This window comes from Coregonus clupeaformis, chromosome 7 (genome assembly GCF_020615455.1).
Source record: "Coregonus clupeaformis isolate EN_2021a chromosome 7, ASM2061545v1, whole genome shotgun sequence".
Taxonomy (NCBI): domain Eukaryota; kingdom Metazoa; phylum Chordata; class Actinopteri; order Salmoniformes; family Salmonidae; genus Coregonus; species Coregonus clupeaformis.
Window position 1 is genome coordinate 25,429,134 of NC_059198.1, and position 113,020 is coordinate 25,542,153.

At 43.7% G+C, this 113,020-nt stretch overlaps 9 protein-coding genes across 11 annotated transcripts; 2 read left to right on the plus strand and 7 right to left on the minus strand.

Annotated features, from left to right (window-relative positions):
• Window positions 1-10,116: 10,116 nt before the first annotated feature.
• Window positions 10,117-11,989, minus strand: LOC121570517 (interleukin-8-like). Its single transcript, XM_041881984.2, has 4 exons — window positions 11,681-11,989; window positions 11,187-11,319; window positions 10,858-10,944; window positions 10,117-10,571 (listed from the first exon to the last, which is right to left on the minus strand). The coding sequence occupies exons 1-4, from the start codon at window positions 11,742-11,744 to the stop codon at window positions 10,562-10,564; spliced, it is 294 nt and encodes a 97-aa protein (XP_041737918.1). The 5' UTR covers window positions 11,745-11,989; the 3' UTR covers window positions 10,117-10,561.
• A 21,418-nt stretch (window positions 11,990-33,407) lies between these two features.
• On the plus strand, window positions 33,408-35,631 carry LOC123491313 (forkhead box protein D2-like). The gene has a single exon (XM_045221629.1). It carries the CDS (start codon window positions 33,737-33,739, stop codon window positions 34,697-34,699), a length of 963 nt encoding a protein of 320 aa, XP_045077564.1. The 5' UTR covers window positions 33,408-33,736; the 3' UTR covers window positions 34,700-35,631.
• A 19,224-nt stretch (window positions 35,632-54,855) lies between these two features.
• Window positions 54,856-66,024, minus strand: LOC123491314 (HMG box-containing protein 4-like). The gene is made up of 13 exons (XM_045221630.1): window positions 65,941-66,024; window positions 65,136-65,225; window positions 64,854-64,990; window positions 64,690-64,765; window positions 63,974-64,573; window positions 63,623-63,826; window positions 63,311-63,501; window positions 57,249-57,330; window positions 57,083-57,147; window positions 56,840-56,939; window positions 56,492-56,667; window positions 55,791-55,913; window positions 54,856-55,614 (listed from the first exon to the last, which is right to left on the minus strand). The coding sequence occupies exons 2-13, from the start codon at window positions 65,170-65,172 to the stop codon at window positions 55,570-55,572; spliced, it is 1,836 nt and encodes a 611-aa protein (XP_045077565.1). The 5' UTR covers window positions 65,173-65,225; window positions 65,941-66,024; the 3' UTR covers window positions 54,856-55,569.
• A 254-nt stretch (window positions 66,025-66,278) lies between these two features.
• Window positions 66,279-72,114, minus strand: LOC123491315 (ankyrin repeat domain-containing protein 54-like). The gene is made up of 8 exons (XM_045221631.1): window positions 71,484-72,114; window positions 71,131-71,178; window positions 67,634-67,732; window positions 67,424-67,495; window positions 67,198-67,245; window positions 66,982-67,106; window positions 66,779-66,886; window positions 66,279-66,618 (listed from the first exon to the last, which is right to left on the minus strand). Exons 1-8 carry the CDS (start codon window positions 71,860-71,862, stop codon window positions 66,544-66,546), a joined length of 954 nt encoding a protein of 317 aa, XP_045077566.1. The 5' UTR covers window positions 71,863-72,114; the 3' UTR covers window positions 66,279-66,543.
• Window positions 72,115-74,161: 2,047 nt separating this feature from the next.
• LOC121570390 (FAD-dependent oxidoreductase domain-containing protein 2) lies at window positions 74,162-80,167 on the minus strand. The gene is made up of 10 exons (XM_045221632.1): window positions 80,035-80,167; window positions 79,394-79,611; window positions 78,887-79,198; window positions 76,966-77,217; window positions 76,455-76,790; window positions 76,119-76,285; window positions 75,768-75,933; window positions 75,179-75,405; window positions 74,794-74,964; window positions 74,162-74,544 (listed from the first exon to the last, which is right to left on the minus strand). Exons 2-9 carry the CDS (start codon window positions 79,606-79,608, stop codon window positions 74,951-74,953), a joined length of 1,689 nt encoding a protein of 562 aa, XP_045077567.1. The 5' UTR covers window positions 79,609-79,611; window positions 80,035-80,167; the 3' UTR covers window positions 74,162-74,544; window positions 74,794-74,950.
• A 2,303-nt stretch (window positions 80,168-82,470) lies between these two features.
• LOC123491209 (heme oxygenase-like) lies at window positions 82,471-85,355 on the plus strand. Its single transcript, XM_045221271.1, has 7 exons — window positions 82,471-82,581; window positions 82,688-82,739; window positions 82,936-83,047; window positions 83,216-83,431; window positions 83,526-83,798; window positions 84,889-84,937; window positions 85,024-85,355. The coding sequence occupies exons 2-7, from the start codon at window positions 82,690-82,692 to the stop codon at window positions 85,137-85,139; spliced, it is 816 nt and encodes a 271-aa protein (XP_045077206.1). The 5' UTR covers window positions 82,471-82,581; window positions 82,688-82,689; the 3' UTR covers window positions 85,140-85,355.
• Window positions 85,356-85,363: 8 nt separating this feature from the next.
• On the minus strand, window positions 85,364-95,218 carry LOC121568972 (DNA replication licensing factor mcm5). The gene is made up of 14 exons (XM_045221270.1): window positions 94,597-95,218; window positions 94,110-94,236; window positions 93,799-93,927; window positions 93,483-93,655; window positions 93,183-93,338; window positions 92,877-93,046; window positions 92,608-92,779; window positions 90,773-90,884; window positions 88,929-89,072; window positions 88,594-88,836; window positions 88,350-88,462; window positions 88,066-88,194; window positions 87,704-87,974; window positions 85,364-85,889 (listed from the first exon to the last, which is right to left on the minus strand). The coding sequence occupies exons 1-14, from the start codon at window positions 94,764-94,766 to the stop codon at window positions 85,788-85,790; spliced, it is 2,211 nt and encodes a 736-aa protein (XP_045077205.1). The 5' UTR covers window positions 94,767-95,218; the 3' UTR covers window positions 85,364-85,787.
• Window positions 95,219-95,305: 87 nt separating this feature from the next.
• LOC121568973 (2-amino-3-ketobutyrate coenzyme A ligase, mitochondrial-like) lies at window positions 95,306-99,929 on the minus strand. Its single transcript, XM_041879515.2, has 9 exons — window positions 99,612-99,929; window positions 98,536-98,666; window positions 98,352-98,453; window positions 98,072-98,218; window positions 97,562-97,716; window positions 97,337-97,419; window positions 96,922-97,093; window positions 96,215-96,336; window positions 95,306-95,678 (listed from the first exon to the last, which is right to left on the minus strand). Exons 1-9 carry the CDS (start codon window positions 99,829-99,831, stop codon window positions 95,527-95,529), a joined length of 1,284 nt encoding a protein of 427 aa, XP_041735449.1. The 5' UTR covers window positions 99,832-99,929; the 3' UTR covers window positions 95,306-95,526.
• Window positions 99,930-102,356: 2,427 nt separating this feature from the next.
• LOC121568975 (target of Myb protein 1) lies at window positions 102,357-109,110 on the minus strand. Of its 3 annotated transcripts, XM_041879518.2 has the most exons (16): window positions 108,960-109,110; window positions 107,474-107,558; window positions 107,292-107,370; window positions 107,002-107,151; window positions 106,743-106,877; window positions 106,459-106,590; window positions 106,080-106,196; window positions 105,798-105,931; window positions 105,683-105,710; window positions 105,450-105,573; window positions 105,299-105,362; window positions 104,676-104,745; window positions 104,258-104,326; window positions 103,269-103,328; window positions 102,946-102,985; window positions 102,357-102,770 (listed from the first exon to the last, which is right to left on the minus strand). In XM_041879518.2, the coding sequence occupies exons 1-16, from the start codon at window positions 109,009-109,011 to the stop codon at window positions 102,685-102,687; spliced, it is 1,425 nt and encodes a 474-aa protein (XP_041735452.1). In that variant the 5' UTR covers window positions 109,012-109,110; the 3' UTR covers window positions 102,357-102,684. The 3 variants fall into 3 exon arrangements, with proteins under 3 accessions (XP_041735452.1, XP_041735454.1, XP_041735453.1); XM_041879520.2 differs by lacking the exon at window positions 106,459-106,590; XM_041879519.2 differs by lacking the exon at window positions 104,258-104,326.
• Between the last annotated feature and the right edge of the window lie 3,910 nt (window positions 109,111-113,020).

Sequence of the window (113,020 nt, forward strand, 5' to 3'; positions counted from 1 at the left end):
TGGTCCCCAATCAGAGACAACGAGAATCAGCTGCCTCTGATTGGGAACCACCCTGGCCAACATAGAAATACAACGATCTAGAACAGAAACCTAGAAAACTAAACATAGAAACTAACACCCTGGCTCAACCTTAAAGAGTCCCCAGAGCCAGGGCGTGACAGTTCCATGACTATGTACATGGGACAGCAGTCTCTATTAGTACCGGGTGGTAGCCGGCTAGTGACAGTGATAGTTCAGGGCGTATGCCGGCTAGTGGTGACTATTTAACAGTCTGATGGCCTTAAGATAGAAGCTGTTTTTCAGTATCTTGGTAGCGCCTTTGATGCACCTATACTGACCCCGCCTTCTAGATTGTAGCAGGGTGAACAGGCCATGGCTTGGGTGGCTGAGGTCCTTAATGATATTATTGGCCTTCCTGTGACACCAGATGCTGTAGATGTCCTGGAGGGAAGGCAGTGTGCCCCCGGTGATGCATTGGGCAGACCGCACCACCCTCTGGAGAGCCCTGGAGAGCCCTCCTTTTTATTTGATCCACCTCTACACTCAACACTACCCTACTGATCACCCCTTTTAGCGGCGCCCTGCTCCGGAGCAAAGCACACCACAGGTTGAACCCTGAGCCGCGTGACTCGAAGCGCACACTTACTCTTGGAGGCAGATACACAAAAAATCAAAACAATTCCACTTCTTGAAACTTTCACAGATGTATCCATTCCCAGTATGTCCTTTACCCAGCCCGACACAATGTATGGGTAGGCCAAAAAGCAGGAATCCACTCTTTCCAAAAATCTCACTCCTACCTGTCCAAAATCATCTCTGGTAGGATTCTCAGGGCAAACATTGGAAGTCTCCACTACACCTGTCACCGCAGGTAGGCCTACTTCATCCTGGACTGGCTCAACCTCAGAGCCTTCACCACTGCTGTCTGACTCCATTCGAGATCATCAGGGTTCTCAAGAGAACGTGAATACATATAAGTGATATTAGTTGGTTTGTAATCAGGAGACGTAGGTATGTACACCTCAAACAAAAGTGTATACTCAGGAGACAAATCTCTGATCTTAACAGCGCCATTCATACACATTCGCATCATCGCACTTCCTCCACTGACACTCGCCGTCCTGGGGAATTCCCAAGCCTCTCCAGTCTAATGTTAGAAGGATCAAAAATCAGTGAAAGTAGGTCCTCCTGAGCGCATGCCGAGTCATTTCATCTTACCATCCAATGACGTTGTATGCAGCTGGCTATACACTCGTATCCCCCGTGGACCGGTTGGTACATAAAACATTCTCCATTCAGGCTGCAAAGGCCTTGATTTCCTCTGTAACTTGATTTAATGACGAGAAGGAGGGGAAAAAACAGGGAAAATATGCGTTCTTTCTTTATGAAACGGCATTTTCCACCACCATACTAGTGGCTAATGCTACTTCCTGATGTTGTGCCTCATGTAGAGCCAGCGGTCACCCTTAGTGGAATTACCAACAACCGGATGCATCCGGTTTTCAGGGATACAGCTAATTCAACCTACACTATATATTCAAAAGTATGTGGACACCCCTTCAAATTAGTGGATTCGGCTATTTCAGCCACACCTGTTGCTGACAAGTGTACAAAATCGAGCACACAGCCATGCAATCTCCATAGATAAACATTGGCAGTAGATTGGCCTTACTGAATAGCTTAGTGACTTTCAACGTGGCACCGTCATAGGATGCCACCTTTCCAACAAGTCAGTTCATCACATTTCTGCCCTGCTAGAGCTGCCCCGGTCAACTGTAAGTGCTGTTATTGTGAAGTGGTAATGCCTAGGAGCAACAACGGCTCAGCCGCGAAATGGTAGGCCACACAAGTTCACAGAACGGGACAGCAGAGTGCTGAAGCGCGGAAAAATCGTCTGTCCTCGTTTGCAACACTCACTACTGCGTTCCAAACTGCCTCTGAAACCAACATCAGCACATCGTCGGGAGCTTCATGAAATGGGCTTCCATGGCCGAGCAGCCGCACACAAGATCACCATGCGCAATGCCAAGCGTCGGCTGGAGTGGTGTAAAGCTCGCCGCCATTGGACTCTGGAGCAGTAGAAATGCGTTCTCTGGAGTGATGAGTCACGCTTCACCATCTGGCAGTCTGACGGACTAATCTGGGTTTGGCAGATGCCAGGAGAACGCTACCTGCCCAAATGCATAGTGCCAACTGTAAAGTTTGGTGGAATAATGGTCTGGGGCTGTTCTTCAGGCCCCTTAGTTCCAGTGTTGGGAAATCTTAATGCTACAGCATACAATGACATTCTAAACGATTCTGTACTTCCAACTTTGTGGCAACAGTTTGGGGAAGGCCCTTTCCTGTTTCAGCATGACAATACCCCCATGCACAAAGCGAGGTCCATACAGAAATGGTTTGTCGAGATCGGTGTGGAAGAACTTGACCGGCCTTCAGAGCCCTGACCTCAACCCCATCGAACACTTTGGGATGAATTGGAACGCCGACTGTGAGCCAGGCCTAATCGCCCAACATCAGTGCCCGACCTCACTAATGCTCTTGTGGCTGAATGGAAGCAAGTCCCCCCAGCAATGTTCCAACATCTAGTGGAAAGCCTTCCCAGAAGAGTGGAGTAGCTTCCTTTTCCTCTGAAAACCGGATGTGGGAACTCCGCTCAGGCGTTTTCTTTTCCACCTGCTTTGTTAGGTTAGCCAGGCGTAAACAACATACTTCTGCAACCTGATTGGCTGAACGCGATCCTCAACATCCGGAACTAGCATTCCAAGGCATTAGCTACTTCTAGCATGGTTGTCACTACTTACCACAGCCACAAAGTCATAAACCCATCCTAATTCTACAATTTATCTTCTTAAAATCAGATTTTAAACCTAACCCTAACCTTAACCTTAACCCTAATCAACCCACACTGCTAATCTAACCCTAACCTTAAATTAAGACCAAAAAGCTCATGTCTGTTATCATTATACAGCCAGGGGTCGTGCTTCGTCGGGAGAGGTTCTGTTTTTCTCTAGCAGGAGGTAAGCTTGGCTTCTCATATGGTGTTGAGTAAAGCTTAAACCATGTATTTAGATCGTAGGTAGGTAGTTTATTTACGTAGTTATTTAGGTTGTTATTGTAGGTTTCCGTAGGCAATTATTGTAGGTAAGTATTGTATTGTTTACGGCGGAGCCTGGCGAAGCACGAGGCTAGCTAGCTAGCGGGTAGCTACTGGTAACGTTTATTGGTAATTATCTGTTTAGTGCAACGGTGGAGAGTTGTTTCCAGTGTTAATGTGCTAGCTAGCCAACGTTTAATCTTTGCTGCGTTATGAAAGGAACTAGACACGGACATGAATTATCTGTTTAGTGTGTTAACACACTCTTGGTATGCTAGCTAGCTAGCGGGTAGCTACTGGTAACGTTTATTGGTAGTTATCTGTTTAGTGCAACGGTGGAGAGTTGTTTCCAGTGTTAATGTGCTAGCTAGCCAACGTTTAATTTTTGCTGCGTTATGAAAGGAACTAGACACGGACATGAATTATCTGTTTAGTGTGTTAACACACTCTTGGTAGTTTGTTGTAACCAAGTATTGGTGCTAAACTGTGTGTTATTGGATGCTAGCATGCTAGTTAGCTATGGCGTCATAGCTAGGCATTGTGGGCTGTTGTGGGTAGTTACTGTAGGTTGGCATTGTTTTTCGGTGGTGCCGGGGGTTGCACGAAGCTAGTTAGCTAGCTAGCCGTTCTTCAAACAAGGTCAACACAGTGGCCATTGCTAGCTAGCCAACACGACCAGCTAACTGTACTGTAGTAGCTAAATACAATATAGTTGTGCTACATAGCCAAATTATCTGCTTAGTGTGTTAACACACTATTGGTGGTTTGTTGTGACCAAGTGTTGGTGCTAAACTGTGTGTTATTGGATGCTAGCATGCTAGTTAGCTACGGTGTCATAGTTAGCTAGCTGAATAAAGTGGGTTGAGTCTATTCCTTTAAACATTGAACCGCTGTGGTTCACAACAATTCTGATTTCTAAAGGTGGAAGTTGGTAGAGTTTTTGTTCGGGTGGTTCAGTGAAACAATTATAGTTTCTGAGGTAGAAGTTTTTGGTGAGGGAGGCCCTGCTCTCTACTCTCCCAGATGTTTAGTTCATTTCATTCCGATCTCCTCTGCATTATTGTAGCCATTTGCTACAGCCTGTCAACTATGCCTCTGCCTATCCCTGTTCTCTCCCTCTCTGCACAGGCTACACAAACGCCCCACACCGCGTGGCTGCTGCCTCTCTAACCTGGTGGTCCCTGCACGCACCCCACACCTGGAGTTCCAGGTCTCAGGCAGCCTCTGGAACTGCCGTTCTGCTGCCAACAAAGCTGACTTCATCCCAGCCTATGCTAATCTCCAGTCCCTCGACTTCCTGGCGCTGACGGAAACATGGATTACCACTGAAAACACTGCTACTCTACTGCTCTCTCCTCGTCTGACCATGTGTTCTCGCATACCCCGAGAGCATCTGGTCAGAGGGGTGGTGGCACAGGAATCCTCATCTCTCCCAAGTGGACATTCTCAATTTTTCCCCCTAACCCATCTGTCTATCTCCTCATTTGAATTCCATGCTGTCACAGTCACTAGCCCATTTAAGCTTAATATCCTTGTCATCTATCGCCCTCCAGGTTCCCTTGGAGAGTTCATCAATGAGCTTGACGCCTTGATAAGTTCCTTTCCTGAGGATGGCTCACCCCTCACAGTTTTGGGGGATTTCAACCTCCCCTATGTCCACATTTGACTCATTTCTCTCTGCCTCCTTCTTTCCACTCCTCTCCTCTTTTGACCTCACCCTCTCACCGTCCCCCTCTACTCACAAGGCAGGCAATACGCTTGACCTCATCTTTACTAGATGCTGCTCTTCTACTAATCTCACTGCAACTCCCCTCCATGTCTCCGACCACTACTTTGTTTCCTTTTCTCTCTCGCTCTCCTCCCACACTACTCACTCTGCCCCTACACAGATGGTAATGCGCCGCCGCAACCTTCGCTCTCTCTCTCCCACTACTCTCTCCTCTTCCATCCTATCATCTCTTCCCTCTGCTCAATCCTTCTCCCTCCAATCTCCTGATTCTGCCTCCTCAACCCTCCTCTCCTCCCTTTCTGCATCATTTGACTCTCTGTGTCCCCTATCCTCCCGGCCGACTCGGTCCTCCCCTCCAGCTCCGTGGCTTGATGACTCATTGCGAGCTCACAGAACAGAGCTCCGGGCAGCGGAGCGGAAATGGAAGAAAACTAAACTCCCTGCAGACCTGGCATCTTTTCACTCCCTCCTCTCTACATTTTCTTCATCTGTTTCTGCTGCTAAGGCCACTTTCTACCACTCTAAATTCCAAGCATCTGCCTCTAACCCTAGGAAGCTATTTGCCACATTTTCCTCACTGCTGAATCCCCCCCCTCCTCTCTCTGTGGGATGACTTCGTCAACCACTTTGAAAAGAAGGTTGACGACATCCGATCCTCGTTTGTTAAGTCTAATGACACTGCAGGTCCTACTCACACTGCCCTACCCTATGCTTTGACTTCTTTCTCCCCTCTCTCTCCAGATAAAATCCTGCGACTTGTGACTGCAGGCCGCCCAACAACCTGCCCGCTTGACCCCATCCCCTCCTCTCTTCTCCAGACCATCTCCGGTGACCTTCTCCCCTACCTCACCTCGCTGATCAACTCATCCTTGACCGCTGGCCATGTCCCTTCCGTCTTCAAGAGAGCGAGAGTTGCTCCCCTTCTCAAGAAACCAACACTCGATCCCACTGATGTCAACAACTACAGACCAGTATCCCTTCTTTCTTTTCTTTCCAAAACTATTGAGCGTGCCGTCTTTAGCCAACTCTCTTGCTATCTCTCTCAGAATGACCTTCTTGATCCAAACCAGTCAGGTTTCAGGACTGGTCATTCAACTGAGACTGCTCTTCTCTGTGTCACGGAGGCTCTCCGCACTGCTAAAGCTAACTCTCTCTCCTCTGCTCTTGTCCTTCTAGACCTGTCTGCTGCCTTTGATACTGTGAACCATCAGATCCTCCTCTCCACCCTCTCCGAGTTGGGCTTTTCCCGCGCGGCTCACTCCTGGATTGCGTCCTACCTGACCGGTCGCTCCTACCAAGTGGCGTGGCGAGAAGCTGTCTCCGCACCACGTGCTCTCACCACTGGTGTCCCCCAGGGCTCAGTTCTAGGCCCTCTCCTTTTCTCCCTATACACCAAGTCACTTGGCTCTGTCATATCCTCACATGGCCTCTCCTATCATTGCTACGCTGACGATACACAACTAATCTTCTCCTTTCCCCCCTTCTGATAACCAGGTGGCGAATCGCATCTCTGCATGTCTGGCAGACATATCAGTATGGATGACGGATCACCACCTAAAGCTGAACCCTGGCAAGACGGAGCTGCTCTTCCTCCCAGGGAAGGACTGCCCGTTCCATGATCTCGCCATCACGGTTGACAACTCCGTTGTGTCCTCCTCCCAGAGTGCGAAGAGCCTTGGCGTGACCCTGGACAACACCCTGTCGTTCTCCGCTAACATCAAGGCGGTGACCCGCTCCTGCAGGTTCATGCTCTACAACATTCGGAGAGTACGACCCTGCCTTACACAGGAAGCGGCACAGGTCCTAATCCAGGCACTTGTCATCTCCCGTCTGGACTACTGCAACTCGCTGTTGGCTGGCCTCCCTGCCTGTGCCATTAAACCCCTACAACTCATCCAGAATGCCGCAGCCCGTCTGGTGTTCAACCTTCCCAAGTTTTCTCACGTCACCCCCCTCCTCCACACACTCCACTGGCTTCCAGTTGAAGCTCGCATCCGCTACTTTGATCAGTCCCTACACCCAAACGAGGGCATTGCGTTCATCCACCTCTGGCCTGCTGGCTCCCCTTCCTCTGCGGAAGCATAGTTCCCGCTCAGCCCAGTCAAAACTGTTCGCTGCTCTGGCACCCCAATGGTGGAACAAGCTCCCTCACGACGCCAGGACAGCGGAGTCACTCACCACCTTCCGGAGACATTTGAAACCCCACCTCTTTAAGGAATACCTGGGATAGGATAAAGTAATCCTTCTACCCCCCAAAAATTGTAAAGTGGTTATCCCACTGCCTATAGGGTGAATGCACCAATTTGTGAGTCGCTCTGTTTAAGAGCGTCTGCTAAATGACGTAAATGTGCCCTTGAGCAAGGCACTTAACCCTAATTGCTCCTGTAAGTCGCTCTGGATAAGAGCGTCTGCTAAATGACTAAAATGTAAATGTAATGAATTGTTGCGATATAGCCCATTTGACTTTGTGGCTGTGGTAACTAGTGAAAAGCCTATTTGCAGCCTGAATGGAGAATGTTTTATGTATGAACCGGTCCACGGGGTACGATTGTTAGCCGGCTACTAACAATGCCTTTGGACGGTAAGATGAAATTACTCTGCCGGCCTTTTGGCTATTGCTGCTCATTGATACTACTGTAGGATAAACTGTAACACTTTAGTTTGTATAATTTGAAACATTTGTACAAATAGTCTATTACAGAGTCTTTATAACCAGGTGTTGAAATGAAGGAATGTCTTTGAAATTGGGCCAAATATGTTTAGACTATTTTCTATGTGTGTTAAAGGAAACTGAAATAGGCCTTCTGTTTGGGAGTGCCACCATTTGCTTATCTTTGTAACATTTAGTGAAATATTTATTTTGCCTACAAAAGTAGTATACTTTTCTTGTAGTACAATTGTTTTGCTCTCTGGCACTTGTGTCTGCAGAGTTAAAGATGCTTACATAGCCCGCTCAGGACAGAGAATCATGTGGAGGACAACATCCTATATCTGACCCACAAGCATGGCATTGCCCAGTGGGTCATGACTGACTGACATCTATCCCACATTCATGTCCATGATCAAAGACATGGGTTCCTCAAGAAGTTGAAATGTATTGTCTTTCTGTCTTAGTATATTGCTTGGAAAGATGACAGTGCATGCCATAGTATGTTCTGTTACCATCTGGTACTGTGTTAATACTCAGGTGCATGTGAGGCTTCGTTGGCCTGTTCTACATGCCATGTCTATGTAAATGAAGGCTACATCGACAAGCGGCCCCAACCTGAGGAGAGGTAATGAACAATTGAAAACTATAGGCCTACTGTTATTTTATCAAGGGCAGCAAGGGACAAGTGCAAGTCATTTGGTCTGATGAGTCCAAATTTGAGATTTTTGGTTACAACCGCCATGTCTTTGTGAGACGCAGAGTAGGTGAACGGATGATCTCCGCATTTGTGGTTCCCACCGTGGAGCATGGAGGAGGAGGTGTGATTTTGTGGGGGTGCTTTGCTGGTGACACTGTCAGTGATTTATTTAGAATTCAAGGCACACTTAACCAGCATGACTACCACAGCATTCTGCAGCGATAAGCCATTCTGGTTTGCGATTAGTGGGACAATCATTTGTTTTCAACAGGACAATGACCCAACACACCTCCAGGCTGTGTAAGGGCTATTTGACCAAGAGCGAGAGTGATGGAGTGCTGCATCAGATGACCTGGCATCCACAATCACCCGACCTCAACACATTTGAGATGGTTTGGGATGAGTTGAACCGCAGAGTGAAGGAAAAGCAGCCAACAAGTAATCAGCATATGTGGGAACTCCTTCAAGACTGTTGGAAAAGCATTCCAGGTGAAGCTGGTTGACAGAATGCCAAGAGTGTGCAAAGCTGTCATCAAGGCAAAGGGTGGCTACTTTGAAGAATCTAAAATATAAAATATATTTTGATTAGTTTAACACTTCTTTGGTTACTACATGATTCCATATGTGTTATTTCATAGTTTTGATGTCTTCACTATTATTCTACAATGTAGAAAATAGTAAAAATAAAGAAAAACCCTTGCCTTGATGACAGCTTTTGACTGGTACTGTATGTCCACACGACCCACACAAAGTAAGTCATGTTAGTGTACCCGGCCACACGCTGCTGCTTCAACAGTATAGCTTCCTGGCTCACCAGCTCGCACTGAGACTAGATTTCCCGTCCTAAGTCTTGCAAATGCACATCACTGCCCTCTTATGACACCTCTAACCAGATGTGCCACCAAAAATGAATTTCAACTTGAGGAGCAAGTTTAGCCAACTCAACTCGGTTACATTAGGACACTAAAGGTCTTGGGAACTTTAAGTTCCTTGAAGTTGTATTTGTTGCACCTGGTTCAAAAACACTTACAGTACTAAGCTGTGTATCTACACTGTCATCACCTGGAGTCTACACTGTCTTCACCTGGAGTCTACACTGTCATCACCTGGAGTCTACACTGTCATCACCTGGAGTCTACACTGTCATCACATGGAGTCTACACTGTCTTAACCGGGACTCTACACTGTCTTCACCTGGAGTCTACACTGTCTTCACCTGGAGTCTACACTGTCTTCACATGGAGTCTACACTGTCTTCACCTGGAGTCTACACTGTCTTCACCTGGAGTCTACAGTTGTGTATCTTCTGTTGCCAGTACAGCATTGAAGTACAGCACTTGAAGCCATCAGATGTGGATCACATAGTGGTTGATAATGAATTTAAACACATGTACCTTATAATCATATAATGACCAAAAGAGTGCCAAGCTCCACTGCCAGATATTTTGAAATGTCAGCGCTGTAATATGTTGCCTCAAATGTTGCATCAATTAGTCTGTTACAGAAGTTTCATCGAGGAAAATATTTGTGCTGATGAGTTCTGAATCTTCTCAAATAACATCAAAGCAAAGTACAATCATCCATTCTGGAGTGGGGGTAATCTAAAGTGACTTGTATCCAAGCCAAGCTCATTGGCCACTGTGAAGAAACAAGCACTATCTTGATCCATGACTCAAATGGGCAACAATTAATTACCCTTTTCCTGTCAAATGGAAATCCAACTTTTGGTTTACTGTTAGATGTCCTTATTTTTACTGAACGATTGCTTGTTATTATTGTTGTTACAATACTCTACAGTCCCTTGCTTTAGGGAAAAATGTCATAAGGCTTGTCTAAGTCCAGCTGTTGTAAAAGCTGTGATTGCATTTTAGAAATAGAGTAATAGTTATATACAAGAAATAGAGAGAGAGAGAGAGAGAGAGAGACAGATTTCAGCGTATTTTTCACACATTTATTGTAATAGAATTAGATTGGAAGTTTCAACATGAGCCATCAGTTTAATATGAATAAATAGGCAACAAAATAAATATATCAATAAATATACTGAGGTTTGCATAAATACATTGGAGGGTCAAGGAGGATGTGACGTTGTTCATTACGAAATCATTCCAATACAACCGGAATGCATGTAAATCTCATAATTTGATTACAACAATGAAAGAAAAACGCTTTATAAATAAAATCTAAAATATAAGCTTAGTACATAGTACTTGGTTGTATATAAGAAACCGACAGTCTCTTCATTTAAAAAAAGTCTCATCCCACTCTAAATCTAGAATTGTTTTTCAACCTGGATAGAAAATGATAGAATGCAGCCTATCAATCTTATAAATACTTCTTTGGTTTGTATCTTGTAACAGTTCAGAATATTAATGGAATGATTCCCCCTCTTCATTTGTTGCTGTTGAGGAAAATAAAAGATTACGTTATTACAATATAATTGACAATGTGAAGTGGATTCAGAACTTTTTGTGAAGCTAGACAAAAAAATTCCCCAAGTTTAGGATAATAAAAGATTAAAGAAAATGTCACTTGAACCTAGACATATTTCTGTAAGCAATACTCTGCTGTATTTATGACATAATTTTGTCCAATCAAACTCTCTGTTAAATGACAGTCATCCTATCTGTGTTGTTTTACCTGGTCGGTTTACATCCTTAGGCTGTACGAGTTTATCTTGTACTTACTTGGCCAGCAACTTCTCAACGACCCTCTTGACCCAAGGAGCACTGACATCCAGACAAATCTCCTGACCGCTCTGGCTCAGAGTGGCACTGCAGGACAGACACACAGCACAGTCAGACAATCACGAAACCTGGTAATAACTACATTTTAGTGTCAGCATTAGCTAGTGAAAGGTGACGGTAGGGAGTAGTACTGATTAATTTAAGTTATATATTTTTAAGTTAACGTTATATAGTAACCACATTTAATGTCAACATCATATAATAGCGATATTTTACAGTAAGCATTTGCCAGTGTAATAGGACTCTAACCAGGAAGCAGCAGGACTCACATGATCTCAGTGTCTCTGCAGTGCGAGCTGGGAGGGAACATCTCCACCTTCTTAATGAGTTTACCAATACGTCTGCTCTCCGTCCCGATGCAGCGACATCGCAGGTCAGCCCCCACGCCTCTCAGACTCATCCCTGTTAGAGGAAGAGGTCATGGGTCAGCGGTAGAAAGAATACACAGGCATCCACCGTGATGACAAACACACTTGATTAGTTAGAGAAAGGGAAAGAGAGAGAGAGAGTCATCCACGCATGAATGTAAGTTGCTTTGGATAAAAGCGTGTGCTAAATGGCATATATACAGTATATATATATTACATATATTAGAGAGAGAGAGATGCAGATAGACAGATTGATTTGTATGTACAACAAGGTACAAAAAAACAGTACGGTATATAAAGGTAAATAGTAATCCTACTGCTCATAACCATTATATTCATGTCCATTGGTATCAATGCATTGAGTCAGAGTGATGTAGGTAATAATATAAACTCACCCTCAGTGATGGTCAGGAGGGCCAGGAGCACAACGACAAGGCTGGCTGACATTCTGATGCTCATCTTGGAGTTACAGATGATCCTACTAGAAATCCTCAAATAAAGTCTAATGTTGTTATCTCGCTGGTAACAAGTATTTTAAAGTATTGTATTGTTATATATTTCTCTCTTTGTCAGTCTTGTTGCGAGTTCTTTCTTTCTTTCTCTCTTTCTTTCCTTCTCTGTCTGTGGTGAGTTTGAATCTGCCGCTGTGAGGAGAGAGCTGCTTTGTCTGCCACTGTGGGGAGAGAGCTGTTTTAAAGCCGAGTTCTGGAAGTGAGTCATTGTGGCATATGGAGATTGTGAAATCCGGGACTTGGCTGACTGACTGGCTGATTGAGGCAGGGAATTTTTCAGTTTAACTCATGAGTGACAGCAAGACTCTCTTGTGATTTGTTTTTACACTGCTGCTAATCACTGTTTATTATCTATGTATAGTCACTTTACCCCTACCTACATGTACAAATTACCTCGACTAACCTGTACCCCCGCACATTGACTCAGTACCGGTACCCCCTGTATATAGCCTCAATATTGTTATTTTATTGTGTTACTTTTTTATTGATTTAATTTTTTGCTTTAGTTTATTTAGTAAATATTTTCTTAACTCTATTTTCTTAAAACTGCATTGTTGGTTAAGGGCTTGTAAGTAAGCATATTCGGCGCATGTGACAAATAACATTTGATTTGATTCGATTTTGATTTATCAACAGCTTTCTCATGGAACAACCTCTGTCTCATCAAACAGATGGAAAAATGCCAAATTAAAGTGTTATGAAATGTTATGAAATGCTTGAGTTTTGAATGCATTGATGATTCTTTACTAACCAGATTTGTTTTTAACTATTAATATGAGTAAAGTGCACAGCGCTATATTGCTCACTCACAACTATGTATTAACACATTTAAAATGTGTACATTGGAATCCTAACTGACATCGACTAATAGAACATTTCTAATGCAACCTAGCTGTGGACAAATGGGTGAAATATGCGTATTGTGTCACAAGACATTCGTCACACAGGATGGACCGTTTCAACAAAGAATCATCATCGCCAGTGATTAGGCTCACCAGATCACAAAACTCCTGAACTTAACTATGATATAAGGGCCAATAGATTTCCCTGACCGCCTGGCCACAGACCCTAATCATCATTAATTTAGACTTTTTTTTTTTTATTCTACCATTGAAAGGGGCATGATATACTCTATGTTCGCTCACCTACTGTATGATGGTGAGTTTCAAATGAAGACATAGTAGAGAAAAGTAGGCAGACAACACAATGCTTGAATTGAATCCAATTGAATGAAATTCAATACTCTTTTATTAAAAGTATTACATTTTATTGCAAGTAGGCCTAGTTTACACCACCCGGGCCTCTAAAGCTGACGGATGTTTTATTTACAAAAATAGGCCTACCTAATAACACTTTAAATCACAATCTCTGTGCATGCTTTACACCGAGTATAGAAAACATTAAGACCACCTGCTCTTTCCATGACATAGATTGTCCAGGTGAATCCAGGTGAAAGCTATGATCCCTTATTGATGTCACTTGTTAAATCCACTTCAATCAGTGTAGATAAAGGGGAGGAGACAGGTTGAAGAAGGATTTTTAGGCCTTGAGATATGGATTGTGTATGTGTACCATTCAGAGGGTGAATGAGCAAGACAAAATATTTAAGTGCCTTTGAACGGGGTATGGTAGTAGATGCAGGGCACACCGGTTTGTGTCAAGAACTGCAACGCTGCTGGGTTTTTCACACTCAACAGTTTCCTGTGTGTATCAAGAATGGTCCACCACCCAAAGGACATCCAGCCAACTTTTAATATTTGGTATACTCAGTCTATATCACAATCTCTGTCCACACTTTCAACACAATTTTCTGTTATAAGCAGGAAGTGACAAACAATAAAATTTAAGTAAACATTGAGTAACTGAGATTACATTCCTCCAGACAGGCAGGGTGCCAGAGACTCAGCTCGCCACAGGCTCAAAAAATGAAACATGAACCAACACATCTGGCCGTACAACTACGACGTCACACCATGTATGGCCATCCAGCCCCCATCTATGAGAGGAAGTGTGTGTTTTTTTAAAATAGTAATTGTAATAAGATTGATGGGTGATTTTGTATAGTTCAAAGATTGTGTTGCAATGCTTGTGCTATAAGTAGGGACAGGAGTTTTTCCTGAGCTGAAAGTGACCTCACTGGGAAAACTCTGGTTATAGTCAGTAACGAATAACAGAGGTCTCGTTTAAGTGGTAAGGCGAAAGCAACTGACTGTAGACAAAAGTCAAGGAATGAAGTCAGCAAGGTGCATCTGCAACAGCTGAAAGTCAGACACTATAGGGACAGGTCGAAATTTACTGGAGGGAGGGTTGTGTGTTTTTTTATTGGGCACAGAGGAGGGTAGTGTGTTTTTTCCCTGGTTTACATTTACTCTTCTGCTCGTACTTTCCCTTTAAACAATGGCTTGATTTACTTTTTCTATTACCCTAATAAAGTTTAGAAACGTTTGTGAAGGTTTGGTATGGTGTGGCTATTGTTAAGCTTTAGCTACTGTAGGCCTATGATATTGTCACGACTTCCTCCGAGGCTGCCTCCTTTCCTTGTTCGGGCAGGCTTCGGCGTTCGTCGTCACCGGCCTTCTAGCCACTGCCGCTCCTCATCTCATCATGCCATTTGTTTTGTCTTGTTTATTACACACCCCCGGTTCATATCCCCTCATCAGTATCTGTATAAGTGTTCCCTCTGCCCCCTTGTCTTTGTGTGTGATTGTTTATTGCTGAGGTTCGATTAGCTCGGTGGAGCTCTTTGTTATTTTGTATCGCCGGGTTATTTTCACCCGTGTGCTTCGTTGTTTTTCAGTGCGCCTGTTTTCCGCACTGAAGTGTTTGACGCATTGCTACGTACTACTGTGTTCAGAATAACCCTTTTATTCTGTGATTTGCCCTCCTGCGCCTGACTCCTTCACAGGACTTCGCCCTGGAGTTTCGGACTCTAGCGGCTGGGTCCGGGTGGAATGAGCAGACCCTCATCGACCACTTCCGGTGCAATCTACGAGAGGACGTCCGAAGGGAGCTATCCTGCCGGGACACCATGTTGTCCTTTAATCAACTGGTGGAAATGGCCATCCAGTTGGACAACCTGCTGGCTGCTAGAGGATGTCCTGGAAGGGGCCTGCCCGTTCCACCGCCCCCAACCCGGATCACAAGATGATGGAGCTGGGTGGAGCGGCGATCCGGGAGAGCGGAGGATGACAGCGCCAGTGTCACTCTTGTGGCGCGAGAGGACATTCCCCGGTACGCTGTCTTCAACGTTCTTTTGGGTCTGGAGGCGGCAGGCAGGGCACTCTCACCCCAGGTATCGAACACCCACACTCGTTCAGAGCCCTCTGCTGCGCACTGTACCCTACACATCCACTTTCCTGATTACACAGTAGTTCCCCAGTGTAAGGCGCTGGTCGATTCAGGCACAGCTGGGAACTTTATGGACAGGTCATTTGCACGTGGTCTAGGCTTTACATTGGTTCCCCTATCCATTCCACTCCCCATCAGAGCACTTGACAGTCGACCATTAGGGTCCGGGTTCGTTAGGGAAGTTAGAGCACCAGTCACTATGATTTCGCACGAGACTCATCGAGAGCAAGTCACTTTTTTTATTATTGAGTCTCCTGATTTCCCTGTTGTGTTAGGTCTTCCCTGGTTAGCACTACACAACCCCACCTTTTCATGGCCGCAGAGGGTTCACACAGGGTGGTCGCGAGAGTGTCAGGGTAGGTGTCTAGGTGTTTCCGTTGGTGCAACCACGGTGGAAAGTCCAGACACTACCTCCACCGTGCGCATTCCCCCCGAATACCTCAATTTGGCGCACGCGTTTTCCAAAACGCAGGTGACCAAATTACCACCTCATCGGGCGGAGGATTGCGCGATAAACCTCCGGGTAGACGCTGTGCCTCCCAGGAGTCATGTGTATCACCTGTCGCAGGCTGAAACGGAGGCTGTGGAGACATACGTCTCTGAGTCCCTGCGCCAGGGGTTCATACGTCCCTCCACTTCGCCCGCCTCCTCAAGTTTATTTTTTGTGAAGAAGAAAGATGGAGGTCTGCGCCCTTGCATTGATTACTGAGCACTGAACACGGGGACAATACGTTATAGTTATCCTCTACCCCTCAATCCATCTGTGATCGAGTCAATGCATGGGGCACGCTTCTTCACAAAATTAGATCTCCGGAGTGCGTACAACCTGGTGAGTGTCCGAGAGGGGGACGAGTGGAAGACAGCATTCAGCACAACCACGGGGCATTACGATTTGATGAATGCTCCATCCGTCTTCCAGTCCATTGTGAACGAGGTATTTCGGGACATGCTTGGTCGCGGTGTAGTGGTCTACATTGATGACATTCTGGTGTATTCCGCTACGCGCGCCGAGCATGTGTCCCTGGTTCGCAAAGTGCTGGCCCGACTGTTGGAGAATGACCTTTATGCCAAGGCAGAAAAGTGTCTGTTTTTCCAGCAGTCCGTCTCCTTCCTTGGATACTGCATTACCACCTCAGGTGTGGAGATGGAGGGAGATCGCATTTCAGCCGTGCGTAATTGGCTGACTCCAACCACGTTTAAGGAGGTGCAGCGCTTTATTGGTTTTGCCAACTACTATCGGAGGTTTATCCGGGGCTTTGGCAAGATCGCAGCTCCCATCACATCTCTGTTGAAGGGTGGGCCGTCCCGGCTCCGCTGGTCTGCTGAGGCTGACAGGGCCTTCAGTAACCTGAGGGTTCTGTTCACCTCATCCCCGGTACTGGCCCATCCCGATCCATCACTACAGTTCGTAGTGGAGGTGGATGCGTCCGAGGTAGGGATAGGATAGCGCCTATCCCTACCATCTCAACGCTCAGGCACGCCACCCAAGCTCCGCTCCTGTGCCTTCTTCCCCAAGAAGCTCAGCCCGGCGGAGCAGAACTACGACGTTGGTGATCGGGAGCTGTTGGCTGTTGTCCGAGTCCTGACCGCGTGGAGGCACTGGCTCGAGGGGGCGAAACACCCTTTCCTCGTCTGGACGGACCACCGTAACCTGGAGTACATACGGGCAGCGAGGAGGCTGAACCCTCGCCAGGCCAGGTGGGCCCTATTCTTAACCCGGTTTGATTTTACACTATCTTACATCCCGGGTACGAAGAACGTGAAGGCAGACCCACTGTCACGGCTGTATGACACAGAGGAGAGGCCCATAGAAAACACCCCCATACTCCCGGCCTCCTGCATTGTGGCGCCAGTAGTATGGGCGATGGACGCGGACATAGAGCTGGCGTTACACACAGAGCCATCTCCACCTCAGTGTCCCGCTGGGCTGCAGTACGTGCCTTCTCTTGTCCGTGACCGTCTGATCTATTGGGCACACACGTCCCCCTCCTCTGGTCACCCAGGTATCGGTTGTACAGTGCGCTGCCTGACCGGAAAGTACTGGTGGCCTACCTTGGCTAAGGACGTGAGGGTGTATGTCTCCTCCTGCTCGGTGTGCGCCCAGAGTAAGGCACCTAGGCACCTCCCAGTGGGTAAGTTACAGCCCTTACCAGTTCCACAACGGCCATGGTCCCACTTGTGTATTGACTTCCCTACTGATCTTCCCTTCTCTCAAGGTAACACCACCTCTGTAGCTCAGCTGGTAGAGCACGGCGCTTGTAACGCCAAGGTAGTGGGTTTGATCCCCGGGACCACCCATACACAAAAAAATATGTATGCACGCACGACTGTAAGTCGCTTTGGATAAAAGCGTCTGCTAAATGGCATATTATTATTATTACCATCCTGGTCGTTGTGGACCGCTTTTCCAAAGCCTGCCACCTCCTTCCTCTGCCCGGTCTCCCCACGGCCCTGCAGACTGCGGAGGCCCTGTTTACACATGTCTTCCGGCACTACGGGGTGCCAGACATAGTGTCTGACCAGGGTCCCCAGTTCACATCCAGGGTCTGGAAGGCGTTCATGGAACGTCTAGGGGTTTCGGTCAGCCTGACCTCTGGTTTTCACCCAGAGTCTAATGGGCAGGTGGAACGGGTGAATCAGGATGTGGGTAGGTTCCTGCAGTCCTACTGCCAAGACCGGCCGGGGGAGTGGTCGGTGTTCTTGCCATGGGCCGAATATGCCCAGAACTCTCTCCGCCACTCCTCCACTAACCTAACGCCATTTCAATGTGTTTTAGGTTATCAGCCGGTTCTGGCACCATGGCATCAGCGCCAGACCGACTCTCCTGTGGTGGATGACTGGTTTCGGCATGCGGAGGAGACGTGGAACGCTGCTCACATCCACCTCCAACGCGCTGTGCATCACCAGAAGGCCAACGCTGACCGCCACCGCAGTGAGGCCCCGGTCTTTGTACCGGGTGATCGGGTCTGGCTCTCGACCCGGAATCTGGTCCTCCGCCTGCCCTGCCGGATGCTGAGCCTGCGGTTTGTGGGACCGTTCAAAGTCCTGAGGAGAATAAACGAGGTTACTTATAGGTTACTACTCCCTCCAGATTACCGCATTAACCACTTGTTCCATGTGTCTCCCCTCAGGCCGGTGGTGGTTGGTCCGCTCCAGGAGTCTGAGGTGCGGGAGGTCCCTCCGCCACCTCTGGACATCGAGGGGGCCCCGGCGTACTCCGTCCGTTCCATCCTGGATTCGAGGCGTCGGGTGGGGGGCTTTCAGTACCTCGTGCTGGGTCCCGGTGAGGGATATCCTCGATCCCTCCCTGTTGCGGGATTTCCACCGTCGCCATCCGGCTCGCCCTGCTCCGCGTCCTCCTGGTCGTCCCCGAGGCTGGTGTCGCCGCGCTGCTGGAGCTGCGCATCAAGGGGGGGGGTACTGTCACGACTTCCTCCGAGGCTGCCTCCTCTCCTTGTTCGGGCAGGCTTCTGCGTTTGTCGTCACCAGCCTTCTAGCCACTGCCGCTCCTCATCTCATCATTCCATTTGTTTTGTTTTGTTTATTACACAGACCTGGTTCATATCCCCTCATCAGTACCTGTATAAGTGTTCCCTCTGCCCCCTTGTCTTTGTGTGTGATTGTTTATTGCGGAGGTTCGATTAGCTCGGTGGAGCTCTTTGTTATTTTGTATTACTGGGTTATTTTCATCCGTGTGCTTCGTTGTTTTTCAGTGTGCCTGTTTTCCGCACTGAAGTGTTTGACACATTGCTACGTACTACTGTGTTCGGAATAACCCTTTTATTCTGTGATTTACCCTCCTGCGCCTGACTCCTTCAAATCACCCATCACAGATATGAAGGCAGTGTGCCCCAGCTCTCCCGGCCCGGCTCTCCAACTAACTCAGAAAGTTGAACTTGAGGTGAGGAATTCTGTTTCAGGCCTACCAGAGTTTCTCCTATAATGTAACAATATAATGCTTATTTTTATAAAAATATTAGGATAAAAAAATTACGAATTAGCCTCCTTTTGTACGTCTATATCTGTATAGCAGACGCAGGAGACATCTGTCATAAAGAATGCAATTTTCCTTCGCCATACTAGTGGCTGATGCTACTTCCTGATGTTGTGCCCCGTGTAGAGCCAGGGGTCACCCTTAGTGGAATTGCCCACAACCGGATGCATCCGGTTTTCAGGGATACAGCTAATTCAACCTACACCATATGTACAAAAGTATATGGACACCCCCTCAAATTAGTGGATTCGGCTATTTCAGCCACACCTGTTGCTGACAGGTGTAAAAAAAATTGAGCACACAGCCATGCAATCTCCATAGACAAACAGTGGCAGTAGAATGGCCTTACTGAAGAGCTCAGTGACTTTCAACGTGGCATCGTCATAGGATGCCACCTTTCTGACAAGTCAGTTCGTCAAATTTCTGCCCTGCTAGAGCTGCCCCGGTCAAATGTAAGTGCTGTTATTGTGGAGTGGAAACATCTAGTAGCAACAACGGCTCAGCTGCGAAGTGGTAGGCCGTGTAAAAATCGTCTGTCCTCGGTTGCAACACTCACTACCGAGTTCCAAACTGCCTCTGGATGCAACGTCAGCACAAGAACTGTTCGTCGGGAGCTTCATGAAATGGGTTTCCATGACCGAGCAACCGCACACAAGCCTAAGATCACCATGCCAAGTGTTGCCGCCATTGGACTCTGGAGCAGTGGAAACGCGTTCTCTGGAGTGATGAATCACGCTTCACCATCTGGCAGTCCGACGGATGAATCTGGTTTTGGCGGATGCCAGTAGAACCCTACCTGCCCCAATGCATAGTGCCAACTGTAAAGTTTGGTGGAGTAGGAATAATGGTCTGGGGCTGTTTTTCATGGTTCGGGCTAGGCCCCTTAGTTCCAGTGAAGGGAAATCTTAACGCTACAGCATACAATTACATTCTAGACGATTCTGTGCTTCCAACTTTGTGGCAACAGTTTGGGGAAGGCCCTTTCCTGTTTCAGCATGACAATGCCCCCGTGCACAAAGCAAGGACAATACAAATATCGTTTTTTAGAGATCGGTGTGGAAGAATCGCCCAACATCAGTGCCCGACCTCACTAATGCTCTTGTGGCTGAATGGAAGCAAGTCCCTGCAGCAATGTTCCAACATCTAGTGGAAAGCCTTCCCAGAATAGTGGAGGCAGTTATAGCAGCAAAGGGGGGACCAACAGATCCGACCTGCTCCAGGTCGGATCTGAATGCATATGGATGTCTGTGAAATGTCTCAAATGTCTGGTAAATTAAACTGTTCCTTGTCATGTTGTCCGGCGCCAAATGTTTCTAAGGGAAACTCTGATATGTCATATTGTTTTTTGAAGATTTTTTAATATTCGCATGAAATCTGTCACCAATTGGATGGAAACCTAGCTATAGACAACCTAAAGACTCCGGCAAGTGCGCTAGTCCAGTGTCACTTTGATTATGTCTGCACATCATGGTTTACCAGCAGCCCCAAACATCTAAAGAATAAGCTACCAGCCAAACAAGTTTGTAAGAATTATACTTAAACTCCCCCCTCATACTCATCTGGAGGTTCAGCATTTTTTTGTCTCTATCTCTGTAAAGTGTCTGTATCTATGTAATTGTATATGTATTTATGTAAAAAAATAGGGACCACAATGGAAATCAGTCCGCGACTTTATTGTGCAATCCCAGTCACTTTCAAAAATCGTATTTTAACTGACAAATAAAATCAATCAATCATTCCAAACTGTGCAACGGCCAATTGATGAATAGAAAGAGAAATCTGTTACAAAACACCAAAAAGTTGAATGACATTCGGAGATTGTCAAGCCAAGCCTTTGATACTGGGTAGGGAGGGATGTATGTTCTGTTTGTCGAGATTGACATAGTCTATTTATTGTGGTGCTGAAAACACAAACCATGATACTGAAGGTCTCGACGTCGGTATGCTTTGTTTATTGGTTGTGTGGTGCATTGGCACAGAAACCTGTTGGTGGACAATTCGTTGCATTTATTTTATATAATTATAAATATGGCATCAAAATGTAGATAATCGTATTTCCCCCTAACTGATCATTGTTTAGCTGGCTCTGATAGTGAAGTAATGAAACAGGCAGGGAGAGTGAGCTTGTCTGTGGTGCTCGGCGAAACCTCAACCTTCTGGCCTGTAACCCTGCGTGGCATGGACAGTGCCACAAAAGCATACTGAAGTGCCAAAGTCGATATCCACGGTTATAAACACAGGGTTGCTAGTTATTGCTATTTTGAGTTAATTCTATGAGGGGGGAGGGTGTTCAATTTTTTAAATTAAAATATTTGTAATGTTGGGGAGGGGGGTGCATTTTTATTTTGAGTTGACCAGCCCCCCCCCCCCAGTAAATGTCTATCTGTCCCTAACCACGTTTCCAGACACAGTTTTTATGCAAGTAAAGTCATACATATAAAAAAAAATCACAACAGCTGTGCCTGTGATGGAAACAGGAAGTTTCGGTACAATTTGTAAATGCCGACAGATCATTTGTTCGTTCGACATGGTGGGATCTTTTTGTGTCTTTAAAAAATGTGTTATGCAAGAAATGGTGGTGGAAACGCAGTAAACTTGGAGTCACGCTATGATATGGTGTGTGGTCCTCCCACTACTACTCTACTCTGGTCCTCTGTAGCTCAGCTGGTAGAGCACGGCGCTTGTAACGCCAAGGTAGTGGGTTCGATCCCCGGGACCACCATACGCAAAAAAAATAACATGTATGCACGCATGACTGTAAGTCGCTTTGGATAAAAGCGTCTGCTAAATGGCATATTATTATTATATACTCGGGAAACCATGCCGTTTATTAGGCTACAGATTAAATAAATTATGAACTTCACAGGGTGGTGAAAGTGCACTGTGATGAGATTGATGCTCCTTTCCAATAAATATCGAGGGTCTTATTCTGGTGACATGATCAAGGCTTGACTGCCATTTGGCAAATACAAATATTCATAATAATCTCATCATGTAGACTAGCCTTCCCTACCCGCACTGTATCTGTGAGCTGTTGGCTAGAGTGCAAGTAGGCACATTCGCTATTTAATACAACAGTTTTTGTGACAAAAATATCGGTAGAGTTGAAAATGCCATAGAAACACATTGAACTTCAGATTTTTATTCAGTACATGAAAACGTAAGCGAAAAAGGAAATTGTTGTGTGCACTACCTCATCACACTGATTTATATCCACAAGTCAGTTTGGTGGAAACACACCACTGGTTGGAAAATTGGCATATTTTCTTTATGCAGATTTTATCATATTTGCATGTAAATCTGTGGCCAATTGGATTGAAACCTAGCTACTGATGTGGTTTTCCAATAGCAAGGTTCAGTGCAAAATGGCAGTGTTCCCATTGCTTATAAAAGTTTTTCTTTATTGTGTCCAAAAAAACATGTCTCCAACCCCCATATTACATACTCACAAATTGAAAATAGATATGTGTACATTGTACAATCAGTTGGTGTGAGATAGAGCCTCAAATATCACATTAATTTGTACATATCTACTGTATACATGGATTGAGGCAAAGTTTGTTCCTGTTTCAGTCACGTCTTTGGTCACCCTGGCGAGGGTCAAACAAAAACGCCAAAAAGATTGGTTGACAATAGAGCCTCCTACAATGCAGGCGATGGCTGCATTCAAAACATGATTACTTTTGATCACATGATTTTTGTAAAGTTCATGCAGTCGACATATAGGACAATTTATAGCCCCACAATGCAACACACTCTGAAAGGACTTCACAAAAGTAACGGGCCCAGTGTTTTTTGCTGGCCAGGTCATGTGATCAGGGAAAAGGTAAATCACAAACATAAACTTTCGGTTAATCCCAAACCACCGCCTCGTGAGCGTTCTGTTGTCGCGTGTTGCTGACGAATCTCCGAGGGTACTTCCAGAGAGTGGTGAGGGGATCAGGAAACCCATCAACCTCAGGACATACTCGTGATGCAATTCATGTTTCACTTTTAAATAATAAAACGACCATGCAATTCAAATTAACAAATCCCCCTGTAATTTTACAAAATATAAACCTCAGTAACAGTTCATTTCATTTGGTAGGTATTTCATCTTTTGCATTTGTCAAGTCTCGACATCAGACATGAACAAATGCACGTGTCATATAATTAGGCACGCCTCTCCATTATTTTGTGTGAAATAACGCGGTGCCTTACGGTATTCCAATAGCTAGGAAGCCTGCAGCGTTGCAGGCTCAATCGAAGTGCATACCAGAGCGTTTAATTAGATGCTACAACACCCTCGATCATTTTCACTCCTTCAGCTTTGGTACGCTTGTGCGTGAACGCGCAAAAGGGGTGAGGGAGGGGAAGGGGGTGATTTGGGATTCCCCCTGTGTGTTTCAACTAGCCTACTCCCTTCATCGGATGTGTTAATATGGGGCAAAATCATGATGTTACAAATGAAGTGATACCACACCAGGGCCTGCGTTGTGAGACGGGGGTTTACGACAGGGAAAGGAGGGGGGACAGTGGAGGGTGCGGGATTAGACCACACTGAGGAACAGATAGTGTGAGTGGAGGACCTGACCCCCCCCCTTTGTATTTTTAGGAACTCATAGAGTTAGAATAGTAGAATATACAAGTTGTAATTTCGAAATTTGGTTGTGCATCAGCAGTTTTTCTCTTGTTATGTCAGTCTTTGACATGGTCACTCAACCTGCCCATGTCAGTTAACTTTTTTTAGATTGGAAATTTGGTCTAGGTAGCTATCTAAACTTTTCTCTATGCCAAATGGCAAAATGTGTAGAATTGCAGGAAATTAACTTAAATACATAAAAGGCTAGGGCCATCAGATTACCTCTGCTTTAAACTAGCCATGTTGATGTACAGTCGTGGTCAAAAGTTTTGAGAATGACACAAATACTAATTTTCACAAAGTCTGCTGCCTCAGTTTTGATTATGGCAATTTGCATATACTCCAAAATGGCATGAAGAGTGATCAGATTAATTGCAATTAATTGCAAAGTCCCTCTGTGCCATGAAAATTAACTTAAATCCCCAAAAAACATTTCCACTGCATTTCAGCCCTGCCACAAAAGGACCAGCTGCCATCACGTCAGTGATTCTCTCGTTAACACAGGTGAGAGTGTTGACGAGGATAAGGCTGGAGATCACTCTGTCATGCTGATTGAGTTAGAATAACAGACTGGAAGCTTTAAAAGTAGGGTGGTGCTTGAAATCATTGTTCTTCCTCTGTTAACCATGGTTACCTGCAAGGCAACATGTGCAATTATCATTGCTTTGCACAAAAAGGGCTTCACAGGCAAGGATATTGCTGCTAGTAAGATTGCACCTAAATCAACCATTTATTGGATCATCAAGAACTTCAAGGAGAGAGGTTCAATTGTTGTGAAGAAGGCGTCAGGGCGCCCAAGAAAGTCCAGCAAGCGCCAGGACCGTCTCCTAAAGTTGATTCAGCTGCAGGATCGGGGCACTACCAGTGCAGAGCTTGCTCAGGAATGGCAGCAGGCAGGTGTGAGTGCATCTGCACGCACAGTGAGGTGAAGACTTTTGGAGGATGGCCTGGTGTCAAGAAGGGCAGCAAAGAAGCCACTTCTCTCCAGGAAAAACATCAGGGACAGACTGATATTCTGCAAAAGGTACAGGGATTGGACTGCTGAGGACTGGGGTAAAGTCATTTTCTCTGATGAATTCCCTTTCCGATTGTTTGGATGCATCCGGATAACACCTTGTCCGGAGAAGACAAGGTGAGCGCTACCATCAGTCCTGTGTCATGCCAACAGTAAAGCATCCTGAGACCATTCATGTGTGGGGTTGCTTCTCAGCCAAGGGAGTGGGCTCACTCACAATTTTGCCTAAGAACACAGCCATGAATAAAGAATGGTACCAACACATCCTCCGAGAGCAACTTCTCCCAACCATCCAAGAACAGTTTGGTGACGACCAATGCCTTTTCCAGCATGATGGAGCACCTTGCCATAAGGCAAAAGTGATAACTAAGTGGCTCGGGGAACAAAACATCAACATTTTGGGTCCATGGCCAGGAAACTCCCCAGACCTTAAACCCATTGAGAACTTGTGGTCGATCCTCAAGAGGCAGGTGGACAAACAAAAACCCACATATTCTGACAAACTTCAAGCATTGATTATGCAAGAATGGGCTGCCATCAGTCAGGATATGGCCCAGAAGTTAATTGACAGTATGCCAGGGCGGATTGCAGAGGTCTTGAAAAAGAAGGGTCAACACTGCAAATATTGACTCTTTGCATAAACGTAATGTAATTGTCAATAAAAGCCTTTGACACATATGGAATGCTTGTAATTATACTTCAGTATACCATAGTAACATCTGACAAAAATATCTCATAACACTGAAGCAGCGAACTTTGTGAAGACCAATACTTGTGTCATTCTCAAAACTTTTGACCATGACTGTACTGTAGGTGTGAACCAACATATTCACAAATGTATTTAATCTATTTTAAATAATTTTAGTATATTAGTTGTATTATTCTATTTAATGGCAGAGACTGCTGTTATATATTTTACAAATAAATGTACAGTAGTAATTTTTATTCAGCACATTTCTGAGCTTATTGTATTAGTCAACATATACAGTATGTTGGATTGCTCTATTACTCTAAGTGGTAAATTATGAATTAATTATTCTAAGTCAGGGATGGGCAACTTTAATTTCCTGCAATTCTGGAATATATATACACTACCAGTCAAAAGTTTCGACACACCTACTCATTTAAGGGTTTTTCTTTATTTTTTACTATTTTTCACATTGTCGAATAATAGTGAAGACATCAAAACTATGAAATAACACATATGGAACCATGCAGTAACCAAAGAAGTGTTAAACAAATTAAAATATATTTGAGATTCTTCAAATAGCCTTTGCCTTGATGACAGCTTTGCACACTCTTGGCACCTGGAATGTATTTCAATTAACAGGTGTGCCTTCTTAAAAGTAAATTTGTAGAATTTACGCCATCCCCATCTGGTTTGGGCTTAGTTGGACTATAATTTGTTTTTCAACAGGACAATGACCCAACACACATCCAGGCTGTGTAAGGGCTATTTTACCAAGAAGGAGAGTGATGGAGTGTTGCATCAGATGACCTGGCCTCCACAATCACCCAACCTCAACCCAATTGAGATGGTTTGGGATGAGTTGGACCGCAGAGTGAAGGAAAGCAGCCAACAAGTGCTCAGCATATGTGGGAACTCCTTCAAGACTGTTGGAAAAGCATTCCAGGTGAAGCTGATTGAGAGAATGCCAAGAGTGTGCAAAGCTGTCATCAATGCAAAGGGTGGCTACTTTGGAGAATCTAAAATCTAAAATATATTTGGATTTGTTATACACTTTTATGGTTACTACATGATTCCATGTGTTATTTCATAGTGTTGATGTCTTCACTATTATTCTACAATGTAGAAAATAGTAAAAATAAAGAAAAACCCTTGAATGAGTAGGTGTGTCCAAACTTTTGACTGGTACTCATATATATATATATATATACATACACAGTTGAAGTCGGAAGTTTACATACACCTTAGCCAAATACATTTAAACTCAGTTTTTCACAATTCCTGACATTTAATCCTAGTAAAAATTCCCTGTCCTAGGTCAGTTAGGATCACCACTTTATTTTAAGAATGTTAAATGTCAGAATAATAGATTTATTTCAGCTTTTATTTATTTCATCACATTCCCAGTGGGTCAGAAGTTTACATACACTCAATTAGTATTTGGTAGCATTGCCTTTAAATTGTTTAACTTGGGTGAAATGTTTTGGCTAGCCTTTCACAAACTTCCCACAATAAGTTGAGTGAATTTTGGCCCATTCCTCCTGACAGAGCTGGTGTAACTGAGTCAGGTTTGTAGGCCTCCTTGCTCGCACACGCTTTTTCAGTTCTGCCCACAAATGTTCCAAAGGATTGAGGTCAGGGCTTTGTGATGGCCACTCCAATACCTTGACTTTGTTGTCCTTAAGCCATTTTGCCACAACTTTGGAAGTATGCTTGGGGTCATTGTCCATTTGGAAGACCCATTTGCGACCAAGCTTTAACTTCCTGACTGATGTCTTGAGATGTTGCTTCAATATATCCACATAATTTTCCTTCCTCATGATGCCATCTATTTTGTGAAGTGCACCAGTCCCTCCTGCAGCAAAGCACCCCCACAGCATGATGCTGCCACCCCGTGCTTCACGGTTGGGATGGTGTTCTTCGGCTTGCAAGCGTTCCCCTATTTCCTCCAAACATAACGATGGTCATTATGGCCAAACAGTTCTATTTTTGTTTCATCAGACCAGAGGACATTTCTCTAAAAATTACGATCTTTGTCCCCATGTGCAGTTGCAAACCGTAGTCTGGCTTTTTTATGGCGGTTTTGGAGCAGTGGCTTCTTCCTTGCTGAGCAGCCTTTCAGGTTATGTCGATATAGGACTCGTTTAACTGTGGATATAGATACATTTGTACCTGTTTCCTCCAGCATCTTCACAAGGTCCTTTGCTGTTGTTCTGGGATTGATTTGCACTTTTCACACCAAAGTACATTCATCTCTAGGAGACAGAACGCGTCTCCTTCCTGAGCAGTATGACGGCTGCATGGTCCCATGGTGTATATACTTGCGTACTATTGTTTGTACAGATGAACGTGGTACCTTCAGGCGTTTGGAAATTGCTCCCAAGGATGAACCAGACATGTGGAGGTCTACAAAAAATGTTCTGAGGTCTTGGCTGATTTCTTTAGATTTTCCCATGATGTCAAGTAAAGAGGCACTGAGTTTGAAGGTAGGCCTTGAAATACATCCACAGGTACACCTCCAATTGACTCAAATGATGTCAATTAGCCTATCAGAAGCTTCTAAAGCCATGACATCATTTTCTGGAATTTTCCAAGCTGTTTAAAGGCACAATCAACTTAGTGTATGTAAACTTCTGACCCACTGGAATTGTGATACAGTGAATTATAAGTGAAATAATCTGTCTGTAAACAATTGTTGGAAAAATTACTTGTGTCATGCACAAAGTAGATGTCCTAACCAACTTGCCAAAACTATAGATTGTTAACAAGAAATTTGTGGAGTGGTTGAAAAACTAGTTTTAATTACTCCAACCTACAGTGGGGGAAAAAAGTGTTTAGTCAGCCACCAATTGTGCAAGTTCTCCCACTTAAAAAGATGAGAGAGGCCTGTAATTTTCATCATAGGTACACGTCAACTATGACAGACAAATTGAGAAAAACAAATCCAGAAAATCACATTGTAGGATTTTTTATGAATTTATTTCAAATTATGGTGGAAAATAAGTATTTGGTCACCTACAAACAAGCAAGATTTCTGGCTCTCACAGACCTGTAACTTCTTCTTTAAGAGGCTCCTCTGTCCTCCACTCGTTACCTGTATTATTGTTAACAAGACATTTGTGGAGTGGTTGAAAAACAAGTTTTAATGACTCCAACCTAAGTGTATGTAAACTTCCGACTTCAACTGCATATATATATATATTACATTTTAGTCATTTAGCAGACGCTCTAATCCAGAGCGATTTACAGTTAGTGAGTGCGTGCATTTATTTTTTTTTTTCACACTGGTCCCCCGTGGGAAACGAACCCACAACCCTGGCGTTGCAAACGCCATGCTCTACCAACTGAGCTACACGGGACTACACTATATATTGTTAGTATTATTACTATTTATTATTGGTCCGATGGACTACAAAAGGGTGGGGCATCCAGTTGCCCATCCCTGCTCTAAGTGGTAATTGCAAAATAAATGTACACATACATGTTATTCAAACATTGCACCCACACTGCTCGCGCGCGTCAGCGAGCGTCTGCGTGGCCAGGCGCTAAAATAGAACTTGGTTTTATTTGTGAAGCTCGATGCGCTGCAAGTCGTGCCTCTTCCATCTCCTCATTGGTTTTTAGGAGCATATACCCAAGTTGGTGATTGAAAGATTAACTGAGGTCCACACTCCAGTCCAGTTGCTGGTGGTAATGCATCTTAAAGTTGGTTGCCAACCGACATATAAAGTCCAAAGAAGAAGAAGAAGCTTGAAGGAAGCCTGAATTTAGTTTAGTGTTTTATCTGTGGATTAATTGTTGGATTGGAGGACCTTGTGCATTTCAGGTGAAATAACAACCCAATGTTTATATCCCAGGACAAATTAGCTAGCAACGGCAAGCTAGCTAGCTAAATTGCCATAAATGTTTCATGCTTTTTGACCTGTCCCCAAGTTAATATAGTTGGTTCAGAGTACGTTTTGATATTTCAACATGAGTGTCCTGATCGTGTCTGGTGTGGGAGTAAAAGATCTACATGCGCGCGATTACGCACGCGTGCGGCCTGTTCAGAATGTAATGTTTTTGAATGTGATGGTGTGATTTTTCATTTATACCACAAGATGGCGTCATGCTCACTTTTGGAACAAAGTCTCTCCTGGACACACTCTCAACATGACTGTAGGTATTCTACAATATAAATAGCTTTTGGTCCTCTGTAGTTAACATGTGGTTTGACGTAGACTCATAGCACTGTATTCGAGTCCTTGGAAATGTGCTCCTTCATAGAGCTGTAATATTTGTTTATTTGCCAAAAGCTATTTGAAACTGATGGCATGGGGGGGAAATGGAATAGGACACAAACATTACATCAGATCAAGAGGATGATGAAAACTCTAGTAAAGCAAAACGTACTGACCTGATGATTTATGAAATTCCCACTTCTTCTGGATCCCTCCTAAATGCAGAGAGAGTGAGTCAAGCATACACACTCACTCATTCACATAATAATACATATGCACACACTTCCCGTTATTTAGTTTCTTACATCACTATTGTTTGGCTCAGCAGTTCCTTAAATGTGGCTGAACTAGTAATTAATGATATACAATGCCTCTCACATTATGCCTGAGTCATTCAACACTGCACTGCCAAGGTTTTAAGTGGATAAAGCTGAGGAGGTGTTTATGTGAAATTGACAGAAAACATCCTCAGTCTTTGAAGTGCTAGTCAATATTTCCTGATAAAAAACATTTGTTAGTCTACATTTTTTCTCCTCAGTTTGATCAGGCTTACACATGTGTCTCAGAATTATGAAAGTATCTTGTAGGGATAGTCTAATATTTTGATAGAATTGGAAACAGAAATATGTAGACGAATGTCTGAAGAATAATATTTTAAACGGCTTTACTGTGCGTGTGTGTGTGTATTTGAGTGAGTGAGAATCTGGGGTCTTAAGAACAAATGAATGGAACTCCTATACTTTTACTTTTACTAAAAAGTTAATCAGCAGGTGAATTTAACTTGGGTATAGCCCTATTTCTCTGTAGGACTAAGCTGCTTTAAATATAATTTACGATGTGATATGACGATCCAGGCTCTGTCGTAGCTGGCCGCGACTGGGAGACCCATGGGGCGGCGCACAATTGGCCCAGCGTCGTCCAGGGTAGGGGAGGGAATGGCCGGCAGGGATGTAGCTCAGTTGGTAGAGCATGGCGTTTGCAACGCCAGGGTTGTGGGTTCGATTCCCACGGGGGGCCAGTATAAAAAAAATATATATATAAAAAATATATATAATAAGTAATGTATGCACTAACTGTAAGTCGCTCTGGATAAGAGCGTCTGCTAAATGACTAAAATGTAAATGTAAAAACGATGCACTACAACATTTAAGCGACAGCACCATATTTTATGTGTGCATCTAATAACAATATCGGATGGGGCGTTAACTTTCAATTGTTTCTTATAATTAACTGTAATTTAGCCTACAGGCTATCTCAGTATAGGGCCTTTTGTTGGTTTGATAATTTCCATCTCTGGTTTCTCAAAGAGACATTTCAACGAGAAATGAATAACGTTTCTCGTGCCAGCTATAGTCACTATAGCACCATATCTATGGAAATTCAGACGAATTTCTATTATTATCCGTTTTTGTTATTGAAACCACACAACGCGTTTTTCCGCCACGGCATTGGGCCTGTTTCCAATCTGAAGACATGCGTGATGAATTTGGCAAATCATCTGCAGCTTTGTCGGTAACGTAGCCCACCCACACCAGCCCCGTCGCCGGCTGCCCTGGGGTATCAATAGGAAATGTGGAAATCCCAACAAAGGACTGAATCATTAAACACAAACAACCCAGGGCCTTCGAACAATACAAAAGTGCCCTCCGCTTCTGGCATTCCTTTTATGTATTGGCAAGTGCAAATCTATTACTTTCATCATAATACCATAGTTGGCTATTAGGCCAATATAAAAGGCAATTTAACAGTGTTAGCACGGACTGTTATATATTTAAAGGTGTGTGTTTTCAATTGAGTAGCAGGCCGATGGTTTCTCTGTTCATGAGAAATAAAGCATATCAATTACATTTTTCTCAGTGTGTAATTTGACAGTATGACCATCCTGGTACCTCTCGCTAAATAGGGTTCTCATGGAGGAAAAATAATGTCAGCAAGCCTAGTGCCCTTTACGGTAGCCAGATCTAGTCATATGCCTATCACGAAATAACAAGTAGGCGAGCTGCTACATTTAACTGGCATAGTAGCCTAGTTTCAATATGCTCGAATATTATTCCTGTTGCTATTATAATAGCAGCATGTTATGAGCATAATTAGGCTACTATACATTTCTATAGGCTACATTTCTATAGGCTACATTTCTATAGGCTACATTTCTATAGGCTACATTTCCCCCTATAAATTGTAAAAGTTGCAAGGCGCGTGAAATGTCTCTGTCTATAGGGATAGACACCTTCTGAAGGGGACCTATCGGCCTACTGTCCACCTATTTGTTTTGCCACTATAGGTGTCGATGATGGAGTTGGCTCATACTTCTCTTCCGTCACTGCAAGTCCCCAAGATCAACACAATTATTGTGGTGTTGTTAATCTTCACTCTCCTTTGATTTGTCTCACTTAACTTGACTAAAATTAATAGCCTACCACATTTATTTTTGATTGATCTAGATTGATTGATTTAATCTAGCCTTTACATTAATGCAGCATTTTGAATGTGGGCCTCTGGCTGTTGTATATGAAGTGATATTTTCACAAGCATTAGGCCTTTATCCAAAGGACATCATTTCTTGAAAGAGCATAACCCGATTAAAATTATTCCTCACTTTGATTTTATTAAACTTAATGTCAAACTTCGTCTTTTCAACATTGCTAACTCAACACGCTTCCCTACATTATAGTTGTTTAGCCGGTGCCATTTGTGCATAATGTTAGAATTTATGCCTTGATCACACCTACAGTGTTTACATTAACATTACATTTTAGCAGACGCTCTTATCCAGAGCGATTTACAGTTAGTGAGTGCATACATTTTCATACTGGGCCCCCGTGGGAAACGAACCCACAACCCTGGCGTTGCACGCGCCATGCTCTACCAACTGAGCTACAGGGGACTATAAACTTGTTTTACACCAAATGTACGCAGCATCATCTGGATATGTGTACAACAAAAGTTCAACATTCATTCTGCTACTGTTTCTGTCAAGCCGTCTATGCATACAATAAGATGCATATGTTCGATAAATCTAAAGTATGCACCACACAGAACGGACTGCAACTGCCTCTGCAACACAATGCTGCAAATGCAAACGCAGAGTTCCATTGGAAATGAATGTACTTCTGGTGTACCAAAACGCAATATGCTGTCGGTGTGATGGAGGCTTCAATTCACACTCACCTCCATTTTTTGCACATGGGCATATGTTGCTAAAATAGTATAAGAAACATGTTCGAAACACTCTTGGTAGGACATTATTATTTATTCAGAAAAAAATAAGAGTTGATTCATGGTTATCGGCTTATACTGAGTTATCTTTGTTTTTGGCGCTTCACTAAATTACAATTATAGGCCATTTTGTTTTTTAAATGTGTTATTGATGTAGTGATAGTTCAGATGATCTAGTGCGGCCAAATGTCTACTCCTACATATATTTTATATTTCGAATAGCCATCCACAAGTAGGCCTAGGTTTAATTGGATAACAGGATTAGGCTATATTTGATCATTTTCCCCCACCGTATTGATCCTATAGTTGTCACTTATTAAACGAATGGTAATATACCGAATGGAATTTGAAATATGATGTTGATATTGGAGTGATGGGATGATGATAGTTAACGGGTGGTACTTTGGTACCCATTGCCTTGTTTCGATTGGTTAAGAGCTTCTCCTCGAGCATAACCATGACATCACAGTCACCTGATCCAATACGGTTACAGTTCCAACAGGAAACCAACGAGAGAGGATGCTGGACATCTTGGAAGAGTCACGGTGCTTCATACTTTTCTCAGCCTCCCCTTTCTCCGTTTAAGGCTAAAAAGTTGTTCAATTTCGTGTTTGTTAGGAGATAAAAAGGCTTTGGGTTTTTTTGAAGTTTTTTTTTTCTCTCTTGAATGACTATCGTTAGAGGACTATCGTGAGAGGGGGCTAAACGCACACATTTTAAGCTTGTTTTTTGTGAATGGAGAGGGCAAAGCATTGCGCGTGAGCATCTATCCCTTTCAAAGAACTGTCCCTTTCCCACCTGTTGGGACAGGTGAATTGGCTCTGCCCGTGGACTATGACATTGGACTTGAAGCCCATGGAAGATTTTGTTATTGACGTAGTAGGAGAAGGACTCAGGGATAACGGAGAGGAGAATCTCGTGTCCTTACCTTTGGAAGAGGCGAGAAGCGCAGATTATGAACCGGACACTTTTTTGTCTTCGAGCGGGCAGGACGAGGATAGGGAGGATTACTCACCCACGTCGAATTGTCCTCCAGCAGTAAGTAAAAGCCCGGCGTCGGTAAAGCCTCCGTACTCCTACATCGCTTTGATAACAATGGCCATATTACAAAGCCCCAAAAAGCGTCTTACCCTCAGCGAGATATGTGACTTTATCAGCCACCGCTTCGTTTATTATCGTGAGAAGTTCCCTGCCTGGCAGAATTCCATCAGACACAACCTTTCGCTCAATGACTGCTTTGTCAAAATGCCCCGGGAGCCTGGTAATCCAGGGAAGGGAAACTACTGGACGCTGGACCCCAATTCTTCGGACATGTTTGAGAATGGGAGCTTTCTGCGTCGAAGGAAGAGGTTCAAACGCCAGCATTTTCGTTTCGGGGTGCTGAAGGAGCAACCCCTAGAGCCCAGTGTCTTTCACAACTTTTATGGTACTTATGGACTTGGCACAGCGGGTCTTCAGCTACCCAGTTTGGAGATATATCCGTTCGGCGTCCATCACCATGCATACTCGTCATGCGCGCCCACCATCCCACCTGTTAGCAGCCTCCTACCGGCTTTGTCGAGCCTGTTTACCCGGAACTCTTTCGCTGCCAAGGCTTTTCTTCAATCACAGCAGCCTGTCACTATCGGGTCCTTCAATCCGAGCCGCTGTGCCACCTTTTCTTCCGCTATGACCCCCAGCGCTCCATACGCGTCCCCTGCGCTGTTCCACTCCGCGGCGTCTCCACATCTCGTCAGTTTACATCAAGAATATCAGAAATTACAGACTCAGCGCAGCACCTCTGACCTGGCTAAATGAGCCGTGCTTGTGAATATTTGAGTTGTGTTTCAGACTTTAAATTGTTGATTTGTATCTCAGGGGATAGAGATTTTTGAAGCTCTTGTGGAAACACAGGTATTTTGCCAATGGTAATTGGATGGACTTTCTTGTTGATCTAGGCCTATTTGAAAAGTTCTTAAGTATGCTGTAGATTTATGCCTTGCATTGATTACATTTTTCATAGCATCTTGCGTTTTTCTTTCTAAAGTATGAAATTACATTTGTCCATTGAAATGCAAATATTTAACAGAAGAGTTTCCTTTTACATTCGGAAATAAATAAAGTGAATTATTTAAAACAACATATTTAACTCAGTCATATTTCTTATAGGCCTTTGTCTCACTGACCTGTCAATGTTGCGCAAATGAAGATCTGTCATTGATGCCTTTAACAACTGATGGAAATATAGCTGCACATTTTTTTTACCTATAGTAGGCCTAAATGCGCAGTGAACTTGATTGCATCTTTCAACAAGAAAACCATTCAATTCAGAATTTTGTTGAGTGTGTAGGTGATGCATGGGTTAAATTATGTTCAGAACTTTTTACAAAATTAGGGTAATTTTTGTTTGGCTGTTTAGCATTTCTCTAATAATAAAATATTATTTGATTCGATGATATGATGTTTAGGCCTATATGTAAAAAATTTAAGCCTATATTAAGTCAAATAAAATTATTAAAATAATTGTCCAATTTTGCCCGTATAGCTTTAAAATTGTCTGTCGAAACAGGGACTCGGGATCAAGTGATGTGCGGAATCAAATGATATAAAGATCACATGAACGAGATGCAATATTGTGTTTACTCTAATCTAGACTAAATCAAATATCCTGGAAAATATGTTAGGCCTACATGTTGATGATTTTCTGATACTGCAATTGAAACTTTTTTTATTTGTCGTTTTTTTTATGACTACAAAATTATTTATTTATTATGAAACTCTCTCAATGTGGTTGTTCTGCAGCATCTCGCTGTCGTTTGCCATTCATCCCCAAAAACTGATATATATACACATTATAAATTAATGCTCTTTCTAAATTTGAAGTCCAGCAGTAATGGTCTGTGCAGCTGCGCAGCTTTCAGATTGTCAGTTGAGTTACACCACATCCATCCATTAGTTCAACATCGTATTATAATTGCCTGATTTTGCGTCATGGGGCCACACACAGCCTGCTCGTTCTCAAACCAAAAATGGAAAAAATCTGTACAACACATTCAAAGACTTCATATTTTCATGTCAGATTATGAGGTAATTCCTAAACCCGCATTTGGTTGTCTCTCTCCAAAGCATTCCTTATAATATTTTTTTATTTAGAAATGTTTTAATATGTTTGTATAGGAAATGTAGCTTGAGCCTATAGCCTACTATTCAAAAAGGTATACCACAATCGAACCGTTGCCAGTTGAGGATTTATTCAAATATGTGTTTAAATAGACATCAACAAGACATGATTTAACTCTGTTTTGCTAGAACCAGATTCATGGAATATAGTTCTATTAGTCAGAAAATAAAAGCAATATTACATTGTAAGAAAATGTAAGCCCTATTGTTTATTGGTTGGGAATTATGGATGTTTTAAAATAATATTTTAAAGTAATTAATAACAAATAGCTTTATAACTTGAATGATATCACAAATCAAGTACATTTGTGATACTGTATGCTATATATTTGTAAACATAAAAGGAACAAAACATAACAGGAATATAAAGGTTTCCTTACCCTCTTAATATCATTTGAAATATCTGGAGCCACATTGGAGATGATTCTGGTACTGTTTGAACCCAAAGTAACAGGCATTTTTCATGGATTATAATGAAGATTGAGTATTTGAGACAGATTATTCATGTAAATGTTGAATTATATAATTAGCCATATTGGTTGTTTTCTTTTAATGTCCTTGTTTAGATTTATTGTGTGTTTTTCTTTTACTTCTATGCCAGACCGTGCTGTGTTACACTGAAAATGACAGGAAGAAAATAATGTAAGGTTTCATGGGAGGAAAGTATTTATTTAATTCTATTCTAAATTCAGATTGATGACTACTCTAAAGCTTTTGGAAAGGGCTGATGGATAGAAGTATAATATCAAATTCAGTCTAATGCCGTTTGGCACCCATTGAAGGAGTGAAATAAATAAAAAGATTGTTACCTGATGGCGAATTGTTAAATTGCTCGACTGAGCGAGAAATACACAATTATCTTCTTTGTGTGTGTATGTGTGTGTGTGTGTATGTGTGTGTGTCCCCCCTCCCCGAATACTGTGTATTTGATCCTTTTTGTGGTCATATATTTTTTGCATGTAAAACACTAGACGTTTATTATTGCTATTGATAATCTTAAATAGTGTGGTGGGAATTGTAGTGAAGTAACCTTAATAGATCCAGCATGAGATTCATATAATCTGACAGTAAATATTTAGTGTTTGAATGATACTTATCTGCTTGAAGGAAATCTGAAAATACCACTAATGTGTAATTTTAGCCCATGTATCGAACAGAGACAGTATGATAACAGTGTCAGAGCCGTAATGCCATCTTTTATTGTGTGGTCAGTCATGATTCATCTCAGAACTCTGGTCAATTAGAAAACAGATCAAGTGTAAACTCTGGGACAGCCAGTGCCTTCATTGATTACACTAGCGTCGTCAGGCCTCGGCACATATAGAAGCTGCAAATGTACGCCTTTGAAACGTTTACATTTTAACCAGGCGTTATGGTTGAGAGTCACCTTCCCTGGTCAGGTATGAGACAGATACACTGTCACCTCTGCCCTTTTGGATCAAAGTCAAGTGCTCCTCATGTGTCAGTCAATGGGTCTGTGTGAAAGCTTTGTAGATAATGCAGAAGTCAAACCTCTTATCAAGAAGAAATAGAGAAAGAAACAAACAAACAATCAGAAAAGCAGAGGAGTGCTTTTGATTGACAGAGAAAGGAGTGACATTTATCTGCGGGGAAAGTCACAGAACCTGACAAAATAAGCAAGACAGAAACTGTGCATGTATGTCCTCTTGTATGTGTGTTCAGCTGTCCTGTATCATACACCGACTTCTCCATCCGTGTTGGAAGAGAAGAAGAAGCCTGCTAATAATCAGTTGTTTGCCTTTATTACCTTTCCTTTCCGTCCTTCAAGATGGTGTCTAACAGGATGGGAGAGAATCTGTTACTACCTACTCTTTTTTATCAGTGGAGACCTGTTGCATTAACCACCTCTCTCCTACATTCTCTCTCTTATAGTCTCACCGTGGGTGTTTTTGTTCTTGTTAAATGGCATGTGAAAGAATGTTCCTTGAGACTGCCAATTCATTTGGAAATTAAATATGACGCTGGGCCTTAAATTGAATACGTCACTACCGAAGACTCCAGTCGATGTCACATTCTGGTTATTCCGAACACTATGAATTTGATGAATGTAGGTTTATGTGACTCCCATCAGTGGTGCTTGCCCTGTTACCGCTCCAGGTTTCTACTCAGTTGCACGTGGATGATCAGTTATGACTTATCATAACTCATATCTTCCCTCTGATGTAGAGGCCATTTCCTGGGAAAAGTCTGTCAATTTAGTCAGAAGTCCATTCATGCCTGACACGGTTGCTATGCCATGCTTTCATTCTAGCATCATTAAGGCCAAGCCAAACAGGCAAGGTAAACTCATTCCTCCAACACCCCTTTCTTCCTTTCCACAGCCACGATCCCAGATCACGGTGCAGAGAGTGGTGCATTGTGGGATAGCCTTAGCCAATTCAGTCATTAGAGGAAAAACAATGTTCCGATGTTATTCCTTCATGTTATTCCTACACGTTATTCCTACATTTGAAATGCATCATTTGGAATGAGTTCCCTTGAATGTTTTTCTTTTCCTGAACTGTTGAGAGTGGTTTGTAAGTTATTTAAACTCTGATTGAAAGAGACCAAAGACAATGCAAGCATTTAAGTGCAGCACAATTTCAAAGGGATTATCTGTTGGCTACAGTGATCAGAATTGAGTGGGTGGTAGTATGTATAGAGGGGGAAGCTAAGTAAGTTGCATTTTGAGTTAGCCTTTGAAAAGCTAGCCCTGTGCTGTGGCTGATCAGAGCGGAGGTTTTCTCCTCTCACTTTAATGGCTGACTTCCACAGGCCCTGCTCGTTGGCGTTTGCTTTTCCTGGCAGGGCTGATCCCCGCTGCCCTGCTTTCGAGAGTTATTCAATTATAAATCTTCCACCCTCTCCCTCTCTCCCCTGCTTCATCGGTCTGTGCTTCACCCTGCCAGGCCCAGTAAAACAGGGTGCTGCGTTGGTGCACCGTTCTCCAGTCTCGTGCCCCCAACCCTCGGTGCCAGCAGATGACAGTGACATATAGCAGGAAAGCCACCCAGAAGGAGAATGATCTCACACCTCAGCCACGCACTGAGAGAGAGAGAGGGAGCAAGAAAAAGAGGGAGAGAAGGGTAGAGCGAGGGAGCGAGAAGGCTTTACGGAGATGGAGAGATTACACGACAGCAAAGGACAAGTAGGCAGGGGTTTGATAGGTGCCTGATAAGACAAGGGTGAAGTTCTCAGAGTTGGTGTGGAGACTTAGATTTCCTGGTGTTAATCATAGAACCCTAATGGACTCCGCCTCTATACCCATGAATTGACTAACCACACCCTCCACCCACTTACTCCCTCTATATTCCAGAAGAACTACCCAACTTCTCTCACGAAACACCAAGATCAAAAATACTCTCGCAAACAACATCAAAATATCCGCAGTTGCGCTCTGGGTTTTATTGTTAATCGAATCAGCCTCATTACAACATCTGTGAGACAAAAACACAGGCCCTGTAATGCAGCCATTATGCAGTTCAATGGGTGGCATTTGGTCATGACCCCCCTACTCTTCACAATGCCTCCCTTCAATCTTCCTGGCACCCTGCTGCGTCCCAGCTGGTGACCTCATGTCCTCGCCATTTTCCTGCAGCCTGGCACCCCTTAGGGCTGGTGGGTGAAGAGAGCTCTACCCAGTGTGCCCAATGATTGGGCAACAAGAATCGGGCAGTGCCATGTACTCTACCTTCTTGTCGTCATCAAGTCCAGACCCCCAGGTATGGACCAACAGCTCTAACCCTAGCACAACTGTGGCCAACAAGAAACGCTAGCTAGCGTATCCTCAGAGAGCTCAGATCAAAGGCACTGAGGGGTGATGTCACCCACAGCAGCCCCTCAACCGCTTATTGCACCAAATGAGAGCCATTAGCCATACAAACAAAGACTAAAACCTGCTGTCAGTTAATCAAAAAGAAGCAGGAAGCACAATTAACATCTGGTCCAAGACTTGTCAGAGTGGGGTCAGGCTAGCCGGGCTCTGATTACAGTTGTAGTAGGCCTATGGCTTAACGAGAATAACTCAGTAACCCCAACCTGGCCATAGTCTGCTCTGGCCAACTGATCTCTGAGCAAGACAGAGTGGCCTGCCTGCTCCACAAGACATCACCATGGAGACATGATGGAGTTTGGAAACTCTGAACTTAAAGGTTAACAGTAGGGGATAGGTCCCTCCTATAGCCCCCTTTGGTTTTCTTCCTTCTCTCAATAACATCTGCAGTGGCATATTACAACTTGGAAGTGGATTTTAAAAGGGCATTGAAAATGTTGCCAGAATGGGAAAAACATGGACTGGCTCAATCGAAGCAGATTAGGCGGGCGAGCCAAACCTCACGCTTTGTAAGAAACAAGAAAAAAAATAAAAACTCTGCTCAGACTCAGAGTTAAGGACCAACCGCATAGTAGGGAAACCAAACCTAGCCCTCTCCCTTTCTACTGAAAAGAATGGCATCAATGAAATAAAGAGAGTACATCCATTGAATTTGCACCTCATATCTCTCACCCTTTGCCACACAATGTCAGCATAGTCACTGCATCCCTGGTATTGGAGCAAAAGCCTTATTTTATCAGTGCTGCAGGTCTGGGTTGGGGAAATTACAAAGCACATTCAAGGGCTTGTAAACATTGGAACAACAACATAAATACAGTAATTCTTACTGTATGTAATGAATGTTGTGTTATACTATGTAGCAGTGATGTGATAGAGCTGATTGCTGTGAAGATCAGAGAGTAGAGAATATGTGTAAAAGCACCGCCCTGCCACCCAATCTGTCGGCCAATGAGCTGTTCATCCCATGTTGCCTCCGTTGGTGGTCCCTGGTGTAAGCTACATTTCCCCCTCACTTCTCTCTCCCCTGTTTAAAAAAAAATAGCAAACACAAAATTGTTCCTAATTCACTGCTGCTAGAGGGGGGTAATTTGTGGCTTTTGGCTGAGTGTCGCAAGCCCCAAATTTGAAAAAGCTGCTCTGGGGAAGTCATTCTATAAGGCAGTAGGAGCTACAGTAGGGAGAATCACTGCAAAACATGATGATCTCCATACTCCAAACCTATTTATGTAGTAATACATTGGGAAACGGAAACCCTTCCTTCTGAGCTTCTGCCAACAATCAGAGCTCTTTTAATTCATGTGCTCACTCCAGGCAACTCTTATTTTTAAATTGCATACACAAATATTGGGTTTGAAATGCAGTATGGAATCACCATTGTATGTCTGTTACTTTAATGTTCATAGCAGACTCGTATTTTTGACAGTAGAGCAGCGGTATAGTTTGTAGAATTTAAAACCAACTGGCAAAACTTTAAAATGTTGGCTAAGATACATTTTATATGTGATCGTTCCAATATCCGGGAGGATCTATCAGATGCCAATTGAAGTCCACCCTCATTGTACTGACGAAAGTGAGAAAGCAATTCTTCATCATAAATAGACTATTTAATCATTTCTAGAGGGATACACTGCAAGAGTTCTTATGACTCACTGACAAAATATGACATCAATATAAATATTCAACATGTTGGAAAAGTAAGCAAAGAAGAGAAAACAATTAATAAAACAGAAACCTACAATTGGTTGGGGTGATATCTTCTCTGTGTGTGAGAGAGAATCTGGATCTCTCTGCACACTCTTAGCAAGCAGTGACTCAGCCCAGGGGTTTATGAGTGCTCCTAGTTCAGTCAACACAAGGGCCCTAAGAGGTGCTCATTCATTTTGATTAACAGGGTCCTCCTCTCTCTCATCCTCTCCTCAGGGAAAGGCTGCAGGGATGTTTTTTTTCTATTTTAATCCGGCATGGTTTTTCACTTCCTCAACAGTACGTCATTACCCAGAGTGTTTAAACACTTAAGTACGGTTTAAAGGAGAGAGAAAGATGAACTCTGCATCACTCAGGGGAGAAGTAAGACCTGCCCTCTGAGCAAAATGAAGTCAATAAATAAAAGTAGCGGTTGTCAGATGTCTGGAACAGCTTGAGAGGATTTGAACAACACCGTGTTGAAATGAGCGCTGCTAAGTTTGGGCCGTCTCTCCCCACTAACAGTTGTTAAGCGCTATTGACAAATGAGGTTCCCTGCAGGCTTTCCCTGAGATGCATGATAAGCTAGAGTTAGAGGAGCATTTGATCCATATAAAACACGGTCTGTTGAATGACACAAAGTCGCAGCAGTGCAGAAAGGGAAGAGAGAGCAACAGTTTAAAACAGATGGGGTAGGTAGAGCATGATTACTCCATTGCAAGAATATAAGAGGATCATAAAATGTGTTCCTGGGTTTAGTTTGATGGGAATAACACTTTGATAATTAAACTGTGCTCAGGATGTTGTTCATCCACAGGTTGCCTGGAACCACAGGCAGAACTCATAAAGCATGGGGCTGCAGCTGCTCTGCTACTATTTTCCCAAGTCAATGCGATTGATCATAGGTCTCAGGGTAGGTCCAGAGGAAGCTGCAGGTGTGGGGAAGGGAAAACACAATCACATCTCAAGTCAAACAAATGGTGTCTCCACTGATGGAGATGGATGGAGGAGCAGCATTCCAGTCGATGCTGGAGATCTCCACTCCTCAGCCCTGGGTGCACTCGGCTGCATGGGCCAAACATCTGGAGAGAGAAGGAGGGAAGGAGGGAGTGAGGGAGGTGAAAGCTGTTAACTGATCCGCTGTGTTTATCTAAAGAGGCACGGGACTCCTGCGGAGGAGGTAGCCCACATGAGTGAGCCTGTGTCAGGGGAGGAGCGTTCACGCCCTCCTCCGCTTCCCTGTTCTCTCTCTTTTTCTCTGCATCTTCATCCCCCATTCCCTCCTGGTCAGCTGAATGGAGGGAATGCCAGTCGAAGAGGTGATGCTGGTCTGGTCTCTGGTGCTGACACTGGTGGCAGGCTGCTGGGAAACACAGCATGACCACTTCCTCAGCAAACTGCTCCTCTCTTCTCCGCAGTTCTTCCCTCTTCGTTCCCTCTTTCCCTCCCTCTATCACCCTCCCCTTGTCTCTCTGATGTCCAGGGAGCAGGAGACTAAACCAAGTGCTTCATATTTTATCTTTTTTTGGGCCTTTCCCCTGTCTTTTCCTCAGGAGCCCTATAAAAGGCTGCCCCAGTCTTGTTTTCTCTACAAGTCAAGGGATGAGCTGGGACTCATAAAGTGAGAGCTCAGAGGGCAAGCGGAGGTCTCGGCTCTGTAAAATTGTGCAGTGTAGTGGGGGGGTCTGGCAGAGGGAAAATATAGAGTTATACGTAGGACACCATGGGAGCATTTGATCCCTGTGAACGTGCGCGGTCTGGGGAGGACACGCTCTGTAAATTTCCCTCCCATGTGCTGTGTTCTCAGTAACGGCAGCCCGCGCTCGTAAAAAACGAAACAAAAAAACACAGGGATGACAGGTGCCAAAAGCGGGAACGTGAAAAAAGTTAATGATGAAAAACTATCACTGTGTGTGTTTCTCTCTGTGTGTGTTTTTTGTGCATGTGTGTGTGTGTGTGTGTGTGTGTGTGTGTGTGTGTGTGTGTTTTTTACTGCTGATGGCACCGTGGTGGATTTATTTAAACAGATGTGAACCCTCAGTGCCAGGTTGACCTCAGGTCCTACTTGGCTACACTGAGCCTGATCTATCTGCCCTGGAAAAATAACACTACATTTAACAGACTGACCTGTGGAAAAAGAGCTCGCAAATACACTGTAACAAGTCCAGAAATAAAAGACTACACTCGCTCAGTTTCACATTTTGCACATTCTACTTTTGTAATTGAATATTAATATGACCCAACATACAGTATACTGGATTGCAGACAGAAACAATATATGAGTCCGTCCTTGTCCTTGTCCTCTGTACAGGATTTGAGCAGAGTTACAGTAAACCTGGGAGGTATATATCCTTTCAGACTCAAATATATAACACTGGATTTATACTCTCATTGACCGATGATGAAGAACTTTATACCAAATGCACTGCACGTTAACCATACTGAGCATGAGAGTAGGTAGTGCAGGGGCTGCAGACAAGAGCCATAAAGAGAGGAAATTTATGTGGCGGCGCGGCAGAGGGGAGGTCAGAGCAAGAGTGAAGTGTGGAGGGGTCGAAAAGAATGGGGAGACAGCAATGTTTGGAGAGGAGATGGGAGAGAGCAATGCTAATTTATATCCTGCTAATTGGAAACAGCAAAGCTCTCCACCTGAACCGCATTCCGGGGCCCTATGGCCAGCCCAGCACTGGGCCCGGGCGGGCAACGTGGGAGGGTGATGAGGACCAGGAGGATGGAGGGGTGGAGGAAGGAGGCTAGGGTTAGTGTCAATGGCGGCTTTGTTATTGGGGAGGATTGCTCCCTCACCCTACAGATGGGACAGGGGTGAGTGTGTGTTGGAAATGTTCAGGGGTCACGTTGTTGTGACAGTCCCACACACTAGGCTGTAGAGGGACCACCCTGCCTCAAATAAGGAAAAATCAACTCAATCTGTTACTTCTTCAATCTGACACGATCTAACAATCTACACGGCACAGTGAGCGCACTGAACGACCGACATCAGCAGTCTAAAGATTACTAGGCAAATAAACATGACAGCCTTCATAGATAATTACTGTTGTACAGAGACCATGTTGAACCACGTTGAGTCATGGCAACCGTTAATTAATAGAGGTGAATACACAGATGAATTTTTCAAACTATGGCTGTGAGTTACTGAGCTTAGTGTCTGTAATATTTCAATGAATAATGAAGTGTTCAGATGTTGGCTGCGACTCTAGTCTGGCAGTGTGATGGAAATGAAGTAATCTTAGAATGTAGATTGAAAAAACATTGACGTTTCTTGATGTGCTTCATATCTGAACTGCAGTTGTACATGTACTGTTTACAGGGCTCTGTCTGTGTCTAGTGTAGGTCTATGGCCACATTTAGGCCCATTTTCCTAATACCGCTGTATGTGCTATTGATAAAGCAAACCATACAGTCACTGCTAAGTGATGGGCTGTCAGCGTCCACACAAAGACAGGCTTCACTTAATACGCTGGGTATATAAGAGCAAAGAATAGATAAATAGATATGTGCAGAAAAGCCAAATTCCTCCAAAACAAAAACATGACCGGAGTTGAAAGACAAAACGCTAAAGTCAGACATATGGGGAGCATATTGGTTGCAGATTTCTGATCACAGAAATACTACTTTTCCTCCTCCTTCTGGAGGGAACATAATACAACAAAGATTTTAATGTGGTGGAGGCTGTTCTGATTCCCTTTAAAGGCGTGTTGGTTGTCTGCCTCGCTTGAGGATATTTGGGAGAAAATGTTTTTTCTTCTTTTCTTTTTTTTTCAGTTCACATGATTGACAACTTGAGTCTGCACACATGAGTGTGAGTCTCTTGTGAGTTATTGTGCGACACACAATACTGTAGTGGTCTGTAGACAGACATTTGTCCATTGAATCTGCAATGTGTGGTTTTCTTCTTTCTAACAGCACCCAGCACCCAGCACCCAAGCACATCAAAGTAGCCACAATCTGTCTGTTTCTCTCAAGATTTGTCTCTCACACACTCTGATTTCTCTCTCAAGCCCATGCCTTTAAACAAACCATGCACAAACTGAAACACATTTGTGTAGGAATATGCTATGTGAGGGATTAAACATTTTCTTTAGATCATGTTTAGATTATATTTTCATGTTTTCATGGCAGTCTTGCAAACGTTTTCACTCAGACTGACATTGATTTAAATGTGACCAAAATGAATGTGCCAAAGCATGGACACCAGGGTAAAATTATATTTGACAAAATCAGGAATGACAGATTATTACCATATTGATTATCGCTAATAATGTCTTTAGAATGTTGACTTAAAGTGATGCTACAGAGGTTTTGTATAATTTCAGCCAGTAGATTTGAAAGTAGCGATCACGAGCCAAAACGTGTCCCTGAAAATTGTGCACAGTTGTGTACAACCAGGACTCTAAAGTGCAACCATTTTGGTCGCAGATGCTCCTACATATTTTGTTGTGCAACCTGGAATTTTAATTTGGGAGCACCGGTGCGCATAAAAAGAATCACCCAGATAATAATTGTTGTAATGATTACGCTTTGCTCTACCATTTATTTCCGAGTGCCGTAGAGAGCCACGCTCCGGCACTTCTCAGAATGGTGCTTGTTTAATAAAGTTTAGATCAAAGCTGAATAATAATCAGTATCTCGCAAGATCACTTAATGATTCATTAGTATTCTACATATGCCTAACATACCGAAAATAATTGCATAGTACAAAGTTACTGTTAGACCAAAAACACAACTTAATTTATTTTGGGATGATTGTGATGAATAGGGTCACACTTTATTTGGATAGTCCGGATAGTCCATCTGTAGAGCATCTAAATGAAGTGTCACGTTTCTTTTCTCATGCAGGCCATAACTCAACAGTGTGCGCCACTAGGCTAAATATGTGTTTTGATTTAAACAAAATACAGGTAGGCTGTAGCTTGATAACACCATTTGCTCTAAAATTCGCTCAAATAGTAGTTACATCATTCAAGAAAATCTAAATGCATATTCCCATAGAAACTGATTGAGATCAAATGGTTGGCATGCAGCTTGGACGTTTCACCTGTAAAATGTCAAGAAGTATCATTCACTATAGACAGTGATGGCCTAATATGTTTATTATAAACTGCTGAAATGTTGATACAAATACCTGTCATTGAAATTACAAACTCATTTGTGGAATATTAGGTTTCTACATTGTGTAAAAAGCACTAGGCCCAATATAGGCTATATCTCAAATGATGTCAAAATATTTTCGGCTGTTTCTTAATTTTATGTTGTGCTACTAATTTTTTTGAAGTTAGGAGCACCAGTGCTACCAATGAATTGTTTTTATTTAGTGTACAACTTCATCCATTTCATATGATATGTTCCCACTAAGCATTTACCTACACCTTATTTTATTTTATTTTTTTTGGTCCGGTCTGGACTGGAATTTATTTGGCCCAAACATAGACGGCTATAATTGGTTCAGATTTGGTCCGGTCTGGACCATCCTTGATATGTTTCACAAGTTTGGACAGCATAGCACAATACAGTACATTAGAGCACAGCAGAGCACATACAGTACGTTACAGTACAGTACAAAGTACAGTAAATAAAAGTAGAGTATAGTACAGTAGAGTACAATAGAGTACAATACAGTAGAGCACATTAGAGTACAGTAAAGTGTAGTGTACTGTATTGTACCCTACTGTACTTTACTCTAATGTAGGCTACTCTACTCTACTGAATTAAACTGTACTGTACTGTACTGTACTGTGTACTCTACTATACTGTGCTCTGCTGTACTAAACTGTGTCGTACTGTACTGTGATGTTCAAACCTGTGAAACATAGCCTAGACGTCTATGATATGTTCAGATTTGGATCTGGTCATCACCGACCAAATGTGTACTTGTTTGGGGGTGGCGCTCATTAGATTAATACTGTTTGTTTTTGCATTTACATTTTGGTCATTCAGCAGACGCTATTATCCTGAGCGACTTACAGTTGAACTAAACATATCACAGTTATAGCAAGAAAAAAATTCTGTAACCGTTGCTGAGAATGTTATTGGAGTTGAAGTGGTCTGTTGGTTTATTTTGTTGGTTGGACTGTCAGTTTTAAAGATTTGGAAAAAGCTAACATATTATAAGTGTATGTGGCAAATGGGAGCAATACTAATTATTCTGTTGCAATCTTCAGCTGGCTACTCTTCCTATATTAAGAGGCTTGAAAAAGTATTATTGTGATATAATGCTTAATTCATTGAGAATGTATGTGCAGTTGAAATTTGACCATTGAATCAATGACAGAAAAATATGTATTTTCAACGTCTGTAAAATATGTATTTTCACCTTTCATTCAACACCTAAAATGCAGTTGATTTCAATGTCTGGAAAATATGCATTTTCAATGTCTGTAAAGTACGTATTTTCGATGTCTTGAAAATATGGATTTTTGACATCCAGAAAATACGTATTTTCACCTTTCATTCAGCACCTAAAATGCACCTGACGTCTGGAAAAGACGTCTAATGTCATTTTGCTTCCTGGTTTATGTCCTGCAAATAAATAAATAAAATATGTTACGAATTTGTAAGTGCTTAAGATCCACTTCAATCTCTTTAAAGAGAAAATTATTCCAAGTGCTGTCAGAAACGCTATTGTGTGTTGGCTTATCACTCTCAGCTTGGCTCCCTTGCCCTCTCTGGGGAGGCTGTGACTCTCAGCTTGACTCCCTTGCCCTCTCTGGGGAGGCTGTGACTCTCAGCTTGGCTCCCTTGCCCTCTCTGGGGAGGCTGTGACTCTCAGCTTGGCTCCCTTGCCCTCTCTGGGGAGGCTGTGACTCTCAGCTTGGCTCCCTTGCCCTCTCTGGGGAGGCTGTGACTCTCAGCTTGGCTCCCTTGGCCTCTCTGGGGAGGCTGTGACTCTCAGCTTGGCTCCCTTGCCCTCTCTGGGGAGGCTGTGACTCTCAGCTTGGCTCCCTTGCCCTCTCTGGGGAGGCTGTGACTCTCAGCTTGGCTCCCTTGCCCTCTCTGGGGAGGCTGTGACTCTCAGCTTGGCTCCCTTGCCCTCTCTGGGGGAGGCTGTGACTCTCAGCTTGGCTCCCTTGCCCTCTCTGGGGAGGCTGTGACTCTCAGCTTGGCTCCCTTGCCCTCTCTGGGGAGGCTGTGACTCTCAGCTTGGCTCCCTTGCCCTCTCTGGGGAGGCTGTGACTCTCAGCTTGGCTCCCTTGCCCTCTCTGGGGAGGCTGTGACTCTCAGTTTGGCTCCCTTGCCCTCTCTGAGGAGGCTGTGACTCTCAGCTTGGCTCCCTTGCCCTCTCTGGGGAGGCTGTGACTCTCAGCTTGGCTCCCTTGCCCTCTCTTGGGAGGCTGTGACTCTCAGCTTGGCTCCATTGCCCTCTCTGGGGAGGCTGTGACTCTCAGCTTGGCTCCCTTGCCCTCTCTGGGGAGGCTGTGACTCTCAGCTTGGCTCCCTTGCCCTCTCTGGGGAGGCTGTGACTCTCAGCTTGGCTCCCTTTCCCTCTCTGGGGAGGCTGTGACTCTCAGCTTGGCTCCCATGCCCTCTCTGGGGAGGCTGTGACTCTCAGCTTGGCTCCCTTACCCTCTCTGGGGAGGCTGTGACTCTCAGCTTGACTCCCTTGCCCTCTCTGGGGAGGCAGTGACCGAAGCGCAGCCATTGCAGCTGCATGGATTAAAACCTGTTTTCCCCAAGACCTGTCTGTCTGTCATCTTTTTTTGTTTCCCTGTCTTCTGTAGGATGCATGCTATCAAAGGAACCACAGAACAAATCAGAGGGCCATCCCTGAGTGCTGGCGGCCTGTCTCTCATTTCAAACTCAGATTAAAGGGTGCCCCCCCGCCCGGCGTCTGCGAGGATCAGGGGCCTCAGTAGCACCCGCCGCTCCGTGTCCCGTGTTTCAACTACGTGGGAGCCGGACCGTGTCACACCCCAAACGGCAACCAACCACAACCGCCGCTATCCGCTGCCTGCTGCGCAGTCACTGGAAAAGCCTGCCTCGCCTGGGCCCCGTCCTCGTTAGCTAGCTCAAGGTTGAGTGTGAGTGTGTTTTGTGTTTGGCCCCTTTGAAATGATACTACAAGATAGGGCCTTTGAACAGGAGTTATTATGTGTTTTGGAGAAAGGCCTGTATTTCTGGGATGGAATTCGGATGTTTCGCAGAGTGCTCGGAGATGACTTGGTTTAGTCATAGCTCACAGTAAATGTCCTCATAAGTCTCTCCTGTTTAGGGACGGTTTGGCCCACTATTCCTGTGAAGTGGTGTGATGGGTCAGTCACTAGTTTATCTGGTGGAGTGTAGGCCTACAGTAGGCCTATGTTTGGTTGTGGCAACACAACCTCCAGAATTTCTCCAGAATAACAATCCCCCATTTCAAACTTCTAAAAAGACAAATACAAATCCCCATGTCGCAACACAACCTCCAGAATTTCTCCAGACTTATGATCTCCCATTTCGAACTTCTAAACAGTCAAATACGAATACTCACGTCAAACTGTAGCGCATGGTTTACTAGATGTTAACAGGCTCTCGCATTGCCCCTGGTGGACGAGTACTTGCCATATTAATACATCGACTTGCCACCAAGTAACTTCACCATTGTAAAAACACATGGACAGCACGTAATCCACTGGAGTTGGGGCTGGGTTGTGGATCTGTGCAAACAGCAGTGCCACAAAGCTCCAGGTTGATTCTGTGTCAATGTGGCGTGGCACCATTCGTTCTACTTGTCTGTATTCTACTCTCGTCTCTGTAGATCTTTGTTAAGCTCCCTCAGCTTTCAGATGAAATGGTATCATCATGAGCCACATGACTTCCATGTGGACCAGAGTGACATTTGACGTATGCGGTAAGAACGAGTGCATCGCCCCTTTGTGTCTTATTCATGTGGTTGAGGCAGGATTATGACTTGATCCAATGAGTTGAACTGGAGAAGAGAGGCTGGGGTCAGATCTGCCTTGAATAAACCAGTGTTGCAGCAGAAATAATACCATCACCTCCCCCAAGCCCAGTAATACAGTTGGAGGAAAGTGTGTGCTTGTGTTGGCCTGCCGGAGCCCCTGATCAAACCACAGATTGGTGTCCATTACAGAGAGCAGGGTCTCTGCTGATGGTTCAAACACAGCCCATGGCCCCAGCTTCAAAAGGCTCTGCTCACCGCACCCACTTACAGCCAACGGCGCATGTCAGTTAGTGTGGACCACACTATTCATCAATTATGGCCAGCTCTGGGGCCATCCAGTACCCACAGCCTGTAGTGAGTCATCATTAGTCCTGAGTTAGGCCCCTCCCCTCCTATAAGTTCTCAAGAACTGGCTTTTGTAGGAGGTGTGGTGTAGAACCACAAACCCTTAAGAACTGTCACACAAACAACTACCCAGCCCTCCCAGCCCTTTATCCCAACTTCTCAAACTTTCACCGCAACACAGATAACTCTTTTTAAAACTCTTTACAAAGCTGTTGGGAAATTTGGCCTGGACGTGTGTCTTTTTAAGATGGTTCAGTTCTGCCTCCTCCTCCTCCTCCTCCTCCTCCTTATGTAATTTCCTCTTGTCCATCCACACCCCTCTTCCCTCCCGTGGTACCGCTCTCACACACATAAAACATCTCACACTAGGCCCAAATACTGTACACTCCTCCTGACAGAGATGCAGACCATCTCCTCTCTCTCTCTCTCTCTCTCTCTCTCTCTCTCTCTCTCTCTCTCTCTCTCTCTCTCTCTCTCTCTCTCTCTCTCTCTCTCTCTCTCTCTCTCTCTCTCTCTCTCTCTCTCTCTCTCTCTCTCTCTCTCTCTCTCTCTCTCTCTCTCTCTCTCTCTCTCTCTCTCTCAATTCAATTCAAGGGGCTTTATTTGCATGGGAAACATCTGTTTACATTGCCAAAGCAAGTGAAATAGATACTAAACAAAAGTGAAATAAACAATAAAAAATTAACAGTAAACATTACACTCGCAAAAGTTCAAAAATAATAAAGACATTTCAAATGACATATTATGTCTATATACAGTGTTGTAACGATGTGCAAATAGTTAAAGTAAATAAATAAACATAAATATGGTTTGTATTTACAATGGTGTTTGTTCTTCACTGGTTGCCCTTTTCTTGTGGCAACAGGTCACAAATCTTGCTGCTGTGATTGCACACTGTGGTATTTCACCCAATAGATATGGTAGTTTATCAAAACTGGATTTGTTTTTGAATACTTTGTGGGTCTGTGTAATCTGAGGGAAATATGTGTTTCTAATATGGTCATACATTTGGCAGGAGGTTAAGAAGTGCAGCTCAGTTTCCACCTCATTTTGTGGGCAGTGTGCACATAGCCTGTCTTCTCTTGAGAGCCAGGTCTGCCTACAGCGGCCTTTCTCAATAGCAAGGCTATGCTCACTGAGTCTGTACATAGTCAAAATCTTTCCTTAATTTTGGGTCAGTCACAGTGGTCAGGTATTCTGCCGCTGTGTACTCTGTTTAGGGCCAAATAGCATTCTAGTTTGCTCTGTTTTTTTGTTAATTCTTTCCAATGTGTCAGGTAATTATCTTTTTGTTTTCTCATGATTTGGTTGGGTCTAATTCTGTTACTGTCCTGGGGCTCTGTGGGGTATGTTTGTGTTTGTGAACAGAGCCCCAGGACCAGCTTAGGGGACTCTTCTCCAGGTTCATCTCTCTGTAGGTGATGGCTTTGTTATGGAAGGTTTCTCTCTCTCTCTCTCTCTCTCTCTCTCTCTCTCTCTCTCTCTCTCTCTCTCTCTCTCTCTCTTTCTCGACTCAGATACACAGACATTTTTGGGGGGATTACTTTTGAGAGGGAAGAAAGAGCATAAAAACACTAGACCACACAACAACATCAATCTTCCTAATTCTCTCTGTCTTTATTTCTCTTTCGCTACTCTCCACATCTTCTCTCTCAATCTCCATCTCCGTCCCTCTCCGCTAGCTTCCTCTCCACATCTAGCTCGGGTCCAGGGCAGGCCAGCTATGTGTGAGGGGATGAAAGGTGACTCTCATATTGGCTGGCTGCACCAGTCCACTTCCACCCAGTCGTGCTTCTCCCATCCTAAACATCAGTCCAGCTGTTGATGCATGTGAGGCTGGCTGTGTGTGTATGTGTGTATCCGTCCACTGGATCGTGCTAGCTCCCCTAACCTCGGCAGATGTATGTGATTGTAGGCCTACAGTGATGTTGGCTGTGGTCTCTTCCTCTTTGTCCTGACACTTACCTTGATTTGCGTGAAAGCATGCAGTAATTGTACTCCTCTAAGGAAATTAGTGCTGTCCTTGATTTCAGTTGTGCATTATAATAAATGTTGTTTATAGCTACATAATATGTATTGCATGCTTTACCAATCATAGCAATGTCAAATAGTCTGGATAACTGAAATAAACAGATTAATTTTGAAGTTCTATGTTGACTGTCAAAAATGTCAAAAGCCATAATAGTAAATCACCTGATGATAAGACAAGACATGATCTTTTTTGGGGTCTAATGTAGGATGGGGTCCCTGGAACGCCGGTTTGCCTGGGAGGGGGTACCTGGGCAAGAACAGGTTGAAGACCCGGTGTAATTTCGATACTGATTATTTGTCGCCACCTTCATATATACATAGTCATTGGTCGCCACAAATGGTTTGTTTACGTTTCTACCGTTGTGGCTAGATGGAGTAGGGCTACAGCTCCATCTAGTGGTCGAGTCGGGGACTACTGTTGTCAACGTAGCGTTGTAACTGAGCCCTTTTCCTAACGACTGATCACACCAACAGAGTTTTAGCGCAATAGGGTACGCAGCATCATCTGGATATGTGTGCAACAAAAGTTCAACGTTCACTTTCTGCAACCGTTTCTGTCAAGCCGTCTACCCCTACAGTTTGACGCATACGTTCGATAAATCCAATGTATGCACCACACAGAATGCACTGCAACTGACTCTTCAACGCAATGCTAAAAGTCAAACGCATCGTTCTATCGGAAATGAATGTACTTATGGTGTACCAAAATGCAATGACACTGTCGGTGTGATCGAGGCGTAACCGTGACCTCACTCTCCTAACCTGCTACATTATTTCACCTAGCCTGCTGCGTTAGTTATCCTAACCTGACACGTTAATTATCCTAACCAGCTATGTTAGTTCACTTAACCTGCTATGTAAACAAACCATCTGTGGCGACAAATCATCAGTATCACCAAACTTTCTCTCAATTTCTAACACATATGAACACAAAGTTAATCACGCAGCTGACTAAATTACGCTAGATTTTACTTCTCGGTTAACAAATGCCACCAAAAACCCAAAGCACGTCATTAGGGAAGGTTTTGCATTCCTCCCTGGGTGGGGCATAGAGGCATGTGGAAGCACGGAAATAGTGTTCTAGTTCTACTGTATTTGTAGAGAATAGCATATCATCCTCAATCTGACAAGGATCCTGAGATAAATGGTGAGACATTGAGAGTTCTTCAAGAGCACCTGCTGCAGTTCATGTACAATTAACTTTACTCACTTAAAAATAGCCATTTCAGTTGTAGGTATTGTTGGGTTCTATTTTTCTCATAATTGGATCTGTATGTGATGAATAGCTTAGAAGGAATGCATTAATGAGGAGCATAGGTTTGAACTGTACTGATATAAATTGTTTCACATAACAAGCTGTGATTCATGTAAGGAACGTTAGGGGGTAGGTCAGATAAGACTTGTATTTCTCACAGATACGAACACTGCCTCTTTGTTGTCTGTGAAACCGTCCTTGAACGTAGTACAGTGTAATGGTGTCTTTTGGGTGCTGACTCCACAGGTTGTTATGATAAACTTGTGCCTGGCAACAGTGTGCAACAAATGGAGCGCCGAGGAGTTGGGACCAACCCCTGCGCCAACGGATTGGCTGAGTAAAGTCTAAACCACACTCAGTCCTTTACTCTGATTGGCCAACAGAAGAGGTGGGAACTCTCTGTCAGAGTATTTGAGAAAGAACCTGTAAACAATGTTTTAGTTCTCTGTCTGCCCTGCGTGGTATTTCAGTGGACCCGTATATACGAACCTTCATACTTATACATACATTTTGCATATAATAAATTAAGCTTGGATTGAAGATCTCTTGATTCTTATTCCAATACCAGATTTGAATTACGCAATTTCTAACAGTATAACTGGCCTTAAAGGGTAAATTAATTTGATACACCAACGGTTTGCTACAATAAATATAACCCTTATTAATTAATTGGTTTGGGTAGGTGTCAGAACAACAGCTGTAGTTGAAATAAGGTGGTGGTACATACCAGTCATATAAGTCTGCTATGCTTAGTCTGCATGTTGACACTGTCATTTTTATTGTCAACATTTCCATACTGTATACTCAGAGGAAATAATGTATTAATGAAAATGTGGCTTACAGCTTTGTGCTTCAAAAGCTGCAAATACCACAACAGTAGTTTGATTGCAGTTGCCTGAAAATGTTTCTATCGTATACAAATTTCATTCTACAATCAAAATCTAAACCTTAATACACAGTAAAATAGCATATATACAAAAGAGCAAGTCATTATGTAATTAACTGGTAAAACAAACATGAGCAGTTGTCAAATATATTATTTTCATGGTATGTTGATGGAAGAGGAACAATGGTGGATTTGGGCCCCGGCTTGTCCTTTTGAGTAAAAACTAGCCTCTGGAGATACTGTATACACACAGAAAACACACACGCCCGCACACATTCACACACGCACAAGAACATACAGTTAAATCTGAAGACACTAACAGACATGCCAGAGGGAAAGATAAGAGTGGTCATTAAAATAGGCTTCAGTAAAAAAGAAAAAGAAAAGTAACAACAAATTTAAAAATACATTTAAAAAAACATGTTGAAACTATTAATGTCCACGTTTTCCAATGCCTTGCGGCATAAATAATAGTCTGCATCCCAAGCCAGGCTTCTATAATGGGCACTCTCACTCCAAACGTTTTACTTCATGGCGAGGACACTCAGTAGATGGGAAAGGAATGTTTCTGTGGTCTTCACAGCCCAGGCATGATGTAGGCAATGTTGTCCAAGGTGTTGGACTGAAAGAGACATAAAAGAAGGAGAGACATTTTACAGGCTGGCCTTATGCAACACACTTGCTGTCACACAAAGTGCTGTCACTACAGCCACATATTATTACTCTATACAGCCCAAGTGGGAGATTAAACCTTTCAGAACAACATTTCTGATAGATGGCAAGGTGTGAGTGATTTACCAAGACGTTGCGGGGACACCCGTTGAGCTGGGGGATCTGTGCTGTGAGGCAGGTCAGGGGTCCCAGGGCACACAAGATGGAGTCCAGCAGTACAGAGAGACTGCCTGACACCGCCACCATCCCCTGAGTGAGATGAGAGCAGAGGCAGTTAGTCTAGTGGTCACACACACAAATCTTTGTTCAGTCTTTACTCATATGAACGTGATAATGAGACATTTCTGTTGTAGGTGAAGAGAGTAAGGTTGGACACAACAGCTGGTCCCATGTAGCTCAGTTGGTAGAGCATGGCGCTTGCAACACCAGGGTTGTGGGTTCGCTTCCCACGGTGGGCCAGTATGAAAATGTATGCACTCACTAACTGTAAGTCGCTCTGGATAAGAGCGTTTGCTAAATGACAAAAAAAAAAAAAAAAAACCCAGCTAAGTTAAAAGATACAGGGAATAAGTGGTTGGTGTGTGTGTAACCGGTGTAAAATGGCTAGCTAGTTAGCGGTGCGCGCTAGTGGCATTTCAATCGGTGACGTCACTCGCTCTGAGACCTTGAAGTAATTGTTTCCCTTGCTCTGCAAGGGCCGCGGCTTTTGTGGAGCGACGGGTAACGGTGCTTCGAGGGTGACTGTTGTCGATGTGTGCAGAGAGTCCCTGGTTCGAGCCCAGGTAGGGGCGAGGAGAGGGACGGAAGCAAAACTGTTACATGTGTACCTCTGTCTCCTGTAACCGGTGGCCGATGAGGGACAGGGACTCTCCCAATAGCTGCAGGTGGGCGGCCGCGTCAATTGGGTCGACGTCAGGGACCCGTGCTGGTGACAGGGACACACCCACAGACGCCCGGCTGGGGGACACCAGCCCTGCTCCCAGCCCCATGCCCTTCATAGAGCCTGAGACACACACAAATACAACACACGCAGTGACCAACTGACCATGAGTGTCCAGTGGGCTACTGAGAGAGATAAAGCAGCATAGAGAAGGGACAGGACTACTGATTGACTTGTAATCACTGTCAAAGTTGATAGAGCTGCAAGGCCAATGTGGCTGCAGATGGGCTCTTACCTTTGCTTTTGACTCCATCTGTGGAGCTCTTGCGTTTGACTGTAGTGGCCTCAGCTTTGTTCTGCTTGTGCTGCAGGTACTGAGCTTTCTGCTTCCAAACCTGTGTGTATATAGAAGCAATTTAGGCCATTGACCATGACTCATAGCATAGTGCTGGCGCGCCATTCTTAAATTGATTTCAAATGTTTATCAGAATTATCAATCAAATCTCTTCTTAAATTGATAATTTCAAGTGAAACTTACCAGTTTATCTTTTTCTGGGAGCTGTTTCCACACCTCTGCCAACCTTTTGCTCAGCTCCCCAAACACTGCAAAAACATTAAAGTCTTTCTCTAGGTTTTGTATAACATATGTACCACAATTATTAATAGTTCCAATGTAATTATAAAAATGGAATAACTCTCCCCACCTAGTCCCGGCTGCTCTGCATTGATGTTGACCCTGTACTCTTTACAGAACACCTGGTACGCTGTTGTGTTCTTCTTCTTCGGCTGAGAGAGAAAGGACAAGCAGGAGATGAGCAGACTATATGCAGTTGAAGTCGGAAGTTTACATACACTTAGGTTGGAGTCATTAAAACTTGTTTTTCAACCACTCCATACATTTCTTGTTAACAAACTATAGCTTTGGCAAGTCATTTAGGACATCTACTTTGTGCATGTCACAAGTAATTTTTCCAACAATTGTTTACAGATAGATTATTTCACTTATAATTCACTGTATCACAATTCCAGTGGGTCAGAAGTTTACATACACTAAGTTGACTGTGCCTTTAAACAGCGTGGATAATTCCAGAAAATAATCTCACGGCTTTAGAAATGTCTGATAGGCTAATTGACATAATTTGAGTCAATTGGAGGTGTACCTGTGGATGTATTTCAAAGCCTACCTTCAAACTCAGTGCCTCTTTGTTTGACATCATGGGAAAATCAAAAGAAATCAGCCAAGACCTCAGAAAAATAATTGTAGACCTCCACAAGTCTGGTTCATCCTTGGGAGCAATTTCCAAACGCCTGAAGGTACCACGTTCATCTGTACAAACAATAGTACGCAAGTATAAACACCATGGGACCACGCAGCCGTCATACCACTCAGGAAGGAGACGCGTTCTGTCTCCTAGAGATGAACGTACTTTGGTGCGAAAAGTGCAAATCAATCCCAGAACAACAGCAAAGGACCTTGTGAAGATGCTGGAGGAAACAGGTACAAAAGTATCTATATCCACAGTAAAAAGAGTCCTATATCGACATAACCTGAAAGGCCGCTCAGCAAGGAAGAAGCAACTACTCCAAAACCGCCATAAAAAGCCAGACTACGGTTTGCAACTGCACATGGTGACAAAGATCGTACTTTTTGGAGAAATGTCCTCTGGTCTGATTAAACAAAAACATAACTTTTTGGCCATAACGACCATCGTTATGTTTGGAGGAAAAAGGGGGTACTTGCAAGCCGAAAAACACCATCCCAACCGTGAAGTACGGGGGTGGCAGCATCATGCTGTGGGGGTGTGTTGCTGCAGTGGGGGTGCTTTGCTGCAGGAGGGACTGGTGCGCTTCACAAAATAGATGGTATCAGGAGGAAGGAAAATTATGTGGATATATTGAAGCAACATCTCAAGACATCAGTCAGGAAGTTAAAGCTTGGTTGCAAATGGGTCTTCCAAATGGACAACGACCCCAAGCATACTTCCAAAGTTGTGGCAAAATGGCTTAAGGACAACAAAGTCAAGTGTGATGTCACGAGAGGCTACACAGCTTTCAAGGGATTGCTCAAGTAGTGCAAGGAGACAGGTTCAACCAAAACAAGGATTTTATTAAAGGTCTTGGGGAAACTAACGAAATTATAACACAATTCTGTTCTCTGGTGGCTCTTGTGGGTTAACAGTTCAGGGATGTCTCTTCCACATCCAAAATCATAACTCTCCTCGCTCAAATAACTTTTCCCCCAGTCTTACTGTATTCCACGTTGCAGCTAGTGGCAAACCCAGCAAAACGTCCTTCCAAATGTCCCACACGTATTTCCACAGGTGCATATATCCAAAAGGGTGAGTATTTCCCAAAGGTAAGTATCTCCAAATCCTTATATTCCTCATGGAAGTGGACGTGCAGCACTCTTGTCCTCCAGAGAGCCCAGCTTGGAGACTGTGTCTCTTCCTCCAACAAACCTTCAGCTCATCACCTCCTCATTTGTTTCAGCTGCATGTGGAAGATTGGCCATAGAGGGGTGGAGTTCCCGACCATACCAGCAGATGGAGCCATAGCTGTCTGGGTTTGCAGCCACCTCAGGGGATGTAACGTCCCTCCAGGACACAGCCTCTCGTGACATCACACATCCCCCTCCTCGGGACCGGACGCTCCTGCCGGGGTAAAGGCAGCGAAGAAGGCATCACGCCGAGAGGGCGCGCCCGCATTGCCGTGGTGCTTGCCAGACTGCTCTCTCTTCAACTCCTCCAACTCCAGGACCCGGGACTCAGCCTCCTGTTGTCTCTCCTTGAGTTTCTTACTGACCGCATCAGCCTTGGTTTTAGAGAGTTTAGCTTCTGTTGAGCAGCTTTCAGTTCCTTCTCTCTCTCTGCCTCCGCATTCTTCATCTTGTTCTCCAACACCTTGTACTTCTCCTCTGCCTTCTTCTGGACCTCCTTACTCCCTGCGCAGGGTCTCCTCACACTCCTCGATGGTCCTGCGCAGCCTCTCCAGCTCCTCCTGTTGCTTATGGAAGGAGCTCTGTTGGAGTTTAGCCTGGAGGATATCTAACTCTTCTGTCTTCATGTCTAACTGTTGCTTTAACAAACGATACCTCTCAGCGGTCCCCTTCCAGACCAGACAGTTCTTTGTCCAGATTCTGTAGCTCCGTCTCTGTGTCGGTCTGGCCACCTGCCATCCCTATCAGAGCCCGAAGGGAGTGAGTAACTCGGAGGATTGCACCGGAGCCTTCCCAGGATGAGTCTTGCCTCTCCGTTTCGAAGTACTCGGGTTTTCCTCTCCTGAGACTCTCTCCAGAGTGGGTAAAAGGCTGGGCAGTCTCGTCCAATTAGGACAGGGACGGGGAGGGAATCAACCACCCCGCCGTCGTGTGTATGGTTCCCTGTGTGCTGGTCATTGTAAGTTCAGTAATGGGGTATTCTCTGGTGTCCCCATGGACACAGGAAACTGGGAGGACTTTCCCGGGGTCAGACGCGTTGGGCCCACCAAATCCTTACGCACCAGGGTGGCCCGGCTTACCAGAATCCAGTAAGGCCTCCACATCATGGTGATTCACAGTTACCGGGAGGTGGGGGGTGTCGACTGGCCGCCATCTACGACTCCCAAGAGCGGAGGAAACGGTGTGTGGGTGCGAGCTGGAGGACCTTCGCAGTGGGCATAGGTTCATCGGCTGGTTTCCCACACTGCCAGGAGATATGTCCCATCTCCCCACACCGGTAACACTGTCGAGTTTCCCCCTCCTGGTGTACTCTTCTTGACCCGCCTGGTTTCTGGCTCCCCCTGGAGCCGGGATAAGTCCTGACGTGGCTGGGTTCGAGACCTTGGGGTCCTTTGGACGGGTTCTTCCCATTTGTGGTGGGGCCGCGCCTCCTGGGGTCTTTTCGGGGAAGCATTCAGCATCTCCGCTGTGGCCTGGTGCTTTTCCACAGCTTCCACGGTCAGATCAGCCGTGGTCAAGGCCTGTTGACTGATGAACCGTTTTGCCTCATAAGGCAGGGGGTGAGGGTAACGATCCACCACAACGGCCTCCACCACCGCCGCTGTGTGTTCTCTGCGGATCCAGCCATTTCCTTGCGATTCGGACAAGTTCATGCATCTGCGTCCGGGGAGGTTGGTCTGGTTGGAAGGTCCAACTGTGAAAGCGCTGGGGCCATACCAAACTTTGTGAGTCCATATCTGCTGAGGATCTCAGACTTTAGGGCATCATAGTCAGTAACCTGGTCAGGGCCCAGGTCCCGGACAGCATTCAGCGCTTCCCGCGTTAGAAAGGGGGCAACAGACCAACCCACTGTTGCTTGGGCCAGGCTTCCCTAGTGGCCGTGGCCTCAAATGCATGCAGGTATGCCTCAATGTCATCGGTAGCTCCCATCTTAGATATAAAGTCACTTGCCTTTATTGGGCGGGTATTTTGGACAACCCTCTGTCTCTGCAACTGCAATTCCTCTGCCTTCAGAAGGTTGGCTTTCTTTTGCTCCTCCAAGAGAGCCACGTTTGCTTGCATCTGGGCTTGCTGGCCAGCAACAAGGGCTTTCAATATGTCCTCCATTTCAGTCGGGGGGAGCCTACAGCCAACTTGGAAAACTGGGTGATCAAACCTTCGGTATCCTCCTCTGACATGCCCTATTAACGCTTGAGCGTGCCCGTATTCTCCACCATCTGTGATGTCACGAGGAGGCTCACAGCTTTCAGCGGGATTGCTCAAGTAGTGCAAGGAGACCAGGTTCAACCAAAACAAGGATTTTATTAAAGGTCTTGGGAAACTAACGAAATTATAACACAATTCTGTTCTCTGGTGGCTCTTAAGGGTTAACAGTTCAGGGGATGTCTCTTCCACATCCAAAATCATAACTCTCCCTCGCTCAAATAACTTTTCCCCAGTCTTACTGTATTCCACGTTGCAGCTAGTGGCCAACCCAGCAAAACGTCCTTCCAAATGTCCCACACGTATTTCCACAGGTGCTATACCCAAAGGTGAGTATTTCCCAAAGGTAAGTATCTCCAAATCCTTATATTCCTCATGGAAGTGGACGTGCAGCACTCTTGTCCTCCAGAGAGCCCAGCTTGGAGACTGTGTCTCTTCCCTCCAACAAACCTTCAGCTCATCACCTCCTCATTTGTTTCAGCTGCGTGGGAAGATTGGCCATAGAGGGGTGGAGTTCCCGACCATACCAGCAGATGGAGCCATAGCTGTCTGGGTTTGCAGCCACCTCAGGGGGATGTAACGTCCCTCCAGGACACAGCCTCTCGTGACATCACACAAGGTATTGGAGTGGCCATCACAAAGCCCTGACCCCAATCCTATAGAAAATGTGTGGGCAGAACTGAAAAAGCATGTGCGAGCAACGAGGCCTACAAACCTAACTCAGTTACACCAGCTCTGTCAGGAGGAATGGTCCAAAATTCACCCAACTTATTGTGGGAAGCTTGTGGAAGGCTACCCGAAACGTTTGACCCAAGTTAAACAATTTAAAGGCAATGCTACCAAATACTAATTGAGTGTATGTAAAGTTCTGACCCACTGGGAATGTGATGAAAGAAATAAAAGCTGAAATAAATCATTCTCTCTACACTCCAGCCACATGAGGTCTAGCATTGTCTTGCATTAGGAGGAACCCAGGGCCAACCGCACCAGCATATAGTCTCACAAGGGGTCTGAGGATCTCATCTCGGTACCTAATGGCAGTCAGGCTACCTCTGGCGAGCACATGGAGGGCTGTGCAGCCCCCCAAAGAAATGCCACCCCACACCATGACTGACCCACCGCCAAACCGGTCATGCTGGAGGATGTTGCAGGCAGCAGAACGTTCTCCACGGCGTCTCCAGACTGTCACGTCTGTCACATGTGCTCAGTGTGAACCTGCTTTCATCTGTGAAGAGCACAGGGCGCCAGTGGCGAATTTGCCAATCTTGGTGTTCTCTGGCAAATGCCAAACGTCCTGCACGGTGTTGGGCTGTAAGCACAACCCCCACCTGTGGACGTCAGGCCCTCATACCACCCTCATGGAGTCTGTTTCTGACCGTTTGAGCAGACACATGCACATTTGTGGCCTGCTGGAGGTCATTTTGCAGGGCTCTGGCAGTGCTCCTCCTGCTCCTCCTTGCACAAAGGCGGAGGTAGCAGTCCTGCTGCTGGGTTGTTGCCCTCCTACGGCCTCCTCCACGTCTCCTGATGTACTGGCCTGTCTCCTGGTAGCGCCTCCATGCTCTGGACACTACGCTGACAGACACAGCAAACCTTCTTGCCACAGCTCGCATTGATGTGCCATCCTGGATGAGCTGCACTACCTGAGCCACTTGTGTGGGTTGTAGACTCCGTCTCCTGCTACCACTAGAGTGAAAGCACCGCCAGCATTCAAAAGTGACCAAAACATCAGCCAGGAAGCATAGGAACTGAGAAGTGGTCTGTGGTCACCACCTGCAAAACCAGTCCTTTATTGGGGGTGTCTTGCTAATTGCCTATAATTTCCAACTGTTGTCTATTCCATTTGCACAACAGCATGTGAAATTTATTGTCGATCAGTGTTGCTTCCTAAGTGGACAGTTTGATTTCACAGAAGTGTGATTGACTTGGAGTTACATTGTGTTGTTTATGTGTTCCCTTTATTTATTTGAGCAGTGTATATATATATATAAGCATTTCGCTACACCCGCAATAACATCTGCTAAATATGTGTATGTGACCAATAACATTTGATTTGATATATACACTGTACAAAATGCAGGAAACACTGTCTAAAAGCCTAAACTACCAATCTGTTTTGGTTCTTACCTTCTCTTTCTCCTGCTTTTCCTTTTCCCTCTCCTCTTTCTTTTTCTTCTTCTCCATCATTGCTACTTCATTACTTTGATGATGGTGAGTAAGGATGGGAGTAGGGATGGGGGCCCCCATGGCATACATTCCACCAGCTGCAGTGTGATTGGCTGAGCCATGGGTATGGGTGTGGCTTCTCGATGAGTCTCCTGGAGAAAGCATCCAAGGAGCATGTATTAGAATGCATAATGAAAGTAACTGTTCAAGTAACCAATGTTAAACATCTTTCTGCAATAGGACTAAGGCAGCGTTCCAAAAGTTTCTCATCACCTCCTGATCCTTTGCTGTGCTTCTTCTCTCTCCCGCCTTTGTCTTTCTCCCTGTCCTTCTCTTTCTCCTTTTTCTTCTTGCTTTTCTTGCTCTTCTTCTTTTTCTTTGACAGATGCTTGTACGAGTCGTCTATCACCAGCTCTCCTGCCTCCAGTTCGCCCCCTGAGGAGGAGCTGTCTCCCCCCATACCCCCGCCGTAGTGCCCTGACACACAAGAGAGAGAGGACATAGGGTTCATGCAGGAATCAATACAAATACAGGAAAAGTGGTTAAGTGCACATGCAAATGTGTGTTTCTAATAATGTCTCATAGCGATAAATCTATGCCTAATGTTGCCAAAGGCACTCTTACCCTCCACCTCCACTTCTTTCCCCACAACAGGCAGTGGATCTCGGCTCTGCTGCATCTTCTTGGGGACTTTAGAGAGCTGCTTCCGGTCTCTGTCCTTCTCCTTTTTTATCCCTCCTTTTGAGGATGAGGAGGAGTGGGGAGGGAAGGGGAAGCCCTCTCCTTCGGCCTTCTCTTTAGGCGAGAGCATGAGCTTCATCCTCAGCCCATCCGGCTCGCGTAGGTTCAGGAGATCTCCTTTAGGGGTACCGGTACCGCCATGGAACAGAGACGACGACTTGGAGGAGGAGGAGGAGTGCTTTTTGGAAGAGGAGGATGAGGACATAGGGCGGGAATGAGAGGAGTGGCTGCCTTTGCTTCCTCCGGTGCTCCCATCACGTTTGCGGTCTTTGGAGGAGTGGGAGGAAGAGAAGGAGGGGTAGGAGGGCTTCTTGTGCAGGTGTGGGCTCGGGTCTGAGCCGGTGGCCATAGGGGAGGTGATGGCCTGTAGGAGCCCCATGGCTGTGTCTGTGGGATGGGAGGAAGACGAGGAGGACAGGGAAGGGGAGTGATCCGACGACTTTCGCTTCTTCTTGTGGGGAGGTGCACCTGAGCCTTGCTGGTCTGGTAAAGAACATAGTGAAGGGAGAGTGAGAACAGTAATGAATCTGTTCAGCGTAAAATTCACACAAATAATTCAATATTTTTTATTGACAGAGCAGAATTCCTTCCTCCCTTACCTCTGTAATAGTAGTCTTCACTGTGCTTTTTCTTCTTCTTGTGGGAGTCCCCTCCCAATAAGAAAAGTTCAGAGTCCTAAACAGAAAAATACAGGATTTGACTAAATTTACAACCAACAGAAACTACATGGCACTACATTTTGAAGCCAGTGTTCTGGTGTTACCTTGGGCCGTTTCTTGGAGGACTTGCGGACCTGCGCAGCAATCTCCTCCTCCTCTCTGAGCAGGTCCTTATATGACCTCCTCTTCTCTCTCTGACTGCGACCAGCCACAAGGCCCACTTCCCCTTCCATCCCTACCTCTGAGAAAGAGAGTTGTAATGCACAATGGGAACTTCAGGCATTGCACGACAATTGGAATGATGATGACTTTTAATAACTAAATTATTGACCAATTTCTTCAAAAGAACATAAGAGGCACAAGAGGAAAGAACTGGCACAAATTACCAACTACTCCTTTCTTCTTGATCTCCTCAAAAGCCATGATCTCTCTTTTCTTCTCAACCCGCTTGCTCGTCTCTCTGTGTCAGGGTGTCACTAACATTAGGAAGATATTAGAACACAGTCATAAGGATATGGAGGAAACATCAGCCACTGACTCAGCCAATATAACACGGACATGTGACTTGGAGCAGTTTCACTGCAAAATACAGGATATTTACATTTCACTGTGACTTAATAGATGTCATAAATAAGAGACTGAGACAACAATAAAGAAGTATTTGTACACCAAATTGATCAAACTGAGTAAGCCCCGTCAAAAAGCAAGAGCTGCCTTGTTACAACTCGCCACCATATATGGGTGATGAGATGGGACATTCAATTGCTGTAATTGCTGTCTCTCAAAGTTTGGATAACCGTCTACACTGATAAATGGCATGTTTGAGCCTATAGTAATAATAGATACATTACAAAACTGAAGTGTGTTTAGGTAATTGAAGGATACATTCCCGCCTACTTTCGAAAAAATACACAAACACACCCCCTTTCATTAGCTGAGAGTCCTTAACTCCCAACATTTGAAACCCCTTCTAACTCGTATTGCTGATTATGTGCTGGGTTATTCGGAAGGTACTGCAATAGCAGTCCGTGGCTTCTGGTGCAGCTAGGCCTATGTCGGTCTAAATCGAGAAAGAAAGTCATTTTCAAGCATCTGGTTCATACATTCTTTTTTAGCATGCTGAGGTGAGAACATGTGCATTTTACTGTCGCAAAGAGAGAAGAAATGTACAATTATATGTAATTTTACTACCTCTCCGGATTCACCAATTTACGCGGTTCCAGTCGCCATCTTTGATACCAGTCAACAACGACGCATGTCGGCAGAGGGAGGGACTTGACTGGGATGTAGCGAATCAGAACAATGAAATTGTGTACGTTATTGTAGTGCACAATGCCAATTGCCTGGAAATATACACTGCTTCTATTGATTTGAAGATATTGTAATGTGACCAATATGTAACAATTATTTTCCATTTACTAATTCTATGAATGGGATAATGACAAAACTGCATTAACTGACAATGCATATTGATGTTACACCAAGTCTACAAAGACACCCTCTTTTTCTTATAAAGCAGAGGCAACAAATATTTTCAAACATATTTTATTCATCCATTAACTCAGATTGTTACAACAATGACCATGATTAATTTTTTACAGTAAACATTCATGTACAACACATGCAAGGCAACATTTAAAAAAGGCAGTGACACAAATATGATGTTGAGAGGGAGACCAACACAACAGTCAAAGGTAATGAGTTCATAAATATATTTTTTATTTACTTTATCACAGTAGTATGCCCATTACCCCCGCGGTAAACAGGAGAATGTATCCACAAAGAGAGCACCCTCTACCTATCCCCCAAATTCTGCTTCTGTAGACTGAGTGACGTGAAGCTGGCCAGCAAGTCAGTTACCTCATCAACCTGAAACAGAAGAGAAGCCATAATTGTCACCTGTGAAGGCTCATTCATGCTTGTACCAAGTAATAAGAATGATACCAATTGGTTGTGTTACCATTTGGTTCAATGCCAAAAAATAGGTGTGTGTGAGAGGGAGAGCGAGTTAAACATAAATGTGTCTTACCTGTTCTTTGGTGCGTGTGTGCTGCAGCTGTGATGAGATATGGTCCAATCTCTCTCTGGCCTCACTCTGTCCCATCACATTCAGGTACTCCCTCAGCATCTGAATGATCTACAGAGCCATGGAGAGAGAGAATTTCAGACTGCACCAAATAAACGTTGGTATACTAATGTTTACATAGTGCTGTTGTAATAACCCCTTATTACCTGTGTGACCTCCCCTCTTAGAGTTTCTATACTCCTTGAGTCTCCTTCCTGCAGGATGTTGAGTTTGGAGCGTGCCAGGTGCAGGGGGGTCCTTCCTGCTCGGTCTAGGGCATCCACACGTGCTCCTGAACAGAAACACAACATTAACAAGTTACCCTCAGCTGGTGTACAGTATGTATGTCCATGTGTGTTCATACATACTGTATGGCTTCTCACCTCCTCTCAGCAATGTGGTGATTACAGGCACGTGGTTGGTACAGGCCGCTGCAGAGACAGGTGCAGAAGTGGAAAGATTGTGGAATATATACATTTTTCAGTCATGGAAAAGTAAAATCAAAATACATTTTTCATCTTTTACTTTTCTGCCATCGGGACCTAAAGTAGCAATGTTGTACACCACTGAACTAAATGCTATACTTTCTGTGCCATGTGTTGTTCTTACCCAGATGGAGAGGGGTGTTCCCAAGGCCATCCCGCTGGTTAGGGTCAGCGCCGTAGCTCAGAAGAAGTTGCACTGCAAAGCCAGAAAGAAGGGGACGAGTTAATAATTTGTTCACAGTAATGCTAATGTGATTATTATCAGTTCATAACAATGTCATTACTCTGTTGAGTAACAAATCATGAGTCCCTTGCACTTCTCACTTTGACTTACCGATGCTCTCGTTGCCGTTACAGGAGGAGAAGTGGAGGGCTGTTCTTCCTTTGTCATCTGCTGCACAAGGGTCTATGTCTTCTTGAAGAAGCCTGCGCACTGGATAAATAAGAGACAGAAACTTTAAACACCTGAAAGGGATGCCATATACAGTTGAAGTCGGAAGTTTACATACACTTAGGTTGGAGTCATTAAAACTTGTTTTTCAACCACTCCACACATTTCTTGTTAACAAACTATCGTTTTGGCAAGTCGGTTAGGACATCTACTTTGTGCATGACACAAGTAATTTTTCCAACAATTGTTTACAGATAGATTATTTCACTTATAATTCACTGTATCACAATTCCAGTGGGTCAGTAGAGGGGCGGTCTGTTCAGTAGGCGAGATCTGGGGGGCAGTAGCATAAAGGGAGAAGGAGTGTGTTTTATCAATTAAAAAATATAAAAAATAGAATTAATTTATTATTATTTTAAAAATAAAAAAATATTACACAAGAGAACTGAGTGTTCGCCGCTGCCCAACAAAAGTACTAGTTTAGTTGTATTGCCTTGTTGTTCGATGGTTTAGAAACCCCGAATTTTTTCATATATTTTGGTGTCTGAAAAAATTTACTTGTTAAAATTGAAATCTGCTTTGGACTGATCTTCGGTTTTGGACTGATCTTGTTGATCGTGTACATACCCGCTACGAACGGACTAAATAATGAAAACGCTGCTGGCAGAGAGGTGGAGCCGGCCACCTTCACCCTGGTCAGAGCGGACCGCGATCCTGGTAAGAGAGCGACTGTACCCCGACATTGAACTGCTTTCTGTGTCATTGAACCTTACTATTGTTGATAAAACAAGTTTACTGGAGAACGGAGAAAAAGTAGAGACTTTTGGACAAGGTGGATAATTGTATAATATAAGGCAGTTTATTCAGAGGTAAAGATATCTGCAATCGCGTTCACGGACCCGTTCGTCAAACTCTTAGGGAGCTATAAATCAAGCCCCATTACTTACCATATCAGATAAGAGAAATTGCTGCAGCTACATATATTTTACATCCTGGCCCTACATAGTTCACTATTTGCATCACTTACCAAAATATTACATGTGGTCATATATGCTTGGAAAGTGGAGATGCCATAGAACGTCAAAAAAGTAAACATTGCTGGAGACACATTGCGTTTGCTAGCGAAGAGATTTGTTGTGGCAAATGAACTTGGGCTGGGAATTGCCAGGAACCTCACGATAAGATATATGCATCAGCATTGCGAGTCTCATGATTCTATACGTATTGCGATTCGATACTGTGATTTTATTGCGCACCATATGTCTGTTGCAGAGGGATCAGAAAGCCATGAGAACGAGTTTTTATCAGTCATGGAAATAAAAGTGCTGAAAACAAATTGGCTCCCAATGTGAAAAGATTGAGAACAAGCTATGAAGGAACAATAATGGTGTTTTGGTGCAGGTACAGCCAACTAGCGCTAAAATATTGCGATATTGTCAATACAGTATATCGTAAAGTATCACTATGTAACTCGATTTCTTTCACCCCAATCCCTCAAATTAACGGTAAATAACTGAATTGTTTGCCCCACATTTAGCTAAGATGATTAGCTAGCCAGCTAAAATGTTTTATTTAGTTAGCAGTCGCATCTACAATAGTTTACTGTCAATAACATGTCTCCAAAAATGACGTGGTGTCTCCAATTGTGTTGACATTTTACAATTGCAATGCGCATCCATGAGTATCCACTTTCTGTAGCTCAGCTGGTAGAGCATGGTGCTTGTAACGCCAAGGTAGTGGGTTCGATCCCCGGGACCACCCATACACAAAAATGTATGCACGCATGACTGTAAGTCGCTTTGGATAAAAGCGTCTGCTAAATGGCATATTATTATTATTATTATTATCTGAAGAGAGCCCGAAACATTGTGTGCAGACATTTTATGCAATAAATGAAGTAGGTTCAATCTAGTAGTTCTGATCTTCTGATTGGTCCTGATGAGTTGGGCGAGGTCCCCTCCAGGCTACTGTCACTGTTGCATTGGCTCTGAGTCGGGTTCTCTGTCTTCAAATGTTCAGCCTAAGAGAGGGGATTTGTGTGTGTGTGTGTGTGTGTGTTTAACAGTGATGATGTGTGTGTGTGTGTGTGTTTAACAGTGATGATGTGTGTGTGTGTGTGTGTTTGTGTGTGTGTGTGTCCTCAGAGCAAGAACTCGTGAGTTGGAAGAACTGAGAGGCCTATGGCGTGGGTGTTGTCCTTGGCCACCTGCTGACAAGGCTGACAAGATAGGACCCTTTTGTCCATTGTTATTGGATAGGAACATAACTTATAACCAGCTCCTGACCTAAATAGATCTTAGCACAACATTTTACTCAACATATCATATTCTATCATATTCACTATAACAAATATATGTACTACGAAATTAACAAAAACCGGCCCATCCTCCAGCAGGTAAACACAGAGGGGAAGTTTTTCCAGGTGGTGGTATAGTTTTGCGAAGAAGATAAAAGAAGGGGTCCAGAACCGGACCCAAACTTTTTTGAAAAACTTGTTTGTTATATATCTCCCTGTCTTATGTTGTGGCTGGACAGATCTTTTTATTGTAAAAAGGTCAGAAGTTTACATACACTAAGTTGACTGTGCCTTTAAACAGCTTGGAAAATTCCAGAAAATGATGTCATGGCTTTAGAAGCTTCTGATAGGCTAATTGACATAATTTTAGTCAATTGGAGGTATACCTGTGGCTGTATTTTGAGACCTACCTTCAAACTCAGTGCCTCTTTGCTTGACATCATGGGAAAAAAGAAATCAGCCAAGCCCTCAGAAAAAAAATTATGTGGATATATTGAAGCAACATCTCAAGACATATGGTCAGGAAGTTAAAGCATGGTCGCAAATGGGTCTTCCAAATGGACAATGACCCCAAGCATACTTCCAAAGTTGTGGCAAAATGACTTAAGGACAATAAAGTCAAGGTATTGGAGTGGCCATCACAAAGCCCTGACCTCAATCCTATAGAACATTTGTGGGCAGAACTGAAAAAGCGTGTGCGAGCAAGGAGGCCTACAAACCTGACTAAGTTACACCAGCTCTGTCAGGAGGAATGGGCCAAAATTCACACAACTTATTGTGGGAAGCTTGTGGAAGGCTACCCGAAACGTTTGAGCCAAGTTAAACGATTTAAATGCAATGCTACCAAATACTAATTGAGTGTATTTAACCTTCTGACCCACTGGGAATGTGATGAAAGAAATAAAAGCTGAAATAAATCATTCTCTCTACTATTATTCTGACATTTCACATTCTTAAAAAAAAGTGGTGATCCTAACTGACCTAAGACAATTAATTTTTACTAGGATTAAATGCCAGGAATTGTGAAAAACTGAGTTTAAATGTATTTGGCTAAGGTGTATGTAAACTTCTGACTTCAACTGTATTACTTAGTCTTGTTGAGACTCACAATAGACATGTTCCAATAGTTATCTTCAGTGCCTACCTGTATCAATGTCGTTGCCATTGGCAGCCTCTCGAAACCTCTTCACCGCTAGAGAGAATGAACAAACATGCCAAAGGTGAGGTAAACAACAGGTATAATGCTAAACTCTAAGCGTTGAGTGTGGAAATGCCTATCACCGTCTGATGTATTAGGCTAGTATAATGCATACTGATGATACTGTTGTCAAAGTTCAGGAGCCATAGGCAAAAGCCTTGCATGACATCCCAGTCCCACCGCAACATTCAGACAGCTTTACACTATTCACACCTCATGATTGGGTTTGGAATTCACAGTCAACTCTCTCCAGCAACACAAACACATTTTTCAATTTTGAGTGTGTGGAATTTCTGTACCATAAATATCTTTTCCAATGGGCCCCACATTTCGCCGGGCTCTCACTTGTCGCCTCGCTCTACACCCTGTCACCTTCCCGGGTTTGCTGCACGCGCCACCCGCCCCTGATCCAACTCGACTGGGTTCCCATAGCAAGTGGAGGTACCGAAGTTCTTGCTCAGCGGTCTGTCCTGTACGACTCAATCTCACGGTGTCCTCCCCAAATCCAGTTATCCCAAATCCCTCAGCAACACCTCCATCCATCCTCTCATCATTTCTCTTTAGTTCACCCTCTTTCTCCTCCGTTTCTCTTGGTCCAGTCTCCACCGTGTATTCACCCTCGGAGCTTGAACGTTCATCGTCAGAAGCTGTTGCAACAATTGGACTCCACCCGTCCATGTTCACCGACTCATATGGAAGATGTATTTTGCCGTTCTCTCTTCAAATTGATCCTCGTTCGCAAGCCAGTACTAGGAGCTACGAAAATAGTCATTTATGTTGATGAACTGACTTAGAACTTTGAATACGTCGTTTAGTTCCTCCGTTGCCATCGCTGGCACCAGGACATCAATACAGAAACTATTCTACGCACATTTACCATTGTGGCTCATATGTTCATGCCTTGAATTCAATATGCGCCCCTGTCACAAGAGCCAAAATGTCTCCTGTTTCATATTTTCAATTCTCATGGAGAACAAGCAGTAAAAGGCGCTCCTATTGTACAGAGGAAAGTTGAGAAGGGCTATGACCAATCAGAGACAACGTTGTTCGTTCACTCGAAACAAAGCACCCACCCCCGTGCAAAAGAAGCCAATGAGCAATCGGGACAGGCGGGATGTGTGCCTGCAGTATTGAATATCGCGTTAGTTCTATGTGAGATCCTTGGGACCCTAACGTAACCATTTAGCGTTTCAAGAAATCTTGAAAACAGATACGATTTAGAGTGAAGAAATTCAACAAATATTCTTTGCCCATACGCTATATACTACAAAAACATGTAAACATCAGAGTATTATGTTCTCTCTCTTTAATGTCTTACATCTGTTGCAACAGAAAATTAAGTAAGCAGATAAATATCAGTAGTAGGCCTACACAAACAGTATAAAAAATAAATAATGCATAGATCACCATGTAATGAAAACCCAACATCACCCATACTGTTTGTACACATTCAAATCTAAAGTTCTATCATATAAAACATGCCACAATTTAGTGTAATATATAAATATGCTTTAAGGACTAAAATGGGATAAGTGGTCAACTCTCAGAGGAGTCAGGATAGTTGTTCAACCAAAATATTTGATAAATACAGTACCAGTCAAAAGTTTGGACACACCTACTCATTCCAGGGTTTTTCTTTATTTTTACTATTTTCTACATTGTAGAATAAATGCTTCACAGAGTTCAAGTAACAGACACATCTCAACATCAACTGTTCAGAGGGGGCTATGTGAATCAGGCCTTCATGATCGAATTGCTGCAAAGAAACCACTACTAAAGGACACCAATAAGAAGAAGAGACTTGCTTGGGCCAACAAACACGAGCAATGGACATTAGACCGGTGGAAATCTGAGATTTTTGGATCCAACCGCCGTGTCTTTTTGAGACGCTGAGTAGGTGAACGGATGATCTCCGCATGTGTGGTTCCCACCATGAAGCATGGAAGAGGTGGTGTGATGGTGTGGGGGTGCTTTGCTGGTGACACTGTCAGTGATTTATTTAGAATTCAAGGCACACATAACCAGCATGGCTACCACAGCATTCTGCAGCGATACGCCATCCCATCTGGTTTGCGCTTAGTGGGACTATCATGTTTTTCAACAGGACAATGACCCAAAACACACCTCCAGGCTGTGTAAGGGCTATTTGACCAAGAAGGAGAGTGATGGAATGCTGCATCAGATGATCTGGCCTCCACAATCACCCGACCTCAACCCAATTGAGATGGTTTGGGATGAGTTGGACCGCAGAGTGAAGGTAAAGCAGGCAACAAGTCATCAATGCAAAGGGTGGCTACTTTGAAGAATACAAAATATAACATATTTTGATTTGTTTAACACTTTTGGTTACTACATGACTCCATGTGTTATTTCATAGTTTTGATGTCTTCACTATTATTCTACAATGTAGAAAATAGTAAAAATAAAGAAAAACCATTGTATGAGTAGGTGTGTCCAAACTTTTGATTGGTACTGCACACTGAGTGTACAAAACATTAAGAACATCTTTCCATGACAGACTGACTAGGTGAATCCAGGTGAAAGCTATGATCCCTTATTGGTGTCACTTGTTAAACCCACTTTAACTAGTGTAGATGATGAGGAAGAGTCAGGTTAAATAAGGATTTTTAAGCCTTGAGACAATTGAGACATGGTCATGGATTGTGTATGTGTGCCATTCAGAGGGTGAATGGGCAAGATAAAATATTTAAGTGCCTTTGAACGGGGTATGGTAGTAGGTGCCAGGCGCACCGGTTTGTGTCAAGAACTGCAACACTGCTGGGTTTTCCACACTCAACAGTTTCCTGTGTGTATCATGAACAGTCCACCACCCAAAGGACATCCAGCCAACTTGACACAACTGTTGGAAGCATTGTAGTCAACATGGGCCAGCATCCCTGTGGAACGCTTTCGACACCTTGTAGAGTCCATGCCCTGACAAATTGAGGCTGTTCTGAGGGCAAAAGGGGGAGGGGGCAGGGGGGTGCAACTCAATATTAGGAAGGTGTTCTCAATGTTTTGTACACTCAGTGTATATACTGTATATATTAATGGGACATTATAATGAGAGGTAGAGAATGTCTTCAAAACTGTCATAGGCTTAGTTTTGGAATCCTTGGGTAAACAATCAGAAGTCGAGGTTCATTGCAGAGGACACTGAGGCTCCAGCTCGGGTAAGGTAATCAGGGAACGATGGGTCTGTGTCTAGGGATGCAGAGTCCTGTTCTGTAGGCATTAGCCCAGCTTCATGGGCATGCTGCCTTAGCTGACTATTACTAACAACCCCATGCTTTCTCAGGTATCCCTGACGACAAAACAGGGGTGGCTTTCGATTGGTAAGGGAAAAGCGGAAACATGACTCTGTGGGGAAAATAAACAAGGTCAATTTTACACATTGTAAAACAGTAATCAAGTAATAAAATGTCTCAACTGAGTGGGCAGAACCGTAATAAAACAGTAATAACAGTTCATGTATGAAAGTATGTTTCAAGCGAACAAACAAATCGTGTGTGATACAAATAGATGAGTAGGAGGTACTGTATATGGAAATATAAAGGACATATCCTAAGGGCATGTTGTAATGAGGGATCAGGTGATGACATGCTCTACCTGCATAGAAGGCCCTGAGGTCAGTGTGGAGACAATGTTCCAGGAAGTGCCGCAGTGGCTGGCTGTGGGAGATGGGCCCATCCCACTCAGTCAAGAAGTCCTCGATCATGTGATGCACTGCCTTGGGCCGTGGCAGTGGCCAGCCAACAGGACGGTGTCACATGTCCGTCTCTGTTTAGGGTGGCAGACAAATGTAAGAATAACATGTATTTGATTTTACATACAAATGTAGGTTTGAGTGCTGACGTCATACCACAAAGATGCCTTGTGCTATACACATACATACTCTTCATTTGAATGTCATTACTTAACTTAGTCTTCAACACAAGCATAAGGCCAAACTGTTTTGTCCTCTTCATAAGGTTTATAACATTCTCACACTCACCAGTAGGAAGTGTGTCGTAGTAGTATAGAACAGGGTGGAGGAAGTTGGACCTCCAGGCACGGGTCCACTCTGACTCTGCTCTGCCAGGGCCCAGTGAGTCTGTGCGGTTCATCCCGTACTGCAGGACCAGAACCAGCAGACCATGCTTGGAGAGCTGGTGGCCAGACAGAAATGAGAACTGGGGCAGGGCCTGGAGGGGAAACTCCTCCAGATACTCACAGTAAGAGCTGATGGGAAAGGAAAGGAGTAGATTATTCAAAATTAAATGGTTCGCAAATTGACGAATTTAGGCTGCGTATACATAGGCATCACAATTCTGACCTTTTTTACACTAATTGGTATTTTTACCAATGACATCAGATCTTTTCACATCAGATCTTTTTCAGAGCTGCTCGGATTGGTCAAAATACAGATTAGTGAAAAACATATCAGAATTTGGCTGCCTGTGTAAACGCAGCCTTAATTAACATAAATTGGGATATGTATAGGCAATCAATCAATGTGAGATTCATTGGTAGAGATAAGAAAATTACAATGAAGGACAATAAATCATGAAGACAAATGTGCACAGTGGTTCAGCGCTACTTACCCTCTTAGTAAAATTATGTCTCCAAGTACCCCAAACATTTGGTACGGTCCGGAGGCCTCATTGACCCTCCTCAACAGCCAGGACTGCAGCTGACTGATTGACAGTTTGGTTGCTGGCCAGGAGTTGCTATGGTAACGCAGCTCAAGGACTCTATGTACAGCACGCACTAGGGTGGAACACAAAGTTACAACCATAAATAGTCAAATAACAAACAGTTTGTCTATATAAACATTATTTTATAGACAAAATTGTCATTTCATAGCTTTTTCCCCCTTTACAGACAGTTACTAACTATACAGAAGTCAGATTTACTCTTGTCTGCGTTGTAATACCAGCAGTTTGAATGGTTACCTGTGTATCGGAAGCCATGAACAAACCCCCCTGCAGAAGAGCGATAGTCTCTTGAGTGGGCAGCCGTCCCCAAAACAAAAAGGCCTGGGGTTCCCCGCCCCTCGTACCAGGCTGTCACCCCTGGCAACCGCCCCCTGGCACCCTCACTGCTTGGTGGGCGGGCAGAGCTGGAGAGATTAACGGTATCATTAGGACAGACTGACATTATCTGACTGAAACATGGCTTTTCCAATGAAAATTATAAAATAGAAGAGCCACCACTTCCATAGAAAACAATAACAGAACTCTTTCTGCACTATGTAAAGACATGCCACTGTAAAATTATAATTGACATACCCATCAAAGATGCTGAAGTTGAACCGGAACCCCAAGCAGCGGATCACACGATCATATGGCTGGCGGAGAGAGAAGTTGTCATTGTGGTACACAGGCAGGTTTGTCGCTGTGACCTTTGAACTGTTCTTCCCATCCGGACTGTCCAGTAGCTCAGCTAGAGTAAGGAACAACTGGCCACGCTTTTCCTTCCCACTGGATCTACACTTCTTCTTTCTGCCTGAGCGCTTATTTTTATCCTCTCCATTTCTGACGATAGCAATGTCCTCAAGGCCTCCCTCCACCAGCCCATCAAGGGACTTTAGCTGGTACGTGTCTAGCAGCTCATTGTTCACAGCTCTGTGGAAGAGAGAAAATAGGTCACTTTGATATGTAAAGATTATGCTACGAGGATAGCAACATACTCCGATCTAAAACACTGCTGCAGGAGTACTAAAATCAGTGAAACAAAAGAAAGAACAATTGGTAGGAGAGGACAATATGGGAGTCAAAACCTAATCATGCCTCTCAGTACCTGAGGTCTCCGACGTAATGTGTCTGCCAGGCTAGGCGGACCGGGCTCGGGCTATAGAGATGGATCCGGCTGGCCCTACCCAGGATGCTCTGAGCTGTTTCAAATGCTGAGTTCCCCTTGCCCAGGATCAGCACGGCCTGGTCCTTATATTCCTCTGGGTCCACAGGGATGGACTCATAGCCCTCCACCAGGTCTGAGCCCTCAAACTGGACCTTCTGAGGATCCCACAGTCCTGTGGACACCAGGAGGACTCTGTGGGTAAGAGAGAAAGAGAGAGAATCATCTCTTGAATGGTATTCATAGCGGAGAATTGTTCCATATTTCCATCCTTTTACATTAGATACAGTGCATTCGGAAAGTATTCAGACCCCTTGACTTTTTCCACATTTTGTTACGTTACATCCTTATTCTAAAATGGATTCAATAAATTAAAATCCTCATCAATATACACACACAATACCCCATAATGACAAAGCAAAGACAGGTTTTCTGAATTTGTTTGCAAATTTATGAAAAAAATAAAAAACAGAAACACTTATTTATAGAAGTATTCAGACCCTTTGCTATGAGACTCGAAATTGAGCTCAGGTACATCCTATTTCCATTGATCATCCTTGAGATGTTTCTACAACTTTATTGGAGTCCACCTGTGGTAAATTCAATTGATTGGACATGATTTGGAAAGGCACACGCCCGTCTATATAAGGTCCCACAGCTGACAGTGCATGTCAGAGCAAAAACCAAGCCATGAGGTCAAAGGAATTGTCCGTAGAGCTCCAAGACAGGATTGTGTTGAGGCACAGATCTGGGGAAGTGTACCAAAAAATGTCTGCAGCAAAGTTACCCAAGAACACTGTGGCCTCCATCATTCTTAAATGGAAGAAGTTTGGAATCACCAAGACTCTTCCTAGAGCTGGCCGCCCGGCCAAACTGATCAATCGGGAGAGAGGGGCCTTGGTCAGGGAGGTGACCAAGTTCCTCTGTGGAGACGGGAGAACCTTCTAGAAGGACAACCATCTCTGCAGCACTCCACCAATCAGGCCTTTATGGTAGAGTGGCCAGACAGAAGCCACTCCTCAGTAAAAGGCACATGACAGCCCGCTTGGAGTTTGCCATTAGGCACCGAAAGACACTCAGACCATGAGAAACAAGATTCTCTGGTCTGATGAAACCAAGATTTAACTCTTTGGCTTGAATGCTAAGCGTCATGTCTGGAGGAAACCTGGCACCATCCCTAAGGTGAAGCATGGCGGTGGCAGCATCATGCTGTGGGGATGTTATTCAGCGGCAGGGACTGGGAGACTAGTCAGGATCGAGGGAAAGATGAACGGAGCAAAGTACAGAGAGATCCTTGATGAAAACCTGCTCCAGAGCCCTCAGGACCTCAGACTGGGGCGAAGGTTCACCTTCCAACAGGACAATGACCCTAAGCACACAGCCAAGACAACGCAGGAGTGGTTTCGGGACAAGTCTCTGAATGTCCTTGAGTGGCCCAGCCAGAACCCGGACTTGAACCCGATCGAACATCTCTGGAGAGACCTGAAAATAGCTGTGCAGCGACGCTCCCCATCCAACCTGACAGCGCTTGAGAGGATCTGCATAGAAGAATGGGAGAAACTCCCCAAATACAGGTGTGCAAAGCTTGTAGCGTCATACTCAAGAAGACTTGAGGCTGTAATCGCTGCCAAAGGTGCTTCAACAAAGTACTGAGTAAAGGGTCTAAATACTTATGTAAATGTGATATTTCCGTTTTTTAAAAACCTGTTTTTGCTTTGTCATTATGGGGTATTGTGTGTAGATTGTTGAGGAGAAAAACAATTTAATCCACTTTAGAATAAGGCTGTAACATAAAATGTGGAAAAGGTCAAGGTGTCTGAATACTTTCCGAATGCACTGTATTTGTATAGATATAACACAGTACCTGCATGTATAGTCCAGTCCACGCTGGTCAGTCAGTATGTATCCCTTGCCTCTAGGTGATTCAGACTCTGAGGCCCTGATCTTCCCGATGTCCACCCCATACTGGACCTTCAGCCCCAGCTCCTTCACATACATGGAGAGGTAGCGGGGGAATGAGTCTGCATCGGGGTAGAGCTCCCGGCTGACTCGCTGAAGCAGCAGGTCGGGCCTGTCGCTCAGGAGGGAGTTCCAATCGTGGCGAAGGTTGAACTCGCGGTTCCGCCTCCCTGTGTAGATCTTGTTGATGCTGATGAGTTTCCTGTGTCGAGGGTATCTTTAAATGGAAAGAAAAAATATCCATGAGATACAACACGTTCATGTACATGGTGTAGGTCAGGACATATTTCTATGAGCAGGGCAATAGAGAAAGTTGCATCATTGTTTCACTGTCACAAAATACTGAGTTGGAAAATGTATTCAGCAAGTGCAACACCCGATATAGCCGACAACCATTACTAGTGGCACTCACATATTGAAGAAGCTCCCTGGCCCCGAGTTCCTCTCCAAGATGATGTAATCTCTCTGACTCTTGGAGAGAAAGTGACCCATCTGAAGGCCCGCGGGCCCGGCTCCAAGCACACAGTAGTCATGGTGACGGGTGCTGTTGTGACTGTGGTAGTCATCAGGAAAACATTGGACCAGGGTGACCAGGAGGGCAAGGAGAAGAAGGATAGGGGAATCCATGACCTATGAATGAGTAAAAGGCAATGAAGGCATTTATTGGTGGGAGAGTGGGTTTAGTGAAGGTCATTGCAATACCCTGGTGACAATAATCAATAGCAAATTTAAGCTTTGGAAGCTGCAGCCTGAAAATATCCACTGACAGCAGCAACCATATTATTGCCAAAGTCATGCAACTCTTTTCAGTGGCTTTACCAACATAAGAAGGTCATTTGAAATGAAATATCAGATAGCATTGTTCAAGTGAGTGGAAGAACAGAGAAAGTACGACAATAGCGGGCCTTCATGAGGTGTATCCCCGTGCTCGCCTTGAAACTGTCCCGACATCATAACTCGACATGAGGGGATGCAGCTGCACTAGACCGCTGTTTGAGAAGCACTCCACGAGCCCAAAAGACACAACAGATCAATTAAAGTAGGATGTCTTACCTTTCACTGCAGTGGTTCCCTCTCATCTAAACTCATATGATTTAGCATTTGGTCTGTAAATAAAACTCTCCAACAACATACATTCTGGGATTTCATAACGGAGCCCTATCCCTTGATACGATACTCCAGCATGCCAAAGTATTCTGACCAATAAGAGCTTGTGTGTAAAATAGAGGGCGTGATAGAAAATTAAAGTGACGGACAAGAACTGCAGTGGTGTAAAGTACTTAAGTAAAAATACTTTAAATTACTACTTATGTAGTTTTTTGGGTTATCTGTACTTTACTTTACTATTTCTATGTTTGACTACTTTTACTTTTACTTCACTACATTCCTAAAGAAAATTATGTTATTTTTACTCCATACATTTCCCCTGACACCCAAAAGTACTCGTTACATTTTGAATGCTTAGCAGGACAGGAAAATATTCTAATTCACACACTTTTCAAGAGAACATACCTGGTCATCCCTACTGCCTCTGATCTGGTGGACTCACTAAACACATGCTTCGTTTGTAAATTATGTCTGAGTGTTGGAGTGTGCCCCTCGCTATCCATACATTTAAAATACAAGAAAATGGTGCCGTCTGGTTGGCTTAATATAAGGCATTTGAAATAATTTATACTTTTACTTTTACTTTTGATACTTAAGTATATTTGAGCAATTACATTTACTTTTGATACTTAAGTATATTTAAAATCAGATACTTTTAGACTTTTACTCAAGTAGGATTTTATTGGGTGACTTTCACTTTTACTTGAGTCATTTTCTATTAAGGTATCTTTATTTTTACTCAAGTATGACAATTGGGTACTTTTTCCACCACTGAAGAACTGTTGATACAAAAGTATCAAGTAGAAAAAGTAACAGTTTGACCTTCTTTATTACATTCTTTATTACAATGTAATAAACTTTGTAATGTTGCAATCTTTGAGATTTTGAGATAATTGTAGTAATTTGATTAATGTTTTGTGAAAGACATACTAATAATTATTAAATGTTAATTAAGTGAAACATAACATGCATATTATTATAATGTAATAAACATAATTAACTATTCATAATATTCTCATGCCTAGAAATTGCTCTTATATCATTTTTGCCTTCTGCAACTGCAACATACATTTCTGTTGAGTCATCTTATCCCCCTTCTCTATTTTGTTGAATCATGTTATTATGCTAGCTGGTGTCATATCAGGTTATCTATAGATTGGTAATAGATCAATAGATGGATAATAGACAGATGTAGGGTAAATCATACTAATTGAATGTTGAGAGCAAGAGTTTACAATGTAATCCCCTGAAATGAATTTTGACCTGCAGTTAGTCATTTGTGGCTGCAACTTTGTACCAACACAAAGTGCAATGAACACAATGGGAGAGAGAATTGGGTTAAATTGGATTAACTAAACTATTGAGTCCTGCCTGCAGTTAAGTCAGCATATTGAATCACTCTTGTTATTCTGACTCATCTTCAGAAAAACTAATAGGTACATACACTGAGTGCACAAAACATTAGGAACAAGACATAGGCTGACCAGGTGAATCCAGGTGAAAGCTAAGATCGCTTATTGATATCACCTGTTAAATCCACTTCAATCAGTGTAGATGAAGGGGAGGAGACAGGTTAAAGAAGGATTTTCAAGCCTTGAGTCAATTGAGACATGGATTGTTTATGTATGCCATTCAGAGGGTGAATTGGCAAGACAAAAGTTTTAAGTGCCTTTGAACGGATATGGTAGTAGTCAAAAAGAAAGGAGGACCAAGGCACTCTTCATATAATTAATTAAAATGCCTTTATTTGTATGGCATGTTCAATAGAAACAAGGTTTTTAAAATATCCGAGGCGGTTCGGCTGCATGGCCTTCGTCAGGGAGTACAAAGAAATAATACAATGTCCTCTTTGGATATGGTAGTAGGTTTGAGTGTGTCAAGAATTGCAACGCTGCTGGGTTTTTCACGCTCAACAGTTTCCTGTGCGCATCAAAAATGGTCCACCACCCAAAAGACATCCAGCCAACTTGACACAACTGTGAGAAGCATTAGAATCAACATGGGCCAGCATCCCTGTGGAACGCTTTCAACACCTTATAGTCGATTCCCCGATGAATTGAGGCTGTTCTGAGAGCAAAAGGGGGTGCAACTCAATATTAGGAAGGTGTTCCTAATGTTTTGTACACTCAGTGTATATAACTTTGTTCTCACCTGTAGTCAACATACTCTCCCTCAATAGCAGAAGGAACACATTCACTTCCTGTGGTTCATGTGACTGTCTTTAATGATTTCTACCATCCCATCTGCTCACTCATGCTCTCCCCTCACTGGTAAATCTGCCCTGTCATGTTAAGGTTCAGCATAAGGGAAATGAGTCAACAGTCTCACTTCCCATTTGATTTAGCTGACAAACACTGGGAGAGAAGGTGAGGAAGTCAAATATAAAGACAGGGGCACAGGACAAAGAGGACACAGCAACTCTAAACTTGTCTGAGGAGGCAGCTTTCATTTACCAGCTGTACAACAAGACATCAACAAGGAAATACCAAACAGGTAAATTATCAACTCTTTCACTGACTTGTTTTTGAATAAACTGTAACAGTTGGTCACATTTGAGTGATAATGTTATAACCACCATATAAACAATTCTGGATTACAGACATGGAGACAGTCAACTCGGCACAGAAATATGAAATGCAGAGCCCTGGCAGGTACAGTAACTTTGTAATGAATGGTCGATATGTTTACTAGATTATTGTATTTCAGACCAGGTCAGGGCTGATATATGGTAAAGTAAAGGTATTGAAGATACAGAACACAATTACTAACTGCAAACACTGTGCTCACATTTACTGTACTCGGGTAAATCAGTATGTCCTCCTTCCAATGTTCGCCATCTCTCCTCAGTGATTTGTCAGAGCAGATAAAAGCAGCGACTAAAGACATCCATGTCAGGGCAGAAAACACCCAACTGATGCTGAGCTATCAGAAGGGACAGATAACTCTTCCGCAGTACAAGGTGAGAAAATCTGAGAGTAAATTAAAAACCACTTGCCAAAATAATTTACAGTGGTTTTCATATTATAAACTACCTAGAAGGCCTTTTGTTTAACTTTCTACATAGTCATGGAGAATGAGCACTCAATGTGTATTAAGTATTAATATTTGCCCCTCTTTTCCATGGCAGCTTCTTCTGTGTTCCCTCTATGTGATCTACAAAGCACTGGAAGAGGAGATGGACAGAAATGCTTCCCACCCAGGTGTCGCACCGATATACTTCCCCCAGGAACTGGCCCGACTGGAGACACTAGAGAGAGATCTGGAACACTTCTTTGGAAAGGAGTGGCGAAAGAGAGTCATCACTCCTGCTGCAACACACAGATATACACAGAGACTTCGCAAGGTACAGGCTATATATATACCAACATGCAGGGTAGGCACACTATCTTAATTGTGTACCTGCTTAGTAATAACAATTTCTTTGTCTCCCTCTTCAGATTGGCGAAGGCAATCCTAAATTGCTGGTGGCCCACGCCTACACCCGTTACCTAGGTGACCTGTCAGGAGGACAAGTTTTGGGGAAGATTACCCAGAAGTCAATTGGGTTAAGCAGCGGAGAGGGACTGTCATTTTTCTCCTTCCCCGGAGTGTCAAGCCCTAACCGCTTCAAGCAGCTGTACAGGAGCAGAATGAACAGCATCGAGCTGACCAAGGAGGAGAGGGAGGGGGTGCTGGAGGAGGCTATCATGGCCTTCGAACTCAACATCAAGGTGAGTGAAAGGGAAGAGGGAGGAAGGGTGGCTGCAGAAAGGGAAGAGGGAGGAAGGGTGGCTGCAAACTGGGTAAGAATATAGGTTATGGGAACTGATACAATAATGAAAAGTCACTATGAAAAGTTATACAGCTGTACCATTGAGAGCATCTTGACTGGCTGCATCACTGCTTGGTATGACAGTAGCACCGCCCTCGATCGAATGGTGCTACAGAAGGTGGTGCGGACAGCCAAGTACATCACTGGGGTTGAGTTCCCTGCCATCCAGGACCTCTATATCAGGCGGTGTGAAAGGAGGGCCCGGAAAATCATTAAAGACTCCAGCCACCCAAGCCATAGACTGTTCTCTCTACTTCTGCACGGCAAGCGGTACCGGTGCATCAAGTCTGACACCAACAGGCTCCTGAACAGCTTCTATCCCCAAGCCATAAGACTGCTAAATAGCTAACTAAATAGCTAACAAAATGGCTAAACGGACTATCTGAGTTGACCCTTGTATTTCATTTTTGCACTCTCTATGCACACTCGCACTCCAACACAGACACAAACCCTCACTCCAAAATTTGCTCACACACATAATATGCACATACATTTATATTGACTCTACACACACGCACTCACATACAATCATCATATACACTGCTGCTACTCTGTTTATCATTTGTCCTGATGCCTAATCACCTTATCCCTATACATATCTACCTATATCACTCCATTACATTGTAAATATGGTACTGGAACTGACTGACCCTGTATATAGTATGCTTAATTTCTCATGTTCTTATTTCTTATTATTTTTCTCATGTTTTTGTTCTACATTATGTTATTTATAGTATGTTATTTTTAGTATTACATTCTTATTGATTATTGCATTGTTGGGTTTTTAGCTTACAAGAAAGGCATTTCACTGTACTTGTGCATGTGACATTAAAACTTGAAACTTGCAAAACAGAACTGTGCGAAGGAAGTGAAACTGGAAGGTCTAGTGAATGATGCATTGTAAACTTGTTACTGGGTTGCCATAGCATATTGCTGATGATTGTGTGTCTCGTTCAATGAAGACATCCTGTCTGTTATTTCTCATACAGGTCTTCGATGATCTACAGAAAATGTTGAGTGTCTCAGAGGAAGCTTATGGTAAGTCAAAGTTTATATGCTGAACGGAAAGATGTGATCTTTCACCTGACTTTTGTGTTATAAAAGGTATTATTTTGCTTTTGCAGGGGACCAAGAAAAGACCAAGACGCCAGCTTTCATCCCCTCTTCGTCCATCCTGCAGTTCTCTCTGGGTATTTGTGTTGCTTTAGCAACAGTCGGAATAGGGATCTATGTATTCTAAAGCCTTGAAATAAGTCCTTAAATATGTATGTTTATGTAGTTGACAGAATCACTTCACCAATCATGACCACCTAAGGGTGTATGCACTTAGTCATGGCTGTACTTTTTTAAATGCTTAAGGCAATCTTATAGTAATGAAAATTGATATATGCTGTATTAATTGCAATATCTTTGTACATAGTATGTTTCATTAAAGATTATGTGCACCATTTCAACACAGCAAACTTCCTTTAGACATGTATTTATTTTCAGTACAAAACACCATGAACCTTACACAATTAATGATTTAACGTTAATCTTTAGGGCATTCTCATGTCACTCATTTCTTACCCCAAACAATACAGTTCATACAAAATAGCCTCCATAACATCATTTGCTTAGTCTTAAAAGAATAGATACCAAAAGACTTATGAGAGCAATAGAACTGTTAATAACTGTTGTTGGCTTAACTTGGCAAAGCAACACATGAAAAGGTAGACATCAGTGGCTCTGTAGGCGGACCATGGTCTAGGATGGAGAAGACATTGACGTGACTTCATGAAGATGTCCACCGGCTTGTGAGGAATGAATGGAGGAGACGCTTGTCCCAACTACTATTTACAAAGCCCATCATGACTTCATCTTTGTGCGTATGCATCTTTTTGTGAAACTACTTGACTCTGTAGAGCACCTTCCTCTGCATGCGGTGCTGCAGCTCTCCCCTCCTCATCATCAGGTGAAGGACCTTGTAGATGGCCTGCTCTGGATACTTCTGTATATGGGAGAGGGTAGAGATAGATTCTGGTCAGTGGACAGGTAAACAGGCTACAGGGTAACATGTAGGCCAACTGAGGACAGCACTCAATCATATAGACAAATGCCCAACATTCCATTGCACAAGGTACTTTTACGTGATTGACCAAGTGGTCCAGTCTCTGTTCAACACAGTATACAGTGGGGGAAAAAAGTATTTAGTCAGCCACCAATTGTGCAAGTTCTCCCACTTAAAAAGATGAGAGAGGCCTGTAATTTTCATCATAGGTACACGTCAACTATGACAGACAAATTGAGGAGAAAAAAAATCAAGAAAATCACATTGTAGGATTTGTAATGAATTTATTTGCAAATTATGGTGGAAAATAAGTATTTGGTCACCTACAAACAAGCAAGATTTCTGGCTCTCACAGACCTGTAACTTCTTCTTTAAGAGGCTCCTCTGTCCTCCACTCGTTACCTGTATTAATGGCACCTGTTTGAACTTGTTATCAGTATAAAAAGACACCTGTCCACAACCTCAAACAGTCACACTCCAAACTCCACTATGGCCAAGACCAAAGAGCTGTCAAAGGACACCAGAAACAAAATTGTAGACCTGCACCAGGCTGGGAAGACTGAATCTGCAATAGGTAAGCAGCTTGGTTTGAAGAAATCAACTGTGGGAGCAATTATTAGGAAATGGAAGACATACAAGACCACTGATAATCTCCCTCGATCTGGGGCTCCACGCAAGATCACACCCCGTGGGGTCAAAATTATCACAAGAACGGTGAGCAAAAATCCCAGAACCACACGGGGGGACCTAGTGAATGACCTGCAGAGAGCTGGGACCAAAGTAACAAAGCCTACCATCAGTAACACACTACGCCGCCAGGGACTCAAAACCTGCAGTGCCAGACGTGTCCCCCTGCTTAAGCCAGTACATGTTCAGGCCCGTCTGAAGTTTGCTAGAGTGCATTTGGATGATCCAGAAGAGGATTGGGAGAATGTCATATGGTCAGATGAAACCAAAATATAACTTTTTGGTAAAAACTCAACTCAGTCGTGTTTGGAGGACAAAGAATGCTGAGTTGCATCCAAAGAACACCATACCTACTGTGAAGCATGGGGTGGAAACATCATGCTTTGGGGCTGTTTTTCTGCAAAGGGACCAGGACGACTGATCCGTGTAAAGGAAAGAATGAATGGGGCCATGTATCATGAGATTTTGAGTGAAAACCTCCTTCCATCAGCAAGGGCATTGAAGATGAAACGTGGCTGGGTCTTTCAGCATGACAATGATCCCAAACACACCGCCCGGGCAACGAAGGAGTGGCTTCGTAAAAAGCATTTCAAGGTCCTGGAGTGGCCTAGCCAGTCTCCAGATCTCAACCCCATAGAAAATCTTTGGAGGGGAGTTGAAAGTCCGTGTTGCCCAGCGACAGCCCCAAAACATCACTGCTCTAGAGGAGATCTGCATGGAGGAATGGGCCAAAATACCAGCAACAGTGTGTGAAAACCTTGTGAAGACTTACAGAAAACGTTTGACCTGTGTCATTGCCAACAAAGGGTATATAAAAGTATTGAGAAACTTTTGTTATTGACCAAATACTTATTTTCCACCATAATTTGCAAATAAATTCATTAAAAATCCTACAATGTGATTTTCTGGATTTCTTTTTCTAATTTTGTCGGTCATAGTTGACGTGTACCTATGATGAAAATGACAGGCCTCTCTCATCTTGTTAAGTGGGAGAACTTGCACAATTGGTGGCTGACTAAATACTTTTTTTCCCCACTGTATGTTCAAAGTAGACTAGTGTAACTGACCTGCTTGGTGAAGTCCTGGACGATGCTGTGCTCGGACACCTGGGAGCCAATGGCAAAGCGTCTCTTCAGCTGCTTCTCAACACGAGAGATCATCTCCTGGTCCTCCTGAGTGGTGAAGCCCTCCACACCCGAGAGACTGCCGGACAGCGCAGCGTCCAGTGTGGACACCTGGAAGAGCCGCAGGGCCTCGTCCACCTCCTCCTCTCCAGCCACGGCCTGCAGCTTCATCTTGGCCAGGGACTCAGAGATGCGCACCACCGCCTCCAGCTGCCTACAGGGGACCACAGAATCAAGCGTAATGACACTGAAGATAGACTGTATCCTGATTGGTAATGATGTCAGGTGAAGCATCATATAGGTACCTGACAGTGATGGGGATGGAGGCTCTCCTGTCGCTCTCCCTCTCATGTTCCCTCGCTCCACTCCTCATCACCACGTATCTGTTCTTCAGCTTTTCAGCTGCCGACGCAGAGAGACGTGGGCCGCATTTCCTGTCAGGGCACATTTGACCGTTAAACACCAAATCCCTTCATGTGTATAGGCTAGTGTGTAGGATTGTTTCTTTGTGAGTAGAGTTCATGAATTCAATCTAAACAGAATATAACATACACAGGATATATTATCTGCAGAATTTTTCAAGACTCACGTTCTGGCATAGGCAATGTACTTCTTCAGTGTGGCCAGTGTGATCTCTCCCTCTACACTCTCAGTCTGTGTATGAGCACTGAGATGGACGTTCATCACGTGGCGGGCCAGAGTCTGAGAGAGAAAAGAAGGTAAATAGTGTGGATTGTGTTAACACTGTGCTAGCCTGTGCCGTGTTCAGTATCCCTGTGCATAAACCTTCTCCCACACACACAAACCCAGAAGACTAAAGTGTGTTCCCTCACCATGTCTCTCTGATGGTCGTGGATGTCCTTGATGATAAAGATCATGTCGAAACGGGACAAGATGGTGGGCATGAAGTCGATGTTGTCCTCTCCCTTGGTGTCGTCCCAACGGCCAAACACAGAGTTAGCAGCGGCCAGCACCGAGCAGCGGGAGTTCAGGGTGGTGGTGATGCCAGCCTTGGCAATGGAGATGGTCTGTTGCTCCATGGCTTCATGGATGGCTACTCTGTCATCCTCTCTCATCTGAGAGGAAAGAGAGACGCAGTTAAGAGTCTGCAAACAAACTTGTCAAGTATTCAGCAATTTATGTACTTCTCTTGTCCATGTTCCCTTACTTTGTCAAACTCATCAATGCACACCACCCCACCATCAGCCAGCACCATGGCTCCTCCCTCCATGATGAAGCCACGGGTGACGGGGTCCCTGAGGACAGAGGCCGTCAGACCAGCAGCACTGCTGCCTTTACCTGAGGTATACACCTGACAGAGGAAGAGAGAGAGGGGAGATATGGGTTAGCGCTTTAGATAGGGGTCACTAGCACACTGATAAATTGTCAAATTAAACTTCTGGAATCCATCTTTGTAATTCATATTCAAAACTATGTTGAGGGAGTGTCATAAGATAGTGCTGAAAAATATATATACACACACACACAGTGCTTTCAGAAAGTATTCATACCCCTTGACTTCTTCACATTATGTTGTGTTACAGCCTGGATTCAAAATGGATTAAATATATATTTCCCCCCCTCACCCATCTACACACAATATCCCATAATCTAATTTTCATATTTATAATCTAATTTACATAAGTATTCACACCCGTGAGTCAATACTTCTTAAAAGCACCGTTGACAGCGATAACAGCTGTGAGTCTTTCTGGGTAAGTCTCTAAGAGCTTTCCACACCTGGATTGTGCAACTTGCCCATTATTATTTTCTGTCAAATTCGTTGTTGATCATTACTAGACAACCATTTTCAGGTCTTGCCATAGATTAAGTAAATTTAAGTCAAAACTGTAACTCAGCCACTCAGGAACATTCACTGTCTTCTTGGTAAGCAACTCCAGTATAGATTTGGCCTTGTATTTTAGGTTATTGTAATGCTGAAAGGTGAATTCAGCTCCCAGTGTCTGGTGGAAAGCAGACTGAACCAGGTAGTTCTTCCTCTAGGATTTTGCCTGTGCTTAGCTCCATTCCGTGTATTTGTTATCCTGAAAAACTTCCCAGTCCTTAATGATTACAAGCATACCCATAACATGATGCAGCCCCCACTACGCTTGACAATATGGAGAGTGGTACTCAGTAATGTGTTGTACTGGATTTGCCCCAAACATAACACTTTGTATTCAGTCAGGACAAATAGTTCATTGCTTTGCCAAATTTTTTGTAGTATTACTTTAGTCCCTTGTTGCAAACAGGATGCATGTTTTGGAATATTTGTATTCTGTACAGGCTTCCTCCTTTTCACTCTGTCAATTAGGTTAGTATTGTGGAGTAACTACAATGTTGTTGATCCATCCTCAGTTTTCTCCCATCACAGCCATTAAACTAACTGTTTTAAAGTCACCATTGCCCTCATGTTGAAATCTCTGAGCGGTTTCCTTCCTCTCCTGAGTTAGGAAAAACGCATGTATCTTTGTAGTGACTGGGTGTATTGATATACCATCCAAAGTGTAATTCAAAACTTCATCATGCTCTAAGGGATATATATTTTTTCAGTCTACCAATAAGTGCCCTTCTTTGCGAGGCATTGGAAAACCTCCCTGGTCTTTGTGGTTGAAATTCACTGCTCGACCTTACAGATAATTGTATGTGTGGGGTACAGAGATTAGGTATTCTTTCAAAAACCATGTTAAACACTATTATTGCACACAGAGTGAGTCCATGCAACTTATGTGACTTGTTAAGCACATTTTTACTGCTGAACTTATGTAGGCTTGCCATAACAGAGGGGTTGAATACTTACTGACTCAAGACATTTCAGCTTTTTATTTTTAATTAATTTGTAAAAATGTCAAAACTAAATTCCACTTTGACGTTATGGGGTATTGCGTGCAGTCCAATGACAAAATAAATCTCAATTTTATCCATTTTAAATTCTGGCTGTAACGCAACAAAATGTGGAAAAAGTCAAGGGGTGAGAATACATACACACTGTACATTAAAGCCCATCCTTACCCCAATGGGAGAGCACCTCTCCACAAACTTGAGCAGCTGAGACTTGGCAGTACCGGGGTCTCCCAGCATCAGCAAGTTGATGTCTCCTCTACGGGTCAGCCCGTCAGGCAGCCTGAGACAGGAAAGGTCATTATTACCATACATACATACAGTGGGGAGAACAAGTATTTGATACACTGACGATTTTGCAGGTTTTCCTACTTACAAAGCATGTAGAGGTCTGTAATTTTTATCATAGGTACACTTCAACTGTGAGAGACTTAATCTAAAACAAAAATCCAGAAAATCACATTGTATGATTTTTAAGTAATTCATTTGCATTTTATTGCATGACATAAGTATTTGATACATCAGAAGAGCAGAACTTAATATTTGGTACAGAAACCTTTGTTTGCAATTACAGAGATCATACGTTTCCTTTAGGTCTTGACCAGGTTTGCACACACTGCAGCAGGGATTTTGGCCCACTCCTCCATACAGACCTTCTCCAGATCCTTCAGGTTTCGGGGCTGTCGCTGGGCAATACGGACTTTCAGCTCCCCTCCAAAGATGTTCTATTGGGTTCAGGTCTGGAGACTGGCTAGGCCACTCCAGGACCTTGAGATGCTTCTTACGGAGCCACTCCTTAGTTGCCCTGGCTGTGTGTTTCGGGGTCGTTGTCATGCTGGAAGATCCAGCCATGACCCATCTTCAATGCTCTTACTGAGGGAAGGAGGTTGTTGGCCAAGATCTCGCGATACATGGCCCCATCCATCCTCCCCTCAATATGGTGCAGTCGTCCTGTCCCCTTTGCAGAAAAGCATCCCCAAAGAATGACGTTTCAACCTCCATGCTTCACGGTTGGGATGGTGTTCTTGGGGTTGTACTCATCCTTCTTCTTCCTCCAAACACGGCGAGTGGAGTTTAGACCAAAAAACTATATTTTTGTCTCATCAGACCACATGACCTTCTCCCATTCCTCCTCTGGATCATCCAGATGGCCATTGGCAAACTTCAGATGGGCCTGGACATGCGCTGGCTTGAGCAGGGGGACCTTGCGTGCGCTGCAGGATTTTAATCCATGACGGCGTAGTGTGTTACTAATGGTTTTCTTTGAGACTGTGGTCCCAGCTCTCTTCAGGTCATTGACCAGGTCCTGCCGTGTAGTTCTGGGCTGATCCCTCACCTTCCTCATGATCATTGATGCCCCATGAGGTGAAATCTTGCATGGAGCCCCAGACCAAGGGTGATTGACCGTCATCTTGAACTTCTTCAATTTTCTAATAATTGCGCCAACAGTTGTTGCCTTCTCACCAAGCTGCTTGCCTATGGTCCTGTAGCCCATCCCAGCCTTGTGCAGGTCTACAATTTTATCCCTGATGTCCTTACACGGCTCTCTGGTCTTGGCCATTGTGGAGAGGTTGGAGTCTGTTTGATTGAGTGTGTGGACAGGTGTCTTTTATATAGGTAACGAGTTCAAACCGGTGCAGTTAATACAGGTAATGAGTGGAGAACAGGAGGGCTTCTTAAAAAAGAAGAAACAGGTCTGTGAGAGCCCGGAATTCTTACTGGTTAGTAGGTGATCAAATACTTATGTCATGCAATAAAATGCAAATTAATTACTTAAAAATCATACAATGTGATTTTCTGGATTTTTGTTTTTAGATTCCGTCTCTCACAGTTGAAGTGTACCTATGATAAAAATTACAGACCTCTACATGCTTTGTAAGTAGGAAAACCTGCAAAATCGGCAGCGTATCAAATACTTGTTCTCCCCACTGTACATACTGGAGAGAAATGTGAGCATATCAAAAATCTTACAATTCTACATGCAATTTCCAATGTTTATGACTCACCTCTTCCTGGAGCCGCCGAACAGCAGGCAGGCGATGGCCTTTTTCAGGTCATCACTGCCGTAGATGGAAGGAGCGATGGAACGTGCGAGGGAGCCGTAGACGTCGGGGGATGATGCCAATGCTCTCAGCTCCTCCTCTTCCTGAGGGGAGACTGACCCTGTGGCCCCGCGACCTGAGAGACAAAGATAGCATTATAACTATGACACTATCCCACATAGGATATAATGTTGGATAAGTAATCTAACCTCTAGTAGCCTTATCATGCCTACCTGCTCCCTCTGTGTCCTGCTGAATGCCCACCACACGGAGGTAGGAGGAGCGGATGCCCACGCCTGCACTTTTATCTCTGCCCCTACCCTTAGCATGGGTCACCTTCTTGATGGAGTAGATCCCCATGATGGTCACTCTGTTCCCAGGGACCACACGGTCACACAGGTACCTGAGGGGATGCAGAACATGAGCTTTAACGTGGTATGTACTCTTCGGTCTCACTTTGCACTGTGTGTATATTGGGCATGTGTTAATTGTTTTTAATTGAGAATATTGTGGTACACAGATGCTGCTGTGTGTGTTACCTGTCACAGTAGAGCTGCAGGTGGCGGGGCATCTCTCCGTGTGGCACAGCATCTGGAGACTCCTGCAGACGGAGGGTCTGGAAGTCCACACAGACACAACGGTCTGGAATGATGAAGTAGGGATCTATAGGACACCTCACCCTACCAGCCTGCTCACTGAGAGACAGAGAAGAGATGTTTAAGAATGGAATCACACACACTATGATAAAGCAGATGATTTTACACACACAAGATGACTTTATGCACTTTTCATGTACTGGAGTGTGCACACAAACACTCAACTCAGAGGGTTGCACTCACGTGTTGCACTTTCGGGGAAGAGCGTAGCCCTGCAGGCCTGGGGGCAGGGAGATGTTACTGATGACAGAGCGACAGCCACGACACTGCAGACACACCCTGGTGGCCTTGGCCCTCACAGCCGTGGCAGAGATGACGATCCCAGGGACCTTCACCAGCCTGGACACCTGCTCAGACTACCAGAGAGAAAGAGATGGAGAGTTCAGAGTCATGGCATGTTACATGGATGGGAAATTGAGGGACATCTTTCATGCCACCCTCTACATGAGCCAACTGAAATGTGAAAGGCCCAGCATTGCATCCTCAGAGGGTCTCTTACCTTGAGGTTGCGGATGGAGGCAGGATGGGCATCACTCTTCAGCATGACCTGGATTTCCTGCACTGTCTCCTCTCCCAGGGGCCTGGGACGGGTCACCTCATCAGCCACCTCCTGGGCGGCCTCCTCCAGCTGTCAATCATAATGTCAGGGCTCAGTTTAAAAGGGATCATTTTCAAAAAATAGTAGATCAGTATGATACGATCAGCAAAATATAGGAACCCATCTAACCCATGAATTATTCTGCCTGCAATTGGGCCAATTAAAAACACTTCAAATTCTTAGTCTATTATTATTCTATTCAAGCCTCTCACCAGCGGCAGGTTCTCAGAGGGCAGCTTGTACAGGCAGTCTGACAGGTCCTCGTCAAAGCTGGCCAGGTCCTCCATCTCCACCTCCACCCAGTACTCACCCAGGGTGTAGTGTCTCTTCAGGTCATCTCTACAGACCAGAACACATGTCAACAATCCAACATGAACAATATAAGACATATAGATATCTTACACAGAATGTGAACGTAACAATATGGCAAACAAAACGATTCGACATAGCTAAATACAAACTCAATCACAGGACCTTGAATAGAGTCAAACTTGATTCCTTCAAGACCATTGTGGTGATCAGTGGTAGTTAGTTAGCTAACGTTACAGTAACTGGCTACCTAACTAACTGTTAGCTAACCGGCTAACTACCTAGCTAAATAACTAACAACGTCAGCCATCTGTGGAACATCGTCATCACACAAACCGGCGGTAGCCATCGACAATGACTTCGAGGCACTTCATACAATCTTGATCTTACCTGTATTTATAGGTGAAACCGGTGCGATCGGTCCCAACTCTGAACTGCCGAAGAAATTCACGGAATCGTTTCTTGATCTGGCTCCGTTTCACACCACTTTCATCCCCGGGTCCATCTCCACCGCCGAAGCTGTCACTGTAATACACTCCCGGGTCGTCGAAACCAGACATAATGCACGGATTATATCTACAAAGTGATGAAAATACAGTGCAATAATTCTAAACGCAAAACACCTTTTTGGTGATTGACTCCAATGAGATTCTGTGGACAACGAATTCCACGCTGACTCTTTCGCGGCAAAATGTTGCGTCACTTTCCCGCGAGGTCCAACATCAACGCCCTCCCTCGCTTTGCCATTGGGAGATAGGCTCGACTGGTGATAATGATTGGCTGAATACATTGCAGGAGGCCTGTCCTGATTGTAGAACAGTGGGACTTGCAAGAGTTGGTGGCGGGAAAATAACGAAAATAAAGATATAAGCCGATATGAGCAAGCCAGGGACATTATGTGGTGGCGCTACAACAAACTGAAACAACAACCCGTTGTTTCTCTTCTGTGTTCACAAAATTACTAGCTATTGTTGATGCAAGCACACGTTTATTTTCCCTGAATAAAAACAATACTTTAAAGTATATTATTCTAGCTTGCCCAGTATTGCAACCATATCTAGCCAACATAGCTAGCTAGCTACATTGAAAAATACCAACGTTTTGTTAACGTATTTTATTCATTCAACTGAGAAAAGCAACAAATAGCATTGACCACAATTGACCTTAGTCTGTAATACATTATCCTGTATGTAATACATTCTCTTTGTCGCACTGTCATTCATAGGCCTCCTCTAACCTGTAACCGCAGTCCAAGCTCTGCAAGCTGTTTGTCTTTTTAACTTGCTTATTGGCAGAAAAATGATTCACCAGTTCTTCTATTTAAGACACGACTCCATGCCTCCTGCCTGTCTGTATGAAAGCATCCACAGCGCGGTCAATGTCCTGGTCAGTGTGGGCCGCTGAGATCTGGACCCGGATTCTGGCTTTGCCCTTTGGTACCACTGGGTAGGAGAACCCAATCACATACACTCCTGTGGGAATCAGAAGAATGAGTACTTGTAGTAGATAGACATAACACAGAAGACTATGGTTCTTCAAGAAAGGGCAGATTGGAGGCCCGATTCAAATGAATATTTTTTTCCCCAGCCCTTGAATTCAAGCAGTGTAGTTTGCAGCTAATAATCTATTAGGTCTATGGTGGCCAAAGCGCCCCTATGTCAACTCTGATTGTTGTCAGCTCCCATTTTGTGACACAGAATTGTTGAATACAAACCATTAATGAGTATATCTCTGTCTCCCTCTACAGGTTGATATGTGTCCATTCATTTGTAATTCCACACCACTCTGTTAGCCAGAAATATTTTTGATCAAGCTTTTCAAAAATAGTTAAGTTCTATAAAATGAGTGGACAAAAAACCCATTGAGTATTTCAAACAAATATACAGCTTGTTTTGTAATGTTTGATAATGCTTGAAATGTGCTTGTGCTCCATTCATATTCAGCCTGAACTGTTGTAAGTCGCTCTGGATAAGAGTGTCTGCTAAATGACAAATGTAAAATGTCTCACCTAGTTTCAGCATGTCATCAGCCATCAGAGAGGCTAGTCTGGCGTCCCCCAGCATCACAGGACAGATAGGGTGGTCAGAGCCTGAGATGGTGAACCCAGCCTCAGTCATTTTGTTTCTGAACCTACGAGAGGGGGAGAGAATAATGACAACATGACAGAAATGACACTCGTTCCTCATACAGTATCAATGCCTTCAACTTTCATTGTTGCTAACTGGGTTCTCTGGAAAACATGTTGTGCTCTTGAAACTGTAAACATGTGTGGAAGGATCCACTGGAGGCTGCTGAGGGGAGGACAGCTCATAATAATGGTGCAAATTGAATGGCATCAAACACATGGAAACCATGTGTTTGATACCATTCCACTTATTCCGCTCCAGCCATTATCACAAGCCCGTCCTCCCCAATTAAGGTGCCACCAACCTTTTGTGAAGGACACAGTACAGATAAGAGACGAAACAAGCAAGAGTTGAATGCAGAATAAACACAGATCTTGTCACTTTTTCAGCACAAGGGATTAGTCAATCTCAAGGTCAATCAATTGCTCTTTTCAAACATGTCCCTTTCATGATTTTGCTCATACTTTTCACAAAGACCAACACAAAAGGCTTATCTGTTTTTGTCCGTGCTCCTATGTTAACCGTTGCATAAGCTTAGAGGGTGTCTACCACATTCACCAAAAAAGAGGGCCCCTCCCCGGATTCCCACCTCATGGTTTTGTCCCCGACACTCTGAGCAATCTCATTGGACGCGAGGAGCAGCTCGACAGCCCGGGTAGCGCAGCCCACGACAGGAGGAGGGAGGGAGTTGGAGAAGAGGTAGGGACGAGAGCGCTGCCTCAGCAGGTCAATCAGAGGTTTAGGACCCACTGTGTACCCACCTGAGAGAAAATAGAAAGAAAAGCATATCCACCTTTTATATTGAGATAAACCTGACCTGAAGGTCCAGGTGGAAAGAAAAGGCTGACGCCATAACGATGTATATTTTCAAGTTTATTTTTGTCATCCATTTATGGAGTTCAATTACAGAGCCTACATTGTCAATAGTGACATTTCATAAGCATTGAGAACATACAGTACCATTATGCGACTCCATATATGGGTCTAAACCGAGGGAAACCTACCAGCTGCACCTCCCAGTGCTTTTCCCAGAGTAGAGTTGACAATGTGAACCCTGTCCATCACTCCCAGTAGCTCATCTGTGCCTCTGCAAACAAAATTGAATAACACTATTAGTCGGCATAATTGGCTACAAAACCATCATCCTTTCTAGTATTCCTAGGCATAATTAGAGTTCTATCATAATTTCTCCATCTCTCCTTTTTATCTCCACCCGGACCTTCACTAACCTGCCTCGTGGGCCCATGAAGCCTGTAGCATGGCATTCGTCAATGAAGACCAAGGCTCCATACTGCTCTGCCAGGTCACAGATCCCCTTTAATGGAGCCATGTCACCATCCATGGAGAACACACCATCCGTGACAACGAGGCGTAGACGAGAAGACTGAGAGGGACAGGGCGCCATGATGACCAGTGATGCAAACACAGCCCATTAACACTAAAATCAATTCAGCAACCTTCATCTACCCATCACTATGGTTTCAAGCTTCATGGATTTCAAGAGGATTCTGTATGATAAGCTTTATGAAAGCTACAGCCCTTAATTTCAAAAAGATGCTGTGCAATCATATGAAGGTAGTCCAGGTATTAGGATGGGGAAGACGGGGTTAAGAAATCCTCTAGCTCGAAGATGGACAGCAGATGACGGCAGTCTTACTTCTTACCCCTCCGTCATTATCCCACATAACAATCACCACAAGGAGATTATTATTTAAATGCATGTATAGCACCCTCTTTACCTGGGACTCTTTCAGCTGGGTCTCCAAGTCATTCAGGTCCATGTGTTTGTATCTGAACCTCTTGGCCCGACACAATCTGATCCCATCAATAATAGAGGCATGGTTCAGCTCATCAGACAGAACTGCATCGTTGGGGCCCAACAGAACCTGATGTAGAACAGAGTGCATTACTACTTTAGGCCGTTTAATACAGTGGCATAGATACTGTAAAGACAGACCATGCAACAGAATGTTATAAAACAGTTATAATCACATGTTAATTTATTCAAGAATCACAAACCTCAAATAGCCCTGCGTTGGCGTCAAAACAGCTGGCATATAGGATGCAGTCCTCCCGCTCATGGAACTGAGCCAGCTTCTGCTCCAGATCTTTGTGAATGTCCTGTGGATCATATGGTAAGGAGACACAATCACAGAGTAATGTGAAACACCAGAAACACTTGTGCAAGCAGTCTTTAGGTTACCTGTGTGCCACAGATGAATCTCACTGAGCTCAGCCCGGCACCATACTTCTTCAAGGCCTCTATCCCTGCCTCCACTACCTGGGGATGGCTGGAGAGGCCCAGATAGTTGTTTGCACAGAAATTCAATATGTCTGTATGGGGAGAGAGTGTGAAACAATAGGTAAGCATATATAAACCAGGTCTTAGAGGACATACACATCATAACAATACTGACTCAACTCCCAGAGAAAGCTTGATTTACCAGTGGCAATTACCACAGTGACCTTGCATGCCTGCTGCGAGTGGCGCAGTGGTCTAAGGCACTGCATCGCAGTGCTAGCTGTGCCACTAGAGATCCTGGTTCGCAACCGGGAGACCAATGGGGCGGCGCACAATTGGCCCAGCGTCGTCCAGGGTAGGGGAGGGAATGGCCGGCAGGGAGGTAGCTCAGTTGGTAGAGCATGGCGTTTGCAACGCCATGGTTGTGGGTTCGATTCCCATGGGGTATGAAAATTAAAAAGAATGTATGCACTAACTGTAAGTCGCTCTGGATAAGAGCGTCTGTTAAATGACGAAAATGTAAATGATATGTTATCTATATTGGGATTTCTGCCATTGTGTACTTACTGGCAAATACAACAGAGTGCCAGCTGTACACACGAGAGGACGTGCAGTCAATAAGCCATTCATAAATCAGCACTAGGGTCAGTCATTCTCTGGTACACAAAGGTGAACAGTGACAACATCAGCAGCCACCACAAATCACGATAACACTAAGCACATGCATAACTTCCAGTTGCCAAGTAGGGCAAGTTTCGGTCATGTAGCTAGCTACCCCAACACCATCAGGTTGAGATGAATTTCAGCGAAGTTCAGATGGGGGCAGAAAAGACTAAGCTAGTAGGTAAACTAGCTAGCTTGCTACAACTCCTGGTTGTTTGCAACAAGTTTGACAACGTGGGTAGACTAGAGCTAAATTCCTCGGTGCCAACTTTTGCCACACGTTTTTCATGTCCCTGAGGGCAGCAATAGGTAGGCAAATCAATAGAATTGAAAGCTGGTGTGCTGACCTTTAACTATAACGTTCGGCTACTCACCGCCACGACTGCCGTCCACGTAGATATGAGGACCCTGCTTAGACGTGATTATTCTTTCTCCTTTCCAAGTTCCACCGGTTCGGATCGCTTCAAGTTCATGCTCCAGCAGCGATCTAGCCTCGGCGACAGCTGCATTACCCCGGTTTGAGGTGGTAGTTGAGGGTCTCAAAATACCCCTTATTGGGGTACTAAGACAACGGACAGCTGTTCGAAGAGGCATGGTGAATTTCTGTCAAAATCTTTCCAAGCAGTTGACAGGTTGACTAGACAGGATAACAACGTAAGGCGTGGCCAAAAATAATGTAAGTGACGTCAGAGTAAAATGTAACTCACGTGGGCGTATCATTGAGCACCAATCAGAAGCTATGGGAGTGTAGAGGTGTTTTCTGAATCCAACCACGTCTCAAAACATGTGGCCAAAGGCAGTACAGTATGAAGATAGTTTTATCCTATCCCCGATCACACTTGTAGGCGATGTCATTGCGACGTTGGCTAGCTAAGCTCATGCGTAGAAACACGTCATCGGGTCTAATGGTCGTCTGGCGCCGAACTACCCATGTGCAGGCAGTCAAATCAAAGGCACTCCTTTGATATAAAATAGTTTTTGACGAAAATAAAAACGTTTCAATTTGTCACTTTCACGAGGTTGGAGTAATAACATGTTAAACTACTTAAGACATTGGCTCGAATCTAGGTTGTGCCTTTAGATTTCGGCCTGGTCTGTTTGGTCTGTTTCGCAAGCGTTCCCGGAGGTCTCGCGATGTTTGCGCCTCTGGGTTTAGAAACTCCGTGGTAAAGCGACACTATGGGCGAGTTCATTTCACATGGCCCGGTGTCCCGTAAGCTGGGTTCGCAAATTGTATACTATTGTATTGGTCTTTACATCGCCAATATGCCGGGTCACTGGTCCATGCAAAACGAACTCGCCCTATTTATTTTGCATGTAGCAACAAAGTAGCCAAATTCAAATAAAACGCTTTACTTTTCAATTAAACCTATAGAAAACCAAAACCACTGATAGAACAAAGAATAGCAACCAAAGAAACAAAGCAGTCTGTCCTTATACTTGTACACAGGATACAGAGGAGATAAAGGTAAACAGCTTAATCTGAAAAATGCCAATCTTGATTTATACAGAACAAAAAGATAAAACGCAACATGTAAAGTGTTTGTGCCATGTTTCATGAGCAGAAATAAAAGATCCCAGAAAGTCTCTCAAATTTTGTGTAGAAATTTGTTCACATCCCTGTTAGTGAGCATTTCTCCTTTGCCAAGATAATCCATCCACTGACAGGTGTGGCATATCAAGAAGCTGATTAAACAGCATGATCATTACACCTTGTGCTGGGAACAATAAAAGGCCACTATAAAATGTGCATTTTTTTTTACACAATACAATGCCACAGATGTCTCAAGTTAGGGAGTGTGCAATTGGCATGCTGACTGCAGGAATGTCCACCGGCGCTGTTGCCAGAGAATTTAATGTTCATTTCTCTACCATAAGCCACTTTCAATGTCATTTTAGAGAATTTGGCAGTACGTCGAACCGTCCTCACAACTGCAGACCACGTGTAACCACACCCGCCCGGGACCTCAAGATCTGCCTTCTTCACCTGCGGGATCATCTGAGACCAGCCACCTGGACAGCTGATGAAACGGAGGAGTATTTCTGTCTGTAATAAAGCCCTTTTGTTGGGGAAAAACTCATTCTGATTGGCTGTGCCTGGCTTCCAAGTGGGTGGACCTATGCCCTCCCAGGCCCACCCATGGTTGCGCCCCTGCCCAGTCATGTGAAATCCATAGATTAGGGTCTAATGCATTTATTTCAATTGACTGATTTCCATATGAACTGTAACTCAGTAAAATCGTTTAAATTGTTGTTTATATTTTTGTTCAGTATAGTTTAGAAACCATTTAGATACCATGCAGAATAAAGATTTCCAGATCAAAATGCTATATTTCAGAGATCCAAACATAGGCCTGCTTTATGCTTCACAATGCATTTCTAAATTCCCTCTTCCATACTTTGGTTTTAGGCACAATGTTAGTTTTTAAATGTTGAACTTGGAATATCAATTCCTTGTATCAAGAAAAAAACAAAAAAAACTGAGTTAAACTTGCCCTTGCCACGGCTGTATGGAACTCCTCTCAGCCCTTCGGTGTTCCACACGCTGAGCACCCCATCTCCCAACCCTCAGAGTGAATAAAAACAAACTCTCTTTAAGACATCATCTGTGTTTAATATTACAGTATTTCTTCATGACATTGTGTAACATTTGATAAACTTCAAGTACTTCAGAAACAATTAGGTTTGTATTGCTCTTCCTAAAAGTGTTCTGTATTACAAATGGGATTCATCATGAGCATCACATAATTAATTTCCTAACCATTTCCCCTAATTATAGCTTATTACAATCTACTAACATTGTGTTTACCATGTCTGCATTTTCTGTAACGCACACCATTCAATGTTTATCTGAAAATATTGGGCATTTCCATTCTCTAAGAAATGTAACAGGAATTACACTCAATCATTGTGCAAATGTTTGCATCCGTATACATATGCATACCAGAGGAGGCTGGTGGGAGGAGCTATGGAGGACGGGCTCATTATAATGTCTGGAATGGAATAAATGGAACAGTACCAAACATAAGGAAACCACGTTTGATTGCGTTCCATTTATTCTATTCCAGCAATTATAATGAGCCCATCCTCCTATAGCTCCTCCCACCAGCCTCCGCTGATGGATATCCATATACAGTGGCATGGGACGATTTAAGTTCTTATCATAAAGCACTCTTTTAGAGTAAGTTAAAAACACTTGGTCCATGTTAATTTAGCCTTAACATAAAAAATATACATTAAACATATTAGATAGACCTTAACCCAGGAGAGTTGAACATAAAGTAGTACTGTAGTGTACCTGAGTGTCAGTAGCACACCCCGATTTTCAGGAGTTCTTGTTCCCACCAGTCATTTGCTCACTGTATGTGCCAATCATACATTCAGTTCTCTCACACTATTTGGGAAAATGGCATTGGTTATGTGGCAGGTTGCGGCTTGACCTATGACTCAGTGGTTGTTGTCACGAGAAGAAGCTTTCAGGGATGGGAGTCGCTCTGCTGCTCTCGCTCTTTCTGCCAGAAACTTGTCAAATTCTGAAAGGAGGGAGAAGGAGAAGTTGCCTTAGAAGGGCTTTGTTGGGTCTCAAAAAGGGATTCCTCAGGACTTTGTAACAGTACAAGAAAGCAAACAAAATTGTTGTTGGATCTACATAGTGATACCCAGGGAGTGGATGAGAGATGGATGAGGAACTAAGAAATATAAGCTCACCCTCACTTGTCACACCCTCTGAATCAGCCATGTCGTCCTCCTGTGACACACATAACACACATGAAAGCCTTGTCTGTTGTGTTCACGTCAAGTCATTTGTCCAAACGAATCTACTTGCTCATGCAAGTAGATTGAATATGTTCAAGAATCCAGGAATGCTACATTTGCTGGGGTAAAGTACAAAGCAGGCATTTACTGTACACTATAGTCCATAAAACCAAATGAGAAAGGGGGTGCAAGGACAGACACTGGTATAACATGGAACCAAGTTGGACTCCGCTTGTATACCATGACATTTTGAGTGAATGCCAATAGTGACCCACCTCATCCACATCCAGCCACTTCTCAAGGTCATCCATCACAGACGTCTGACTCACAGGGATCTGGGGGAGTCGGGTGAGAGGTTACTGTCAGGATTTACTGTAAGCCACTGTTTGGTCATCACAAGAACACCATTACCCCTAGATTTTTCTTGGGCAATCTACAAATAACCACCACTCAAGCATGCGGACCCCTAGTATTCTGATTGAAACAAACCGAAACCCCTTTATTTTAGACAGGGGGAAACAAGGGATCCACCACCCTCAAGTTATGACAGGGAAAACAGAACAGAGAGTGGGAGTAAATTAGCAAACCTAGTAATGATTCCGAAGAGTCATGATTTAAAGGGATACTTCAGGATTTTGGCAATGAGGCCATTTGTCTACTTCACCTGAGTCAGATGAACTTGTGGATACCCTTTTTATGTCTCTGCGAGCCGTTTCAAATAAGTTTCTAACTCTAGCACAATCGCTAACTAGCGTTAGCGCAATGACTGGAAGTCTATGGGTATCGATCTACTAGCATGCTAGCAGATACCTATAGACTTCCAGTCATTGCGCTAACACTAGTTAGCATTGGCTCACGAAACTACCTCCAACTTCCTTCATACTGGACACATAGACATAAAAATGGCATTCACAAGTTCATCTGACTCTGGGGAAGTAGATAAAGGGCCTCATTGCCAAAATCCAGAAGTATCCCTTTAAGATGTGCCAATACACACCATCTATCAGCTTCAGAAATGAACACTTATAACACCCAACCCATGAATGCAAAAAAAAAGTTAAAAAAAAGTATTGTTTGACAAGCTAAAAATAACCAGATCAGGCACACAGGAAAGAAGAGCATGCAACCATCTCAGTACAAAGATGGAGAGGAAACAATAATTCATTAAAATACACACTAAACATGATTGAATGCAAAATATCCCAGCATCAGCCCCAAACACAGGCTAGAACGCAATGGCACTGTGCCAGCCAATCAGACCCACCATTCCCTTTTCCATCATCCAATCAAACTGTGGTGAGGAGTTGAGGTGGGTGGGGTCTGGGCTGTCATCCTTTACACAGATAGACATTTTTATTTACGAACAAACATACCGGTAGACATGCATGCCATAACACAAAACCATTGGGTTATGAACAAGCAGACAGACAATTTTATAGCACTGACAAAATTGCCAACTTTGCACGTGAAATTGTATCAGGTTAACAGACAGAGAACATTGTTTACGCATACAGAGGCAGGGCAGACCTACACATTAACTAAGACACAGGGATATTGTACACATTAGTGACACTTAGTAACACTCCACAGGGCACAAGGACTCTATGGACACAATCATTGCCCTTCCTAACCAGACATCCTTTCAAATCTGTCCTGGGTTAAATCATTCTGGGGTTACTGACCGTTCCAGTGTTCTGTAATCTGGTGTTCTGAGCTTGAGCCAGACTGTCGGCAGCGCCTTCATTCCGCTCACTGAAACACAAATTTCACTGCTTAGAAAATGATGCAATTTACAGTGTACGTACAGTAGTAGAATAATAGCCATCTCCACAATAACCATTGGCCATAGTATGAACCACTTCTACTGGAAAACCAAATACAGCGGAGGAACGCATTCCTTCAACATTTGTCCTGCAAATGTTTGTACAGTTTTCTCACTAGCCATGTACGCTTGCAGTTCATGTCAGACTCCGTTCATAATCCTTATTGACAGAATGAATGGCACAGATATCTTGAGAGAGATAAGCAGCCACACTGAGCCAGTCAGGTTCACCTCAATAGGCCTACATTCATTTCCTGTTTAGATTAGAGCACCACCTTAGCTGGAGCAGGACTGTTATAACCTAAACAAGCCACGGAGTGACAAGACTGAACCATAGCACTAGTCTATTTGTTATACAGTACTAAGCCAGGAGAAAGTCTGAGACCTGCTTTTGTAAGCTCCCTCTCACACTCTCGCTATCAGTCTGAACAATCCGTTCTACGATGAAAGCAAAACATGGATTTTGTTGGAGCTGCCTATTACCTCGGTCTCTGTTGTGTCTGTGAGATGCTCCTGTTCTGTGCAAATTCATCAAATTCCCTCATACCTATGTGGAAAACAGGGAAAGATAATGAATTGTACTATAGGGACAGTGAGAACCTCTATCAGATGGAGGAACACTGTAGTTACTTACTGAGTCCTGTCATCTGACTAGACACAGTGTCAACTGTTGATCGGCTGAGATGGCAGTGGGTGGGAGCTGTAGCAACAGGCTTGATTGCAGCACTGAGGTCAATAAGGTTGACGTAGGTCGGGCTCTGGGCGATTGAGAAAAAATGTGAAGAAGTTGAACAGTACATATCACAAATGCATGTCTGGATGAGAAATGAGGGTAAAGGACCACAGATCCTTAAGAAAAACACTTACCTGCTGTGTAGCTCTTTGTCTCTGAAACCTGGAAAGGAAATAATGAAAATCACACTGTTATCATAGCAGAAATTATTGACTGTATCTGATGTTGATCATTTAGCTGGGACAATACCTCTGGTAGCGAGTGAAGGTGGCATTGATTTCATCATTGGCAACCAGCAGCTCCTCGGTCAGCTTCTCCTCACTGAGTCTTGGGACCAGCTCCATTATCTTATCCTGCATGTCCTTACATGCTGCATACAACTCCTACTGACAGAGAGAGAGAGAGCAGGAGATACAGAGAGTCAGCGAAAAGACAGCAATGGACAAAAGAGAGATGGATACAAACAGATGACATGTGTCACAGCCATGGATGGACAGCCATAGAGCGTGCCCAGAGAGTGAACCAACTAACCTGAAGCAGCTCTGTGTCTGAATGCTTGGCTGTTGCTGGATCCAGTTGAGACATCATATCTGACATCACTGTCAGGTTACCTCGAACCACTCCCAGGTCTGTCTTCAACTTTTTAACCTGGAATAGGAGTCAATGGCATCGGCACTCATATGCTAAATTGTGTGGGTTGGGGTTGGCATAATACTGCAAAGCATAAACTTTTATCATAAACTCTGGATGTGAAACAAGTAACTGTGAAACATCCACAGTGCACAAGGTAATTTGATTTTAAAGTAATGCCCTGGAGTGAATTCAGCCTCCATGCAAAAGATTGTTGTGTTACTAAAATAAAAGCCATGCCATTTTAGAGGCCCCTGTATGACATGAGCATTCTAATCACCTGATAAGGTGTGAAGGTGAGGGGTCCCTGCTCGCTCTGTTGGTATGCAGGAAGCTGGGGTGATATGGGTACATGCCTGGGAGATGAGGGTGTAGCAGATACAGTGACAGTAGGCCCGTTATCAGGCATAGTCTGGTGGACAGAGCACAGGGACCAATTGAGTTAGAGAATAGTGTTAGGGAGTAAAAACGGCTTTAGAGAGGTTTAGCAGAAAGTTGTACTCTGTATTTGTCAGTGAGGAAATGCATGCATGCATTTTCACCAGTCATTGTTTGAAGGTATACCCTATTTGGAGTGTGAATGGGGGAGTATCCATCCAGTTCAGTCATGGGGAACTCCAGTCCTTTCCGCCTCAGGTCCTCGTACACAAAAACCACGCCCGTCAGAGCTGGTGAGCTGCGGAATGCGTCTGCCCACGCCTGAACAATAGACAAACACAGATCATAAACAGCACAGCCCGACAATAGCTAGCTGTCAATTCCAACACAGTGTTAGTGAGCTCTGTGACTTACTGAAGGTATGAGTAACAATGCCATCGCTCACCTGTATAAGGCTGAGCACTCTGTCATGCAGGACCAGAGGGGGATTGTTCTTAGGTAAGATGGCCCTGACCAGAACCCCCTCAACAAACTCCCTGGTTGAGACTAACACATGGAACCTGTGGCCACAGTTCTTCACACACGCTTCCAGTACCTGAGAACCAACAGGACATAAGAGAGAGGGCGAGAGAGAAAGTTTAGATTGAGTTTCTTCATAAACTTGTAACACAGGTTACATGTTTATGAAGAAAAGGCAAAAGTATGGTGAATGAGAGAGGCAAATGTTACACTCACAGTCAATGCCAGCATGACCTCTCTGAAGTTCTTGTTTCCCACAATCCTCTTCTTTATTGCTTTGTATGCATCTCTAGGCCTGTAATCGTTGTAGGTAAACAATCAATTTCAAACAACAAGAGCACAATATAGTAAGCTGCCAAAGGAAAAACCAGTCCATTATGTCAACAGAGGATACACACCCCTCCTCTGTCTCGTTGATGATGTCACAGATCTCCATGTTGAGGGCCCAGTCCTCCGACTGCAGACTGGAGCTGGTTGCATATTCTGAGAACAAAAACAATTAAGACATTGCACTTTATTTTGCATTTATTTATCTGGACGACATAATAGTCACTGTGAAACGGTCTCTGCCTCATCATTCTAATACACAACTCTCAATAGTTGTGTATTAGCCTACTTTGCTGATCCCTCTACTCATCCATGAGAGTTAAATCCCTGTTTGTTTGTCAAACTCATTCTTTCTCCGTCTAACTGACTGGTTCATGTGACCAGCATCAGGTGCCTTGGCAGACGTTTATTGAAACAAATTAAATGTTCTGTCTTCATTCCTCTGAAAGGGAGGGGATAGAAACAGGATTTAGCTCAGTTGAGAAAGTAGAACAACAAGTAGAACAACCTCTCCTACTTTTACTGTCATATTGTGGTCATATACATTAAAATAGGCAGACAGTATTCCCATCTATAATTATGTCACAGGGGGGAGCTTTCAAGCTTATAAGATAAAATAGTAGGCCACTTGTAGTCTACATAAAAACAAGTTTGCAAGCAGATTAATTATTAGTCAGCAACGTTATTCACTCTGAAACATCTAAAGTATATGTTATTCAATTATTTCTTAATAGGCCCAGTGCAGTCAAAAATGTGATTTTCCTGTGTTTGATATATATTTTCACACTATTAGATGGTAATAATACTGTGAAAATGATGATAATTCGCTTTTAGTGTAAGATATGTTTGAAAAGTCTACCTGAAATGTTTTGGCCTACCTGGTGATATCACCATGTGGTAAATTAGTTAACAGACCAATAAGAAAGAGTTCCAAACCTCTGCCAATAACAGCTAGTTTTCCTCTCCCACTCACAGTCCTAGCAAAATTATTGCTTGAGAAATTGCTCTTTGCTAAGAAGTTGTTTATTTTTGACCATTTTAATTGAAAACATTCACAGTAAGGTACTTCAATGTTACCCAGAAATGATTTGATATTGCGATAAAACGGCTGCATAGGACCTTTAATAAATCCCCCCCTTAAAATTAGGTCACGAAGGAAGGAAACAACTTTTCACCGCCCCACCCAGAACTTGCCAAACAATTGGTCTATAGAACACCAACAACACCCTAACTGGCCAATGAAATTGAGGATTAAAACACTGTAAACCCGCCTCTAGGGTATTATTGTGCGGTGTAAGTGTCAGTCAAGTAATAGCGTAATCTGTTCTTGCACTGTCAATCTTCATCAATTAACTAACTATAAGTAAGCAATTGTCACAGTTTTGTTTCTTATTAAATACATAACCAATAACGCCAACTTCCTTTTGTGGCATTTTATGGAGTCTGTTTTCCAACCATAGCCTACCAATGTCTTGTAGCGAATCATGTCTGATGCAACAATGTAAACTAGCTACAAACCGCTATAAACCTACTTTATTAGTTAAAATGTAACATTACCTATTCGCTGGCCAACCGGTGTAGTAAACGGGTTCCCTGTCAGAAACTCCATCCTTCTTTCTGCCAATCAAACCAAAATCCAGAACTGCGCGTCCTTCGTTTCCACAGCAGAGAGGAGTTCTCGCAACAAACTGGAGCAGCACAAGTTGAATTAAATTAAGTTACGTCATCTGTTAAAGTGAAAGTTACATTCACTGAACTTTATAGTCTACTAATTGGGAATTTATACATTGCATAAAATGAGACCATATTAATACATTCAGAATGATAGGGTAGCCTACAATAGGGCCACCAGAACATTTGCACAGAGAGGAACAAAAAAACACTATTTGCCTAAAGGCTATATTTTCAATATTGAACAATGATAAACCATCTTCACATTCTACCCCAGCCATCAAAATACGTGGACTATGAAGCTACACTACATGACCAAAAGTATGTGGACACCTGCTCGTTGAACATCTCGTTCCAAAATCATGGGCATTAATATGGAGTTGGTCCCCCCTTTGCTGCTATAACAGCCTCCACTCTTCTGGGAAGGCTTTCCTCTAGATGTTGGAACATTGCTGCTGGGACTTGCTTCCATTCAGCCAAAAGAGCATTAGTGAGGTCGGGCACTGATGTTGGGCGATTAGGCCTGGCTCACAGTCGGCGTTCCAATTCATTCCAAAGGTGAGGTCAGGGCTCTGTGCAGGCCAGTCAAGTTCTTCCACACCAACCTTGACAAACCATTTCTGTATGGACCTCGCTTTGTGCATGTGGGCATTGTCATGCTGAAACAGGAAAGGGCCTTCCTCAAATTGTTGCCACAAAGTTGGAAGCACAGAATTGTCTAGGATGTCATTGTATCCTGTAGCGTTAAGATATCCCTTCACTGGATCTAAGGGGCATAGCCCGATCCATGAAAAACAGCCCCAGACCATTATTCCTCCTCCACCAAACGTTATAGTTGGCACTATGCATTGGGGCAGGTAACTTTCTCCTGGCATCCGCCAAACCCAGATTCGTCCGTCGGACTGCCAGATGGTGAAGCGTGATTCATCACTCCAGAGAACTCCTGAGTCCAATGGCGGCGAGCTTTACACTACTCCAGCCGACGCTTGGCATTGCGCATGATGATTTTAGGCATGTGTGCTGCTGCTCGGCCATGGAAACCCATTTAATGAAGCTCCTGACGAACAGTTATTGTGCTGACATTGCTTCCGGAGGCAGTTTGGAACTCGGTAGTGAGTGTTGCAACCGAGGACAGACGATTTTTACGCACTACAAGCAGTCCTGTTCGTTGAGTTTGTGTGGCCTACCACTTCGCGGCTGAGCTGTTGTTGCTCCTAGACATTTCCACTTCACAATAACAGCACTTACAGTTGACCGGGGCAGCTCTAGCAGGGCAGACATTTGACAAACTGACTTGTTGGAAAGGTGGCAATCTATGACGGTGCCACGTTGAAAGTCACTGAGCTCTTCAGTAAGGCCATTCTACTGCCAATGTTTATGTATGGAAATTGCATGGCTGTGTGCTCAATTCTATACACCTGTCAGCAGTGGGTTTGGCTAAAATAGCCGAATCCACTAATTGTGTAAGTCGTTTTCTTGAGTCATGTAAACTTTTAAGTAACAATATTGTCGGCTCTGTCCTCTGTAGCTCAGCTGGTAGAGCACGGCGCTTGTAACGCCAAGGTAGTGGGTTCGATCCCCGGGACCACCCATACACAAAAAATGTATGCACGCACGACTGTAAGTCGCTTTGGATAAAAGCGTCTGCTAAATGGCATATTAAATTTTTTAAAATTAAATTGAAATACAGCAATGTCAACTGATTCAGCTTTCTTCCACAAGGTCGCACTGTTTCATTAAAGATCATGTAAATGTTAGGGTTATGGCAGAGATCGTAGATTTACTACAGTCAGTCAGTCACTAGTTCTGTTATGGTATGGTATGGTTTCTATTTCACATAGGCTATTCCACTTCATTTACTGTGCACTAGGAGTCAAATTTGGAGACACCTCTATACAATTATTTTATTTCAGTATTTTTAGATAGTAATGAAAATATAATAATTAAAAAAATATGTGCAACAAAATAACAAATAATATGTACTGTAGATGCTATGACATTGTAATAGCATGTATTTATTGCAAAATTCCTAAAATATTGAATAGTTTGTGCATTTAAAATAAATAACCTGCAAATTACATTCCTTAAATGTTGTTTTCTTCCTCAAATAGGGTGAGATATGCAGGAGAAAAGCCCAATAATTGACTTGTTATGCCGCAAAGTTGCTAGGGGTGACTCAGAATGACTCACGTGAGACGAAAATGAAAACACTTTAGAGGTGTTACTCTCACCGTCTCTGCCTTTACTGTTCTGTACCTCACAGTTATGATGCCATAATATCACTAATAGAAATGTAATAACTTCCTGTGTGTAAGTGATTTGGTTGCAGGTGCTTTGATGTTGCCAGATTGTTTGAGAGATGGTCACTGTCTGTGGTCATCAGATGTGAGTTGCTGTGTTGCACCTGGAATAGTTGTTTTCTTCATTAATGGTCTCATGAGTCTGGGAGTAAAGAGAAAATTGGGGTAACCATCACTGTGCTCTTCTCTGCTGCTGACCTGTCTCACCCAGGGGCTTTCTGACATCACTGGGTTCCACAGCACAGAGACTGAAAAGGCACTGGCCATTCACTGTGACATTTTGCTCCACATATGTGTATTTCAATGGCATTCAATTGTCCATCAAATCCAAGTGTTTTTCAACTGTACCAAAGGAGGTTGGTGGCACCTTAATTGGGGCGGACAGGCTCGTGGTAATGACTGGAGCGGAATGGGTGGAATGGTATCAAATACATTAAACACATGGTTTCCATGTGTTTGATGCCATTCCATTTGCTCTGTCCAGCCATTATTATGAGCCATCCTCCCCTCAGCAGCCTCCACTGAACTGTACCCATGAAATTAACACTAACAAAAACTATCTGGATGATTACAGAGAGAACTAACCATTATGGCCTATGTATATCATAATCATAATGCAGTGGGGAATTCTTATTAGGACATGTTGGTATAAAAATGTTTAGGGAGTGATAAGCCCTTGAATCATGGTGGCCCATGTTATCTTATCTCGAACAATGGGTGTGAGAAATTGTATTTCTTGTAAGGAAGGGTACCAGTGTGTTCCAATGCAAAGTCTTGGTGACCACTGCAGTGAACCAATAGCCAGCCTACATGGACCTGTCCAATCCACAGCTGAAAGACAGTTGCTGGCATAGGGTGATTTCTTCTCTCAGAGGAAGCTCATGGGTTCAATATGGGGACTGCAAAATGCCAGTGGTCAGCCAATACTGAGCCCAGCTCTGAGCCAATAGGAAGAAATGTCACATATATTATGTCGCATCATCGCTGTCAATGTGATAAAGATTAATAGAAAAAAATATAAACAGATTCCATGCAATTTGTAATTTGCAATTTGTAATTTCTCCTATATCCGGTTATTGAGCCAATGGTTTACAATATCTTGCACATCCCATATTGAACTGAGAACTGAGACATAATTGACAGGAACTTGATACATTGAAGATCAGTATTTAGCTGTTGTACACTAGATCATCCAGATGTGAGATTTTTTTCTGAATACATTTTGTTATAAATGTAAATACTGTTCCAGTCGATCAAGAAAAGGTTGCAGAAATGCATAGAATGTGATGGAGGAAAGGGTCTCAACTCTCATCAACTCTTCCTCAACCCTGAGTCAGATAATACAATTCCACAGAAGTGTTTTTCTTTTACAGCTCTAACAACCAGTATTGATTCAATCTCTCATTGTCACACTTCAACAGTTTTCTAATCCTCCACTAATGAATTCAATTAGGCCAGTCACAGTCACAGGGCACAGGTCAGTGGAGATACAGTAGAAAGACAGGCATATTAGCGAAACCACATGATTCAAATGCCCTTTATACTGTATATAATTGAGATGCCATTATGAACATACTGTATACTTAGTTTCTTTAATGTCACTAAGCGCACAGTGCTTAAGTTATTAATGAATTCATGTTATAAAGC

Excerpts from the sequence above, each read along its gene's own strand:
- LOC123491209 (XM_045221271.1), top strand. The coding sequence starts at position 82,690 with ATGGAGACAGTCAACTCGGCACAGAAATATGAAATGCAGAGCCCTGGC. Across the intron at positions 83,048-83,215 it reads TAACTCTTCCGCAGTACAAG|CTTCTTCTGTGTTCCCTCTA; the intron begins GTGAGAAAATCT and ends TTTCCATGGCAG. Across the intron at positions 83,799-84,888 it reads CCTTCGAACTCAACATCAAG|GTCTTCGATGATCTACAGAA; the intron begins GTGAGTGAAAGG and ends TTTCTCATACAG.
- LOC121570517 (XM_041881984.2), bottom strand. The coding sequence starts at position 11,744 with ATGAGCATCAGAATGTCAGCCAGCCTTGTCGTTGTGCTCCTGGCCCTC. Across the intron at positions 11,320-11,680 it reads CCTCCTGACCATCACTGAGG|GGATGAGTCTGAGAGGCGTG; the intron begins GTGAGTTTATAT and ends TTCCTCTAACAG. Across the intron at positions 10,945-11,186 it reads TGCAGAGACACTGAGATCAT|TGCCACTCTGAGCCAGAGCG; the intron begins GTGAGTCCTGCT and ends TCTGTCCTGCAG.
- LOC121570390 (XM_045221632.1), bottom strand. The coding sequence starts at position 79,608 with ATGGATTCCCCTATCCTTCTTCTCCTTGCCCTCCTGGTCACCCTGGTC. Across the intron at positions 77,218-78,886 it reads GGACTGGACTATACATGCAG|AGTCCTCCTGGTGTCCACAG; the intron begins GTACTGTGTTAT and ends TCTTACCCACAG. Across the intron at positions 75,406-75,767 it reads GACATAATTTTACTAAGAGG|CTCTTACTGTGAGTATCTGG; the intron begins GTAAGTAGCGCT and ends CTTTCCCATCAG.
- LOC121568975 (XM_041879518.2), bottom strand. The coding sequence starts at position 109,011 with ATGGAGTTTCTGACAGGGAACCCGTTTACTACACCGGTTGGCCAGCGA. Across the intron at positions 106,591-106,742 it reads CCATTCACACTCCAAATAGG|ACTATGCCTGATAACGGGCC; the intron begins GTATACCTTCAA and ends TCTGTCCACCAG. Across the intron at positions 104,327-104,675 it reads GATTACAGAACACTGGAACG|GATGACAGCCCAGACCCCAC; the intron begins GTCAGTAACCCC and ends ATCTGTGTAAAG.
- LOC123491315 (XM_045221631.1), bottom strand. The coding sequence starts at position 71,862 with ATGGACGGGTGGAGTCCAATTGTTGCAACAGCTTCTGACGATGAACGT. Across the intron at positions 66,887-66,981 it reads TAAGAGGGGAGGTCACACAG|ATCATTCAGATGCTGAGGGA; the intron begins GTAATAAGGGGT and ends ATGGCTCTGTAG. Across the intron at positions 66,619-66,778 it reads ACACACGCACCAAAGAACAG|GTTGATGAGGTAACTGACTT; the intron begins GTAAGACACATT and ends CTTCTGTTTCAG.
- LOC121568973 (XM_041879515.2), bottom strand. The coding sequence starts at position 99,831 with ATGCCTCTTCGAACAGCTGTCCGTTGTCTTAGTACCCCAATAAGGGGT. Across the intron at positions 98,667-99,611 it reads CGTGGACGGCAGTCGTGGCG|ACATATTGAATTTCTGTGCA; the intron begins GTGAGTAGCCGA and ends CTCCCCATACAG. Across the intron at positions 98,219-98,351 it reads CCAACGCAGGGCTATTTGAG|GTTCTGTTGGGCCCCAACGA; the intron begins GTTTGTGATTCT and ends GTTCTACATCAG.
- LOC121568972 (XM_045221270.1), bottom strand. The coding sequence starts at position 94,766 with ATGTCTGGTTTCGACGACCCGGGAGTGTATTACAGTGACAGCTTCGGC. Across the intron at positions 94,237-94,596 it reads GGTTTCACCTATAAATACAG|AGATGACCTGAAGAGACACT; the intron begins GTAAGATCAAGA and ends TCTGGTCTGTAG. Across the intron at positions 93,047-93,182 it reads CTGCAGCTCTACTGTGACAG|GTACCTGTGTGACCGTGTGG; the intron begins GTAACACACACA and ends GCATCCCCTCAG.
- LOC123491313 (XM_045221629.1), top strand. The coding sequence starts at position 33,737 with ATGACATTGGACTTGAAGCCCATGGAAGATTTTGTTATTGACGTAGTA.
- LOC123491314 (XM_045221630.1), bottom strand. The coding sequence starts at position 65,172 with ATGGCTTTTGAGGAGATCAAGAAGAAAGGAGTAGTTG. Across the intron at positions 64,991-65,135 it reads CAAGAAGAAAGGAGTAGTTG|AGGTAGGGATGGAAGGGGAA; the intron begins GTAATTTGTGCC and ends TCTCTTTCTCAG. Across the intron at positions 57,331-63,310 it reads AAAAGCAGGAGAAAGAGAAG|CCGAAGAAGAAGAACACAAC; the intron begins GTAAGAACCAAA and ends TTTCTCTCTCAG.